The 139,277-nt window shown below is 42.0% G+C and overlaps 16 protein-coding genes across 19 annotated transcripts in view; 3 read left to right on the forward strand and 13 right to left on the reverse strand.

Annotated features, from left to right (window-relative positions):
- Window positions 1-708: 708 nt before the first annotated feature.
- LOC138584585 (glucocorticoid modulatory element-binding protein 1-like) lies at window positions 709-8,711 on the reverse strand. 2 transcript variants are annotated; one of them, XM_069656856.1, is made up of 10 exons: window positions 8,670-8,711; window positions 7,315-7,456; window positions 6,944-7,002; window positions 6,513-6,634; window positions 6,300-6,403; window positions 5,574-5,758; window positions 5,140-5,289; window positions 3,082-3,219; window positions 2,274-2,390; window positions 709-2,188 (listed from the first exon to the last, which is right to left on the reverse strand). In XM_069656856.1, exons 2-10 carry the CDS (start codon window positions 7,437-7,439, stop codon window positions 1,674-1,676), a joined length of 1,515 nt encoding a protein of 504 aa, XP_069512957.1. In that variant the 5' UTR covers window positions 7,440-7,456; window positions 8,670-8,711; the 3' UTR covers window positions 709-1,673. The 2 variants fall into 2 exon arrangements, with proteins under 2 accessions (XP_069512957.1, XP_069512958.1); XM_069656857.1 differs by lacking the exon at window positions 3,082-3,219.
- An 854-nt stretch (window positions 8,712-9,565) lies between these two features.
- LOC138584765 (discoidin, CUB and LCCL domain-containing protein 1) lies at window positions 9,566-20,483 on the forward strand. 2 transcript variants are annotated; one of them, XM_069657074.1, is made up of 15 exons: window positions 9,566-9,672; window positions 12,253-12,474; window positions 13,112-13,249; window positions 14,210-14,261; window positions 14,350-14,422; window positions 14,504-14,637; window positions 14,711-14,748; window positions 14,952-15,143; window positions 16,146-16,258; window positions 16,389-16,563; window positions 16,663-16,755; window positions 16,880-16,973; window positions 17,114-17,151; window positions 17,231-17,341; window positions 18,669-20,483. In XM_069657074.1, exons 1-15 carry the CDS (start codon window positions 9,570-9,572, stop codon window positions 19,061-19,063), a joined length of 1,971 nt encoding a protein of 656 aa, XP_069513175.1. In that variant the 5' UTR covers window positions 9,566-9,569; the 3' UTR covers window positions 19,064-20,483. The 2 variants fall into 2 exon arrangements, with proteins under 2 accessions (XP_069513175.1, XP_069513176.1); XM_069657075.1 differs by having other exon boundaries at window positions 17,234-17,341.
- On the reverse strand, window positions 19,342-22,669 carry LOC138584766 (zinc finger protein 79). Its single transcript, XM_069657077.1, has 3 exons — window positions 22,523-22,669; window positions 22,126-22,402; window positions 19,342-22,041 (listed from the first exon to the last, which is right to left on the reverse strand). Exons 1-3 carry the CDS (start codon window positions 22,547-22,549, stop codon window positions 20,600-20,602), a joined length of 1,746 nt encoding a protein of 581 aa, XP_069513178.1. The 5' UTR covers window positions 22,550-22,669; the 3' UTR covers window positions 19,342-20,599.
- Window positions 22,670-23,583: 914 nt separating this feature from the next.
- Window positions 23,584-27,403, reverse strand: LOC138584300 (zinc finger protein 878). Its single transcript, XM_069656496.1, has 2 exons — window positions 26,518-27,403; window positions 23,584-26,004 (listed from the first exon to the last, which is right to left on the reverse strand). Exons 1-2 carry the CDS (start codon window positions 27,400-27,402, stop codon window positions 25,201-25,203), a joined length of 1,689 nt encoding a protein of 562 aa, XP_069512597.1. The 5' UTR covers window position 27,403; the 3' UTR covers window positions 23,584-25,200.
- A 1,972-nt stretch (window positions 27,404-29,375) lies between these two features.
- On the reverse strand, window positions 29,376-32,869 carry znf576.2 (zinc finger protein 576, tandem duplicate 2). The gene is made up of 5 exons (XM_069656463.1): window positions 32,828-32,869; window positions 31,906-32,104; window positions 31,688-31,803; window positions 31,307-31,450; window positions 29,376-31,177 (listed from the first exon to the last, which is right to left on the reverse strand). Exons 2-5 carry the CDS (start codon window positions 32,048-32,050, stop codon window positions 30,335-30,337), a joined length of 1,248 nt encoding a protein of 415 aa, XP_069512564.1. The 5' UTR covers window positions 32,051-32,104; window positions 32,828-32,869; the 3' UTR covers window positions 29,376-30,334.
- A 1,549-nt stretch (window positions 32,870-34,418) lies between these two features.
- znf576.1 (zinc finger protein 576, tandem duplicate 1) lies at window positions 34,419-45,150 on the reverse strand. Its single transcript, XM_069655694.1, has 10 exons — window positions 45,111-45,150; window positions 44,065-44,601; window positions 43,096-43,608; window positions 38,792-42,417; window positions 38,443-38,704; window positions 36,775-36,969; window positions 36,599-36,691; window positions 36,301-36,481; window positions 35,844-36,051; window positions 34,419-35,749 (listed from the first exon to the last, which is right to left on the reverse strand). Exons 2-10 carry the CDS (start codon window positions 44,555-44,557, stop codon window positions 34,481-34,483), a joined length of 6,840 nt encoding a protein of 2,279 aa, XP_069511795.1. The 5' UTR covers window positions 44,558-44,601; window positions 45,111-45,150; the 3' UTR covers window positions 34,419-34,480.
- A 1,153-nt stretch (window positions 45,151-46,303) lies between these two features.
- Window positions 46,304-55,684, reverse strand: LOC138584796 (zinc finger protein 709). Of its 2 annotated transcripts, none has more exons than XM_069657110.1 (2): window positions 52,454-53,870; window positions 46,304-47,840 (listed from the first exon to the last, which is right to left on the reverse strand). In XM_069657110.1, the coding sequence occupies exons 1-2, from the start codon at window positions 53,805-53,807 to the stop codon at window positions 46,606-46,608; spliced, it is 2,589 nt and encodes an 862-aa protein (XP_069513211.1). In that variant the 5' UTR covers window positions 53,808-53,870; the 3' UTR covers window positions 46,304-46,605. The 2 variants fall into 2 exon arrangements, with proteins under 2 accessions (XP_069513211.1, XP_069513210.1); XM_069657109.1 differs by lacking the exon at window positions 46,304-47,840 and adding an exon at window positions 55,394-55,684 and having other exon boundaries at window positions 48,740-54,016.
- A 783-nt stretch (window positions 55,685-56,467) lies between these two features.
- Window positions 56,468-62,190, reverse strand: LOC138583732 (uncharacterized). The gene is made up of 2 exons (XM_069655695.1): window positions 61,789-62,190; window positions 56,468-61,509 (listed from the first exon to the last, which is right to left on the reverse strand). Exons 1-2 carry the CDS (start codon window positions 62,177-62,179, stop codon window positions 57,917-57,919), a joined length of 3,984 nt encoding a protein of 1,327 aa, XP_069511796.1. The 5' UTR covers window positions 62,180-62,190; the 3' UTR covers window positions 56,468-57,916.
- A 316-nt stretch (window positions 62,191-62,506) lies between these two features.
- LOC138584483 (uncharacterized) lies at window positions 62,507-66,225 on the reverse strand. Its single transcript, XM_069656732.1, has 4 exons — window positions 66,152-66,225; window positions 65,121-65,860; window positions 64,371-64,796; window positions 62,507-64,276 (listed from the first exon to the last, which is right to left on the reverse strand). The coding sequence occupies exons 2-4, from the start codon at window positions 65,374-65,376 to the stop codon at window positions 63,429-63,431; spliced, it is 1,530 nt and encodes a 509-aa protein (XP_069512833.1). The 5' UTR covers window positions 65,377-65,860; window positions 66,152-66,225; the 3' UTR covers window positions 62,507-63,428.
- A 1,726-nt stretch (window positions 66,226-67,951) lies between these two features.
- Window positions 67,952-69,135, forward strand: prss1 (serine protease 1). The gene is made up of 5 exons (XM_069656735.1): window positions 67,952-67,991; window positions 68,099-68,255; window positions 68,407-68,660; window positions 68,750-68,886; window positions 68,986-69,135. Exons 1-5 carry the CDS (start codon window positions 67,952-67,954, stop codon window positions 69,133-69,135), a joined length of 738 nt encoding a protein of 245 aa, XP_069512836.1.
- A 1,892-nt stretch (window positions 69,136-71,027) lies between these two features.
- On the forward strand, window positions 71,028-72,211 carry LOC138584488 (trypsin-3). Its single transcript, XM_069656736.1, has 5 exons — window positions 71,028-71,067; window positions 71,175-71,331; window positions 71,482-71,735; window positions 71,825-71,961; window positions 72,062-72,211. The coding sequence occupies exons 1-5, from the start codon at window positions 71,028-71,030 to the stop codon at window positions 72,209-72,211; spliced, it is 738 nt and encodes a 245-aa protein (XP_069512837.1).
- A 355-nt stretch (window positions 72,212-72,566) lies between these two features.
- Window positions 72,567-76,032, reverse strand: LOC138584482 (zinc finger protein 345-like). Its single transcript, XM_069656731.1, has one exon. It carries the CDS (start codon window positions 75,960-75,962, stop codon window positions 73,461-73,463), a length of 2,502 nt encoding a protein of 833 aa, XP_069512832.1. The 5' UTR covers window positions 75,963-76,032; the 3' UTR covers window positions 72,567-73,460.
- Window positions 76,033-76,264: 232 nt separating this feature from the next.
- Window positions 76,265-77,712, reverse strand: LOC138583733 (uncharacterized). Its single transcript, XM_069655697.1, has 3 exons — window positions 77,596-77,712; window positions 76,466-76,922; window positions 76,265-76,380 (listed from the first exon to the last, which is right to left on the reverse strand). Exons 1-3 carry the CDS (start codon window positions 77,710-77,712, stop codon window positions 76,265-76,267), a joined length of 690 nt encoding a protein of 229 aa, XP_069511798.1.
- Window positions 77,713-84,797: 7,085 nt separating this feature from the next.
- On the reverse strand, window positions 84,798-91,952 carry LOC138584307 (zinc finger protein 585B). The gene is made up of 2 exons (XM_069656503.1): window positions 91,884-91,952; window positions 84,798-88,346 (listed from the first exon to the last, which is right to left on the reverse strand). Exon 2 carries the CDS (start codon window positions 88,292-88,294, stop codon window positions 85,349-85,351), a length of 2,946 nt encoding a protein of 981 aa, XP_069512604.1. The 5' UTR covers window positions 88,295-88,346; window positions 91,884-91,952; the 3' UTR covers window positions 84,798-85,348.
- Window positions 91,953-96,414: 4,462 nt separating this feature from the next.
- Window positions 96,415-105,425, reverse strand: znf1035 (zinc finger protein 1035). Its single transcript, XM_069656659.1, has one exon. It carries the CDS (start codon window positions 105,040-105,042, stop codon window positions 97,102-97,104), a length of 7,941 nt encoding a protein of 2,646 aa, XP_069512760.1. The 5' UTR covers window positions 105,043-105,425; the 3' UTR covers window positions 96,415-97,101.
- Window positions 105,426-135,283: 29,858 nt separating this feature from the next.
- The window catches only part of LOC138584094 (zinc finger protein 83), a 10,134-nt gene continuing 6,140 nt past the window's right edge, over window positions 135,284-139,277 (reverse strand). The window contains exon 2 of the mRNA XM_069656238.1: window positions 135,284-137,857. Coding sequence (XP_069512339.1) covers window positions 135,764-137,689 — 1,926 coding nt within the window. The 5' untranslated portion in view covers window positions 137,690-137,857 and the 3' untranslated portion in view covers window positions 135,284-135,763. The remainder of the gene's footprint in view (window positions 137,858-139,277) is intronic.

Below are 139,277 nucleotides of genomic sequence, written 5' to 3' on the forward strand. Positions count from 1 at the left end.
ATGCAGCCTGGTGCTTCTAAAGTAAAAGGAACTGAAAATCGCAGGATGGAAAAGTGCTGCTACATCTGTGAGGGGAAATTTTGAAACATGGTGCACTGCTGGCCAAACACCAAACACTGATATCTGTCCAATAAAAAAATATTGGATGTCATCAGGCTGTGGCTCAGTGGTAAAGACTGTCATCTTTCAATCCGAAGGTCAGAGGTTCGATCCCCAGCTCCCTCAGGCTACCTTGGGCTAGACACTGAACCCCAAATTGCTCCCGGTGGCATAGCCAACGAATGGGTGAACATGTAGTGTAAAGCAGCTTTGAGTGGTCGCAAAGACTAGAAAAGCGCTATATAAGTACAGTCCATTTACCGTGTGTGATCACAAGTATGGAACGCTTGTGAAGCGAGCTAGAAGAGCAGCATGTGTGTTTGATTATCTGCTAACTTCTGTTTTTATGTGTGAACCAAAGCAACAGGTTTTCACATTAGGAGTTAACCTGTAATCAAGATAGATTAACATGAATAAGTTAAATTTATGTCTGATATATTGACTCCATTCAGCAAGCAACCTTCAATCTGTACCAATTTGTACTGTCACAAACTTATTTAACTACTTGAATTTTACAGACCTAATCATCATTGAAATATCTCTAAAGCTAAAACACTTCTTTTGTTTGAATATTAAACTTCATGTTTATTATTTCAAATGTGTCCATTATGTTACAAGGTCATCTTGTGTGCTTTTCATCATACCCTCATGTGCATACCTTTAATTCCACTTTCTATTTTCTCCATAATAAAGAGAAGAGTAAAAGGAAATGAACAAGATTATGTATTTGCAGCACATTAGTAAACAGCACCCTGTTTAAAGTAACAGCACATCAACAGTCACAGTACTTACTATTGTTTTCAATAAAGAATAGTCTACTCTTCAGACCGTGATAGTCTCGTGCATAGATCTTAGGCAGGTGTTAGGCATTATAACACAAGCCTAAATACAAGCCTGAGTGAGATATCTTCCACAAAATCTAAATAATGTATAATTCACCCCACAAGTGTATTTCGCTTAATGTGTGTTTTCAGTTACAAATAGTATTGGAAATTAATTATAAAAGATTGAGGAAAGATTTGTCACAAATTCTGAAAAAGTTGCCAACCACCTTAAACAAGGGAAAATACTATCACAAAAGGTCATAAATAGAACCATGTATGATATTTACACTCTTCTGAAGGCGTGCGAAAAATGAAATTTAGAAAGACTTACACAGAGTAAAGTCACATATACCTGGTTTGTAATAGTGTTTTAGGGCTACCATACAATTATTTTCAATTTAACTGCCTTATCACTTCAGGTCTATAAAATATTAGAAAATAGTAACAATAAAAAAAATGCCCATTATATTTTCCCGGAGTCTTTCTACTGCAAAACATGCTAAATTTGTAACTTTGTTAACTTAGCTAACAGACAACAGATAAATGTTCACATTGAAAAGCTGGAGCCAGTTATTTTTTTTAGCTTAAAAAAATGACTGAAACAATTAATCCATTATAAAATTTGCTGAATATACAACAGAGTACAACAATGTAATGTTGTTTTTTTAATCTCTTCCCCTTTTAGTCTCCAGGTCTCAGGCACATTCCCTCCCTTTGTCAGCATCCCTCTGAGGTCATGATCTCTCATCCTTACTTACTTTTATGTTTCTTTGATACTTTTCCTCCGATAACCACCTTTTCAATGTCATGCAACTCCTCTGCCTCCTCTTTTTCCTCTCTATTAAGGTGAGGACCTTTTTGAAACTTAATAGTCCTCTGTCCCGGCTCTTTATGGATCCCTGAGGACTCCTCTTGTCCCTGTCTGTGACACTTCTGCTGGTTTTCCATGTCACTGATCTCCTGTTCCCGCTTCATCCCGGCACTTTGGCCGTCCCTGTCCGTCCTGCCAGCTCCGGCACGGTATCCCCGGCCGGTAGAGGCAAATGAATGGGTGAAGACCTGAGGGTTGATGGCGAGCTGAGCGTAAGATCCAGCAGATAAACCAGTAACAGATAGAGGCTGGATCCCCGGGCTTGTTTTGACGGGAGACAGCAAGTTTAACTGGTTGTGACGTTGCTGTCGAAGGTGTTTCAAGGAGTGGATTTTGTAGGAGGGGCATTTATCGTAACCCTGCTTCCTCTGGTCCTCCAAAATATCATCCAACACTAAGACAAAAAAGAATACAAATGAATACAATTCTTTATGCTATGACTTTATGTATGTGTATGTCGCTTTCATCAAACTTCTCACCATATACATTGTGATGTATTTTATTCTCCTCATCCTTGCTGCGCTTCAGGTTCAGAGCTTGCTTCACTGAGTCTAAAAGTCCAAACATCTTACACAGGGAATTTAGCATAGCGGCATCTGATAAAACAAAAATCTTAAGTCAGCCAAATCACTTATAAAAACAATATGATTTCCTTCTCACACCACACTTTCATTTCTTAAAATAATTTAATGGCAGTGGTAACCAAATATTTGATAACTTAGTAGCTACCGATAGACAATAGCTAATGTTAGCTTTCAACAACTTCTTAGCTAGCACTACTTTTGAACAGTGAAATGAGTCAATTCTGCTCTATGATAGCTAGCTAAGGTTAAAGTTAGCTAAGAATTGGTTGAATGCTAATGTTAGATGAGTTTACAAGCACGGTTTTTGATGACTCATTGGCTACCGACAGATCTTAAGTCACAACACCTAATGCTAGCATTCAACAAATTCCTAGCTAACATTACTGTTAGCTGGGAAGTTTGATAGTGAATTGTTTCACACTATCAAACGTTAATGTTAGCCAGGAAGTTGTTAAATGTTTGATGCAGTAAATGGGATAAATTTGTTGTTTTAACTTGATGATGATGATTTTCACAATCTATTGTCTTTTCAGTTTCTGATTAATGTGAACAATTCTGTGATTCCCCGAACACAGCAGTACAACATTAAGCATTTTAGCTTTGTTACTCCAATAATAAGGTCAAAGGAAAATGGCCGCCATGTAAATATGGTGAATTCTTTTCACAGTACGTTGAGTAGCATAGTCCCACTGTGGAAGCTCACCTGTCTCCTGCAGGTTGGCCTTCTCACTGCGAGCCTCCACTCCTTTAAGAGTGGCTAATAATTCAGTCTGGAGGCTGGACAGGACCTCCCCCATCAGTCCAGAGTCTGCCACACCCTGCCACAAGCTCAGTACTCCATCTAGACAAGGTCAATAAGGTTGGGACATTATTATGATATGTGGGGAACTTTGTGTATGAGTGTGTGTTTGTTTGTCTTTTCATTTAAAAATGATAAAGTGCCACAGATAAATAAGAGATTATAGAGGCGACAGTATGTGCTGCTGTGGATGCCAATGTGAGCTGTTGAGGGAGAGATTGGACTGAATGGGAAAGAAAGGCAGAGAAAAATAAATAAGAAATGTTGGATAAATGAGATGGAGTATGGGTGCAGGGAAATGTCTGGAAGTGAGGTTGGAGGAGAGTTAAAGGCTTGAAAGAGAGTAATAAATCGTGGAGGGAAACGGAAAGAAGCGGCAGGGGTTAGAGAAACAATGAAAAAGATATAACAAGATAGAGGAAATGGTAGAGAAGGAGCACTGGGACAGAGGATGTTAAATGGGTGATAGAGGTAGAGAGGAACGAGCAGTAAGTTGGGTAAGAAAAGAGGACGGGGAAGATTGAAGCGAGGCTGAAAAATGACTGAGCAACACTGAGCAAAATAGAGGGTATTTTAGAGTGATGAAATGTCAGAGGTGCTTGATATCTTATCTTGCAAGAAATGCGTCCACTTTTGCGTTTGCTTAAATGTCTGTCAAGATAAAAGCAATACGTCCTTGGAAAATATTCTAAATCACATTTAAAGCTATCTGAAGCTTAATTCATCGATTTCGCAATGTCAGGTATGCACGCTAATGGAACGAAGTACATTTCCTGAAATAGAGGAGCATGGTTATAGGCGAGAGTACTTTTACTGAGATTTGTCAATTTGTTTTAAGCCCTGTGACAAGCAATACCGCTTGTGCAGTCAGGCACCGCGATTTGCCATTCACACAAAAGAGCACCTGAGGCTATGTTGCCGACTCCAGCTGGAACAATTCCTAATCAGGTCACCTTTACAAGCCCTTAAATCAAAGCTTAGGTTTCTGCAAGATAAAGCCACACTTAGAAATGTCAGATGCAGTCGATGGTAATATAAAGGGAAGTGACTCTCTGCCTCTCTGTGGTCAGCAACTTTTTAAGGCCAGTCTGTAAGAATGGCAGAAAATCCCGGAACTGCAGATTTAAAGGTTTATTGGCTCAATGTATCAGGTGTCAGGGCAGCAGTGGCTGATGACCTGGAGGTACACTCATGTTCATTTTCAGTTTTATTGTTTTTTTCCCCCCATCTATTATTCATGCAATGTTAAAGTTTAGGCCTAAATGTTACATGTCGTGTCCTCATCAGTTAACAGGGCCGCCTCCCTCTAAAGGACATGACTTGTGTCCTTGTGTGACACCTGCAGGACTGGAGGTCAGAGGGATAAACCTGTGCCTTTTTTCATAATAGCAAGATACCTCGTAAACTTTTACAATTTACCTCCGGGACATTGCCCTTTATCAGCTGACTAAGTGGGTCATACTAGAAGTAAATGCTACTTCGGGGCTAATCTCTTCATCTCTCCAATTTGCAGAAATCTTTGCTGTCATACTTCTTCTTCAACCTTGCATGATCCTGTATGTGTCGCTCTTCCGGTTCACACCAGTTGCATGATATAGATCTCACCACCCCGCCCACTAGATTGCGGTTAGTGTTCCTGTGTAATACCTTCTGCGTATATCCCAACTTCTTGCGGACACATTACTATAAGGCTGGCAGTAAAAGGCTGCTTAAAGTCAGGGTGAAAAATTCAGCCGTTTGCGTTGAAACATGCAGCCCACCCGGACAATGTCGGGAATTTTTCAGGAGTGCAGTGCATGTGCTACTCATGTAGCGTCTCCTATAAAAGAAGCCTTTCTTAGGCCTTTATAGTCGATATATTTTCCCTGCTGCCACCCATTTCTGAACCTGTTTGCTTCACCATCTTCTACTGTGCAGTCTATTTAACAAGCAGCCATATATCCTTTCCTACTGTACATTTACCAGGTGTGTCAGCCCTCTTTCTCTTTGCGGCATGCCCATTGGCTGTTGTGGGATTTACAGGCCGGGCTCCACTGGGACTCCACTCTGCTGTTGCGCTGAACTTCTCCTCCAAAGGATCGTCTATCTCTGCTGCATCATGAACAACCTCACCTGAAATGACAACAGAGTGCATAAAGATCTCACATTACTCCTGAATGTGAGTAGCCAGAGGAAAGAGACTTCACAAAACCCATTATAAAATTATCTGCTATCAATTGTTATAATAAGTTATTTCGTAATGAATTGTCTTCAGAAATAAATGTTCTTGTTTTCTTGTTGCAGATAAATTTCACCCAGGTGGCGTCTAAAGTTTTTGCCTGCGTCATGCAAAACAGCAGCCCGAGCATATGCAGGAAGTAAAAAAAACTAAACTGTGAATGCCAGCTGCAATCTACCTGTCAGGGGAGGCACCTGTCCTCCAAGAGGGTTGAGAGGCAGACACGACGGGCTCGGCTGCACCGAGGTCCCAGGAGGAAGCCGCGTACTGTTGATCAGCACATCGAATTTCGTGCTGCGGCAGGTGTTGCTGCATACGGTGTCGTGCTGGTAGAAATCTATCTGGCCGGAGTCCATCATTTTCCTGCGAGGGAAGAAGCAGGTCAAAAGAACACTACAAGAAAATATTTTGTTTCACAGCTGCTGAGAGGTGTTAAAGTGTGAATTGATTAAGTTGAACATTCCCAAAAGCTTTCCAGAGGTTTGTTTAACAGCGAGCCCATTGAGGTGAACCCTAGAGAAATAAAGATATCATTGACTTGGTACAGTATATTGACTCACAGTAACACCATGAACAAGTGCAAACACGATAAATCCAGTGAGAAGTTTCACTCAGCAGCGTGCTTGCGTGTTATTTGATCCTGCTATCATGATATTGCCGCTTACCCACTGACTCTGGAATGTACTGGCAAAGCCCGGCGCAGGCAGACGCGACGCAAGTGCAAATTATAGGAATGATCGTTGACTGAGGTGTTTAAAGTCAGACATTTTAACATGAGTAATGTGAGTAACTCCCTTAAAGGTCACTCAAATTAACAGTTAGAATGCAAGTGTCTCCCAAGCAGCTATGACAAAAAGTCCAGACAGACAAATAGTGTATTTTTATTTAAATGTCATAAGTCTACCTGAGCATTACTCCTCCCAGTCTGATGGCCCTTTTCCAGTCCTTCAGAGTGGCTTTCCCCGCCAGGTGTACAAACTGCTTTGGACTGATGAGCTGGTCATTGAACTGTCAGATAAGAAGAAAACAACGTATGCTTAAATATGAAAGCAACAATAAAAGGTGGATAGATGAACGACACAGCGACAAAATGTGTTCAACCAAATCATCCTCTTACTTTGACACATCTCACGTTGATTCCTGGGCACACAAACTTCTTAAACAGTAGGACGGCTCTGCTGTCTCCACAGGTGATGGGGTATCCATACTCAATCTCCTCTCCTTCTGCTTTACTGTCTTCTACAGATTAGAAACCCAAACAGCAACATGTGTCATAAGTGCATAAATCAAAGTACAATTAAGTGTAATGTATTCACACAAGAACTCCTTCCTGGGTGCTAAAGAATGTAGGAATCATGTAACAACAAAGTCCCCCATCGTACCTCAGCAGGTTTATCAATATTCTTCAATAATTCATATTTGTTAAACAGTGCGGCTCTTAGTACACTGTGAGAGAGTGCCCATAATACATTCACTGTACTAAATAAGCTATTGATTTTATATGCCTTTGTTAGTGACTAGTTTAATGGCAGCAGTGTGTCAACATACCGTGATGTGTCTCTATGGCCAAGACTGTAGTGCCTGTGTCAGCAATGTCATCGTTTACCCTGCAGAGGGCGACAGAGGGTCACATATAACACAACAGTCATTTCATGCCAGCTGAGAGTTGACAAGCTCTGAATTAAACAGCCAAATATGTAAATAACTACAGAATGTTGGAAATGTTACTATCTTACATATCATACTGTTGTATTCTTTGTCTTGAAACTGCATTAAAAAGCATTAATGTAGAACTATGTCATAAGATGTTCTTAATATGAGCTATAAGCATGGAAAAAACAGATTATCTGACTACATTGTTGTGTCAGACAGCCTATGCATGGCATCTGCTGGGCCTATAATGATATCAAAAATGTTACCCATGCAGGATGGGCTGCAGGTGCAGGATGACTTGAGTCTTATGGTTGCTGCCACTGGCCTCCCCTTCCTCTTCCTTCAGCATCATGAGATCCCCTGAAGACACAGTGACCTCAGCACCCGCCATCACCCCTCCCCACCGAGCTGCACGCACAGAGAGCCGGGCACGCATGTTAACATCCAGATCACACACACGCATGCAGGGATGCAATTTAATGCATACACAAGTCCATGAAAGCCTCCCCCAACAGTGTTTTCTGCCATGCTGTCATAGAAATGAATCCATACAGAGCTTAAAATGACATAATCCTCATATGGGTTTACTTCCTATATTGCTATTAAGAATGTGCATGAATATCCTGCAGGAGATAATTAGGCGAAGGTAACAGTTATAACTAAATGCCTGTGTAATAAAGCCTGCAAGGTAGAAATACTGGAGAAATATAATAGCAACTGTGGATTTAACCAGAGAAATGTTATGCCTATTCATAAAGAAACTCTCAAATCAAATCATATCAGTACTTTGTTGTGCAACCTTTTTGCATTTAGGCCTTTTTTTGTGAAAACAATAAAAAAGCCTACCTGATGAATAAATATAACTAGCAGAGGTGTTGTTACCAAGTCGTTAAGCAAAACATTAAACTCCAATTGATAACACTGTCTATAGACTGTTTGTGTCTGATGTCATTTCATGTCTATCCCATACAGTTTTTGAAAAGGTTACAGTTAAATTATGAGTTAAAAGGTTGTTACATGTCCTTAATACACACGATGTATACATACAGGCCTACAGCATATAAATACATTTAAGATGGGTCAAATGTGAACAGACTATTATCTTGGGTCACGTGGAAATTGGACAAATAATAATGGAAATTCCCTGCTCGGTTAACAGGCACTGAGAAATTATTCAAAACTAAAACTACATTATTTCAAGTATGATTCTGTCAATATTGTTCTGTCGCATTTGACACACAAGGCGAGAATATCAACAGAACACGTAGAAATGGAGGACAAATGATTAAGAAACTGTGTGACTATTATTCCACGGAAGAGAAACAAAACAGGCAACATTGTCATGCGATAAGGCGAAGGATACAATTAACTGTTCGTTATATTCTACACTATATCAAGTAGCCCTTGTTGGATCAACAACTCCTACACGGACAGTTGCGTGCCTTCCTCACCCTCCTTCACCCACTCAAACTGACGTCTGTTGGTGCGGCGGCACGCACACCCCAGCCAACAACGGTGCGACGGCGCGCGCTCCTGTTCAACAGACGGTGCACTAAAAATACCGGGTTGACACTAAAACTACAAAACACACTTTAAAGAGTATTGTCGCAGTTTTACCTACCGTTTTAGAGCAGGGGATAATTCATCCTCCTCTTGTCGGAGAGGCTGAAGAGCATGCGCTGTGCTGCTTCGTTACACTTCCTGCAGTGAAGGCAGCATTTGCCTGAGAAGCATCTGTCTCGCTGTCACGAGAAGCGGTTAGTTCGCACGCGATGTGTAAATCGGTCAAACTGCTCTTATGTGCGAGCGCACGGCTTGGTTTGAGCACCTCTGAGCCATAGCACTGCATAGACTGAAAGATTTCAAGCTTTAGAAACCTATTTCCTTCTCAAAAGAAGTCGGCAAATGTGTGTTTTTTTTAATCAAATGTCCCTTCGTGCCGGATTAAAGACTCTGCAACACTGCATTGTGTAAGTTGGCACTTGTGTGGGCTAATGTTGGTTTGTCATGAAATAAAGTGTGCTGAGCAGTCGTGTGCAGTGTTTTTGTTGTTGCCTGCATTTGTCCAGAAGGTGGCAGGGTTTGCACTTAATTTGAGTAAAGGTAGGTCGATGATTCTTGCATACTAAATATTGTAAAATCTGTGGTCTTAACCATATTTACTTTTTAATCCTTACTTTCATTTGAACTATTAGGATAGTCTCTTTAGAACAACATACACTGTATGAACCAGGTTCAGTGTTGGCTTGTCAGAGAACATGAGTAAATCATTAGTACAACCGCCAACGGCTGGTCTCAGATCAGGACACACCTACAATTCAGCCCACCCCTATTTGGGAATGGAATGTCTGGGATTCTTTGATTGACAAAAACGGGGAGCCAATGAGAGGTCGCGTTTACATCCCATAGCCAATAGTGAATGGTCAGAACTTTGTACTACAACTTTTCACTGAAGCCAGTCCAGAACCTCGAGCCGTCGGGACTGGCACCTGACTTTTTTCCCCACCGAGCTCTGGAAATCATGCTGGCAAAGTGGGAAAACATCCGGGATGCTGTGAAGTCTCTTATAGCTGGTTTCTGGATAACTTTTAGCGTCTGTTCTTTTGGTGTTCACGGCCAGGAGGGTAAGAAAAAGCGAATTTTACTGACTCTGTAAGATAAAGAATGTGGCACGAGAGTTTATTTCATGTTGTTAGCTTTCTGCTACAACTACTAGCCTCCTGGTTTCCAGACGATAGGAACAAATGAATAAAGTCAGTTAATTTTATCCGAATGGTATACGTAATATGTAGTGAAACGGTTATAACGCTCTGGCACTGTCCGACAAACACTCATGTCTGGTAGCCTTTAAAACATCCTTTGCATCCTACCTAAGCTAGTCATTATCATACAAATGTCATACTATCATTTACTCATTTTTACATCAGCATGTTTGTAGCTGGTTACACCTTTACCTAGGTCTGTATTCTATAATGTACACGTCCTGACAGTTTTGACATGTTCTCCTGTCAGTTCTGCTTTGATAGCATAAAACACAAGAAACGTACACTAGTTTGAGTTTAACGTATGTTGTTAAGTTGGTGGTAAAATACTGTGTTTCCATTTGAGGTAGATGTAAAGTCGACTTTGTGATGTCACGGTTGCATTCTTTACATACTCTTCCCATGTGCATGTTTACCTACTGATCCCATCTATCAGCCTACCTTTCCCACAGTGTTTTTTTTCCGCAAACAGCAGTGAACTCCATGTGCAGTATGAATCACATATCCCATACATATACACAGACAAATAGAGAAACAATTAACTGCCCAGCAGACTGTGACTGTAACACCACAAATCTCTTTTGTTGTTTTTGTCTGTCTCTGAGGGGAAGATGATTAAGTCCAGGGTCAATTACTTTTTCTGAATCACGTCGGGCTTGCTGGAAAGTATGCAAAGAGCTTTGGTGGGGCTGGGTTAGGGGGGGAAACATTGCAGCTTTGGTGTTGAAACATTGTGATTGACACACAAGACAGGATAAGGCAATGTAGTGACAGGTAGCACAGGTGAGCATCCTGTCTGCTAGTGTGGACCTGTAAGGACCTGCCGGCATGTGGAAAACAATGTCGCTAGGCTGCTTTGGATTGCTCTCCTGCCACCCAGCTAGCTCCCATTTTTCTGTTATTCACCTTCTACATTCTACAGGCTGATCACATACCCAACCTATCTGTACGAAACTAGAACCAGACGAGCCGGGAGAAAAGGTTCAGTGAGCAGGGAAAGATTACCGGCCACCCAGAACTTCCATGGCATTGCAGCCTTTGAGGCCTCCCACCGGAAGGTGACAGATCCCCGCTCTGTTGCCCACGGTTACAGTGTGTCGCTGTGGCATTTCCAGGGAATCCTTTGGGGGTTTGAGGAGGGGCAATAACATCTGAAGGTTTATGGTATTGTGAGGAGCTGTCGGGAAGCAGGGGAACGGCTGGTGTGATGCAGGATGTGTGTGACACAGGGTTAGAGGAAGGTTATCCTCCTGTTTCCCCTCAGCAGATCTCCAGGAGCCTTATATGGAAGACAAGGACGGGGATGATGTGTTGGCTTAGATTGACCCTTGTGCCTTTTTCAAGTTTTGACCATTCTTGGAGCACGTCACACATTTCGGGAGGGGGGGGGTCAGCCTGCCGCCCCCACACCACTTATCTCTGTGTGACCCCTCTGGGAATTGACTCATTTATTTTGTGCGCCCGACCGGGATGTTAGAGGATCTAAATATTTGTGATTTCCGTTCCAGTCAAAAGTATTAGTCACAGCAACGCAAGGTCAGAGGATGTGGTGAATCAACATTCAGAAAACAATGTTTATAAGGAAAGTAATCCATAACTTAAAATATAACAACATCTTAATCTTACAACAAGGGTATCTTCTGCACTACATCCAGTGTACAGGTCGTAGTCTTAACAGCTGAGTACTGTCTTCTCCGGCAGTTGTGTGATCTCACAGTTATGATCAGAAGAGTATAAACATGCCCGTGTCTGCTGGAAAAGACTGGTTACTCATCACTCCTGAAATAGTGCAATAACATAGCCTTTAATATTCTGTGTGTTGAATTAAGAGAATTAATGACGAGATGTCTGCGGTGATCGGATCCTGGCTTTGTTTAATCTGTAGGTGCTCAGCTGATTACTCCTCACCCGGCACAGATGTTTAAGAAGTGAAACGATGGTTTAAGTAGTTTTTAAATACTTAAAAATCCACGGTTATGTGAGAAATATTTCTTGTTGGTGCGTCCCTATTAAACAGCACAACTGAAACAATTTGGCAATAAATAATTCAGTTATTTTGAATAATAAATAAGAGAAAAAAAGCCAATAAGTCACTCCTTCCAGGGCGTCAAATGTGAGTACTTTATGGTTTCTTTAATCTCCTCAAATATGTCAACTATGATGCTATTTTTGCCCTTTATTTTAAATAACCAATTGATTAATTAAGAAAATAATCTGCAAGCTATATCTGTAATTAAAAATAACCTCTTGTGCTAGCCCTAGCCCTAGTAGTTTTATCCAGAGCAAAAAAAACTCTCGCTTAAAAAATTTTTTTTTAAGTGACTCAAAACATGACGTTTCACCTCCTGTAGCCATTTTTGTTCATTTGCAAGTTGTTTGCATCTAACTTTGTAAAGAAACTGTCCCTCAACCAGCCTCCCTGTTGTCCTTGAACTGTTTCAGGTAATGGCTGTGGACATACGGTGCTGGGCACAGAGTCTGGCACGCTGGCCTCTCAGAACTACCCGGGCACCTACCCCAGCAACACCTGGTGTAAGTGGCGGCTCCGTGTGCCCGAGGGGCGAATGCTGCGACTGCTGTTTGGGGACTTTGACATTGAGAGCAGCCCCGGGTGCAGTAACGGCTCTCTCGTGATCTCAGACAAGAATGGAGAACAGAGTCTGGGTAAGCTGCTGTTATACACTGTGTGTCTGTCTCCTCGTGCCTCTACTCTCATCTGAAACACACGCCGATATAACATTCATGCTCTGTGTCATTAGCGTTGTTCTCCCAGCCGTGATTGTGGAATACACACACCGCATGCCTTTCTATTGACACATTGAATGAAGAGGCAAACCCAATTATGCAACAGACGTGTGCATCGCTTCCAACCAGGTGTACCAAGTGGTGCCTTGAGGGCGTAAAAAAATAAACGTTGAAAAGAATGGAGGTTGCGAGATTCCGGAGGTTCTGTTTGTCTGCCTTTTGTGTCCATAATCAGATTCCACAGAGCCTGGCTCATTATTTTCATCTGGTTTTCTCTGATGGGGAGGTGTTCTAACATGCAGGTTTTCCATATGACAGTCTATATTGCTTTCCTCTTTGCTATAAAGTTGTTGTTATGGGAAACAAACATAACAGTAAGGTCGAGTGTTGTTGCTTTGTCTTAAATCCTCTACATTTGTTGATATTTGCTCACAAAAGAAATATTTAACAATTGTAACTTTCTGTTTCTGCCGTTGTCTGTATTCATTATGTTTCAGAAAACAAAGTGTGTTCATGTGTTTTTACAGATGTAGTTTGTGGGTCTGCGTGTTTACAGGTCCAGTGTGCGGGAGGCTCGATGCATCACAGAAGAATGTGACACTTAGAAGCAATGAAGTGACGTTAACCTTCAAGTCAGGCCCGCACCGCTCCGGGCGAGGGTTTCTGCTGTCCTACGCCACAGACAAGTATCCAGGTATGATGTTTGGAGCTGGTTGATTAGCTTAGCTTTACAAATGTGTAGTTTTAATTGAGTTTTTAGACATTTCTCAAGTTTACACCTATTTTTCCATGTGTGTGTTGACGTGTGTGTGAGTCACTTCTTATTGGCATTCATCCTCCATCGCTATCTTCTTCTCTCTGGCGTGTTTGCTCAGAAAGCCGGGGGCAGACTCCTTCTCTCAAGCTGAATGGAGTGAGGCCTCAGGTTTTCTGTCTGTCGCTTGGAGTGGCTGGATTTCTTTTTCCCCCTCCTCCTCCTCCTCCTCTTCTTCATCCCATTAACCACTGCAAGCCCACGACTATCCCACGTTCAGTGCATCCCAGAGGCTGTTGATTTAGCGTTTGTTTCTGCATATTTCTAACTCTCTCCACCAGTGAAACAACAGATTGAAACACATACATGTTTCCAGAGACTAAATGTTTCTGGACAGTATAGATTACATAACAAAATGAGCTAAAGGTTCTGCCTGTGTCTCATTTTAATAACCATGTGGGCTTGTTTTGTCTCGGTGCTGTCTATATTTAGAGTAGCTTCCTTTTCTCTGGATGAAGTAAGCCGTACTGTACAGTATGTATCATAGCTTCCTGTTTTTGAGTTGTTTATGAAATCGGGCTGTGTCTGGGCGTCTGGAGCTAAGCCCATGTCCAGACATACAAACCTCTGTCTGTTAACTGCGATCACACGAGGACCATTCACTGTACTCGTGAACTGTGACAAAGTCACAGAAACAAAGGGCTTAGTCACATCAACAGTGACGACCGCTCGTCCCCTAATATAGCACACGTAGAACATGCTGGACTGTCTCACACAGAGTCCGATTGTGTGTGGTTTGATGAATGCGGGGGGATTATGTAATCGCATTTTATCTCTGTTTAAGAAAGTTTGAATTAATTCTCTGCCGTGTTAATTTTAGTGTCTGTTTTTCTGTCACAGATTTAATTTCATGTTTAAAACGAGGGTCGCATTTTAGCTGGCAGCGTGTGAGGTAAGTTGGGTACCTCTATATTTGTTATGATGATACAGTTTCAGCAGAGCAGTGAGTGTTTCTCACACGTTACTGTGCTGTTTCTCAGTGCGTACTGCCCTGCTGGATGTAAGAATGTCACCGGGGACATTTGGGGAAACTCTGAACAAGGTTACAGAGATGTAAGTGAACCATGTTTCTGACATTTGAGCTTTTCATTGTATTCATGTCTAAAAGTGCTCCTTATGTCCTCTCTGCTGCAGACCTCTGTCCTGTGCAAGGCTGCAGTCCATGCTGGAGCTGCGTCCGATAGTCTGGGAGGTCATGTCTCTGTGAATCGGGAGAGAAGTATCACGCGCTACGAATCCGCCTTTGCCAATGGAGTCCTTTCAAAAATGTGCGTTTCAAACATTTAAAATGTGAGATCAGGTTAATCGTCGGTGTACTGACCTTCTCTTCTCTGTTGACAGGGGATCATTATCTGAGAAGATGCTGCTTTTCAGTCAAGGTACGAGCACGACATGACATTCATTACTACATGTTAGAATTTTTGAAAGGCATACCCCGTGTTTTTGCAGGTTTTAACCCTCTTACTACGAGTTGCCCATTATAAACATTCTTTCTGTCCTTCTAACGCTAACAAAAGTTTTCCCACTAAAATATGGATTTTAATGCTTCTTTTGTCCATCTTTTCCTCTGGTCCACAAACAGAATGCAACAACATCCTGAGTGTTTCCGGTTTAAACGCCTCATCTTTCCGTGATAAGACGAGTCAAGAGCACACGACGTTCTGGTCGTCCAGAAACATGGGCTCAAGCCACGAGTTCCTGCCCTGGGCAGCAGACAGTAATGATGCCGACCCGTGGGTGGAGCTGGAGCTGAGTGAAAGAAGCACAATCACAGGTAAAACATGCTTCTATTAATAAATGTAAAATGTTATTCTGTGAATGCCTATATGTCAACAAATCCCATGAACAGACCAAAACCTACAATGGATTAAATCTGCTAACAAGCTTTGTATGTGTTTGCACCAATGACTCTATATATGGATGGACAACGCGTCTCCATCTGCTCTTATTGTACAAAATGAAAGCCAAAATAGCCCCGTGACGAGAGCTGCCATCTCACGCTGGTGACGTCATTTGGAGCCCGAGCTGCGCAGAAGCCCGTTCCACTAACCAAAACACACACTTAACTTACCGGGGGGAAAAACAGCGAGGATCCCGCACGATGGCGTATTTTACATCAGTTCAGCTCCTTGTGTTGGTCTGAAGCAGACATTCACAGATATGGAAACTTCAATGACTGTAGTGATTCAGTTTCAGTTACATTTCTACTCTGCTAATCCAGAACAGATCGGCTGCAGGAGCCGTATTTGCCAACACAGCTGTCAATCATCCTTTTTACCGCATCAAATAACTAATTAAAAATAAACTTTTAAGAAAAATGAACACTTGGATGTAAATCAGCATGATAATAACAAACTATAATGACAGAAAGCATGTTTGAGAAAAATGGATTTGTCATGTATTTTGATTTTATAGTTTGACCCATCTGTTAACATGGAGGAGGCGGGCTTTATGACCTATACTGCAGCCAGTCAGCAGGGGGCGCTCCAAATGTTTTGGCTTAACTTTTGGGGAGCTGTCATGTCGTCCATCTTTTTATACAGTCTATGGACCCAACGCATCATAGTTTTGGTCTTTTGATGAGATTTGTTGACAATGAGAAAAAATATGGAATAGATTTACTTGCTTCAAATAAAATGTAAATAGCACATTGTGTATAATAAGTATAAGTTAATCAGTTTAATTCCCACCTTTCCTCTGTATTATACAAGTGTATCCAACCACTTTCATCACAACTCACATGCTGAACTACAAACAACACCCTCTTTTGTTTCAGGAGTAATAACAACAGGATCAAACAAGTACTACATAGAAGCCTTCATTCTCCTCTTCAGCAAGGACAGAAAAAATTGGAAGCTTTACAAAGGTGCTCTCAGCAAAGAGAAAAAGGTGTGCTTTGTGCTGCATTCACTGATGTTAGCTTGATGGTTGTCATTGAGTCCAACTGAGCTGATGTGCAAACTGAGTTAAACTGCCTGCTTCCTGGTGTTCTAAGTAACCCGGTTGTTGTGCTCCTCAGGTGTTTCAGGCCTACACTGATGGCCACCTCAGGGTTCTCAACAGCCTTTTCCCTCCTGTGGTGGCTCGGTTTGTCCGTTTACAGCCACTGCGCTGGCATGGCCGAGCCTCGTCTCAGGTCCAAGTCCTGGGCTGTCCCGTCGCCAAGGTCACGCCAAGGTCTCGCTCTGCCGCAGGTGTGTCTTCTCGCCTCTTTTCCAAAATAATCTGTTGACCGTTTCAGTCCGGCCGTGCGACTTCAAGTCCGTGCTCATGATGTTGTGATGTTCAAACAGATTCTCCATCCATCAAAGTGAGCGTGGGAACATCTCGCCCCAGCCCCGCGCCGACCCCCACCGAGGGCCCTGTGTTAGTGGAGACGAGACTGAGTGTGTACTTCTACACCTTCTAAAATCACAAGTGTAGAATATGTTTTAAGTCATATCTCTGTGTGTTTGATGCAATAAGCTGCGTTCCTTCCACACACTCACTCAGACACTTTCTGTCCTGCAGGCTCCAGTCAGCCGGTCATAGTGGCAGTGGGAGTGGTGCTGGCGCTGATAATGTGCGGCAGTTGTTTGTTGGCTGGAGTCTGGTGGAAGAGAAGGTACAATTTTTTTAAGTATTTCTCCAGAATAAAATAACTGAATCAATTAATACTGATTATTACAATTATTGAACTAGACACATATTCTTTTATCTGCTTTATCCAACCCTTTAATTCTTTGTTTGTTTCCTTCTCTGCAGGAAAAAAGAATCACAAATGAAGTACTCTTTACCCACAAGTAAGTCAAGTGCTCTTTAACCATTTTCCACTATTATTAAATCATCAAATCCTCTAAATGTTTGTTCTTCTGTGTCAAGTAGGCTGTCAGAGTTTCCAGGCAAAGAGTCTCCCCTGCTCACAGTCCGAGCTTATCTCCTACCCTCTGGAAAGAAACGTCCATGATGCTCTCCCCAGCCCTCCTCTAAACGGTGAGCATTCACACTCAGCTGTTTGCTTACTTTACATCACTCATTCAGAGTTTACTGGTGATCAGTAGTTGTGAGCTCGGCCTTCCCTCCTCCATGTTTCCTGCTCTAACTGTCTCTGGCTTCAGTGGTCAGTTTGAGGAGCTCCTGCCAGGCCTGACAGGCAAACAGCTCTCTCCGCGGGCGCTCCATTCTTTCCCCTCCGGCTCAGCCCATCACCCAGCCGCAGTATAAACATTCCTTTCTTTGGTCCACGGAGCCTCTCTGAAAGAGACCCTTTAATTGGAGCTCGATAAAGGGCGCTCAGCCTTCTCCCTCCCCACCACCAGCAGTCCCCCCTCTGCCTCCCCCATCCCCTCCCCCAGCGAGGGGGCCTTTCACTGAGAGGTCCAGTGATAAACAGGACAGAGGGTCAAAGCTAAGACAATCAAAGCCCTCACTAAAGCCTGTCTAATTAAAATAGCTCGGGCTCTGAGGCTCCCTGTGGGCGCTTGGCTAAGGTCTAGGCCTCCCACACCACAGCCTCTTCTGAGGGGTGAAGAGGAGGGTCGGCAAGGATCCGATTGCTGCACTATCAGACCCCTGTCTCTGTGATTAGAGGAGATTATGTTGGTATCCAAGCAGCTCATGCAAAGACTCGACATTGGCCTGGAATGAGTCTGCTCCTGAAAAGAACAAAAGAGATTTTTCCAAGAAATCGCAGTTGGGAAAATTGAAAGTAAAAGAGTTTTTACTGATCGTTAAAAGATCCTGCTCACTGTGGTTTGGTTAGAATATAAGTGGGGATACATCAATGCGTTTAAAGCTGATATGATGCCTGATATTTCCTTCCAATATGTGTTTCTTTCTGATGATAATGATTTGTAAGAGTGTTGAAAACATGGCTTTGTCTTTGAAAAAGTTCTACTTTCACAGCTCATTAAGATCATCAAATTGAAAAACATGATTTAATCCTGGTTAATCTGACGGTTACACACGGTGACAGTGATGGAAGAAACTAAGTTTAACAAGTTAGTGATATTCTTGCAGCCGGTAGCTTTGTTTTGCACAAAAATGTTTCAAAACGTTTATTTGCTGCCTTATGAGGGCTCATTTGCTGGACTTTAATTTTTATTTTGCTGGGACCAGTAGCTTCTTGGAGATTCAACTTGTTGGCAGCTGCTCAGAGCTGGCAGTGCCCACAGAATTTACAGTGTTACAAATTGGGGAAAAATGTAAGATTCATGTTGGAAACTATTGTGGCTTTTGATGGTGATTTTGGAAGATACCCTCGCGAATAAAATGAAAAACGTCAATGTAAAATAATTTCTTTACAAACTCATATTTCCAGACTATGCCGAGCCTGCTGTTGGACAGAAGGTCGGGTCAACATTCAGACCGTCCTCAGATGAGGGCTACACCACCCCCTTCACCTTCACCCATTATGACACTCCTGGAAACCTGCCAGAGTACGCCGAGCCTCTTCCCCCGGAGCCCGAGTACGCCACCCCGTTCAGCGAGCTGCCCTCTGAGTCACATGGACCTCCTGTACCAGCACCCAGCGCTGGCACCAGGACAACATCCAGCCGCTCTCAGTACGACTGCCCCTCGCATAGGATGCTCTCCAACGGCTACTGCACTCCCGCTCTTCATGCTAATGGCCCACGTCCAGTCAGTGTGGTCTACGCTGAGCCCAAGTCATGTGACTCGTTACTACAGAAGCACACGTATGAGGAGCCTTTGTGAGCAGCACGAGCTCAGACACGGAGAAAAAGACTTTTCTGAGGTAGTATGTGTCGGGACCAGAGGGTGACCTCAACGGGACACTGAGCCGGACAGTGTTGTCCAGAGTGAGCTAATGTTGACAGAGATGAACCTCCAGTGATGAGACAAAAGTTGAGAAGTCACTGTGGACCACTATACGTATACAGAACAATGATGTGAGAGCCATATGGATGCAAATTCTTGTACTTGCAGAGTGGAAATATCCTGTGATGCACAAAGAAAATGCAGGTTCGGCCGTTGTCACAGAGAAACTGTTTATGAATTAAATATTTTATCACAAGCTGCACTTTCAGAAAACATACAGTAATGTATGACTCAGACTTTTTAACAAGTTAATGCAAAAAAGGTGAATTGAATATGTTACTTGTCCTCACAAAACACATATGTGTTCATAATGTATAATTTTAACATGTTTTTTTTAAAGAAAAACGTTATAAAGCACTATACAGTAACTGGTACACTGTAACAAAGTGGTGGAAATTGTTGCTGTGATCGTGTATAACCACTAGGTGGCTCCCTTGAGCTTAAAACAGCTAACAACAATGTAAGTATTTGTCTGCTGGTTCTTATTCTTCAGATAATCTTACATTTCTAACAAACACAGTTGAATTACAAACATAGGTTTGAAATACATGGAAAGGCACAACAGGTAAGGTGGAGCTGTCGAGTACTTTTCTTCACATGGAAGAAAGCTCTTGTTATTGAACATACTGCAGGGTCCTTGAGCAAGACGGAGATACCTCAACCAAACTCTTGAGCTGTTGTCATGTTTATGCCCAGCAGTGCGGAAAAGAGTTCTTTTGAAGGGGTTAAGAGTCTCACCTAACCTTAACATTAAAAAACAATTTCAGTAGGTGGCCTTGTTTTATTTGTTGGAGTTTTGCAGCTGTACTTTTTCTCACTCCTTTGGATGTTCAGTGATGTTTGTACGGGAAATATAGTCCTTAAACACATAAAAATTACATACCTTAATTTTTACGATCGATGAGACATTTCTGCTGCTTTCTTAGAGAAAAAGGACAAAAGAAGAGGAATACATGACATGACAAAGATTGTTATTTTTCTTATTATAAGGCCTCTGTTACGAGAGCCTCACAAATGTGTATTTTCTAAAAGTCCTTTATGATGTCACGTTGGTTCGCCAACGTCTTCCACCGCTGAGTAAGGCACAATAAACGAGTTTGTTACGGAAAGTAATTTCAGGGTTGGACTGGTGTGAGACTGCAGCTGTAAGATGTTTAAGGTTATTCTGAGATGGACCTAAAGACTGCGGCAGTGATCATTTTTAATGAAAACATTTCTGAAGCAGCTTTTAAAGAAGTACTGCATAACATGTTCAAATTAAAAGGAGGATTTAACCACAGAATTTATTTGACATGAATAATTTCAAACACTTGAAATGTTTTAAAACAATAATAATTCTGGTTTACTCTTATCTTCAGCATGTTGTAATGTACCAAAAACATGATCTCACTCTCTGGCCATCTCATTTGTGCTTTACTCCTTTCTCTGGCCCTCCTCCTCCTCCTCTCTCCCCTCAGAGGAGTAGTGCATCAGTGTCTGGTGTCTGTTCCTGGACGGAGCATCCTTAAAACGCAGGCCACAGTCTTCACATGCGTACAGAAGCGCCTCTCTGTTACTGCCTGGGTGTGATCCCTCTGACTGAGATTTGCTCTCATTACCAACAAGAGGAGCCAAGCCAGGACGAGCCGGAGAATCTGTGGAACTTGGAGCTGCATGTGAGGTGCTCCCTGGGCTGTTCGGGGTATTCTTGGGACGCCCTGGTGGAAAACCACGGCCTGCTGGTCCCTCATACCCACCCACAGCTCCAGCTTCTCCAGCCTGTTCGGGGGCCAGGCCGTGGACTGTGCGGTAGTGGAAGCGGATCCCAGAGCGGTTGGAGAAGCCTTTCCCACAGAGGCTGCAGATAAAGGGTCTCTCTCCTGTGTGGATGCGGGTGTGGATCTTAAGAGCTCCAGACTGGGTGAAGCATTTCCCACACTGGCTGCAGCGGTAGGGTTTCTCTCCTGTGTGGGTCCTCTGATGGGCACGGACCCCTGCCAGATGGGGAAACCCCCGGCCACAAAATCCACAAGAATACGGCCTTTCACCGGTGTGAATCCGCCTGTGGATCTTCAGAGCCCCTGACTGGCTGAAACTCTTCCCGCAGTCAGAGCAGGAGTACGGCCGGGCACCTGTGTGCACGTTTAGGTGGATGCGGAGGTTGCTGTGCGAGTTGAAGGCCCTGCCGCACTCTGTGCAGAGGAAGCCGGACGGTTTGTGAGCATGCTCAGAGCGCTGGTGCTGCAGCAGCTGTGACGGTCTGGAAAAAGAGGCAGAGCAGTGCATACAGGGATGTAGAGACAACATGGTTGAACCTGCCCGGCCTCTTTCCTCTAGTTGCTGAGTGGGCGTTTGTCTGTGCTGGTGGTGGCACACCTGAGCACAGGTAGGAAAGGAGTGCTGGCAAGACAGGCAGGGAAAGGGGCTAGAGAGCTGAGGGCAGGGTAAACAAGAGGTTAACGGACAGTGGTGGTAGTGAAAATGATGATGGGCATGGGTGTGAGAAAATGGGGAATCTGGACCTTCATGGTGGCTCATGATCTGTGTGCAGGTTTGGAGGCTACGATGGCAACACAAGCAGGGAAACATGGAGAGGTGGGATAAGGAGCCGGGGTCAGCTCTGGAAGGAGGAATGTCTGAGTTCAGGTCCGGGCTCCGAGTCCCTCTGTCTGCCTCGTCCCTCTGCGGGCGGCAGGACGGTCTGGTTTCTAGCTCTGATGAGGTGGTGCTGCTTGGTTCAGTGTCTGGTAAGCAAACGCTGAGGCTCATGGGAGCAGTGCTGCTGGAGGACAAAGATGGTCTGGGTTTCAAAGTGTCAAAGGAATGTGGAGAAGTGGAGTAAGGGCAGCCAGGGCAGGTGCAGGCAAAATGCACATCTAGGCGTAAAAGAAACATGAAAAATATTAACCAGTTAGTAGAAACTTACAAAAACACGATTAAAACATATTTCAGGCTCTAACCTTTTCTAATGGGTCTGGTCTCTCCTTTCCTCTGCGATGCCCCAGGCTGGATCTGTCTCCCAGGCTCCATCTCTGGCTTGTCCTGGGCGGATTGAGGTAGTTGTAGAGGTCCAAGTGAAGCACCTCTGAATACTACACCCTCACCACTGCCATCGGCACCGTCACCGACCACGCCCCATGCTGGATTTAGCACATCTGGCTGATTCTTCGTGCCGTTTCCAGATGTGACAAGGTCACCAATGAACTGACTCATCTCTATCCAGGAGCACTGCCCATGCTGCAAAAAGTAACAAGGCATTTGTCCAGAGTTAGTTTGGTGTAAAAATTAACAAAAGTCAGAACGCGTCTGTCTTTAGCTGAAAATGTGTTCTCTTAAATAATGAGGTCGCCTACTCACAATGTCGCTACTCTTGTCTTTGTCCATGAATGTAAACAAACGCTCGTGTTGTCGGCTGCTCGGTTTTATATAAAACGATTTTAATAAAATAGATTGTTGTGTTCAGAACTATAAAAGCGACAGACAATAAGCATGTTCATTATTAAGTGATTGCATCTGTACTGTAGCACACTCCCGTTAAACATCTCGTTACCTAGCAGACATTCTGTTTCCGGGTTCTTTAATCACGTGACATGAGTTGAAGTCTCCCTTTCCCTCTTTTTTTCCCATTATATATATTTACTTGAAAAATCTAAAAATTGATTGATAAAGTGAATTATACGTAAAATCAAAAGTAAAAGAATAACGAAAAACAGTCGTTTTAATGAAAATAAAGAAAAAAATAATTCAAAAAATATTACTGAAATCATCAACAAAATGTGCCCGACAATTTATTTTTACAAATAACATTTAGGCTACTAGAAACTTTTGTTTTTTTAAATTAAGGAATACGAAGAGGATAATATGGTAGCATAGACAGAAAAAGCTAAGATTATTATCAATAATATACCTAGCAACATCTTGCCAAATGTTTTACAGTTTGTTTATATTTTAGAACAATTTGTTGTTATATTGTCAGGTCAAACTATCTCTAAATGTGTAATGAACAGTGAACCGTCTACCTCAATATTTTGATCATATTTTTAGTAAAATACTTACCTGAATCTGTGATGCGCATCTGTTTCTGATTTTCTTCAGCAATATCTATGCATATTTGGGAACTGAAGACCTTTTTAATGGTATTTTACACTGTTATTCTGTACATATGGGGACCGAACAAGGCTGTTTGCCTTATTCAGTGAAGAAAGTCTTCCTCACACACAGACACAATCAAAGCAATCTGTAGAATAACAAACTGATAACATTATATTATCACCATCAGTTGTATATACCTCTTATTTAATTTAATTTTTATCTATTCCTATTTCTATTTGTACTTGCCTTCTTGCTTGTCTTTGTGTTACAACAACCGAAGTTCCCCTCTGGAGATCAATAAAGTACTATCTTATCTTGCATCAAGTACCAATGTTTATTCACCTTTAGAAAAATGTAAATACACCCACGGACAGTAAAGACTCACAAAATCACAAGGTGACAGAAAGTCATATTATTGATCACCATCATTATTTGCATGAACACACAAATCACCATTTCAAGTTTACAGCTGAACACCTAGAAATCCAGTGTTTCTTCCAACTTAACACATATAAATAAACCAAGAATAACCTTAATGCTGAGAGAAATCCTGCACAATATTGCATAGGCATTCTGACTATAATCAGTTACATTTTGCTCCAGTGAGAAAGCGCCAAGCTTCACCCAAAACAAAACAAATGCCATGATAAGCAGGAGCTTGGAATGTTTCATTAAATTACTTAAAAACCAAAAATCTTTCAATTCTAAACCAAACTCACACAGCTAGAAATTCTATTTATAATAGAAAAAGTAGAAAAATCCGCTAAATCGTAAAGGGGTATGACGTTGGTAAGCTGATTAGACAGACATAGATACAATAGTAAATAGTTTTTCAGGCTGTAGAACAAAAGCTCCATGTTTGGTAAACATGGTTACAGGTACAGCTAAACAGTAGGTGTGTCCTTTGGAGGATTTAGACACATCCTCCAGAAGGGAATGTGACAAAAAACAGAATTTGGATCCCTTTTCATTTTGCCTGAAACATCAACTTCTATCTTAATTTCTTGTGACAGCTGATGAGATCTGAATGATCACGATTCAGAAATCAGTACGCGACCGGTGTGCTATAAAGAGAGATTAATGTGTTAGCAAGGCATAGTGAGCCTAAAGCCACAGTTGTACTGTACTGTCGTGCTGTACACCCAACTGACACAAAGAAAGGTTAGGGTCATGGTTTCTGACTTAACTGGGCTGTAAAAAGTGGAGCCATCTTACTAATTATTATCCTTATCATACTCTGTATGAGCAACATAAATTCTCAGCTGACAGAATATGTTGTACAGGAAAACATTTGAACCGTATGTCAGTAATGTCTCGGAGCTAATCCGTGCAGTAACATAAGCACAGATTGGAAGCATCCTGTCGCTTGTTTGTCACAGGGACCTACATAAATGCAGTTTCTGATGTATAAATCTGGGTCCCCCTTTACTCTTCCTCCTCTAAGTTTACCCTGTCTGCTTCAGATAATATCAACATCTAGCACAGCAGATCATCCATAAGCTGAATGAATGACAGTGCTTGGTCCTAAATAACCTTTGACACTGCTAGTATAGCAGCTAATAGAATATGATTAGGACACTCAGTCTATTTTAGACTGAAGTCTTTCATAATTGGACATTGTCAGAGCCATAGGTAATTCTTAACTACACTATGGAAATAATTAAGTTTTTCTTGCCTTATATGACGCAACAGATCTGCTCGCCATATATTCTTCATAATCTCCTTTGCTTTTAATCAGAAGTACCTGAGTAGAGTAGGCGGCACAAAATCATCAAATTATTTTGTGTGGAAGACGAGTCACATAATGTGTCTAACGCCCCCTTTTATGGGCACACACACACATACACAAACAGAGCCTACTGAAGAAAACCTGGGTAAAAAAAGAATGTTGATAACCCTGTTGTGTTATCTCTGACTGAGGTTTCAGGGTTCTTCAACCCTGGCTACTTCCAACGTGCTTCACTATAAAGTCCTTGCTGGGCCTCCTCCTTCTTTATGTGCATTAATAGACCAGAGGATGTTGACAGATCCATAGCATCCGTTTTAAACTGCTTCACTTCAGTGTACGTATCAGAAATGCTGTTTTTCAATGCCTCTACTGAGACGTCAAATTCTTGTGGCTCACTTTTAACAGGAAGAAGACGAGCGTCACTCAGAGCAGACTTAGATGGCGTACACTTTTTAGACAAATCAAGAGGAGCTTCACATTCTGGATCCACTTTAATCCTAGTGACCATATTCAGGGGGGCATCCAGGGGAGCTCCAAGGGCAGCACTTACTCCGAGGTGTTCATGTAAAACAGGTGGGAAAGCTACATGAGGCTGGATCTGCATATTTAAAGCTGGGGGTGTCTGAGCGACCGCAGATGGGAGTGCCGGGTCGTTGCTTTGCGTTGCGCAGACGGGAAGAAACAACATTAGCTTAGCACCTGGAGGAGGCTGTTTGTCAAGAGTGAGCTTCCACAATCCATCTGTTGGATTAGAGCCAGCAGACACACCCTCTGGCACAAGTCCTGGACTATGAGACACCCGCTCTGGTGCAGCAAGGTTTTCGGAAACAACGGCAGGTGTAGCGGCGGTTTCTGTGCATGTTTGATTTGATGGGTCTGGTTTTGTTTGGATCCCACTTTGACTTGATGATTCTGGTTTTGCGTTACTCCTTTTTGGAGTTGAGGGGTCTGAATTTGAATCCAGAGTTATTGTCTTGGATGAAGTGCTCTTTAAGACCTTGCGTTTCTTTGAAGAACTCTAAAATGGGAAAGACGACAGAAACATAGTAGTCACTTCATGAATTATACAAAACCCCAAAAAGTATAATCAAGATGGAGATACATAATTAAACAGTTCAACTAAAGATGGTCAGCTGCAGATATTTTAGCCTGATTGAGATAAATCTATTCGCTTATCACACAGCGGAAAAAGCCAGTCAGTCTGGAGTTTTCTGCTTGCACGTGAAGTACACGCCCACTTCTGAATGACCACTTGAAAGAATCCTACCCTAAAAACAAGCCGAGGCCTACCTCCAACATCACTACACAGTGCATTTGCTGCCATGTCGGAACTGTTTTGAAATCTCTTTATTAAATCAGAAATTTAAACCACACCCTTCAGGATGCAGGGTGAGGTCGGAGGTTAAATACTGCCCTTCAGCCTGGTATTAAGCTACTCTTTAAGAAAAATTGCTGCTTTTACTCTTTAGTTTATTGGAAGACAAAAATATTGCTACTTATGCTGCACATCCCCGTGATGCCACACACTCACCTTTGGCTGGGGTGTCTGTCCACAGGTCTTAAGGTGGCTGTCGTAGTTCTGCTGGTGGGGAAAGCCCAGTCCACAGCTTTGACAAAGGCACGGTGACTTTCCAGCATGACCGCCCATGTGGGACATTAAGAGCAAAGCCGACCGGAATCCCTTTCCGCATTCTGCACATTTCAGCACCCTCTGGTGAGCCCCGGCATGTTTCTTCAGCTCCTCCGAAGTGTCAAATCTCTGTCCGCACTGCAAGCATCTGATCTCATCCCCTTTAGGCTCCTGATTGCCCCAGCAGCCTGTGTCCTTTTTGTGCTGCTGGAAGTCCTCCTGATTGAGAAACTCTCTCAGACACGCCATGCAGTGAATGTGTTCAGGCTTACACTTGTGTTCGAGGTACAGCTTTGCCAGACGGAAGTGGCAGGAGCATTGGACGCAGGTGTACGGCAACAAACCAAGGTGGGAGAAGCTGTGCTTCAGGAGAGCATTCTTCTTGGAAAATGTCTTTTTGCAGTCCGTGCATCTAAGATTGCGATAACATTTCTTTTTCTTGTGGCGCGCAAGGAATTTTGGAGAGGAGAAATTACGCCCACATGTTTCACATTTAATCTTCTGCATACATTTAAATTCCTTCACGTGATCTTTACACGCCGGCAGGGAGGTGAACACACGTTTGCACAGGTCACACTCGTAAAACTTATCTTCCCAGTGAGAAATGGACAAGTGGTGTTTCAAGTCCTCCTGGTATGCGAAGCTCTTGCGACAAATACGGCACTGAAGACGTTCCACTTCGGATTTGGAGTGTGTGCGCAGATGGACCCGGTAGCTGCTTATCTGGCAGAAGCGTTTTCCGCATTCAGCACAGCAGTACGGGCGAGCTCCAGTGTGCAGATTCATGTGGTCCTGGAGCTTGAATTTTGAGGGCAGCGTGAGGCTACAAACACTACAGCTGTAGTCGCCTGATTGACTCAAGTCTGTAAAAGAAGAAGAAAATTTAAAATGTGCCCACTGAAAGAAGAACACTCAGCAGGCAGGGGAAAAACAGAAAGAGATAATTATTCAGTTATATTTGGTACCACCTATATCAGTCTTAAAGTATAAGATACTAATTACATACATTTCAATGATCTCATCCAAATAGCGAAACAAATAATGGGGTCTTTTTCCTACCTTCTCTGTAGCACATTTGATGCCCTAGTAATAATTTACAGCAAAGGGAAAAAGGCTATACAAACACTTTCATGAAACTTGTTGATAAAGAAAAAATATTGGATATTAAATTACACCAACTAGAATAAAAACTTAGTGTTTAACAGAACATTAACAATACTATACTGTATACTTATAAGAAAGCAAGTGAAATTGTCATACCACTGTCTAGTCCTTCCTCTTCCTCCTCCTCATCATCCTCATACACTCCTGAAACCTCACTGTCATCAGAGTCCCCCTCCTCATCCTGCTGCTCCTCTGCTGAACCCTCTTGTGGAGCGTCTCCGTGTACAACAAGTTGTTCTGTACTCTGATCCTGATCAGGTACGAGCGTGTTCACAGGTACGGTAGTCGGATGATCAACAGTGGGCACAGGCAGTGCAAAAAGTGCTTCGTCTTGTTGGGCTTGTACCGGAGTTACGGTTTTACATGGGATGGTCATTAACGCTGCCCTTTGTTCAATTTCTGAAGTCTGCTTTGTTTCACCTGCTTCGTTTGCAGCAGTAGACACGTCATCTCTGACCAGTAGCCTTTGTTTGCGTTTGGCTGAACGTGTTATGGGAGGCTGACAGTGTGAGTCATCAGATGATGTGGGTGCTTCTCTATCCGAGGTGTCGGGCGGATGTAGGGTGTCCGTCGGAAATCCCAACTCAGTTAGCTGGATATCAATGGTGTATTCAATTGACATGACTGCTGGCTGAGGAGGCATGATACAGAGAGTCGTTTAAATATGAGTTTAAATTGGACATAATAGTCTTACACAAATATCGATTTTGCCTTACCTTGAGCGACTACATCTGTGATTATGCTTCTGTGCCAGTGTTTCTTTCTTTCTTCGATTTGTTATAAAGTGTGGCACAAAGCCTTCTCATGTAAATCCATTTACTTAACACCTCAATATACTCATTGTCACCTTGCTCACCTGGAAGGAGAAGATGATGATAATAGCATCGGTGCTTCGGAACAATTAGACAACTAGCTTTCAACCGCGGTGTTATCCTTTTCTCCCAAAGTAAATTTAGACGCGTTATTTATCAGAAATGAAAGAAAAGATTCGCTAACTCGACGTAGAAATGTGGTGACAACTACTAGCCGATTAGCAAGCTACAAACAAACACAACACGACGGTAAAGGGGAGTGGAAAACAGTGAAACAAATGAGCGCCACAGGGACAGGAAGTTGCTGTGGGCGCTATAGCACACCTAGTGTCTCGGAGCGGTATTACACCAGAGTTTACCAGTTATTTAGTAGTATTTACACAATTACTGTTTGAAAGAGCATTTTGACGTACGTATACATTGCTCTGGTATTTCAATTGTATACTTCATTATACTCATTCTTCACTACAATTCAATTATATTGTGCAGTTGTAGTAGTATATATATATATATATATATATATATATAAAATACACCAAATTCATACTAACTATACAGACTTCTTACTAAGCAAACATCTAAATTAAGTCCCAACTACAATAGCACTGCTAGTCCTACAAAAAACACCCTGTACAGTACTCATCCAGCCCGTAAATATTAAAGTCCTGCGATATCCAGTGTACGTGGCATGTTATGAATACAATTAATGGATCCGTCACAGAATACACATCCACATTTCAGGTTGCATTCCCACTAAGTGATAACAAAGACAAAAACGGCAAGTTGTTTCTTCAGCAGCCTCCCTTGGGATAGCATGTTTTATTACATTTTTGCAGTGTCCAGACACATTGCAGTGGGGAGAGAGACAATCCGATCAGTGAATAACACATGATATACACAGTTCCCTATGGGACTTTTAGGCATCAAAGAGCCATGAGTTCCATTTAAGAAATGTCTAAGACATGAAATATTATTTTAATAAGTGAAAAAATAAAGGAGGATATTTTACTGTAAGACAAATCAGGATTGTACTGGATCATGTCTGCCCATGGGCCAAACACTTCACATAAAATATGAAGAAATTGGCTGAAATAAATTTATGCAGAACTTATTCATGTCATTTAAAAATTGTTCCTCAATCTGACTTATTTTAGAAAGAAACATAATCAAAATATTAAGTGTAAAAAATGCAAAAATATGAACCAGAAGCTGTACATTACACTGTTCTTTTGACAAACTGTCTAAACATTCAAACATAGTATCTCTACAAGGTATCTAATTAGCTTCAAAATATGAACTTACCCAATCTGTTTTGAGAAAAAAACAAAACATAAAAACATTTTCTTTTACCACAAATTGAGTTGTATAACTCATAACACCAAGTAATAAATTCACACCACACGCATTTCGCACTTTAAAAAAAATGAAACAAATTATTTAAAAAAAGTTAATCAAAAATGTTTTTTTGTTTTTACAAATAAACTAAGCCTTGTGATGAAGGGAGTAAAAGATTCAACATTTGGTTAGTCAATTAGGAGATGTGTCTGTCCGTCCATAATTTTAACAGCTCATGATCAAAACTCAACTTAAAATCCAAAACTTGCTAAAATGTCAAAACCATCACAAACTCATCTGAAACCCTCATCTGGAGCACCAGATCTCCAATGTTAAAAGAAAAAAGGACAATTCATGACTAAAATCTTCAAAGACCATACACTTTCTGCAAGGTCCCCAAGTCTCAATTATCTTTTGGCACTTGGGTTTTCAGGCTTTTCCTCCGGGTGGCTTTTCTCATGAGCTTTTAAGGTGCGCTCACGGCCAAAGCTCTTCCCACAGGTTGCACAGGCAAAGCGACCCACAACATGAGCCCGTGACATGTGGGCGTCCAGCTGCTCAGGACGGGCAAAGCTCTCCTCACATTCTTCGCAGGGATGGGCTTTCCGCGGGGTGTGTTTCTCCTTCTTGTGAGCTCGGAGCTGGATCAAGCTGGGGAAGGTGAGGTCACACTCAGGACAGGGGTGCTGACGGGGAGGAGCAGGATCCACTTTGGGTTTCTTCTCCTTTGCGGAAGCTTGACTGTCATCCTCAGGACTCTTCTTGTCTTCCGTTTCTGGTTTTGCTGCGGCTTTAGAAGGACGGCCACGCTTTGCTGCACCTGCTTTTGCCTTTTCCTCTGCTGGAGGTGCTGCCGACTCTGATGTGCTGCTGGTCTTCACTTCCTCCTCAGGCGATTCTGCTTCATCCTTCTTTTTCCGCTTTCCCTTTTTCTCAGCGCCTGCGGGGTCTTCAGTTTTGAAAGGCCGCCCACGTTTCTTGACGGATGGCGCACTGCCGTTACATTGCTGACCTTCAGGGTACTTTTCCTGGTGTGCTACCAGCTCTGACTCTGTTTCAAAGCCCTGGCCACACTTCTTACACTGGTGGGTTTTGGTGGGGTCCTCCGGCTGTTCTGTGGTTTCTACGTCTGGGCGGGGATGCTGGGTCAGGCGATGATTACGCAGCAGTCCAGCACTCCGAAAGATTTCATTGCAATCTTTACATACAGACTGTTTCTCTGGACACACCTGTCTTCTGTGGGCTGTGAGCTGTAATGGTGAGGTGACAATGTGTAACAGAAAGATTTAGTATAGGCTAACACTTGCTCATACTCTTGTGTACTGTGGTGTCATCTAGTGACAATAATTTTCATACTAAAAACAAAACATCATACTCACTTCAGAGAATGTTTTAAAACTCTCCTTGCAGTGAACGCATTTGAAAGGCTTGTCGTCCTTGCTGTGTGTTGGCTGGTGCTGTGTCAGCTCCTCAGATGACAGAAATGTGCGGTCACACACATAGCAGGTGAACAGCGTGTTTCCCTTAAATAAAGGAAAAGGGGGAAAGTTAAAACTTTTTACTGCATATTTTCTTTCTCTGTTTCTCGCTATCTTTCTGACACAGAAGAGTAGTAAGGATAAAAAGATAGAAGCATTGCACTGTAAAAATCTTACAAGTCAGTCTAAGTAGGGATGAAAACATATTGTTCGTAATATTTGATACTACACACACACAAAAAATGTCTAGGTAACTGAATAAACTGCTATTGTGAAGCTTACCTGCTGAAGCTGTTGCTTGTACTCTTCCCTGTGGCTTTTCTTCATATGCCTTTCCTTGGCTTTGGCACTGCAGAACGTGATGAAGCACTGAAAACACTGCAGATTCTCATGCTGGTCTGGATGGACAGGAGATTAGAGAGACAGTGCAAAGAAAGATTTAATTTTTCATCTGCTTTCAGTACACCTGATTAAGAAGTTATCACGGCAGTCCCACTTACAGGGCTGAACAGATGGCGCAGGGGGTCCATTCAGAGTGATGGGTTTGTATGGTTCAGCTGGCTTTTCAGGTGGGGCTTCTGGAGGTGGATCTGGCAGCCCCCGCCCCATCACTATCTCCTCTATGTTCAAAATCTCCGAGTCCATCCTGGTAAATTGGGAGGTCTCAACAAGCACTCAAAATAACTTCCCTGGCTGTAACTAAAGCACAAGACAGAAACAAAACGAAATGATTACTTACATTAACAGGAAATAACAGTTGTTTAACTAACGGCGGTAAAATAACAATGATAAAATCCGCTAGATGAGATTATTTACGTTTATGTTCAACAGATGACAACATGAGAATAATTTCCCCCGCTAACCAGTGAGTATGAGGTAGCTGTAAAACGAATTCGTTTTCAGTGAAACATAAAGCATACAGCCTCCGGGCTGTTGAACTGTTACTCCAGCTTCCCCACATGAATCACTCAAGTTTCAGCTAAATTTGGCTGACGCTACGTTACTGTCTGCAAGGCCGCTAGCTAGTGTCAGGCTAACTAGCTCCATGCTAGCTTACGAGCATCCGGCCTTCCGTTATCTGGTTAAAATGTCTAAACTGCTCTCGCTGGTGAAACGGAGACGTTTACAGAAGCTTAAACTGCTTACGTTTAATGACCGTGCACGTAGCTAACATAAATAATAAAGTACCAAGGTTCCGAGTAAGCTAACGCTAGCTAGCTTGCTACTGGTTAGCGCTAACAACACTGGCTGCCATTCAAAGAGGACCGAATACTTTTCGTGCCTTTTCAAAACACCAAGTTTTAAGTCTTTGTTTGGTGCTTATGTGCATCTGCTATGATTAAATATGATGCACGGTATTTCCTATACATATAGCAAACGATGTAAATAACAAATATAAAATTGAGTAGACGTTTACGTTACCTCTACCCGCTCTTTGAAGGTAGTTTGACTGAAAGAGTTGACCCCAAAGAAGCACAACGGATAGATCGGACACTTCCTGGTGTATGGTTCTGATAGCCGTTGTTACAACTAAGATGGCTGCCGGGGGGACTCGTTGGTACTGTGTTGTTAGCGATAATGTTTAGTAAAACCATTCAGTAATCAAAAACTGTTAAGCCAAGTTGCTCTATTGATGATACAGAGCCGCACATGGCATTCGTGGCGAATGTAGGGTAAAGCATATCTATTGGAAACGATAAAGTGCATGCCTTCAACAGTTTTACAGTGTTGTACTGTAATGAATAATAAATATCACAAAGTTAATGTCGCAAAATATCCGCCTATCTGTTAATATAATGTTTAATACACAATTTACAATATAAAATTAGCTAAACACACAAAAGGACAGCTATTTCTTTATGAACATGGATTTGAACTAGCTTCCTTTTCTATTCATTCCAAATCTATGGCCGATCTCTGTCACGTGACCCAAAACAACTTGGTTTAAAGTACTTATTGTAATTTTCGTTCACTGTACTCTAATTGTTATGTTTACCTGCCTCTCCTTTATTGTTCCTTATACCCCTTTGTATTTAAATCTTCAAATGCATGTTGACCTACACACAAACAGGCTAACACACATTTATAAGCAAGAACAATCAACCAGATAGTCAATTTCTAACTTACATGCATTCTTTACACCCATCTTTTTGCACAATGTTTTCTAATATCTCTAATAATTTATGCTCCTATATCTATATTGTATCTCTGTTTATGAGTGTGTATACAGTTAATATTTTCATTTTTTTCTATTCAAACTTTATCTTAGGGGATTTTTATCAATGCAAATTAGGGCAGGGTCCTGACCCTGCATCTTCCTTATTTTAAAAAGAAGACATTTTGACTTGTCATTGCAGGAAAAGCACAGGTGTAAATAATCTAATTTAAAGATGGCTCCCATTTTGCTTACTAGCATGTCATGAGGCTGCTACTGTGCATGCTGGTATAGCTTACTGTCTGAATATATTGTTTGAATATAACAGAGCCATTGTTAATTCTACATGTATCACCTGGGGTATTTCTACTGCAGTCAAAATGTCTGCTTCAAAACAGTGTATTGTACAAACATCTGTAAGCAAGCTTCATAAAAGAAAAATCAACAAAGCTTTTTTTTATGTCTTTTATTGTATACATTTTAAAATCCAATAAATTACTATTAAATTCATAGAGCCAAATAAAAAGCTCATCATGAAATGTAAATGAGGTCAGGTTAAAAACATAGTAAAAAATGGTTCCTCATCGTGGTAATTGCGATGTCAAATTCATAAATGTACAATTGTTCTGCAGCACAAAGTTTATGGCTATGAGCATATTTTTTTTACATTTCCTTTTAAAGGCAAATTCATTTTTTTCATTTGCTCAATGACACAATAAGCCACGTCACAAAGCATTTGTCTTTTAAACTGCAGCACAATAACCCCTCAAAATATGACAGCCAGTGAAAGGCATCAAGGAAAAGTTGTAAAGACATAAGAGATAGTTTTTGATAAGCCGGATTAACACTTAAAGCACAGTTTCATTCTAAACCAGAGAGCAAAATGTTGAACAACAAAAGGGCAATGCCTGTGTTTGACACTACTCTTTCCCCAAACTTCCTTGGTTATGGAAATTCAAAAAGCAGTTGTGGTTGCGTGAGATACAAAGAAAGACACAGCACTTAAGGCAGAGCACTCGAGATGTTCTTTGACAGTCCCCAAAGCGACATTTCCCCCCTTCTCCCTCTGCAAGTTGCTCTGGCCAGTGGCCTGAACCATCGTACCGTGTAGCTGCATCAGGAAGAGGACTTTCCTCCACCAGGCTGGGATTTGGGGTTTCATGTGATGTATTGACCTTCTCTACATGGGGTTGAGGCAGAACTGAGTCTTGGGTACCAGAGCTTTTTGAAAGAATGAAAGACTTGGACACCTCCAGCCTGAAGGCCATGAGAGAGAAAGGTGCGGACGCTGTCCCGTGATCCTGTCTGTAGAGGAGCCAAGAGTTGACCAAAGCCAGATCTGACAGGTACCAGAGCACCGCCTGAGGCCAGCAGGTCGGGGCCGTGCTAGTGAGAGGGATAGAGTAAAGATTTAGCAGGTCTCTGTTGAGATTAGCCGACATCTGGGCCTTCTCAAAGTTGTCAATGAGTGAAGCCATGTTCCTCTGGCCATTTCCCGCAGTAGAAAGTATAAAGCCGCAGTGTGATCTACGTAACATCAGCTTCCCATCTGAGCTTACAAACTCATCTCCGATCTGTCCGCGGGCTCCTCCCACCCTGCCTGCACCATGAACCCCAGCAACTAACAGACGCTCCAGCATTGCAGGGGTGGAGAGTTCCTGTTTGCAAAGAAACACCATACTACCTTTAGGCACCATTTTTTCTACAGCGTCTTCTTTACCGGAAATACCCAATTTAAGATCCACATGTAAGAGCAAACCGCCAAATCCAATTAATGTAGTGCAGTGGAGAGACAGTTTCCTACTGTGCATCTTCCCAGTCAAAGGAAGTGGATATTGGTCGACGGCGTAATCCCCGTCTCGTCTCAGTGACTGGCACCCTGCTTCAAAACGGCACAATATTGGTTGAGCCTTCCACAGGGGATCAGTTTGTGATTTTGAATTGTCATTTGGCATGTGCCTTTGCTCATCACTTGGCGGAGAAATTTCTCTTTGCCTGCTTGAGAGTTTTTTACTTTGCTCTGGATCACTGTCATGTCCTCTTTCTTGAACGCAACTGTCGACTGGATCCTTCGCAGGAGAAGCAAGCTTCAGCATCCGAGACAGCTCGAGGAAACGTGAAAGTGGCATTGCTTCAGCAATCAGGGGCACCTTAGTCAAGTCCTCCCAGTAGAGCCTCGGACTGGGAAACTAAAATTTGCAAGAGACAAAATCAACTTTTAGTGGTCTTACATTTGACTTAACAGAAAAGCACTCAAGAGAAAGGTCACAAGTCAGCACAAACCTTTAAAGTTCCCATGGCAATGTGGATCCCGACAAACTGTGCAACCTCTCTGGCTGTGACAGGATTAGACATGTTGGACAGTTTATTTGTGCAATTTGCAATTTCTACCCAGGTGTCCCAACCAAAATACTCTGTGAAGTAATCAATTGGCTCTCTGGTCCTCTGTCCCTCTCTTGGTGCTTGAGAATGGTTGTTTGAAGTTCGCGAACTAAGGGAGACGAAGACAAAATCAATCATGAGCAAACAAGTAAGCACCACAAACAACAGCAAAACAATTATCACAAATTGTTAAATGAGTGTTTTATATATATATTAATATCCAAAATCCTAAGTTCTCCCTTATTATTTATCTACATTATTTTTTTTACAATATATTAAATGTTAATGGCATAGAAGTATATTTTTCATCAGTGTTCCATGAAAGTCCTTCAATTAAAAAAAGTCTGGTGTACTGTACTTTTGTGACGTTTCATCTGATGCGCTGTTTGCGAGGTTCTTGTAGAAATAGGCCATTACTTCTGCTTCTGAGTCAAGCTGAGGATCAGGCAACGCAAAACTACCCACATCCTCTTCATCAGAACTCTGGAGGAGGAAGTCCCGGACGTCTGGAGAATGCTGCCATTCAGCATCAGCCTCGGCTGAAAGTTGATGGAAGACAGATGAGTCGTCCAAAGTATGATAAAAAAAAAATGTATTGCTTAAGGACGTTGATAAAGTACCTACAAGTACTGGCCATTGTAAGATAGTAAACAAACCTTGTCTACCATCAAAGTCACTGTCTCCTGGTTCTGACAATCGACTTCTTACGCTCATGTCCTGGTAGTCTGCTGGTGAATGGCGCCCTCCACCTGTTGTTAATATATTCAACACTTGAGCTCTTACTATAATATTTGGTAAAAGGAGAACATCACTGGAAAACGCAATGACTCACTTAAATTACTATCTGTTGCTTGATGTTCAGTCTGCTGGGCATCACTGGATGACCCTGTGGATAAAGTCCCAATGTTGGTCTGAGCAGCACCCACAAGAACCTCCCTCTCCTCCTCCTTCACTGGGTAGAAGATACACTGGTTGGTGTTGAACTCAGGAGTGATGCGACAGTCTCTTGTCTCCCCACTCTCCATTACTAAAAGCAAAAAGCAAAATATACATCTTTGAAAAGGCCCGCAAAGGCTAACATACTTTAAATACAGTGCAAAAAAAATGGTATACCAACACTAATGCCATTTTAATCAATACCTTTTCAAGCTAGACCAAGAGGGTGATTAGCTTAGCTTAGCATACAGGCGAAGCAGCAAACTAAAATTCTTATCACTACTAGCACTAACTACCATTTTACAATACACAATTTTGTAAAAATATTTAATCTGTGGGGAGTTTTATTGTGTGAGAAAATTAATCCATCAGTACTTGTACCAACATTTTGGTTGTTTGTTTGGCAAATTATCTAAAGCCCTTTTTACATTGCGATTCTGCCTCTGCCATTTTACATTGAACCAACCGGTGTTGGGGAAGCAAAAGACAAGTGACGTATAAACAAACAACACGAACTTCACATACAAACACACACACACTGCGCTGTTCCGCCCTGCCGGCTCCACCATTTACACTGACCCCATTTTGCCTTTGTTACCCCTCTTTACTATCTGATGAAACGACTTTGACCAGGCGTAATAGTCCCCCCTTGAAATGGCAATGTAAAAGCGGCTTGAGACAACATGTTGCACAGAATGCGCCCTCCCCGGTTAAAAAATGAAATTGCTCTTTTTAATTTACTCTTCATTACAAATTAAACATATGAGATACAGAGAGTTGATCAATAAGCTTTATCCCTGGATCCCACAGGATCTGCGGCCGGCGCGTTCTATCTGAGCCGCAGTTCTGGTCCATCAGCAGCACGAGCCCTTGCCCACAAGAAGCGTGTCTGATCCGCAGCGGAGCGGAGCGCTGGCCCAAGCAGCTGGATTTGCAAGATCACAACATTGCGCGTGTATTGCGAAATCATGCGATAACATCAACGTTAAACACACAAACAACAGTTCATTTTGCACCTCTGTGGTTGATTATCTGCTCATTTGGATATCATTCCGTGATTTTTGTGCTTCTACCATGGCTGAGTACACTACTTAAATAAAAGTGTTCTTTTTCAAGATTTCAGAGTAAAACGGGAGTCTGTAACGGTCTGTACATTGTGTTTATGAAAATCTTTAGCAGAGCAGAGCGGAGAGACGCTTCTGGGACGCGCCAGAGTCGGGCCGCGGCACGTGCTGTGGAATCACGATCATTGACTTGAATGGGCGCAATCGACTCCGGAGGTCGCGGCGCACATGGAACGCGCCGGAGACAGATCCTGTGGAATTTGAGGGTTAGAGGTTTGGGTCCATATAATTAAAGTCTGGGAGGAGCCAAAACTAGCCATATATACCCCTGCTTCACCTTTGTGTTTGTGTCTGAGCTAAGCTGATTACCTTCTGGCAAAAGCTCTCCTCATAATGCACAGAAATGTTTGTGGTATAGACTTTGTTATCTAACTCTTAAGAAAAAGAACAATTAATCGTATTTCCCAAAATACTGAACTACAGTGTGGTCTTATACTTACATGGACTGGAGGTGTTTACAATACTGACTGGCTCCACATTCCAGCGGATACTGCTGCCCTGGGTGGCTTGAGCCTCACCCAGCACAAGGCTGCACTCCTCCTTCACCAGGACAGTCCTAATATCCCGATGGTGCTGTGGTTGCATACTTTGTCTGTTTTGACAGTTGGATCCAGCCAGTGATGGATCTAAAATCATCTCTTCAACCTTAATCTCTGGACTCCCGAGGACCTGTACATCATTCTCAGCAACACTGTCCTCACCCTGAAAGGAAAACAAATTATTGTTTGCAATGTTGTGTCATCAATCTTTGCTAATGTATCACATTTGTTAGTACAATTAGCATCTCACCTGTCTTTGATTGTTCCTTGTCATCAGGCAGAGCTCCTTGTCAGCAGTCGCTTTGGGTGTAGATGTGAGGACCCTCTCAAGTATGATGCCTGGAGACTGGTCCCTATTGTATTCCTCTCCTACTTGCATTTCCTTTTCATTTGTAACCTCCTCTACACTTGTGGTAACTGACTCTGGCTCAAACATGACTTGCTTTTCAGGAGATTTCTCTGATGTGCAGAGCATGGAAGAAGATGTGGCGGAAGCAGTAGCATTGTCTGCCTCAAAATCAGGATTGATCCCACCTTCATCAATCATTTCTGAATCAGAGGCGATGGGTTGTTTTTCATACACTACCTGACATTCATCTTGTTCCTTCTCTGACTCTGATCCTCTGACAGTATCTCCATCTGCAACTCTCTTTGATACCATGTCCCTTTTTAGACGTCCTGTTACCTTTCTCTTACTTTTTGTAGCATTCCTTATAACAGTCCCTTTCCCCCCTTTTTTCTTCTGGACTAACACTTCTTCCTCTTCTTCTTTGATCTCCACTTGATGAGTGGAGCATGACACGGTCTGTGAAGTTAGAGCTTTAACAGTTGTTTCATTAGTAGCTTGCCTAGGAAGTTTATCAGTGCTTTCAACCTCTGAATTGTTGGATCCCACTGATGTATTTTGGGAAACTGTGTCTTCAATAGAAGCTGGATCGTCTCTTTCACTCTGCTCCCCAACGGTGACTAGATCTACCTCAAAAAGTAAATCCTCCTTAATGTCTTCATCCACGGTACCCTGGACTTCAGACTCTAAGCTGGGATTCTTTGGGGTACCTTCTTCTTGCTTGTCCTCATCTGATGCCAAAGGCTCTCCTGTCTCTGAACTCTTTGTCTGAGTAGAGGCACTTAAAGATGATTCAGATGGGATATTCAGATGGGTTTCACTGTTTTTCATTTGATCAGCTGGCAACTGATTGTCTATTTCTGTTGTATTTCCTATATTATCTTCATAAGCCCTTATTTCAACATCTGAGGAAGGAACAGGTAAAGATGGCGATGGAATCAAAGATGGAAAAGAGACGCTTCGCTCTCTGTCTTCTAAAGTGATCTCTCCCATTTCAGGCTCAGTGTCCCAGTCTGTGGCAGCAGCATGCATCAACCCGACAGTCTTTTCGTGCCGTTTTGGGAGCTGGTAAAGATCCAACCTGGAGACACCTTCAAAGATGTTCCCATTGGTGTAAGTCAGACCCGGACTTTCCACGACATGCACCGTTGTCTTGTGCTTCTGAAGGGAAGAGACTTCACTAAATCTTTCCCCACAGTCCTTGCACTCTAAGGCACGCTTGGAATGAGCAGAAGTTATTACTCCTTCAGTCTCCACTTTTGAAGAGGCTTTACGTTTCCTGGTGGTCTTTGGCTTGGTAGGCAGTGTCTCTGGGGGTTCACGGGAAACTTTTAGTGAGGACAACAATGAAAGCGCTTTCTGGTTCTTTTTGGGTCTTCCTCCCTTTTTCTTACCTTCTGATATGGAATTATTTTTAGACTCACTTGCTGGATGTTTGAGCTTGTTGTCTTTACTCTGTCGGGACGATTTTGGGGATTCATGAGGTGTATCCTCCTGTGTGTTGCTGGATGCTTTTGAAGGATCTAACTTGTATACTTTCAATTGGGGCTGTTTATGACCTTTCAGTAGAAGTAGAGAGTCTCCCATAATGTGTGGGCCTGTTATGTCATCCAAAGCTGCACTTGATTTTGTCTTGTCTTTTTCCTTCCTTGCCAAATTTTTCCTTCGCTTCCCATCCTTTGCATTCTTGGGCTGATCTCTTTGCATCATTTTTACTTGTTTTTTCTTAGAAACTGGTGAGGTTACAGTTTTTTGCTCAATAATGTCATGCTCATCCTCCCTTGCTACTTCTTTTTGCTTTTTCACTCTATTTTTTCTTGGATATTCTTTGTTTTCTTGCAACTGTGGTTCCTGGATTGAGGATGATGACTTTAATTTAGCTGTAGATAAGTGTCCCACTATCTTGTCTATCTTTTTTCCCTTTCTTCCCTTCTTCTGTGATGATACTTTTTTCTTTGAGTGATTCATTGTTGATGTTTTGCCTCTTAACACTTCTTCCTTAGTTGACCTATGCTGCTGTGCTGGTTTTTTCTGTTTCTTGTTCTTTTTGTCTTTGCTTTGTGGGCCAAATTTAACAACAAGATGAGATTTTTTTGTTCTTTGGCGTTTGGCAGGGGTGGTATCAATTTGGAAATCATCTTTCTCTATGGATCCAGACAGTTCTTGCATGTATCCTTGAAAGAAAAACGCTCTCGCTGATTTCCTTTTCCGCACTTTCACCAGTTCTTGAGCTGACATTACATTTATGGGTAACTCTGTAATCTGTGATATCTGCTTGGCCTCTGATGATGGTGATACTTGAGCAGATGGATCCACTATTTCAGACAGGTTCTCCACCATCTCCTGATCCTCCGTCCCTTCTAACGGCAATTTCTCAGATCGTTCTTGTTCAGACGGTTCTTGTTCATTTGGCTCTTGTACATCCTGGCGCATACATGTCTTTTTGGTGACAGCGTTATCAATGACTTGGTGGGCCTGATCTAGACTTACGGTTTGCATCTGTGTATCAACCTCTTCCTTGGGATTTGTTTCAGATTCCCTTGGAGTTTGTGTAAGTGGGTCTAGTGGAACGACAGGGCAAGAGGGAATGTCCTGTTGTCCAGTCAGCTCCAACTCAACAGTAAAAGGTTGGAATGACAGGCTGGTTTCCGGTTCATCTATTACCATCTGTTCTGCAGCCCGATCCGGAGTCTTCTCCAGTTCAGTGGTTGTTACCAAAGTGGAGGAAGAGATTTCATTTTGCGACACAGTTTGGGATTGTTCAAGCTCCACAGTTGGTATCAAAGCGGGGGTAAGTTCTAATATCACGGTTTGCTCCAAGTTTTGTTCATTCTGACAAAGAATTTGATCCATATTATCACAATGAACTGCACTAATATCTGGCTGTTGAAGAATGTTATGCATCACCTCTCCCTCAGGTATCTCTGTTTGTTCAGTCTGAACCAGTGTAAGCTCTATATTTTCAACCGCTGCTATGTGGGAACCTAGCTCTGAGAACGAGGGGTTTTCCAACTGTCCATCTGGCGTAATAGGTTCCAGTATAATCGTTTGTTCCATCGGGTCACATTTGTTATTTAAAGGGTCCAATTCAATTGTCTTACATTCAGGCTGTTTCAAACCCATAAAATCTATTTGTGGTGGATTGAGATTGAAATTCATAGTTTCTGTCAGTTGTGATATCTGCTGCACCTCCAGTGGTGGGGCATGAGGCGGCACCTGCCCCAATATTACAACTTGGTTCACTTTCTGCACATTTCCCAAAGATTCAATAAGCCTGCGAATTTGCTCCGTGTCAATATTGGCATCAACTTTTTGCAGAGGTCCATTGGCCTCCAACTGAAGTAGTGTTGGTTGGGAGATAGATATTGGAGTAATCATTGGTGTATTTTGTTTCACTTGGTGTCCAACAGGGAGAGACTTACTGGCCGCAGCAGGCGATAAAGTGTGCTTGGTTTTCATGTGATGTAGCCGTGTCTTGGTACTCTTAAAAGTGGCCTTGCATTCAGAACAAGGATACTTTGTGGAGACGCCTAAAGATAATAAAGGAAGAAAGTTAGAAGGCATTTTGACGTATTTTCTGGAATATGAAAGTAGAAATAGTTTGTTTTTAATAATTTTATATTTTTTTGGTTGCACAGATACATAATTTTATGGCTGATGATGACAGATAATTATTTGTTTGTTGTGGCCAATACAATACGAAAACTGATATTAATTTAACAAAAACAAAAATGAGAATTGGTCAATAAATATATATTTTTAAGATTGTTTTTGTAATAAAACACCAATTTTTAGAGAGTCTTCGTGATGCCTTTTTTCCATTTCCCTACTTTGAACTCCCTATATAGTGAGTAAGGATAGTGAATGATTTTGGACACAACCTGTATCGCTCTGCTTCAGGTGTTCTTAATATTGTTGATTTATGTTACAGCAGACAGTCTTACATTACATTACAGTTGTGTTGGCCGAGCCCAATAGACGCTGGAATAAACAAAAAATAATACTCTTGTTGTCATGTATTACTGATTTCAACTGTTTGTAGTTTTAGAACTGTTGTATATAACCAATATCACACTCAAAGTCATGCTGTTGCACTGAATATCAGCACGGCTGTGACCATCTTCACCAATCGGCCTGCAGCCTCATGCCTATGATCAAGTAACAACAGTGCTGATATTCAGTTCGACATAACTCCCTCTTTTTCTTACCTTCATCTTTCTCCAGTTGTGCTTTATCTGAGATGTCTCCCCCTTCTCCCTCAGCTCCCTCTTGCAAGTGTGACAGTGCATGTTTCTGCAGAACTTTGGACATGGTGAACCTTCGTCCACACTCCTTGCAAATATACGGCCTCTCTCCAGTGTGTGTGCGGCGGTGATACTTCAGCAATGTCATTGTTTTGCAAGCTTTGCCACAGTCGGTGCAGGCATAACCATCCTGGCCAAAATGAATTTTCTTGTGAAGGGTGAGCTCTGAGGATTTGTTGAAGGCCTGGCCACAGATCGGACACTTGAAGGGTTTCCTCTCTATGTGGGCCTTCTGGTGGGCCATGAGCTCTATGGAGTTTGTGAAGTGGCGGTCACAAACGTAACAAGCGAAAAGGGCGTTCCTCAGGATGCATTGTTCATATTCTGCAGGGTGGTTCAGCTTCAGATGACGCTCTTTACTCTTGTGATCACTGAAGATGATGTGGCACTCGAGGCACTGCAGGGAGAGCTGAGATGCTAGAGGGAGGAGGATGAGAAGTTTACAGGTAACAAACATCTCTATTCTCAGAATAACCACATTTCCTTTTACAATAGCTTTATTCGTGGTCTTTATTTTTTCTTATTTAACTTTCTACTGATTGTTGAACCAAAGCAGTAGTCTAGCTGTGACCTGCAGTGTTTTGTTTGGCTGCTACTGAACACGAGAAACTATTGACTGTATAGGATCTTGATACTCTACCTGCATGGTTAAACAAAACTTAGACATGATCTGCTAAAGAATACTATTGTTTAGAAGTACACTGGAAAATTATTATTAATGACACAATTTTCATAATAATTCATTACAAATAAACTGGTAAAAATATGTTAACATAAGTTAGGTAAAAAGCTAGTAAGTTAAACCAAACTGATATTTAAAGCCAAGAGATCAGTATGAAACAACAACGACACATACAAAATAAAATTACTCACATGTAAGAGGCATATCCAGCGGCTTGGACATGTCCATTTTCAGTGGATCAATCATCGCCTTCTTTGAAGGAACATATTTTCTACCATCACGTACACCTTGGTCCTTTTTCTTTGACTTCTGCCCATCACACTCAGGATTTGTATTTCTCTCAGGTACTGGTTCAGTGGGGGCACTTGGCTTTGAAGCAGAGTCCATCTCCATCCCTCTACTGTTAACTGAGAGCTCAGTGAGAGGCTGAACAGCAGCTTCATTCTGCTCTGCTTGTGTGTCTGCCACACCTGCAGGTCTTTCTGCAGTTTGCACCTCTGTCCCATTTTCCTGTGGCATGATTGGTGTTTCAGTCTCTGCTGTAGCAGCGGATTTGTTCTCCTCCTCATGTGCATCTGGTGGACTTTGCGCTGGCAGAGCTTCAGGATGGGTGTCCAGTTGTGCCTCTGCGGTTGCTGTGGTCACTGGGTTTGGCTTACTGTTTGACTGGGTCGGACTCTGCATGGCTCCTTGCCTCTTGGCTTCTCAAATGGACTGCTTATATGCGTCTATAAAACATCCAGGAAACATGCAAGAACATGTGTAATACAAACTTATTAAACTATTTTATAAAAGAAGGATGCTTTGCCTTTTCGAGTGTTTAAACAGCAGTGATCAGCATCTTTTCTCATCTACATGGCGACAGCTGGGAGGCAGAGAATGAATGGATTAAAACATTTGTATTACAAAAGAGGACCTGGAGGGACACGGAGGGTAGCCTAACCTATATATTATAACCTAAATTATAAACTTTCATTAGCATGAACAGAGAGCTGTCCCAAAACAGGCTTATGATTTCCATGAACAATTCCTCCGTAATATCCACAGATACATAGATAATGGTAGCCCGGTGAGCTAGCCTAAATCCACTTATTTGAGGTAAAACGGGCTAAATGTTAGCATTTCCGGTTTGTTACTGCCCCAAAGATGCTAGATATTAACTCGCTCTCTACAGCTCCCTGTTTAACAGACTACCGTATAGCTGTATGAATGCAGGAGGATGTACATTTTACGTTACCTATGGTGAATCGTCGTCCAAAGCATCTTCGCGTCGCTTCGCACAAAGCCAACACAGAGGAGCTGCAGAACAATGACGTCACGACTGACAAGGCCGCAGAGGGGTCATGGGAGTTGTGGTTTGTCACTCTACTCTCTATTTTGAAAAATATGTCATTAAATATATTCTTCTTTGTTTCAGTCAGATTTTACGTTCATGAAACAAGTTCTTATTAGGATATCATTACCGTCATATATTACCTTTAAACAAAGAGATCAAAACTTTATATTTTTAAAACTTTTAATCCATGTAAACGTTTCAGTAATATGCCTGATTAAACACACCTCTTGAGTGGTTCATATTTATGTTGTTTTTCTTTTGGGCATTACTTTGACATGTATCTAATTACTTTTTAAATTTTACTTTTGCAGATCAGAGAATGTGCAAAAAAGTTTTACATTGCATGAAAGTATTTGAGCTCCATCAGCTCCTACTGTATAAATAATTTGGCCAATTCAAATTTACAACTTCTAATCGTGCAGACTAATCAACCGTATTATAAGCATATAGTAATGGATTCTTTATAAGATAGAAAATGCATGCATATCCTGCACTCTTGATGTTTCTAGTTTCTATATGATCACTTTCAAATTCAAATAGCCATTATCATATTTAAAATTTGCTTTAACTCCTAAAATACTAATACTAAAATTTTCAGCCATAATAACTTACTGATATATCAGCTACAGGTTTTTCATTAGGTGATTTCAGCTGTTAATGTAATTTTCACTTCAATTTAATGCAATTATAAACTTGGTATTATTTTTTGCATTATTTTATAATAAATTATGAGATTTTGTTTTTGTACTGGTTTATTTAAAAATGTTAAATAAAGTAAGTTGTATATTTATTTTAAAAAAATTAATAAAACATCAGGAACATTTACTCTTTGCATGAATATTTGAATAAGCCCTCAGTATAAGTTATATGACTGAAAAGAAAAGGCAATGCCAACGAGTAATGTAAACCACTGACTGACACTGTCAGTTGTTTAATCAATTACGTTGTTAGTGTCTGCACAGTACTGCCTTCTACATGTTTACACTGCATTGTGTTAAAAAATCTAAAATGCATTTTTTTACCCACACAGGAAGACAAACGTTAAAACAAGTTAATGCATTAAATTTTATTTGGTTTTACAAATAGAGGTAGAATATACGTTATGATTTTGCCCATATGGCTCTTGACTATTTAATCTCAGTTAAAAATACAAAACAAAAACCTGTAGAAAAATCTCATTGCATCAGGCTGTTGAACTTTTGAGGCTTCCTCCTCTTCCTTTGTCCCATGGATTTTTGTCTGTAATGTGGGGTAACATGATATATATTCAAAATCCTAAGCACACTAGATACACATGATACATGGTTTAAAAATGAATCAAAGAAAATCTTTACATTGTGTTGCTTCGGCCTGGGCACCAGTATTGCTTCTGCCTTTACTTAGTAAGCCTTTGATTCTATAGATCCTGTGGAATCGGCAGCTCCCCAGTTGCATGTTTGATATAATGCAAATGCAGCTGTCCCACTTCATCAAAGCCCATATCACAAACGCAGCACTCCCACTCCCAATACTTCTGTTCACTGTACATCTCACTCTCCAGCTCCTGTCCTGTTTGTAGCTGCACACTTTCTGATTCGCTGTCTCCAGAGCGTACACCATCCCCAAACTCAGCATCGTCATACAAAGTTTTTGTTCTGCTCTCCTCCATTCCTGGCAGCTCATCCATGTTTGAATCCATTTCCCCATCGACAGTAGTCAGGGTACGTCTCTTCATTTTGATCAGTCGCTTCTTGGCAATAATTGCAGATTTCTTCATCCCAAGAGGCATCCCACTGGACCCAGCATAAACTTTAGGGTGTCTTTTTCTGTGTGAAATAAGATTTCCAGGATGGGCAAAGCCTTTCCCACAGACTGTGCACTGGAAAGGTTTTGCTCCAGTGTGGGTATTGTAGTGATTTATAAGTTGTGTATGCAAGCGGAAGCTCTTGTTGCAAATTTTGCATTTATGTTGCTTCAGATAGTGACCCTGCAGGTGTTTTTCTAGTGACACTTCATCGAAATATCCTTTGGAGCAACTTAAACACCAAAACGGTCTCAGTCTATGGAGCTCAGTGTGAGACATCCATGACTTCTCAGAGGTGAAGGTTTTGTTACACTGACTGCACCTGGGAGAATCTGACTTTAATGACGCACCTAACCTGTGAATTCTCTGGTGACTAAGTAGCCGTGCTTGCCTGATGAATGCCATCCCACAATCTGGGCACTCATATTTTCGCAAACTCTGGACACTTTTTCTTGCAGGAGCCTGTTTGTCATGCAGCCGTTGGTGTTTCGTGAATGAAACCAGGTATTTATAAACCTTCCCGCAGACCAAACAAGAATGAAACTTGGGTTTCTTTTTCTTTGAGACTCTGTCAGCTCCAGCATCTGGTATTAAGCCTGAGGGGTTTGTTTGCAACGATGTGCTCATGTTAGACCCATCTCCATCACTACCTCTGTCCTCGTCTGTGTTTTTACCATCATCTACTCTCCTGAAGTCCCGTTGCACCTCAGGGTTCCTGTTCTCTCCCTTGTCAGCTTCACCCTCCTCCTCCTCCTCCTCCAGGGCGTGCTGATGCAGGTGAGTGTTGAAGACCTCCCGGTCGGTAAACTTCAGGCCACAATCCGTACACGCAAGGCTGCACTGTTTAGCTACAAACAAAGAAAAAGACCAATTTAGATCATTAATTAGTAAAAACATTATCACTTCATGTGCTATATTGTCTCCATCATGATATTGTGAGTACATAAAATAAACTAGCAGACATCTGAATTCTTTAAGGAACTTATTTTCTAAGATGTTTAAGCGTTAACTTGGCAGTCTGGTTATTACTGGTTAAGTTGCCAATGTTTAACTGAGGCTTATGGCTCTCCTCTTCGTTCAACAATTGGTGAGAGGGAATAACAAGTCAAGTGCTGAGTCTTAACTCTTTTCATTGCACATTAGAACATTAATATTTTGGCCTTGTGTAATGTGAAATTAAGTTGAGCTGAAACATCTAAGGAGCCTTGAGCTCAAATATTTATGGCACTTCAGCTGTTCAGCGGGTTGGATTCATTTTTAGGTTGTTTTCATGTTTGTTAACTTAGAAAAAGCATCTTTCAATTAAAGAAATCACATTTCTACATTTTAAATATTAAATCAGGTACCAGACCAAATGTGAATGATTTCCTTTTATATTAATTTGCTAATTATACATTGAAATTAATTTATCATTTAAGGGCAGACTGAGAAATAGAATCAGTTTGCAGTTTTTAATTGCAAGGTTTGAAATGCACGGCATAACTTTAATTTCAATTATTCACCACAAGAAAAGTAACTATTCAGGTGGCACATACGTGATCCTCCGTGTATAGAGCAGCCATCTTTAGGTAATTCATGTATAAAAAAAGATTTTGAGAATAGTTGAATGTCAAACAGTTTTTAACTAATCAGAAGATGAGCGCCAATCAGTTAAATCTTTCACGAAACCAGATGGCGATTGTGTAAACATGCATGTCGACTTAAGTGAGACTGAATTAATCACGCAAACAAGAAACTTCAGGGAAAAATTAATCTATTTATTTTACTTTTAACAGAGCTTTTCTTCTTTTGTTTCAGAAACAGGAAGTTAAACAAGTAGTCCATGGGCGTATGTTGTGCATCTAGAGTAATTCATTATTAATAGAGCAAAGAAACATCTCTTCTACAATACAAATACTTTTTTTTAACTATACACTACAAGTAGTTAGCGAACAACCACCCCACATGAAAGTGTCATTTTAGTTTAAGTCATGAATAAATCTTCCCACTACACAGACATGTAACACTGAATAGGACATGGGAGCTAAAACATCAGTAAAACATATTGTACACAACCTCCGATTACTTGACTGTGAACTTTGTTTTCTGCTCTAACTAGCTGTAATGTTTTCTTCTTTTTACTAGTCGACATAAGCAGTGCATAATGTTGAATTTCATATGCCCCCTCTCTGAACCTGGCAAACCTCAGGCATTTAAAATGATACTGGCAAAATAAGAATACATGTCTTGTGCAGATTCCTCTCAATATCTCCATAAGTTTTGTAATAAAAGTGTCGCTTTTTATTTCTCTCGGAAATGGTTTAACCATTTTGACAAATGTATGAACTTTCATACTTCAGCCAGTGATCCTCAAAGAGATTACCAAGGTTCAACAGATCGAGTAAAACAGGGACAAACTATCCATTTGTGACATCTCATCTCACAAGTTTATAAAAGTTGTCTTCAACATATGTACATAAACTAATCCAGTGTAATGGAAACCATGGGTATAGGAATATAACATAATATTTTTCTAACATAAAGAATCATACATAATATACAAATGAATAGGGAAAGCATCTTTCTATCGATCAAAACAAAGTCCTCATAGGAATTTTTGTAGCTTAACACATTTAAGTAGTTCGGCAAAATCAACAATCTACAGTGTCTTTATCTCAGTCCTTTCCGTGTAGTTCAGTCTAAAACACCCTACGAGCATGTTCAGTATAGTGCTGGTGCAAATCAGCTTCTTGACAAAAAGTAGTTCCACATTGAAGGCAAGTAAGGCCATTGGTATCTCCTGATGAGACAGCAGCGGGGGCATCACTCTGCCTTCTGTAATCACCGATACATTCCTGGTGATGATCGATAAGGTCCTGTATTTCACTGAAGGTCCTGGGGCAAATAGAGCAGTGATACGAGTCATTGTTACAGTGCTGAGTTTCGTGTTTTTGTAACGCAGTTGGTGAAAGAAAGGCTTTGCCACAATGTTGGCACTTATGGCTGTTTTGTGACAGGCTGTCTGGTTTCATTGGAGAGGATGGACAGGACTTCACTTTGGTGTCAGCAGAGGGCATGTTAGGTTTTAGAGGCTTAGAGGTCATAGCAGCGCCGAGTCTATAGCGAACCTCATTCGGGAGGCGGAAGCGGACTTCATCGTGCCAGGCGAGATGTTGCTGCAGCTGATTCTCAGTCCAAAAGCCTTGGCAGCACAGGGCGCAACAATAAGGCCGGCTCCTTGCCTTGGTCTTATGGCTTCCTAGCTGTTCCTCTGTTTGGAAAGCTTTCCCACACTTGTCACACTTAAAGAGGAATTTGGCTGTATGCTCGGACAAGCGGCTAAGAAGTGGGGAAACCTCAGCCATGGTGACGGGTGCTTGGATCTCCTGTTTAGACTCAGGCTTTACATCCAGACACACCTTCTTATGGTCCAAGAGGGCACCTGCAGAGCTGCACTGCTTCCCACAGTCGAGGCATGAGACCAATTTCACAGGCGAGGGGTCTGATCTGATAGTCTTCTTTCCTGTACAGACAGGACTCTCTTTTACTACAGCTCTTTGTTTGGATGATGAATCTTCTGTCTTTTTGACTTCCCTACTTGAGGCCATGGACTTATTATTATTCAAAGGAACCTTATTTTTGCCTTTTATGCTCTTCGAGTGCACCTGCCATTTGTGGGCACGCAGACCTCTTGCTTTAGCAAATGTCATAGAGCAGAGGGGACATTGGTGAGCTTTCTGTTTCAGAGTTAAAGACATGGACTCACTCTTATTAAAGTTCACATCAACCTGTTCTGGAACTTGGTCAACCAAAGCGAGGCAGTCTCTTTTACCATGCTCATTTTCACAGTGAGCAGCTAGAAGTGAACGCTGCACAAATGTCTGTTTACATTCTGGACATGAAAACTCAGGATGTTTCGGTGTGCTGCTGCTCTCCGTACTCTTGTCTGAATCGAGCTCTGGTTTGGTTTGACACTGAGGATTAAACATCTGGTGGCGCTGAAGAACACGATGGTTAAAAAACTGTTTGCTGCATTTGTTGCAATGAAAGGGTCCGCCCTCTGTCTTGTGGCTTACAGCTTTCAAATCATCATCTTTTAGCACGGACCATGAAAGTTTCTTTTCTTTGTGCCATCTTTTGTGGGAGCCGAGCGCCGAGTTGGACATGAATCGCCTCCCACATTCAGAGCAGTGAAATAGTCCTTTACTTGAGTCTTCCGGTTTAGATTTCACAAGCATTACGGACATGGGCAATTTGGTTTTTACTACAGGTTTGTAACCCTCTGCATGAATCCTTTTGTGAAAATTCAAAGCTCCAATCACTGAAAAGCTTCTGTCACACTTTTTGCATTTGTATTTCAAATTGGGTGTATTTGGGTTTTCCATCTTTAGCTCCTCACTCTTCATTTCATGCTTAACTTCAGTCAGATATATTTGTTCAGAGCTTGTGCTAACATTCATACTATCCTTGTGCAATTTTAGATTGTCATTTTCAGAGGGCTCCGACTTATAATCAACAGCTTGCCTGTCTCTTTTAATGCAAAGTTTTTGATGGGCCCTTAAAGAAGCCTTGTTGTTGAAATACGCGAGACATGTTGCACACTGGAGATCCTCCACAGTGACAGTGGATCGGGGTGATGATGGAGAGTGGCCAGTCTCGTACCCGTGGCTTTTCATGTGAAACTGAAGTGCTTTGGCCCGTGAGAACAACTTCCCACAGTCGGGACAGCTGTACGTGTTCTTTTTCAACTGCTCAACCTGATGCTGGAAAGACTTAATGGGCGGTGGGAGTAACTGGTCATTATGCACTACCTGGTGTCTGAGGAGGCTGGAAAAAAGGCGAAACGACCTGCTGCAGAGCTCACATTTGTGATTTCCGTTTTCATGTTTTCGCATGTGTAATGCCATAATGCCCCTGTGACGAAACTTTCTACCGCACACCGGACAAGCAACCTTAACACCGGAGCGAGGGTGTCCATTAACTGAGTGCAAAGATCCTGCCTCACCTTTTCGTAGCCTCAAATCTACACACTGTGTCGGATTTTGCTTGTGGTGGGAGTAAGCTCCTAGAGACCAAAAACCCTTCCCGCATTGTTCACAATGATAAATCTTTGGGCCTAGAAGGGTTTTCTTTGGATTGTACTCTTTCTTAGTGACTGAAATGTTCTCTTTCTTCTGTGCAGAGCAGTTTTTCATATGGTTAAATAGGCTAGCAGCATAGGAATAAGACATCATGCAATCGGGGCATTGGAATTGTTTTCTTTTGGGATGATGCAACTGATGAGAGACTAAAGCAGACAAACGTGAGAAGCTTTTACCACACTCATTGCATTTAAAATTTTTCTTGTCTAATCCCTCTGTCTGGTACATTACATCATTGTTTGTGTTTTGATTCTTGTGTTGCTGTATGTGACTGCAGTGTGCTGCAAAGTTACTGGCCTCGTGGCCACATGTGTCGCATGTGTGAACTGCCTCTGACTGACCTTGAGTCTGTTGTCTTCTCTTACGAATGCCATGCCACATTCTGTGAACGCGCAGTGATGTAGCACTAGTAAACCAACGGTAACAATCTGGGCAATCAAATCTTTCGCCTGTCGTTGTACTCTCGGCCTCCCCCTCTGTCAGTGCACTCTGCATGTCATCTTGCTCAAAGTCAATTTGCACAATTTTCAAATCCATCTCTGGTTTTGAACAAACTCTGCTGTGGAAAACTCCAGTGTCACAGTCGTCTCTTTGTTCCTGATCCGATTCACACAGCAGCTCAAGATCAGGATTCAGGTCTTGGATGGGCTCGTCCTCAGATTCACTTGCACTTATCACCTGTACATTAAAGTCCCCAGGTTCATAACTCTCCATGTCGTCATCAGTCTCATTTACATGCAAGTCTTCCTCCGCCATACTGGTAGGAATTATATTCTCCGACTCCACTAGTTCCTGCTCAGTGTCCTGTCTTACACTTCCAAGTGTATGATGTTGAGGTGGCAGGGAGGTCTGGGCCCCCTTCTCTGTTTCTTTGAAATTATCCGTGTGATGAAGTTCATGGGAGTGAAGTGCTGAAGCCCTGGAAAACTTAAGCCCACAATCTTTACATTCAAATGCCTTCTTCTGTAGCTGACACACTTGATGAAGAAACGACTTTGCTGGGGTCTCATCGCTGTGGGCGGTGCGCTTATGCCTGTAGTAGAAAGTTAGAGTCATAAATACTTTTCCACATTCCTCACATGGGAACTTTTTCCCAGAATCTTTTGAGAAATTTGAATGCCATCGCTGATGGTTGAAGAGAGCGATATAGCTAGTAAAAGCCTTATCACACTCACTGCAGTGAAATTCACTGCAGTTTTTCTTTGGTTTTTCTCTCATTTCCTCTGGAGAGCATTGACTGTTGCGACTAAATCTTTGATGTGTTTTAAGGCGCATCGAAGCTGTAAAGGCTTTACCACATGAACACTTAAAAGGTTTTTCAGGAGTGTCTGTCTGGTTTTCACTGAGCTTGGCTTCAACTGTTGACTCCTCAGTGTGAAACTGATCTCCTGAACTCCTGTTCTTTGCCTTTATTAACTTTTCCTCATGACAACGACGGTGTGCATCAAGAGCTGAAGCTCGAGAATAACTCCGGCCACAAGACTCGCACTGAAATGACTTTTTTTTCAAATGTTCAAGGTCTTTAAAAACTGATTTGGAGGCCTGCGTGTGTGAGCGCTGATGGTTGAGAAAGTGTCCGAATACACCATAACATTTGCCACAGTCTTGACATTCATAGGTGTGTTGATTTGTTGTCCCAGAATTTTGTTGAGTACTAGACACTCTTTGTGAGGTTTCCCCATGTTGCGTCTCCATGTGCAAGTGGAAGTCACTTGGCTCAACAAATGAGAGTGGACATAAAGTGCAGGAATGGGCTGTTTCAATATCTTTTTCTGCATCATGAAAACCCTCAGATTGTTCATCTAAATTTGCGCTTTCTTGCAGGTGCTGATGGCGATGCTCCAAGCAGGCTGCCTCCTCTTTGAAGGCTTCTCCGCAATCCCGACAGCAGAAAACCCCAACCCCTAAAAATAGAAAGGGGAGAATAGGAGGTCAAAGCCACTGCTGATTCCAGTTAAAGAAAGACCAATAAAACAAAAAACAAAACACAGAGATCACAAAAAAACAGATGCAAATCATGTCTTTATTTTAAAATATTATTAATGGTTACAGTATTATAGGAAGCCTTTCAAATAAATTAGAAAGGGGGCATCACATACAGCACATAAGCCAAGAGACCAATTCGTAGTTCAATCATTTACTTATTTAAAGGATTACGGCAGAACGTGTTGCATTTCTAAATAAAGTAGAAGTTACAAAATCCCCAAATTGCAATAGTGCGATAGCACAACAGGGTTGTGAAAGAAAATAGTGTTTTTCTTTACCGATAGCTGATGCTACTTTCACAGTCACATCTAATGGTATAGTTTGGGTTTAGCTTAAAAGCTGAGTCACTTCAAAAATGAACAACCATGTTATGAAAACAAAAGGTTTCCATATTATATCCAAATTGACTGCAGTTTTACTGATGAATCAGAGAACTTTAACAGCACCTTACTGTGCGGTGCTTTTGATATGTGATACAATTCGTTTAAACAGCCATATACTTTAGGCCTATATGGCAATTTAAATAATAATAATTAATATTATTGGCAGGTTAATATTATTGGCAGAGCGTCACATCCAGAAAGGCTGAACCTTCAGTCTGGGATCACACCAGCAAGTAAAAGAGAAAGAGACAACAGACAGTACTGATGCTGCCTTCAAGTGGCATTCAGTGCATTCAGGTAAATTAAGTACACAATATTCTTGTGTACTTAGTGCCAGTGGTTAAAGCAATGACAACATTGCTTTAACAAAATAACTAAATAAATAGATACCAAAATCCCCCTTATTGTTGTCTTTAGAACAATACATGTTTTTTCTTTTATGCATTGCCATGCCAACAAAATACACAAGTAACTCCCACTCTCTTCATTATATTATTGTCAACAATGGACTTAAAAATAGTAACAATATTTCAATTTACAAAGACATCAGTGAGGTGTCGTTCTTGTTCATCCCTTGGCATTTAAACATCTCACCCCGGGTTGGAAGTGGCATTCTAATGTATGTGCATTGATTGTATGTTAATTTTGATTACAAAAAGAGATGCCGGGATACAGTATAAGCTAAGAAGAATGAACATCCATGAAAAAGACTTGGATAATAGACCCTGAGTTGATATGTAAAGGAACAAGTTAATGCAGCATTATGCTAATTGTAAGCATTAAACATTCGCCGCAAAATGACAAGAGGTTCATGTCCCTGCGCTGAAGTTGGTGTAGGAGGTAGCTAAGCCTGAGCACACTGTTCGTATCATAGTCAGGTTTACGCGTTACTGGCGGGTACCGAATACTTACTATCAGTTTCATCCTCTGGAGACGGACCAACGCTTTCTTCAGATGTTGGGTCTACACTGGCGGGTTTCTTTTCAGCCCCGTCCTCTCTGACCGCAGCAGCAGCTTCGTCCATCTTGGCGTGGCTCTGTTTGGTAGCACTAGCTTACTCGAGCTAGTGCTGGTTAGCTTAACAGCGTCACCGTTGTTGCAAAATGTTTTTCTCTTAACCGCAGTCACTCAACCCAGAACGAGGTAAAAAAGAATGAAAATATTTTTGCTAATCTAGTCCATTACAACATAGCATTTTGTAAAAATGTTAGCAATACTGGTGATGATGGACATCACAGTTAGCTGTCTCGTGCACAGACACCTGCGTTGTGTAGCAGGCAGCGCATCCGTCGGCGGAAGTGGTTTCTTCTTCGTCTGTTTTTTTTTCCCCTTCAAGAAACTACTCAGCTGACCTGCAGTGAGTCCACAGATCAAAATCTAACTCAAAACGTCATGATTCTAATTGGGGTTATCTCAAGGAGTTAAACAGGCTGAACAGCTTTTAAAGGATCCATGCAAAGTTAACATTTTCCACTTACTTTTAAATGAGCTACTTTGATTATAGGTCATTTATATGCAGATCCTGACCCCACCCACACTGTAAATACATAAATATTATTACCATAAACACTCAAACATTATTTCCTGAAACTATCATTATCAGTCGTGGTTCCTTCAGACCATACTTCTTGGCACATTAGGTTCTTCCTAGAATAAAAAAACAGCAAGGAAACTCACAGTGATTTTATTTGATTCTCACCCTGTTAGTGGACCAGTGATTGATTGTTTCAGGAACAATACAAACATTATAAATTAGCAGGAGTTTAAGAGGCCCAATTAGGTCCAAATTTACCAGATTACTGAATGACTCTTTGCATAGCATATGTGCTCTGCCTACAGGCAGGCTGATAAATTTTGTTTTATCACAATTGGCCTTCATGGCTCTTGATGCATTTTGCAACTCTACTACAACTAATTTTCTACAAACAAATTCAAAACTTAAAAAATTAAAAATGCTTAACCCAACAAGCACAGTGCAACACAACATTATAATCAAAGGCAAGTTTTATTGAATCCAATATGTAGACATCATGGGAAATTTCTATTTCTTTCCATGCTAAAACAGTGGATAGAGGTAGAAGGGCACATATTTTTTAACCTTAAGACGCTGAAGGTCAAGACACACAGGGACAGGCATTTTTATACAAATGAACCATGTGTTTATTTTACAGTAGTAATGAAGATTTTCAGTCAGTTTTTGGGCCACTAAAGCTACTCAAATGCCCATTATTGTAAGAGGAGACAGGATTGTGTACTCTGCTAAATCTACTGTTATGGAATGAAATTATTTAGTATTCACAAAAAAATACATTGAATTGTACTCAAAAGTGGACCTTATTTTATTAGCATGGAGACCTTCCAATCTGAAATACTCATTCTGTTAAAAGATCCACAGTGCGTGTCAGTAGGTGCTAAGTACTGGTGCCCAGAATCAGATTAAAATAGAATTATCAAGGACATAAATCATGACACATTGCCAGATAATGGACTGATTATAGCAAAACGTCCATTTTATATAATCAGTTTTGTTTGTCTTGCCATTGTAAATATACTAATGACAAAATATCACATACATTTTAGTTTTAATTTATTACAAAATTCACTATTTAATAACAGTGTCATAAATAAACGCGTTATGACGCTACTTTCTCCCTTTTCCACATAATCTCTTGAGTTACATTTGAAGAAACCCCTTACTGTGAAATGATGTAAACATCCCCTTTGTTTACAGATACTTTTGCAGTGACCAAATTGACTACAAACTAATGAGATATTTAGACATTGGCCCTGTGAATACTAGTGCTTCCTACTGTATGCAGTCAGCTTTTCATTGTATGTTCTGACACATGTAATCTGTGAACCCAACAACCCGCCCCTCCCCTCCTCAAAAGCAAAAACTAACTATTCTTTACAGGATGTTGGAAATAGTTTCTGTGTTTTGGGAGTGAGGTCACATTGTTGAGTCTACTTTTAGCACAAACTAGGCCTAGAATACCAAGACAGCAGACATGCAGACTGTACTCATAAAAGGCACACAGTATACTGTACATGAAGAAACACAGTTCAAATGGTTCGGGACATATGAACAGAGCTACAAAAGTACTAATATCATCTAAATCTAACAGCATTGGCAATAAATGAAATGAATACAGCAGAACCTCTTAATCTGCACCCCTCAGTGTTGTTAAAACCAGTAAAGTTTTTGGATAGAAATGTGTTTTAAAAGATGATGAGGAATTTAATGGCACATAAACAGTATACACCCTCTTTTACACAAGGGTATCAAGTGAGCAGAATAAATCAAGTTTCACTTTAATCTTTTAGTTTCTAATGCCCATCCACTTAGCTGGCCAAACTAAGGGTCAAATAAATGAGGTTCTACTGGGATAAAATATATAAAAAACATAACTAAGTCTTGTTGCTAGTGTAGAAAGGTCAAATCTCTCCTTGTGCATGTTGCAAGTAATGCATTTGTAAATCCAGCTCCCGTGGAAGAGAGCACCCACATATCATGCACTGGAGAAGCCGTTCTGGAGCAAAAGGCAAACGGGGTCCAAGTTTGTGAGGTTCTGTCCGAGGGGTAAGCTGAGGTAGGGGTAGGGTCTGTGCCATGTGTGGCCTCTCGCTCATGACTGCCTGTGGCGTAAAAAAAATATTTGGGTGTGGAGGCCTTGCAAGTGCACCGACTGCGACAGAGTGAAGGGGGTGAGTGCCAGGCAAAGCAAGAGGAGGGGGAAGCGGAGCGAGTGGAGGTGAGAAAAAGGGAGAAGGCTGATTTATGATTATTTGAGTTCCTGTTACCATGGGTTGTTGCTGCAGCTCCTGTCCATTCCCTGGTTTGAGCTGCCCAGTGAGCAGCGCTTGAGGACCCACGGGATTACTTTGGAAGCCCCATACTGGTGTTCCAATCCCCTGACCAAAACGATGAGGCTCGTATTGAATGGAGATAGGAACCTTCTGTGACGTCTGGCTCTGTACATTGGCCCAGCCAGAAGACACCTGCTTTTGCTGCAGCTGAAAATCTTGATTATTTACTAATTTCTCAGAGTTTATAGTCTTTGGAATACCTGGTGGTGTTTGTATGTCCCACAAGGTGCTACCTACCCCATGAGAAACAGGAGTGGAAATTGGCATAGCACTGCTTTGGTCTATTTGAGCTGATGTGGATGCACCTACTAAGCCTGAAGCCCACTGGCTTTGCAGCTCACAGCCGTTCCACGGCTTCTCTGTGTGGCTAACAGTCGACGGTATAACTTGAGGATTACTCAGGTCCCACACTCTACTGTCCTCTTTTTTAGAAGGTGTGGAAGGCTCCTTATGTGTTGACACTGAGGCACCTGGCCATCTTGGCAGCTGGAGCTCTTGACCGAGCTTATTTGGAGAGCTCTGTGAATTAGCCAGCAGTGCAGGTCTGACACTCCACAGAGCTGCCCCGTCTATGTAGGACGGAATAGAAAAATCATGTTGCATTGAGCTTGTGGAAGCTAGCACTGTGGATGTGGGTGGGCTACTCCAAATAAGAGGCATGGGCTGCCGGTGCTGCTCCATCTCACTCACTGATGACGGACTGGATTTTTGTGGCACAGCTGCCAGGAAGGAGCCGACAATAGAAGCTGGACTCTCCTTCAAGTGTGCCGACTCTGAGCTCTGAGCAGATGTGGAGCCTGACTGAGTTATCGAAGAGCTATCTGCCCAGCCTGGACTCCTCTGATGGTGCTGCTGTAAGCCTGAATGTGGCAGGCTGTCAAACTGTGTCTGTTGTGGCGCTGTGTGTTGCTGCTGAGATGTTGGGACAGGCATTACCTCTCCACCATCTACCTTCCACTGCACCGGTTGAGGGTGAAGGTCAGGCAGCCACGGTTCCTTCTGCTGCCTGGTTTGTAAATCCATGCGAGATGAGAGCATGGAAGACTGTGTCTGAACTGCCCTTCTGTGCAACTCAGCATCTCGCAGTGCAGAAACTTGATAAGGAGACGGCTGAGAACTAACCATCCCTGAGCCTCCTAATTGCCTGGACCAGCCCCACATGGGTCTCCCCCCTCTCCTCCCCCTGCTCCCCCTTCCTCTCATCCTAGCAACCATGGGGAAAGAATTAAACTGGCTGAAACCTTGGCGCTTGCGAGCATGGATCTTCTGGTGTACTAGCAGGCTGCTAAACCAGGAAAAGCTTTTGTTACACTCGCTGCAGTGATGAGGTCTCTCCCCTGTGTGCGTGTTCATGTGATCACGGAGCAGATAGGCTAATCCAAAGCTCTTGTCACACTGGTCACACTTATGAGGTTTGTCACCATTGTGTGATAACATATGGTGCTGCAGTTGGGTCTCGTCGCTGTAGCCTTTGCGGCAGCTGGTGCAGCGAAACGGTTTTTCCTGATGCAGCTTCTGATGTGTTTTCATATTCTGCATAAAGGCAAAGTCTTTCCCGCAGTCGGGACATTTGTATGGCTTCTTGCCTGTGTGGATGATGAGATGTTGCTGTAAGTAGCTACTGAATCTAAAGCCCTTGCCACACACTTTGCACTGGTAAGGCTTGTCCTTGGAATGTATGCGCATGTGCAGCTCTAACACCGAGCGGTGGCGGAAGGTTTTTCCACACTCAGAACATTTGTAAGACTTAAGACCGTCACCTCTCCACTTGCCCTGCACACTACCACTGCTTAAAGGAACAAACTGTTTTTTAGGTGGGGCTGCCACCTCTTCTACGAATTGTGCTACAGACTTGTGGATACTTAACATATGTACATTTAAACTGGCTTCATCACAAAAAATACCTGGGCAGTGGGGACAGGTGAGTCCTTTTTCCCAGACCTTGTTAATCTCAGTCGGGGGTCTAGGTGTTCTCTCAAGCTTCTCATACTCGGCCTCGTGAATAAGCATGTGGGCTCTCAGATTGGCTGGTGCCAAGTAGGTCTGTGGACAAAGGGGGCAGTTAAATGTGCGTTTGGGTTCCTCAATATGGTGCGTGTTCTCTTTTCCTGGTCCTCTGACTGCCTCTTGTGTGGACACAGGGACCGGCTTGCTTGCCTGCTCAGTGGAGGAGTTTGTTTCCTGCCGTCTATGCTGGCGGCAGTGCGCCTTCATGTTCTGGGCAAAGGCAAATTTTTTACCACATTCAGGGCAGCGGAAGGGTTTCTGTCCTGTGTGCAGATACTGATGCTGATGGAGGAGGCTGCTGTATTTGAAGGTCTTACCGCAAATGTTGCACAGGTGAGAGCGTGTGTTGTCTGTGTGCTTGCGACGGTGGTCTTCCATGACAGAGTAGTGCTTGAACACCATGCCACACTCTGGGCATTCATAGGGTTTCAGGGCGGTGTGACACCGCTGATGGAAGCGCAGGGCCATAGTGTTTGGGAAGGTTTGGCTGCACTCTTGGCATGTAAAGTTGCTCTCCTGGGAATGAGTCATCATGTGCTTAGTGACAGACACCTTAAACTGGAACTCTTGGCGGCACAGGGGGCAGTGGTAAGGCTTTTCCACAGTACTGCTGCAGTTGTGGTCTCTCAGCTTAGTCACTGTAGAGAAGACCCTCTGACATTCTGCACATTCAAAATTACCCTCCTCCTGTGTCAGCATCTCCTTCTTTGGAATAAGAAGTTGCTCCTCCTTTTCTTTGTGTTCATTTCTGTGTTTGATGAGGCTGCTGCGGTGCTGAAAGGTAAGGCCGCATTCTTTACAGGTGAGGGGCGTGAGCTCATCCGCGTGTGCGTGAAAGTGGCGGTGAAGGTTGAACGTCTCGCGCCGTGTGAACCTCTTTCCACACTCCTTACACACCAAACGGCACTTTTTTGGCTTAGCTGTTGGATCAGCTCCCTCCCCTCTGTCTGCCTCCTCGTCATCTTCAACCACCTCCTCGATCCCGCCAACTTCTCCCACCAGCTTCTCAGTCGACAGTTGCTTATCTGCGCTCCTCACATCAGGATGTGAGTTCTCCTTCACATCATGTATCTCATCTGCATCATCTGTAGATTCATCATCAACATGTGTATCCTGCTGCACCTCTTCAGCACTCTGTGTTACATTTCTGAGGTCTGGAAGAGAAAAGCACATCATTCTAATAACTATGAAAACATAAATAAACAGTAAACGACCTATCCTGTTGGTATTCTCTTAAACTGCATGCAACAACCACAGCTATCAATATAACATATAGATCACAATCAATAGAAAAAGCTGCTAGCTTTATTTGTTATGGTAATTAGCATTAGCAGAGTTGACACTGTATTGAACCAGTTGTGAGAGCTAGCTGCAGCCCAGGTTAGCCTTGGGGCTAAAGCTAACTGTAAAATACATTAACAACGTTAGCTTACCAGACTTATCATTTTCCTGCTTTTGTTTTTTCGCCCCTTCATCGTCGTCTTCGGTTTCCGACCAGTCGAAATCCCGGTGGTCGCTGCCAGGAGCCTCGGTGATTTTTTCGGCCGTTGGTGGGTTCTCCGGTGAAGTGCATGTCTTTTTTTCGGCTCCAGTACCGGACTCGACACTAACCTCGGAATGGCTGGCAATACAACCGCCGTCGTTGCCAGCACAGGCTCTCTGCTCCTCGTCGGGGCTCTCTGTGGTTTTATTAACTGTTGTTTCATCTTTCTGATTTGAGCTGCATCCCGACTCCGCCGGCTCGGTCTTCTCCCCACATGTTTCCACATCCTCCGCAGGGGATTTCTGTCGTTTTGGAGACTCCGACGGGTCTACGGCAGCCATGTTTCCCCCATGCACCCCCTTGTCCAGAAGAACACACAAGGATCATGCTACCCAGCCTGAACAAGGAATGTGATTTCCGGCCGAGGCTTTCAAAATAAAACTTTTGTTACTGACAGTCAGCTGTAGTACATCATTTCAGTACATGTAATTGAAAATGTCCCGTTCTACTTCCGCTGTGATATTGTTGTTCTACACGCCAAACACGCTCTTCACAACTTCATTAATTCAAGATAAACTTTACAGCATAACAATTAATAATAAAACTTTTTATATGCTACGTGAAAAATCCACAATGATCAGCTGGATTTATTTACAGTCCATGTCTGACTTTTATTAAGGTTTAGTTACATTTCACTGGAACAGTAGTTATCTACAAAATATAGCTTGTGCAAAACTACTTAGATGATGGCCATATGCTGTTTCTTTGCATCTATCTACAAACACATCCATCATACTGCATGCAAGATATAATAAATAGCCCCTACATACTCATGTATGCTGGTATCCCACCAGAAACATACGAATCAAAGTCTGAAGACTGCTGTGATGTTTATGCCTGAAGGTTGTTTGCTTGGTAGACCACCAAAACTGGCTATTCTTAAAATGTTTAAGACATGATTGTCTCAAAACACACGTGAACAGAACACAGTCTAACTTTATTGTCCAACCAAAGCTGGAAACGTACCAGGAAATAGTTTAAAAACAAAACAAAAGCACAAGCGTTCATTAGTAGGTAATTACAATAGCTGTATAACTACAATATATGGTAACAACTGCAGATTACAGGTACTTTAGGATGATGTAGTTAGTGTGTCAGGAGAGTTGAGACAGTACTGAACTAGAGAGAGCGTCATGAGCTTTACAGCTCTTCTGCAAAGCTTGTACAGTGACATGCATATTAAACATCAGCACCTAGTTTGGTGTTGTCCGGGCAATTAAAATCTCATGAGTGCAGTCCACCGAGCAACTGTTTTTCAGCATGTTTCTTAGCACAATTATATATATATGTCTACGAATAAAGCTTATGTTAAGGCCACCCTATTATGTCATGTGTTTAATTATTTTATCCACTTCAGTCCTCTCTGAAGACATACTTAAGTGCGAGATGAATTTCTGATTTGGAGTGGGAGTAACACTCCTAATAACTCACTTTATTTTTCACAGAAATATTGTCGATAGAAAAAAAGCATAATTTCTTGTCACATGTCAAACACAAAATATGCATGATGTTTACGTAAGTACTTCTACTTTAGCGCCGTCTTCTTCGCCTGTGATCAACAGCTCTTCCTCGCCGTGGCCTCTGCACACTTCCATTAGTGTCTGTGGGTGGATCAGAGGGAAAAGTGCCATGTACATCAGGGGACGATGGTGCAGGTACCACTGCTACCGCTGACTGATTATTTGAATGCTGGGTGACCACTGGCTGCTGCTGAGGATGTTGTAGTTGTGTTTGCAGTGGTGCTTCAATCTGCTGTAGTTGTTGCTGTTGCTGTGGTTCTATGTGTTGTAGCTGCTGCTGCTGCTGAGCTGGCTGTGGCTGTAAGTGCTGTTGAGATGTTTGTGTTTGGTGTGCTTGTTGTACACGATGTTGCTGTGGCTGTGGTTGTTGCTGGGCCTCAAGCACTCCTAACAGCCTTTGCAAGAGGACATTGTTTTGTTGTAGGCTGACTGCTAATGCCTCTTGCGAAGCAACAAGTGTTCTCATGTCCTGTCTGAAACCGTCCCCAAACTCCCGCAAACTCTTTTCTACCCGATTTCCCAGTTGGATTGCTGCTTCTCCTAATCCTCGTAGCTCATCTTCAAGCCAGGAGCTGCGAGGAGGGGCTTCAAGTGGACCCTGCTGTGCTCCAAGTGATGGCTGAGGACTGCTGGGTTGAGGACTGCCATTGAGGAAAGGAGCACTGTAAAGGGGGGAAGGAGGCAGCCATCGTTCTGACGAAGGGGGTGGTCCTATGCCCAGACCCAGGCCTAATCCCAGTTTGTCCTCCATGCTGTTCTCTACTGGTTCACACTCAGGTTCTCCAATGTCTCTTTCCCGCTCAGGATTGTCCTCATCTTTCTCCAAACCATCTCTCTCTGATCCTTCCATTCCTACAACTGCAAAACATGTATTGTAAGTAATGATGAGTTACATCTGTAGAATTGATAAAGAAAACAGCTGCATAATCAGATCAGACAACTTATTTTTTACCTGTATCAGTGTCCTGGAAGCATGGGAAACTGGGCTTTGGTCTGGTGCTTTGTTTTTGCCTGGCATGTTGAAGCCTGGGGCTTGTCTGGGAAGGACGGCCAAGCATTGAGGCCCCTCTGCTGGATGGCAGGTAACAGCTGCGGTGGCGAGCATCCGCTAGCCTTCCTCCGTTACGTCTCTTCAAGTCGTCCCAGCGCTTCTTCACTTCTCGAAGGGTACGTGGGACTCTGGAAACAGCATTGACTCTCTCTAGGATTCCTGCCCAGATGCGCTCTCTCTCCCGCCGCCTGAGCCTCCCGGCAGGACCGAAGAGCTCTCCTTCACAACGAGTGACTTCTGATACCAACACCTCAAGCTCTGCTCCACTGAAACGACTCTTTCTTTTTCCTGCACCACCAGCAGCCAAAGCCGCTGACATAGCTCTGTCTGTAGAGAAAAAAGTAGAAGGACAGCCCAAAAGAGTAAGGAAAAATATCAAATGAAGCAGGAAGATAAATGTGCTCCAACAGTGTCCAAATGTTCCAAGCCAACACATATTTGACTGTTACTGTTTTTTGTATGGATAAAATGTATAAATGCATATCAAGATTGTACTTTTGTACACTGATGATTAAAGCATTTTTTAAATTAATACTTAATGTACATCATTTATTGTGTTACCATTAGGAGCCGCATACTGTGGGATTTAACAAATAAACAAGGAAATGCCCCACCTTGTAACATCATATTATCAATGTCTTTAAGGCTTACTTTGTTCGATTGACAACAGGTCGTCTGAGGACATGCCAGGTGCCATGATGTTTGGATGCACCACTACCACGTTGAAGGGGAGCCCCCCAGGTAATCCACTGTTTTGATCACAGCTGCCCTCCGAGTCCTCATCCTCCCGGGGGAAGCCGTTTTCTGAGGCTCCCCCTCCAAAGGGTCCCTCCGGAGACTCCACTTTGATGTGCATGGGAGGTGATTGCTCGTACAGCAGCCCCCCCTCCTCGTAGTACTCAGTCATGGGTCAGACCTGATTCACAGCAGAACTGACTGGCGGGCCAATTCTGATACTGGCAACTGCTGCCCCATTAACACAAGTTCATGGTATAACTGGTGATAAAGACATTACTCCCAGTATGCTGTTTAAAATCATGAACCTGCTTTGAGTACGGCTGCCACACATAGTAAGGGATGATTTCATAGGAAATATAAAGTAAAATTATCTTCAAATACTGTTTTTAACACGATTTTACCAATAAAACAAGCCATCCCCGTATCTTAATAAGGGAGACAATATTATTGTAAAATTAGGGAATAAAGTCCACAGACTTTTATGGCTAGCTGCAGCCACTTAGATCCCTCTCTGTCAGTTTCATTTATACTTATAGGTTCCTGAAATATCCATAACTACACTTTGTAAAGGCAGGCTGTAGCTAAGAGCTACATCTACACGTCTGCTGTCAAACAGTGAGATGCTTCATCCAGGCAGAGAATCGCCTCCAGAGCTGAAATACAATAACAAAACATAACACTGTTTACAACGGTGTAGCATTTTTAAATAGCTTTGTCCGTTTTTCTCTAAGATGTTGACTTCAGTATTCTGTCGCATCGATGCGCAATTTTGTCTGCACCACATCCGCAATGGTTGCGCATTCCGCATACATTAGGTGCTGATCTTGCAATGGAGCTAGCTATAAGCTAACGGGCTAATACAGATTCAGGTGAAGCAGCAGCCTGAACGGCCAGCGACAACTGAACAGAAATGATGAAAAGGCTGAGGCTGGTGTGTGTCTTACCTCATTATAACTGCACATGGAAGGCTAAACAAAATCAAAACACAATTGGTGCAGCTGTTAGCTCAGCAGCCGACACAAACCGAGGACAGTCGCTTACTATTGACGTCACAGAGGAGGTGTGTTCAGGAGCGATCAAAGTTTGGAAATGTTAAACTCGTTTAACGAGATAATAACCGACGTGCAGTGAGCACATTAGATGGATGTTTTAATATAAATGACAACTTGAAATATAAGATTGTGTAATTTTTTGTCTGTTTGACCCCAAACTCCCTTTCATGTTACTTAGTATCCTTCAAAAAACTTATGAGGAAATAATGTGGAATGAACCCAAGTTTAAGATAGTAAACATTTTCAGTTTGTGACTGTGATAATTACTAAAAAGCAATAGGTAGAAGACTTGCATTACGATACTGTCCCCTATAATCTGTCACATGTTTATGTCTAATGTGCTGCAATTATTTAAATAGTATGCTTACATATTTTGAAGATAACCTAACTGCAAACCTTTTATTAAGTAGGCCCTACGTACAATATAGGTAGAAATCTAATGTCACGTTAGTTACATGCAATCCTGCTGTCTGTCTCTGCAGCCGCATCCAGGTGCGTCTTGGTGAGCACAACATTGCTGTCAACGAGGGCACAGAGCAGTTCATCAACTTTGCCAAGGTCACCCGTCATCCCAAATACAGCGGCCGCAACCTGGACAGTGACAAGGTGCTGATCAAGCTGAGCAAGCTCACCTCTGAGAAACATTTCTGGTTCATGATAGGGTATGATTAATTACCTGTATTGTCTATCTTCCTCTCCAGGCAACTAACCTGACCGTCTGAGGTGCCTGGATGCCTCCATCCTGAGCCAATCCCAGCTGTCATTGGGTGAGAGGCGAGGTACATTCTGGACTGATCGCCAGTCAATTACAGGGCTGACACATAGAGACCGACAACCTTTCACATTCACACCTACGGGCAATTTTCAAGTCACCAATGAACCTAACCAGCACGTCTTTGGACTGTGCGAGAAAGCCGGAGTACACAGAGGGAACCCACGGATGCACGGGGAGAACACACAGAAACTGCACACAGAGAGGCCCACTACGTCTCAATCAGGGTTCGAACTAGGAACCCTCTAGCTATGAGGAGACAGCGCTAACCACTGAACCACTGTGCTGCTTCTGAAGAAATCTATTGTAGATTTACAATTAGACTTCATGACAATATTTATTTTGACAATTAAACACTTGTTTCTATCTCATTTTATTCATGTAATGTTTCATGAATCAAGGTTTGAATCAGGAGAACAAGCAGGAAAAACTGGGATCTAAACATATTTAACTGGAAGTGTAGGAGAAAGTATGAAATCACAAATCAAAAAACAGACAACTTACATAAAGTGCTGATCTTTAACATTATTGTGTTTTCCTCCAGACGAGAATATCTTTTAAAAAGACAAAAACTATGTGTAGTAGTCATGCAGGGAATTTTGGTGAAACATTAACAGGTATTTTAGGGATACTATGAAAGTCAACACGGTTTCCTTGAAATCCTCCAATAATCTCAAACAAATCAATAAGTGCCGAGCTGTCATAAACTCAAGTGTACAGTAGGTAGGACCTGAGCTCACCTTATCAATGAGCTCTCTTGCCCTCGTCCTCCAGATGTGTTTTCACACGTTACTCAACAAGAAAAAAGTGAAAAAATGGAAAAACGTGTCCTTGACCAATCAGATAACAGAGGGGCAGAGTGGGTTTAAAAGGGGCTGCAGGGGAGCTGAGCTGACACCGAGGCTCAGACAGGAACCATCATGAAGGCTTTCATTCTTTTGGCACTGTTCGCAGTGGCATGTGAGTATCAGTCTTACTTATTAAAGTCATGTTCACATTCTTGGTTAAGATTGAAAGATTGCTGTTCTGCAAAACATAAACTGTGGTAAATACTCTTCTCCTATCAGACGCCGCTCCCATTGAGGATGACAAGATTGTTGGAGGCTACGAGTGCAGAAAGAACTCTGTGCCCTACCAGGTCTCTCTGAGCTCTGGCTACCACTTCTGTGGAGGCTCCCTGATCTCCAGCACCTGGGTGGTGTCTGCTGCTCACTGCTACAAGTCGTACGTGCGCACATGATTTGTTAAATTTAACTAAATGTACTGTTACAACACAAGACTGCTGCTTCTCTAATTGTTACACTCTCTAAAAAAAATGATTCCCTCTGTGCAATGTCACATTACTGACATGCAATCCTCCTGCTTCTCTCGGCAGCCGCATCCAGGTGCGTCTTGGTGAGCACAACATTGCTGTCAACGAGGGCACAGAGCAGTTCATCAACTCTGCCAAAGTCATCCGTCATCCCAGATACAGCAGCCGCAACCTGGACAATGACATCATGCTGATCAAGCTGAGCAAGCCCGCCTCCCTGAACAGCTACGTCCGCACCGTGTCCCTGCCCTCCAGCTGCGCCAGCTCTGGCACCAGCTGTCTGATCTCTGGATGGGGCAACATGAGCGGCTCCGGAAGTCAGTAAAAGACTACAAATCAGTGGTAAATATTTCTGGTTCATGATAGGGTATGATTAATTACCTGTATTGTCTATCTTCCTCTCTAGGCAACTACCCTGACCGTCTGAGGTGCCTGGATGCCCCCATCCTGAGCGACAGCAGCTGCAAGTCCTCCTACCCTGGACAGATCACCTCCAACATGTTCTGTGCTGGATTCCTGGAGGGAGGCAAGGACTCCTGCCAGGTACCAGCTCAAATCTTCATCACTGTTTCCTCAAGTTGTCACTTCAAACTTCAGAAAGAATTTGCTCATGTGTTCACCTCTCTGTTTGTGTCCTATCAGGGAGACTCTGGTGGCCCTGTGGTGTGCAACGGTCAGCTGCAGGGTGTGGTGTCCTGGGGTTACGGCTGCGCCCAGAGGAACAAGCCTGGAGTCTACGCCAAGGTCTGCAACTACAACTCCTGGATTCGCAACACCATGTCCTCCAACTAAGTGGATGAATCTCCAAATGGGCAGCGTGTCCCATTTGTAACATGGCTGTAAAAATGGGCTTTGAAATGCCAACAATAAAGCCCAAAGTGACTGCGTACACTCTGTGAAGTTGAGTTGTGTTCAATAAAATATATTTTCCATTATATGTGTTTTATGTTTGTTTTCACATGATAACCTGGTGTTCAGACCTATAGCATGTTTCTACACACTGTAATGCAGGTTTAAGGCATACACTGAGTGTAGGAGGTGGGTTGTGGAGTTACATGAAGTATTTGAACAACAGTTTTTGGAGGATGTGGTGAAGCAAAGATTGTCTTCTGAATGATTTCATCTCACAATGAGACAAGGTTTCCTAACAGGTGCTCAGTATAAATACCACAAGATATATTTGCAACACAGTCTGTGCACAGGTTAATTGTGTTTAATATAATCATGTTGCATTCGCTTCTGTACTCAGGTCCAGATTAAGATGTTCAACACAATAATCCTTTAAGGTCAATATTGAACCTGTGTGAGGGAATCCACATTAGTGTCTCAATCAAAGCCAAACAAACATTTACAATAATACTGGAACACTAATGTATTTACACATTGCCATTTTGTTTGCAGAAATAACAACACTGAATTCGATTTCAATGATTGGTTTTAAAAATGTGTTCATTGCAAATGTTTATATAAACCATGTACATGACAAAAACATGAAAGGTTTTTTCTACGTTTATATTTAACACAGCTATAAGACAAACCTGGTGTCCTATGTTGAATTATTCCCCAACTCTCATCTACTTTTTAAAATATAATTGATTAAATATTTTCGTCAAATTATATGGTTGTTCAGTAAATCTGTAAATACAAAACAAAGTGTATCAATATAATTAATTTAGTGAAGATAAACTTTATAAATATTTTTAAGATAAACATTTAAATACTGTTTCCAGATTAGATGGACATTTAATGTTTTCCTGTCTTGCAAAGTGTGACACACACACTAAGTCTCAGGGCAAAAGCAGAATAAAATTTGATCTGAATTTCGATCACAGATTTTGTTTTATGTCAAAAAAACTTTTAAATAAAAAAAACTGACCAAAATCAAAAAATATGTTTTAAAATGTACAAATGGGTGCTTGAGGTCAACTACGGTATTTTACCATTCTATTTATACGACAAACTGATGAAAGCACTGAGCATGTTTCTCTTAGATGAACATAAACATGACTTTTTTTATGCATGGCACACGTGCCACTCCAAGTGGCCATCTTGGTTTTAGTGAAATGAACAGTTGATCAAACATTGAACTTGTAAAATCAGCCTTCAGCTTTTTCCTCTAAATGTATCTTCCACTGTAAAACCGCCTTAATGATATTTCTGATTGGCATTTTGAAGTGATCTGTTGGACAATATCTGAGGTTCTTGTGGATTCTCATGGATGTTAATTCAAGTAAAGACATGACTTCTTATTAAAGGTGCTTATGTCAACTTAATTATATCATACAGGATTCTATTTGGCCTGTTTTTTTTCAAAATTCAACTGAGAATGACAAATGTCAATGTCAGATATTTGGCTTGAACAATCATGACATACAATCAAACAATCAGGACTTGATCGTTTTGGTGAGATGTATTTTTTGTACTTTTTACATTAAACTATAAATAGAGACGTGTGTTTAAGGAGTAATGCAACAACACGGGTGAAGTTTTGCTGGCACCAAAGGACACATTATCAATAAGTTGGCCCTCGTCCTCCAGATGTGTTTTCACACGTTACTCAACAAGAAAAAAGTGAAAAAATGGAAAAACGTGTCCTTGACCAATCAGATAACAGAGGGGCAGAGTGGGTTTAAAAGAGGCTGCAGGGGAGCTGAGCTGACACCGAGGCTCTGACAGGAACCATCATGAAGGCTTTCATTCTTTTGGCACTGTTCGCAGTGGCATGTGAGTATCAGTCTTACTTATTAAAGTCATTTTCACATTCTTGCTTAAGATTGAAAGATTGCTGTTCTGCAAAACATAAACTGTGGTAAATACTCTTCTCCTATCAGATGCCGCTCCCATTGAGGATGACAAGATTGTTGGAGGCTACGAGTGCAGAAAGAACTCTGTGCCCTACCAGGTCTCTCTGAGCTCTGGCTACCACTTCTGTGGAGGCTCCCTGATCTCCAGCACCTGGGTGGTGTCTGCTGCTCACTGCTACAAGTCGTACGTGCGCACATTATTTGTTCAATTTAACTAAATGTACTGTTACAACACAAGACTGCTGCTTCTCTAATTGTTACACTCTCTAAAAAAATGATTCCCTCTGTGCAATGTCACATTACTGACATGCAATCCTCCTGCTTCTCTCGGCAGCCGCATCCAGGTGCGTCTTGGTGAGCACAACATTGCCGTCAACGAGGGCACAGAGCAGTTCATCAACTCTGCCAAAGTCATCCGTCATCCCAGATACAGCAGCCGCAACCTGGACAATGACATCATGCTGATCAAGCTGAGCAAGCCCGCCTCCCTGAACAGCTACGTCCGCACCGTGTCCCTGCCCTCCAGCTGCGCCAGCTCTGGCACCAGCTGTCTGATCTCTGGATGGGGCAACATGAGCGGCTCTGGAAGTCAGTAAAAGACTACAAATCAGTCAGAAATATTTCTGGTTCATGATAGGGTATGATTAATTACCTGTATTGTCTATCTTCCTCTCTAGGCAACTACCCTGACCGTCTGAGGTGCCTGGATGCCCCCATCCTGAGCGACAGCAGCTGCAAGTCCTCCTACCCTGGACAGATCACCTCCAACATGTTCTGTGCTGGATTCCTGGAGGGAGGCAAGGACTCCTGCCAGGTACCAGCTCAAATCTTCATCACTGTTTCCTCAAGTTGTCTCTTCAAACATTCAGAAAGAATTTGCTCATGTGTTCACCTCTCTGTCTGTGTCCTATCAGGGAGACTCTGGTGGCCCTGTGGTGTGCAACGGTCAGCTGCAGGGTGTGGTGTCCTGGGGTTACGGCTGCGCCCAGAGGAACAAGCCTGGAGTCTACGCCAAGGTCTGCAACTACAACTCCTGGATTCGCAACACCATGTCCTCCAACTAAGACACTTCACAGTCATTTGTTGCAAGACAGAAAACTGAGTATGCCTTAATAAATGGACAAATCAAAGATACTTTTTGACTTCAGTTTTGTTCTCAAACACTTTGGACTATTAGAAATGCAGCAGCAGCTCTGTAGTAGATCAGACCTCATACCTTAGTGTTTGCCAGCGTTCGATGCCTTTATTCACGTTATTTCTAATGTTACGTGACAAGCAGGCTTCGGCATCATATCTTCACTAGAAATATTTCTGACTTAAAGGTTCTTGTGGTTCTTAAATCCCAAATGTAGACTAAGTGTGTTTATCTAGTCTACTCACATCAAGGCAGACATTTTGACCTAAAAATGACAGGTACAATCACATTTTAATACAAAAGTGACCTTTATTGGCTGAAGACAACTTATACTGACACAGAGGCATGAAAATGTAGTGTTTCAAAAAGCAGTAAACAATAATGGATGTTCAGCAATACGTCTTTTGCACTTGGTATTTCAGGGTGTGTTAATCAGTGTATCACTTGAGTTCAGCCATCACATCACATGTGCACAAAAGAGCAAAACCCTCAACAAACATGTGCAAAAGAAAAGATGATAAAAGTCCTTGCTGGCGACCATTAGAAGCCTCCTTTTAATACATTTTGAGTCACAGTTTTGTTTAAGTCTTCATGATTTTTCATATTAATTTAACTGTTGAAATCTGTAAAATTATACATAACTGATTGGTCATACTGCCAGACTATATGTTCACAGCAGTGTGTAATTTAATTCACTCCATCTCTGACCTCCTCTTTGACCTTTGTATTTTCCAACTTATAAAACAAAAATGCCAGGATGTTGCAGGGAAGCAAGGATGAATGAGGGATCAATATGTTATCAATGTTTATTTTAGTTTATTTTAAAGTTTTTGCTGCATCATTGTCGCACAGAGTTGTAGGACAGGTTTGGCATTATTCACTTGTATCAAATGTAAAATGTTCAATCTCTTCATTCTTTTTTAATGGAATAAAATGTGGTCATAGAAAATAAGGACATAATAGGGGCTCCTTGCTGACGTTGCCTAATGAACTTGATGAAAAGATAGAGTGTCCCTTTGACTTTGTACATTCAACAAGGCATGAGGCATTTCCATTTTCCAAAACTTTTCCAGGTGTGGAACAGATCCTGTTTCTACATTGTCTAATCTAGGACTACTGGACCCTTCTGTTAACACTGATGTACATATAGACTGGGAACAGAACCTCAATTTCAGTAGTTACACCTGGCATCGTGCATGCTGCAAATAATGTTGATAGAGGTCTGAAATGGCAGGATATGCTTTAGCACAAACGGCACACTTAAAGCCATCTGACGACCCTTCATGTGGCATGCTGGCATTCTGGCTCTTGTACCTTTTCACAGTTCTCAGAGGTGTAATGGGTTTTCCAAGTGCACTCTCATTTAATCTGTCCCGAGTGGTTTCTCTTGATTGGAAAGTTTTACCTGAATCAACACTCTGATGGTGGACAAAGGAAACCATGTTTGCTCCAGGTGACTCTGGAATAACTGGGTCTGGATATTTGGATGAGGTGGTCAGAGGAGAGTGGTTGTGCTCAGGTTCTGTACATAATGCAGCCGTATGGTTATTTAAGGGAGTGCTAAACATGCTCTTGTTAGACTGTGTGGAATGATCATCCATGGATAAATCAAAATCAGAGACCTTGTGCATGTCTTGCATTGAGGAATGGCAAAGCTGGTGATTAAAGAGCAAATCTAGGGACCTAAAGCTGCATCTGCACTGCTCACACTGATAAGGCAGAGACACTTTCTTGGGCCTGACCTGAACCCACTGGAACTCCGGGTGCTCGCTCATGTGTTGCTTGTACGGCTCCACAAACCGAAAACCTTTCCCACACTGGGGACAAGTGAAGCGTCCGCGCTTCTGTCGATGGATTCTCTGATGTTGCCACAGTTTCTTCCAGTTTTCTAGAGTCTTACCACAGCAGGCACATGTGTAACTCTGTTCAGGAGCGTGAGTGAGCATGTGGGCTCTGAGCCTGCCCATGTGTCTAAAGAGTCTCCCACAGCTTGGACATAAATACTTCCTGGGGTCTGAGCGGTTATCTAGTTTGTTTAACTTTGACACGAGGTGTGAGAGATGATGAGCTGGTATGACAGTAGACTGGAACGGTTTCTTTAAGTTAGTGGAGCGTTTCTTGTGACCGGTCTGTGATGTTGTTTTCTGTGTTTCACTATTTGCAGATGTGAGAGGAGAAGCTGAATTCTGTCCCGATGAACACCTAACTGCAGGCACTGCGTATTGTATCAAAGTCATTGTCTCTTCCTCTTTTATGGCAGAGCTGGAGGCGTTTCTCTCGCCTCTGCACCGACTGCGATGGGCGTTATATTCGGACTGCACACCAAACAGCTTATCACAATACAGGCAGCGAAACAGCTTTGCACCAGTGTGTGCTTTCATGTGGCTGTTGAACTCCTGCAGATGGTTAAAAATGTTCTTGCAGATATGGCACGTGTATGTTAGTGAAGGCTTTACACGTTGGTTTGGCTGCAAAGCTTCACTTCTTTCCTCTATACAAGTGTGATTTTTTGCATTGCTGTAATGAGTGAAGGATTTCTTACAACGTGTGCAGTTGTAACGCTTCACAGACCAGTGTGTGAGCTCGTGAACACGCAGGAAATAGGCCTGACCGAAAGCTTTTCCACATATATCACATTTATAAGGCTTCTCTCCGGTGTGGACACGCACGTGTCTTATGAGGGCGGACTGAAACGGGAATGTTTTGCCACAGTACTGGCAAATCTTTTTTGCCCTCTTTTCTGTAGAAACTGGATCCTGAAGTTCAGGGATGTCTTCATGGTCAGTCTCTCTGCTGTGTTTTTCAGATTTGATGTTCTCAGGGTCCTCTTCCAGCAAATGTGCATGAACCCTCATGTGATCGTCATACTCAGAGACTGAGAATTTGATCTTGCAAAATGGACACTTTCGATATAAGTTGCTCTTCCTGTGCACCTTAAGGTGAAGATTTAAGTTTGAATTTTTGCTGAAACCTTTGCCACATTCTGGGCATTTGAAGGGTCTTTCTCCCGTATGAATGCGTTGATGGATGATGAACTGAGAGAGAAATTTACAAGTTTGACCACAGTAGCCACATTTCAAAAGAGTTTTCCCCCCTCTTCTAGTATAGGTGACCTTTGAGTTGTAACTTGATTCGTCCTGCTCGTCAGCGGTACCTGAGTCTGTTTTTTGTGGAGTGTCACTGCTGCCTTCACGGGGCTCTACAAGATTCGGTCTCTGTAACAAAACATTATTTATTCTCCTCCTTCTCTTGGCACCTTTCTTGCGTCTAAAAAAGTTTCCATGACTGTTTGGACCCTCAGATTTAACTTCAGAGTTGGCATTGAGCTGTAAAGATTTAGTGGCTTTTAAATCTGACACAGGATTTAATGTATCCAGCACTGTTTCTATGGTTTCAGCTTTAACTTCAGGGAGGTCCCCAACAGGTTTAGGTAATTGTTCCGAGGACGTTACGACATCTGCGCTGGAGGGCTCTACGTCCTGCAAGCTTTTGTTCTCTGTAGATTCAAGCATGCTGTTTGATTGTGACACCTGGCTGACATTCATGTCTGCAGACTGTGTCTTTTGAAGGTCGTCACTCTGCGAGGGACTGACCAAGTTTCTACTGTTCAGACTCTCTAAGGGAATAACTTCAGGCTCAGCTGATGGCTTGGAGGATGGCTGCAGGTTTTTATGTGGCATTGCATCTTCCTTTAGTTTTGTCTGCTGCTCTTGTTTTTCGCCACACTTCGGGGAGACTTGGCTGCCCTTTCCATTTGTATCAGTCTCATGATTTCCATGTCCTGCCTTTTGGGAAACATCCAGCCTGGAGACTTTAGCTGGAACTTGCTGATCGGCCAGTTCAGCCCCTCTTCTTTTAATATCTTGAAAGTTAAATGTATCACTGCTTTCTATGAGAGCCTCTTCAGTTTGCTTGGGTTCCACCTTAATGTCGGAATCAGTCTTTCCACCCTGGGTCAAAGATTGTTGTTCTCCTCTACTTCTCAGTATCCGTGCAGGACCATTACTAGCATTAGCAGGAACCCTTGCAGGAGCAGCCTTGACAACCGTGGTTTGATCACCTGCAACTTCAGTTTTTCTTGGCCTTCCTCTTCCTCTTCTTTTTGGCAGCACAAGGACACCGTCTTCTACTTTACATTCAGAGACAGTTTGAAGTCCAGCCATCTCATTATGAGATGAATTACTGATTAAGGGACCCTCTGCGAGGTTAGGCACATCATCACTGTTGTGGTTCATTAAGAATGTTGGCAAAGGTAATGTTGTGCTGATCTCCTTGTGTTGAACTGCATCAAAAACAGCAGAATCTGGACCTTTTTGGTGTTTAGTCAACATGTTTTTTTTTTTACGGGGTCGCCCACGTTTTCTGCGAGCATCCACAGGCTGTCCGTGGCTGTCTGTTGTAGAGCTACACACACTTGCAGGTGTCATTTGAGTCTTTGATTCAATCCCTACCTGTGGCGACATGTGCTCATTGTGTTGACAATTGGTTCTGCCGACTGTTTCAGAGTTTACCAGGCCATCAGACTCTGAGAGCCCGGATGAGAGGGCTTCAGGTGCAGGTTCAGTCAGTATTGTTGCGTTCATTTCCTCTTTCCCCTTGGAGTTCAGGTCTTCTTCATTGCATCTCTTGTCTTCAGGTATCTTCGGAGAGAAACATATGCATCAGTCACAAACAAAGTAATTGTATTGCTGCACAAATATCCAAAAATAGTCAACAAAAAGGTTAACGCCTTTATAATTTCATTATGCATATCCTGCTGCATTGCTCTGACCGGACCTGATCTTATATCTTAATATATTTTGTATTTTAATGGGGTAATTACACCTAATGTCATAATTGTAATGCTCTTAATGTTCTTAATGTTATTAACTTTGTAAAGCACTCTGAATTGCTCTATGTCTGAATGCTGCTCTATAAATAAACTTGCCTTGCCTTATGGTACAAACATCAGTATCTCGACTGTATTTATTTAAATCCATATACAAACATAAAATTTAAACATGGAGTAAAAATTGGAAAATTACATCAAAAAAGTCCCTCAAAACAGAATCATACATTACTGTTAAATAGGAATACCATTGCCAGCCTTAAGAGACCGCACTCCCTACATTTAGATGCCATAACCAACAAAAACATTACCTAATGTTTCAACACACACTAAAATATATTCAAGATGTTTTATACAGTACACTACATATTCAAAAACATTAGGATAAAGGTTATACAGAAAACACACAACTCTACAAATTCAGCAGAATATTATAGTAGAAATCATTTTTTCAGTTATACATGTTTGTCTTTCTCACAAACTACCTGCTTGCAGTCCGACGGGACATGAATGGAGTTGTGAGGCTGTGAGGTCACAGAAGGTATCTCCGAGACTGGATTTTGGTCACTGCTCCCTCTGCCGAAGGACATTTTACTCCCCATGTCAAGATCTGTGGATCAACAAATGACAACAAGGCTGTAACTAAAAAAAAACAAACAAAAAAAAAAAAAACATGAATTTGCACAATGAAATGTTATGCCATCACAACAGCTAAAACAGGCTGGCCTGCCTTTAGTTATTGTTGGCCTGAAATCATATAAATGTGCAAAGGAGAGACTTCTCTTACAGTTGTGAGCACAATTAATTTGTATGACCTTCTGTCATCATAACGGAGAAGTGGCTGGCCTCATTATGATTGTTTAAAGGAATGAAGACCACCAAATATTTAGGAAACTTTAAAGTTGGGGGCCCTTAATATCTTTTATTTCCTGTGATGGAAATTAATGGAGAGCAAGTATTCAAGTAGTTTACGTAAAAACAAATCTGAGGTACTTGATGTGAGCAATTCCACCACAGATTACCCAAATCATTAACTACATTTAAATTCTTATTTTATTACTTTTACAAGAGCAGTTTGTAGATACTTGACAGAGCAACACTTCACTCATGAGCACCTATAAATCAAGATGCCCCATTACATAACAATCTGCCAACAAAAGAGATTCATCACTACCAGCTGTAGCCTTAACATGCTGTTTTCATATAGAGTAGTCATCGCTCAGAATGAATAATCAGATAACATATTGTTTAAAAAGCAATTAAAATGATTTAACGTGAAATAGCAAAACTCATAGAAGGGGCTAATCTGCATGATGAATACTTAAAAAAAAAAATTCTAATAATACTTAGCCTATGTACTTTTATTTTAAAGAAAAAAATTATTTTAGGGATGCACGATATTGTTTTTTTTTGCCGATATCGGATATTTTCCAATCCATTTAGCCGATTTGATACCAATATATTAGGCACTTGTTTTTTTCCACCTAATTGCAGAGAACATCGAGTCTCCCCTGTAGTGGAATTAATATTCCGGAATTGCACGCAGACGGCACACACACTCGCGCTGAGTTAATGTCGTAGCATTACGTCAAGCTTTTTTGGGTAATCATCAAGCATTAAGGCACAATTAAAGAATCGTTCTATCGGCGGAAAATATCGACAGGAAAATGACATAGCTGCTGATGCCGATATGTCATTTTCCTGTCGATATTTTCCGCCGATAAAACAATGACATAGCTGCTGATGCCGATATGTCATTTTCAAGCCATAATCTGCAGATTACCGATAACATGCCGATAATATCGTGCATCCCTAAATCCTTTAGTAAGTAAATTAGAAATCGAATCAATCTCAGTCCATGACAAATTGCATGACTTACTAGCGACTGTAAAACTTCTGAGCCTGCAAAGCATACTCAACAACAACACTCAAAGTCTGGTGTAGCAGTTTGTTAAGCACTTAATGTTCGTAGTTTACTAATGTAACAGGCAATGCAAAATAAAAATCTACACTTGTTTGTCAAAATAGACAGTTGTTCTGAATGTTAGCTCATCTCTCTAATAAGTCTTTCTAATGTACAAAGCAGCAAATTGATTTTAATTGTGATCAAAGTTGCTCATCCGTAAACACACTGAGACAAAAACATGCCTCTTAAGGGTCACTTAACATACATGCAAACACCAAGGAAGGACCCGGCAGCCTCAGCATCCAGCTATCAGTTATCATCAAAAGGTACCAACAGCATGACTAACAATGTAGGCGTTATCTTTTGGTAGGCCAGATTGCTAGCTCTAGTTATTTAACGTTACAGGCCACACGAACCTAACCGTTGACTACAATGTCAGTTATTAAGACTTGCATTGTTTCTACTAACGCTTTTGTAGGCACCTTCTCTTCAACTGTTACCAAATGTGAGGGTTGGTAGTGAACAAAAACTGCTTGCCTGCGTGGGAGAGAGTCAAGACTGGTCTCTGCGTAGCCATGCACTGACCGCTGCTCAAATAGCTAGCTAGCACTGGCTAGCTCAAAGCTAACATCTGCTCTGTCGTTTCGTGGTTGCTTGGCACTTTTTAGAAGAGTGCATTGTTTGGGAGTTGGGTTATCAATATGAAACTGGTTTTCTCTTCTTTTCAGAGCAGTTTGCCGCAACGAGCCACTCGATATCCAAGCACAAAGCCAACCGTAAAAAGTGTCAATCACGCCGAGCGAGCGCACACATCGAGTGGATACTTTGTGTGCTGTAGGATACTCGGGAATCATTAAATGAAACTTTAATAGTCGAACTCCTCTTCGTTTTGCCGATTAAGGTTTTAGTGAGAGTCAGTGCCAAATTTGTACAAATCAACCACCAAACTGTAGCTTTGTCCTGGTGTCTCCTTTCTTCTACTTCAAAGTGGTATCCGATGCTCATAAGATTACACGCACACATACAGCACATGAACGCCGCATCCATCCCTTTGGGTGAATATTTACCTCATCACAAATGGACGCACAACAGCGTCCTTTTTTCTATGGGCCCCTCTGCTGGAGAAAGGGGGCGCAAAATAGACAATGGACCTTGATACATCACTGAGGAAACGAATTTTATTATCAAAAACTGAGACCAAATTTTCAACAAAAAAAATAAGAAATGAATCGCCAGTCATCAATACACAATGGTGCAAAATTTTCTCTGTCAGGAGTGTTGCAAATGTTACCTCTATTAAGGATATGCATTGCGGAGTAAAGTCTGTATTAATAATAGTTTGATGTATTCATAATTGTTCATTCATATTTTGATACCACCTCAGCAAAGCAGTATATAAGTTTTAAAAGATGATATCTAAACGTATATTTTATTCTATTTAATTAACCAGACTTTTGAATTATATTATTACTTAACTCTTTTTTTATATTTGTATATAAGTAATTGCCAAAACAAGGTGCTGCATTATCAACACAGAACAAACAGTGATTTTAGAAAATATAGTTTAATACAACATATACTGTATTCTGTTATTCTGACAAAGCTGGTAAAAACACAAGGTATTGTGGTAAATTCCAACAGCCTCACAACACACTGATCTGATCATACTAAAACATATTTAAAAAGACAAAACAACTATGATGCAGTACCTGGTTATCCCAGCAGACATTGTGTAAACCATAATCATACTATTTGATCATAAAATAAAGTGATACATCTTCTAAGATCATTGCAGAACAACCAACATAGGACTCTTGGAAAGGTAATATTTGAATGTTTACGGAAGAAATCCAGCTCAATAAAGATGCATGTTCGATTTCACTATAGATCCTACGTCTTTATCTTTGAACATGGTTCGGAGAAAGTCAAGAAGCATTGTGTTCCAGTACAATAAACCTTAACAGTTAGATGGTGTTCAACCAGGAGACTGCCATCTTTATGCACTTGGTCCAAGTCAAGTCATGTTCGTCAAGTCTTAATAGGGACAGATGAGGTTACTTGGTAAATCATCTCAGCCGGTTTGTCTGGTCCGTTTTCAACAATGTAACAATCATCGTCCATATCCACTCCTGTTTCCCCGTTCACAGGAGCCACCCCCTGCCCCTTTTCCAGATTGACAGCAATAATTTGGTTTATCTTTATGTTGCCAGAAGCTGGAACCCCCAGTTGTCCCTCACCATTCATCTGAGCAGGATTTGGGCTTGCCACTGGTGTCACACTCATTAGTTTGTAATGCTTTCTGGGACCTCTCTGTGCCATAAACTCCTGTGCTTTGATACACTTGTGCCTCTGAAGAAGCTGAGCAGTTTCGAAAGGAATAAGACAGACTCGACATGTGAACCGATTTGGTGCAGAAGATTTCTGTGTTGGTTTGTTTAAACCAATAAATGCAGAGTTTGTGGGCCTCTTCAACTGCACAGAGGGGGTCACTGGGCGCCCTCGACCACTTTCATTTGCTGCACTGGGGTTTGGACTGTAGCTCTGCGATGGAAGAGAGACAAAAGGCTTGGGTGCAATAGGATTCTGGCTGTTCAATTGCAGGGATGGAGGGACATGGAGCCCCAGATTGCTTTGATTATAAGTTCTGATATTCAGATTTATCATCTGCAGGGTGGAAGCGCCATGGGGCGCCTGACCATTCTTATTGGCTGCACTGGGATTCTGGCTTTTCAGCTGTAAAAAGGAGGGGACATGAGGCCCTTGAGCACTCAGATTCGGACTCCTTTTTGTTCTTGGTTCTAGCATGTTGATACCTAGCGGTCTTGCAGTGACAAGTTTGTATTTGGGAGCATTGTTGGGGGAGTTACAAACATGGAAGCGAGGCACTACTTTCTTGCTGGAGAGCAGCAGCCCACATCCTATACAACCAGAAACTTTATCTGTGACATGAGAGCTGTGGTGGGATATAAGTGAGGTCTTCGTCATAAAACACTGACCACATTTACTGCAAGAGTATGGCTTTTTCTTGCTAAATTTGCGCACAGTTTTTAACAACACCACTGGCTGGTAAAGTGTCCAAAGATCCACTGTCGGTGAACCTACACCTGCAAAAATATCCTTCATGTCTGTCACGGAGGAGATAGGATTTTGGAGCAAAGATGCTTGTGACACAGAAGGGTGTAACTCAGGCACTTGTGAAAACTGCGCAGACTGCATGGAAACTTGTGGCAGAAGAACTGATGTGATGGGTACCTGCAGCATTGGCTTTCCTTGCAAAGAAATTGATGACACATTGCCCAATTTAGGTGCCTTCCAGACTACCTCACCCGTCTCTAATCTTTTCAGCTGTGCTTCCTCTGCCATGCGCTTCTCAATTCGCCGCTTCCTTATGGTTTCATGATCAAGCACTTGGTGTCCTGGTTCATGTGTAGTGCTGTGTTCCAGCATGTCTCTGTATTCAGCAAACTCAGTTCCACAGGAGCAGATGTGACTTGCAGCAGAACACATATGTTCCTCCAAGCATCTCCGATTTGCAAATATCTGCTCACAGCTGAAGCAAAACCGGCCGGCATTCATCAAGTCTTTGCCTAAACCATCCTCCAGGATGTTTTGCAGTTTTTGCCTCCCTGCCTCCATGATGACGTTAGGCAGGGATGTGTTCACTGTTGATGTGGCGCACTCTGGAGCACCTTTCCTGGTGAATACAGGTTTTAGAATTAATTACATTCAAACAGAATGTCACTGCAATGGCAACATCTATAATTCAGTTATACCTAATCATGCAATGGTAAGTGGTTTAATCTGACTCAGAGGAGCTAGTCATGCTAAAGGCTACATACAAAAAACAAACTAAATGATACGCTTAATAAAGATGAATATTTTGTTATGGCTAAAACAGCATCCTTTCAACCCTTATCTTTATTTGCTTTCAAATCCAAACTTCTAAGATAAGGTAATAATATAATCTTTTTCAAATCATTTCTTACACTACACCCCAACGGTTTTGATATACTTGCTTACAATAGATTCACCTATCAATAGTATACGATGGTATATTCGTATTAATTTTGATACAAATAAATAATTGTAGAAATGTGCTAGCGACTCGTTTTATAATTTCAATGTTATTTTGTTGAACGCGCGCGTGCATTGCTACCAGCCTACAATGCTAACGTTAGCTTCAACTAGCTCACGGGAAATAACGTTGGCTTACCTTCACATTCAAATGTTTAAAGTCCGACTGTGTCTTTATTCTGATAAATGTTTGCGACAATTCGCAAACAGCTTGTCGGTTGTCGTTTTTCAGACATTCATAAGCGAGATAACTTGCCGGCGTTTTGAAAGAGCAGCTTGCAGTTAGCCTATTAGCCTATCCAGAAAATAAGAAGAGGAAGGACCCGCCCTCTTCTTCGGTGGATGGCGCGCTTCGACAGGCAGAAGTCCGGGTTTTACTGCCGTATACTGACACCTATCGACAGGAGTAACTGTTTCACCTAAAATCTTTATCTTTCTGAGGTTTTTACAGTTGGTAAGTTTTAGTGTTCTCGTCATGAATAAATCTATCATGAGGTTGACAGATCAGTCATGACATTAAACACAGGAGTTTATAGATGTTTTAACTTTACATGATTCTGAGCATCTTGAAGACTCTTCCATACTGAATTTATGCTTAAAGGACCCCCGGGTGTAGCAAGACGTGTTGTGGACGAGTGTGCGCCTTTGCCTAGGAGAGTAAACAAGATTTTTAGTGTTCAATCTACCAGACTCAATGATGGTTCATCCTCATGTCCTCCATCACCATCTGGTACGCTGCTGACACTGCCAAGGATGAGAGCAATCCACTGAGGGGCCCCACCAGGACCCTGAGGCAAGCATGGAAGTTTACGGACAGCCGCAGCTGGCCTAATCAAAAACTCCTAGTATCTCCACTGACATCCTACATACCTCTTGGACACAATGTGTTACCCAAGTCTCAACATCTGACTCAATGCATGACATTTTAGGACATTGCAGATATTCTGTGGACAACACCCCTCAGTCCATGCTAAGCACGTTCCAGTATGTTATGTTTGGAATAAAAAAAAATACTTGTATGTGAAAACCTACTTGGCAATAAAGCAAATTTATTTTTCTAAATGTCAGGAAATAATATAATAAATATAAATGGGAGTGTCACTGAATTTAATTCAAAAATAAAACTGAAGTGTTGTACCAGTAATTGTACTACAATACAATACATTTGTACCTGTGGGTTGTGTATGTGTCCTCAACACAGGGACTTAATATTAGTTAATAAAAAGAGCCACCATAGGCCCTTACCATGTCTGTTAATGCAATGGTTCATTGTATATATATTTACTATCTATTGTACCTGCCCAGAAATTCACAGACAAGCACAAACCCCTTGACCCACAGTAAAACCTCAATGCTTTGGCTCAGCTATTAGTTTTCACACTCTCATACATAACCTGAAGGCAAATTAACCCAGTTAACACAAGAATGCACACCATGAAGGAAGAAGAACTATATTAAATCAACCCGGAAGTAACTATACACTTAAATCTTGTGAACCAAGAAAAAACTGTCAACTCTTTGTATCTGGTCTCCCCAATGGTTCATCTAATTGGTATTTAAGTATTTTAACAAAGGCCGAATGATGACATCAATGAAGATATCTATTTTTCAGATTACACTACGTGTGTACATTACATTTAGCAAAAATTTTGCTTTTACCGGCTTTAATTTCAGTTAACCAGTCACGTTTGACAGACATAACTGGATTTTTATTCCACAATTTATGACAGTCATTTTAAAACATTCACTAAACATGTTTAAAGTAACATCTCATTGTACCAATGCTGCATTTTTTTTGGCCACAACACATTTAAGATGTTTGATCCCATTTCACAAAACAGAATGCAACGTGTTTTACATACTAGTGTGTTTATTGACACCACAAACTACAAGCTACATCACAATCTTTGTGATAAAAGTTTGATTATCAAATTTACAGGCTAATGAAGCTATGGTAATAAAGGGATTAAGTTGATTTAACTAAAATGAACAGTTTAGCAAAGCTTTTGTTTGTTTTTTTACATTGGCAAGCTACTATAACACTCTCAGAGTTGCTTTAAAAATAACGAGGCTGTAAAATGTCATAACTCCTGGACACTAAAAATCCACAATCATAAAACAAAAAAAAAACTACATTTCAAATGGCAATTATGGGAAGAACAAACCATATTGCCTAAATTTCCCTCGGGATCAATAAAGTATCTATGCACAATTATCAGTTTTAGACATTTTTTACGAAAAATGTAGTAATAAGTCAGTTATTCTTGTGTTTTTGGCTTAGTGTCTCCGGCCATGATGCGATGGATCCTCCTGCGGTGGTTTTTGAGTGATTTAAGGCTGGGATAAGTACCCTGACAAACATCACAGCGATATGTTTCAGACTGTTTGTGGGTAAGCAAGTGTTTCTGCAAAGTGTCCACAGTGCCAAACCAGCGAAGACAAACAGGGCAACGCACAGGCTTTATAACGGGTTTGCAAGCCCCACTCCTCTGGTGAAATAAAAGACTGATTGTGTTTGGGAAGTCAGAGTTGCAATGGGAGCAGTGATAAGTTTTAGGTGGGTTTGAGGGTGGGTTTGTGGCCCGTGCACCTTTGCATCGATTCCAGGATAAGTGCCTTCGAAGGGAACAACGAGTGGCGAAAGTGTTGCCACATCGTGTGCATACAATCCGCTGCTTTTTTGTAGGATTTGGAGTCGGCGCTGCTTTGACAGTTTGCTTATGTGCAGGCTGATGCACTGACTGAGGTGGCTGCTGCTGAGGCTGCTGTTGCTGCTGAAATCGTAGTAGAAGAGGTTGCGATCGCTGTGGTTGTATTCCCTTCAGCAGTTGGTGATGAGGATGCATATGGATCTGCAGATGAACTTCATAGTCTGCCCAGGAACTAACGGTCTCTCCACAAGTCGGACATGTGTATGATTCCTGTGCATGCTTCTGCAGATGCTCCAGGAGAAGCCGTGGAGATGTAAATCCAACACCACACTCACATGTCACCCTCCTTGGAAGTACAGAGGGTAATGACATGATGCCCCAGTTGCCTCCATCATCTTCCTGGGTTTGACAGTCTGTTGCGTTGCCTGACATACTCTGCTGCACAGTCCCTCCCGCAGCATCAGTCATTGCTCGTCGCAACTGACACTTCTTCCTGTGAGTCATCATGTTATCTTTGCGGTTAAAGGCCCTCCCACAGACAAAACAAGGAAACATTGGTTTATTGTTGTTGGCATTTACTGGTGTGGCACCCTGAGTACCACTATGTGCTACAGTTGCAAGACCCCGTAGCCTAAACCCACACAGCCTTAGATGGCGCCTTAAAGTTGAAGGCCGACTGTAGGTTTTCTGGCACCTGGTACAAGGGTAACGTTTTACACCATCTCTGACAAAATAGCGCAGGCTAGTGGGTGCCGCCTCTGCTTGTTCGACTGACTGAGATTTCTTCCCCTCTGCACCATTTTCAGCTTTCTCAGTAGAGCTAAGCACCTCCATTTCATCATCCAAGGGCATTGTCCACTGCCCTTCATTACTGTCTTCTTTATCACCTGCTGCTGCATCCCAGCAACTGTTTTTTTCTCCTTGCTGGAGCGAAATCCCACACAAAGCAGCATCATTGGGCTGCTCCTTAACAGAAGATTTGGGGTAAAATGGGGAGAAGCTTTTGGCTGGACTTGTCCAGGCTAACTGCTCAGAGTCTGGAGAGGTCACCTCTACCTTGATACGACCAGTAACAGTGCCCACAGCAATGCTCTTGGAAATTTGAGCTCCATCTTTAATCTCTGCATCAGTTTTGGCTTTACTGTTCGATCTCAATACTATCATCTTCTGAATGGGTGGAGTGGCCAGCCTAGATGGGGCTGACCCCGGGCCCTGGCACTTGTGCATTTTGAGGTTCCATCTCCGGGCGTAGCTGTGCTTGCACAATGGACAGAAGAAAACTTTTCTTGCATTGTTTTGACTATGGAATGGCACTATTTTAGGGGCAAACGGAAACTTGTTTTTTAAGCTTGACAGCTGTGTGGTCTTGTTTCCCAATTGAGGGCATATGTGATTGTCAGGTAAAGGCAGACGCCCAATAATCAGCTGTTTGCAGCGCCGACAACATTTAATCCTCTCTTTTTTGTGCAAGAAATGATGCTCTGTCAGTCGGTCCAAGTTTTGAAAGACCCTACGACATCGGCCACATTGATATCTCCCATATATGTCATTACTGCCAGGATCCTTAAGCTTTTGACGAGTTTCGAGAACTACAACAGGTGAGAAAGTCTTAGTCAGAGAGACAACCCTCTTTTTACTGGACTCAAGAACTTTGCTTATGGATGGAGCTTTTGTTTGAATACCAGGTGTTGCAAGCAGACGCCTCAACTGTGCAATAGAGAGATCGTTGATCGGGGGCACCTCCGTTTTTGCTCCTGATGTTATGTCAACAGGGACGACTTCTTGTTTTGGGGTTACTGTGTTATCGTTTTGGTTCTGGGACTGAGAATCCGGAGAGCACTTCATGTAAGCTGATGCAAGCAGCTTCATTAGGGCATTACTTCTGGGTAAACTCTCACTATTTTCACTGTGGAGGAGAGAATTTGTTTTGTCTTGGAAATGCATGTCCTCTACAGTGTCTTGTATTAGCTCGGATTTGGCTGACATGTTTTCAAGCCGTTTCTCACTGTCATCTTGAGGAGGTGTGCTCTGGCCTTGAGGAGGGGTTACTATGGCAATGCCATCTTCCAAGCTTACATCCGCTTTACCGGCTGTTAATGGGGGTGGTTCGACAGCTGAAGACCTTGAGGTAGAGGGACAACTGAGACCCAAACCATGTTGGGTGGGAATCGATTTATCAAACCCTGTTCCAGAGTGAGTACTATTAATAACCAGAGGTTGTTGTAGCTGTAGTTGAGAGACATGCGACTGCTTATGCTCGAGCATAAGACTGAAGTCTTGAAATTCCTCTCCACAATCACAAATATAAAAAGAAGGTAAGGAGCTCTCAGGCAATAGTGTGGATGGACTTGGATGCTCACTGGAGTCCATACTTAAGAAAAGTGTTTCACGTGGGCTGCTGCTAGGCTGTGGAGTGGCAGACCCCTTGGAGAGTGCACTCGCATGGGTTGCCTGATGTACAAGCAAGGAGGCCAATCCAGTGAAGGTGGCTGAACAGGCCACACAACGAAACACTTTTGAGGAGGAAGTACTTCCCTGTAACCCGAGCATCATGGCAGCGACGCACAAGGCAATCACGGAGTTGAAGTCATGCAAGGGGCGTTGCCTGCAAATCACACAGAACAGATACAAAACAACGTCATCCAGTGAAACGGAAAATCACAATTTGAACATTAGCAAAATCATTTTTCAACAATAAATCTTATTCTGTACACACCAAAATACTTTTCTCATTCATGCGAGTCTTATGGGGGTAAAATGTTCCTCGAAAATGGCTTCGAAAGTAATGCAAGCGTGAGGAAACGATTGTGTTAAAGATTGTGTTTATACATCCTATATTTCTGTCTACCTTTGCACCTGGAGCATACTTCCATGTGAAATTATTGCACATTAGCATAGTATTCAACAAGCTAAATCTATGCATGTTAGTTCACAACAATGGCATAGAAAGGTAGTTTGATATGGTGTGCACTGCGCTCATCTCCCCAATACTCTCTGCACCATAAGTACGGCAGAGCATGTTTATGTGTTTTGGGCCAGGGGCTAAGACCAGCTATGCTTAGGCACTGCAGCCTTGGCCTGCTCGACCTTCCAGCATCGAATTGCACAGAGCACCTGAGGGATGACCTTGATTGCAACACAAAGAGACACAGATCTGCCTGCAAATCCATCAGGTCTTCTTCTGCAGGAACACAACCAATAGCTGCAGATTCACGCCCATTAAAATGGCTTTGTGCAGTATGTTTGAGCCTCACCACTTCATTATTTTTTGTAGGAAAGAAAACTATGCAGAAACAGCCATCTTGCATCTGAGCAGGGCCAGACCATGACAGTTTTACTGAGCTACACCTGATTTTGAAGATACGTTTAGTCCCTCATAAAGGAAGCTAGCTGTCCTATGTCCACATAACAGCACATCATAGTTAATGTAACAGGATTACATTCAAATATGAACCTGTAATAGTAATATAAACCTGTTGTAGTTTTGCAGAATGAGTTACACCTGACTTACTTTTTATTTTGTGTACATTCATTTGTAATATTAATATCTTATTAATTTAGACAGATTTCTTACCATTAGGTGGTTGTTTCATTGTTAACAGTCAGTGCACTGTCTATATACAGGTGTATTTAAGGTGTTTTTTAAAACTTATTATTATAACTGTTATGACTCACTAAAGATTTCTCCTTTCCTCTGTGGATTGCCTGAAGGGCAATCTTCAAACAGTGATTCTTACATTAGTAACTCACCCAGCTCTGAGCACACATTTGCTTGCAGTTGATAAAATGTATAAATCCACACTGACCCAGATTCTGTTGCATTTGACACACTTCCCAACAGAACCAGAATGATTTGAAAAGCGACCTCACAAGGCCCACAGTGTCACAATAAACTTTTTGTTTTCACTGTAATAATGCTTTTACTCCCTGCGCCAACTGTTACAGGTATGGGTAATAACAACAATTGATCAATACACCGATCAGCCATAACATTATGACCACTGTCAGGTGAAATGAATAACATTGATTATCTTGTCACAATGGCACCTGTCAGTTGGTGGGATATGTTAGGTATACATTTTGTCCTTGAAGATGATGCGTTGGAAGTAGGGCTGGGCAATATGACAACATACAGTATTTCGTTAAAACAATATGAAAATGTCTATCATTTGCGTTTTGTCTATAGAAAACATGATATATCGTGATATATATCGTTATCGAGATATACAAAATCGTATATCGTGATATAGGAGTTTGGCCATATCGCCCAGCCCTAGTTGGAAGCAGGAAAAATGGGTGAGCGTAAGGATGTGAGCGACTCTGACAAGGGCCAAATTGTGATGGCTAGACAACTTGGTCAGAACATCTCCAAAACTGCAGTTCCTGTGGGATGTTCCTGCTCTATCAGTATCTACCTCTATCAGCAGTGTAATGCTTAGGGCAATGTTCTGCTGGGAAACCTTGGGTCCTGCCATTCATGTGGATGTTACTTTGACACGTACCACCAACCTAAACATTGTTGCAGACCAAGTACACCCTTTTGTGGAAACAGTATTCCCTAATAGCAGTGGCCTCTTTCAGCAGGATAATGCACCCTGCCACTCTGCAAACATGGTTCAGGAATGGTTTGAGGAACACGACAACGAGTTCAAGGTGTTGACTTGGCCTCCAATTTCCCCAGATCTCGATCCAATAGAGCATCTGTGGTATGTGCTGGACAAACAAGTCAGATCCATGGAGGCCCCACCTTGCAACTTACAGGACTTAAAGGATCTGCTGCTAACGTCTTGGTGCCAGATACCACAGCACACCTTCAGAGGTCTAGTGGAGTCCCTGCCTCGATGGGTCAGGGCTGTTTTGGCAGCAAATGTGGACCTACACAATATTAGGCAGGTGGACATAATGTTATGGCTGATTGGTGTAAATTTCCGATATGTGTCAGCTTAATGTATACAGTTTGGCCTCTCTAAGTAAGCTTCTGAGGCGCCCCTGTTTGTCACAAATTGCGCTACCAGAAGACATTATTTTCTGCACTGTTATGATTGCTTATCAATTCTTAATACCTAAAGGGTGAATTGTGGAAATTTACATCTACAAGTAAATAGAGAGCTGGGGTGAGACATGCTTTTTGCAATTTGGGCAACCTTTGACCTTAGCATCATATAAAGAGACAACCTTGACCAAAATACTGACTGTATTTTTTTTTTAATCTCAAATGACAAGAATTAAAGCGTCACTGCAGGATGATCCATTATAACTACTGATTTATCATGTACCAAAGCAGCAAAATTCAGAATGTTTCCAGGGTATTATTTTCACCTGCCAATTAAATTCTGACAGGTTAATGATAATGTACTTCTAATACATTATACTTAAAACATTAACAAGCAGATATTAACCACTTTGTTTTTGGACACATACACATTACAAAATAAATTGTGATAATTATATGGCTAGACTCCCAGATTAACATGTTTACCTTCTTAAAGATGGACACCTTCATCTACTATTCAGTCCTTTGACTACAAATTCTGAACTGTTTTGATTAGTTCAGAAAAATACCCCAGCATAAATTCATATGATTATATCAGATGAAGTTCACGGGGCAGGAAGCCCTATTTGCAACTTTCATTGTCCGATTGAGTAAACGACAGCGATCTTAAAAAGCAACTAATCCTGCAAACATTTTGTAAACATAAACAAAACGACAACACTGACAGGACCGCTGCTGTCACCACAGCATATTGGGGGTCTAACGCTAACGCATTGTTAGCTTGCTAATGCTGGCAACATTGCTAACGAACATACTGATGTTCTACCAAAAAAAACACGTTAATGCAACACGAACATACAGTGTTGTTTTAACGAGCAACCACCCTTTGCTACCGCGCTTTTCACAAGAGCACCATAATCGATAGCGTTTGTGAGGTTAGCAGTTGACCCCAACATACATAATGCCTAGGATACTAGCTTGGTCAAACATCTCAGAAGGGCTGCTAGAGAAAGCTAACCAGGGGGAGGTGGTCGGCCACGTTCCTAAGGAAGGCCGAAAAATGAATAACTAACGTTAGGAAGCTACCTACCACGACCTGTGGACCAGCTCCTGCACAATAACCAACCGTTTCTATCTTCACGTACTCACCAGCCATAGGAGCGAAGACGTTATCCGTCACAGCGAAGCCACAATGGCTGGGCAGGAGGAGAAGAAATGGCTCAGCAGACATCTGGCCATGCAGAGACCATGAACTCTCAGGGGAAACTCGGTTCTGCGCAGCTCTGTGGTGAAAAAAACGTGATACTCAGCCAAGAGGAAGAGCTCTGATCTCAGATGGTTGAGAGCTGCAGCTGCGACAGGCGCGGAACGGAAAGACACAAGAGGATTTTACCGCGCATGCGCAGTTATCCCAAGTCTGCTGGAGAAAGTGCTTGGTTATGCGCCATGGGTGCACCGCGATTTGTCGTTGTGGCCACAGTTGATATTGCAGGTCACGTGGTGCACTCATGGTGGCTAACACAGAAGGTTCTCTTATTGAACTGTCCATTAGGCTGACTTAAACTGCATTTACACCTCCAATGCAAGGTTATGGACTTCATTAAACAACAAGGGGTCCCCAGGCCACAAATGAGCTGTAGACTCCCTTTGGTTCTCGTGTCTCCTCGTGCATTGGGTTTTTGTAAGTTAGTACTGCACCTTTAGGCTTGACTAGAATTTAAATCAAGATCTCACCTCAAGGTCTGAGGAGCACAGAGTAGACCCTTTCACACCGTTATTCAGCTTTTCTGTCTTTGTAAAAGGTACAGAGGTGGAAAGATGGGGCCAACCTCCACCCGAGCTGGCAGCAGAGGAAGTAAATGAGGGAACCAGCAGGACGGAACGGTGCCGTTTGATAGGTGAAGCTGGCCCTGTGTCACGCCTCTTTTCCTCCCTCCAATGACAGAATCCTGTGTAAAATCACACACTGGGACAGCAATAGGATGATGATGTGTGTTTGATAATAAGAGGACAAAGGCAGCGTAATGGTGGAGCTTCCTTACTGTGCTGTTTTGGAATCTCTGTATAAAATATATTTAATAAATGAGCAAAAACCGCCACATAGTGAACCTTGGAGCTCAGAGACCCTTGCTGGTCTGGGGCCTAAAAAAAAGTCTTGTTGGTGACCCACCCCTGGTGACTGTGGACAATCTGAAGAAATGGTTCTTAAGGTCAAACAGTTGGTGGTTGACTTAAGGTATCTTAAGGTCTTATTCATGACTGATGGCAAGTTAAAAATGTGATAGTCATTAGCACCATTTCTTGTGGGTGTGGGGAGAAACAGTACCAAAGGCGCCAAGCTCCTGATTTACTGGCTGGTTGTACCAATCTACATGTGTGCAGAGGATTTTTATTAGCCGTTAGAAACACACTGCAAATAGCTGATACAAGATTACTTTGGCTGGCTGTTAGTGTACATATGATGAGAAGCTGCATTTATGGAAGACCAGAGTGCTGTTGCTGTAGCACAAAGTGCAAGGACAAGCTCTCCTTGTTCTTGAGGAAAATCCCTGGAATTGCAAAAAAAAAACCCAAAACACAGTTATGTGCACTTTTATAATACTCTTTAACTGTACTGTACACATTACTTTGAACCATATAGTTTTTTCAAATTGGCTTTGCCCGTCTTTGTTGTCTTGCAGATCTGCAAAGTTGCAAAGGACAAGAGTATGCATCCATTTCACACAAACATATAAAGTTTCAATCTTAATGTCAGAATGGGAAAAACCCATGGTGGTAGTAGTAGTTTAAGTTATCTCATTGCCCTGTCAACCAGTTGCTTAATCTCTGTAAAACAGTAACATTTATACTTTATTTCAATGACTTATACATAACAATCAAGCAGCAATGGGTAGTGGATGCCCATCTTCTCCCTCCAGGCCCTGAAAGGAGATGTGACCACATGACCTACATCTTGCCCCTGAGCTGCACAACTTAAAGCCCATCTCTGGCTGATAAGAGAGCTATTGAGTCACTGGGATAGGCGCTGAAGTCCATGATTGCCAGGAGCTTGACCTGCAGATGACATCTTAAGAGATGTGCAGGCAAACACAGACAGGTAGACCGTATACAGAGAGGTTGTGCGGTCTTGGGTCTTTACTGTGGCGCAGCTCGCCAACCATGGATCTAAGATTTTTGCATGTCAACTGTAAGATCCACCAAGAAGTAAAGGGACAACTTCAGTTGCTATATACAACTGAACCTTGCCTCCTTTGAGTGGAATTTAAACTTAGATGTATGACTTAGCTTTGAGTCGATGGATTCATTGGTAACAAAAAAGTAAGTCAATCCATTCCCTGTCAGAAATAACGCAGCTTGGCCGGCAGAACTGAATATTGGTAAGGCTGTTTCCAGGCAAGTCCTAACATATTCTGATGGTACTATACCTCATTTGTACCTCTTCAACATGGGGAACAGTTGATGTTAACAGTAAAAATGCGCTGCAAGTCAGCTTCCTATTCTTCAGACAATGCCTCATTTTCTTTCACAGCCTTGTAAGAACACAGTTCTGATGTTTGCAAAACACTTCCTCAAGCTGTTGAGCTGGGCAGGAGTGGCCAACATCTTGTGTGTACAAAAGCCAGTGGATAAATCGTAAACTATTTGCGTTTAATAAACCATATATCTGTAAAACACTTACACACCCTTGATTGTGTGAGCTACATGAAGGGAGACTCCTGGTCTCTAGGTGCCTTCCTAATAATCTGAAGATTAATGAAAAAATAGGGCAGTATCTGAAGCGAATCTTGGCTGGGACCTTTGTCAAAGTGAAAAAAATTGTATACCTTATGCATGAACTAGTTTTTTATCTGGCTTAGCTCCCTGCAGGACGGACTGTATCAATTCCAGTGTACTCAAAGAAGCACTAATGATAGGTAGTGGCACTTGAGCTACAATGGCGTGTCCTCACATCCCCAATCGATGGAACTTTGCAAAGTTGAATGGAGTGACAGCTTCTCAATTTCCCAACAAGAAAGGAATTGGTGGACAAAGGGCTGCTCTCAGGTCCACGTTTCCTGGGTCCTGGGTTAACATACGAAGGATATCTGTTGGTTATCTGGCTTCACTAACCCTAAGAAATGCAATCGCACTAAACACACAATGCTGGTTATCAACCCGCTAAGTCAACCCAGGGATTCCATGGTTGGTAACTGCTCCGTCATCAGCGCACAAGATCAAATGTTAGCTTTGCGTATTTTGTTAAGTTGATGCGTTGGTCAGACTCATCCTTATGGCATGTATAACAGTTTGATTGTTATTCTTTCAGCTCCAGCCTGGTACTTAGGCACAAAAGAAAAAATATACATATAAACATAATTACTACAGTAAGTATTCTTACTTAAGTATAAGGTACAAGGCTTCGGTGCTTTAATCAGTTTCTGTTGCAGGATGATGTCCATGAGAAGCACATTGAAAAACTCTCATTTGAATAATAATTAAGTATTTTTCTGGTCTCTGAACAGTCTTACCCTCTTCCCCTCTCACAATCTTCTCATGGAGCTTCAGGATCAAGAGTTTGATTAGTCAGTAGCCAGTGGTTTCAAGGGGTTGTTCCCTCATCTCGAACATAACCTGCTCCGGAGCATGTTTGATGTGCAGCATAATTTATCATTGCGATGTACAGCAAACAGAAGTGAACAGTCTTCCTAGTACTGAAATCCCAGAGTCAACCCTTAAGTTACCTTTTTAACCATTTCCTTTATAGTCCAGAGCATCAGGATTTTGCTTGTTGGTGACTGGCAGTAATGGATTGGTTGAGTCATTCACTGGTTCTGAACATAATTCACTAGGCTTTTAATCTTGTAATCCTCAAAAGTATCTTCAGTGCTTCAGTCTAGATCATCCACTCAGAAGTGAGTTGTGTTTTCTGCACCTGCAGTCTCAGTCATGAGGTTGTGGCTGTAACTCAGACTATAAGAGTAATATCTATTCTTAATTTATTGGTTTTATATTATGAGATCAAATTGTTACCTTCTTAAATGAAGTGCAGGGTTTTTACATTGTTCACACTTGCAAATCACTTCAAATGTTTTTTTAAATGTTAAAAATGTATAAAATTGTTTTATTGACTATTTTACTATAATTCTGTTTGCAATGAAAAGCCCAAATATCAATAATCACAGACTATGGCTTTGGAAATTTCCACCATTACATCTGCTTTCAAATGGAAAACTATTAGAACTAAGAAATTATAAGCAAAGCATCAAATAGAAATAGTATTTTGGAGAGAATGAAGGCAGGAACCCAATCTGGAGGATTTACCTGTTTGCTGTCCCTGCGTATTCTCGGGTCTTTAGGTGAGATGCAGGGTGCACTCTGGACATGTTGCAATTCTCTCACAAGGCTATCACTTGCAGAAAACCACCAAGTCAAGCTATATGTTTGCCTAATGTACATTTTCTTAGTCCTTAGACTTGTGCGGGAGGAAACTGACAGAGGCACTGGCAGAACATTAACAACCCACACAAGAAGACCAGAGGTCAGTGATGTGCCTTTAGTTATCTCGACTCCAACAGCCAGCTTTGAATCTTGTTTTGGTCGGGTATAACTCTGTATACTTTCTACTTTGGTAAAATAAAGACAAGCAAATGTTACCTTATCTTACCCTGAAGCGCCAAAAAAGAATCAACCCACAAATAGATTTTATAGTAGACTTTACTTCAGATTTGAATGCATCAACTCAAAGTTCTCAAAAGTAACATCCTCAAGTTGTGAACATAACATTTAGTAAGAACATGTTTCAAATGTCTGTACAAGATGCTTATCTATATCAAATATGCAACCTATGATAAACACAAGGGAATGAAAAATACAAAAGTATCTTCAGTACATAAACAGTCATAGAAAAGATTAAAATAAACAGTTTGAAATCTAATGTAGTCAAAAAAAAAAAATGTAAATAAATGTCGAACTTAAAAATTCAACATGTTTGATCAAATACAATTGAGCCTTTATCAAAGACATTTAATAAACATACCGCATCATTCATTCTGTAACGCACAGAATATTAATCAACTTTACACAATTGTCAGTTTACAAACACTGTGAAGAAACTATGAAGCTAATTTACTGTATATGAATTCCAATATTACAACTTAAAATTATACACAATGGAAATAAGAACTGAGGAGAAGATGCCTTGTCATAGTGACATTGAGCAAGAGCTCTACAAGTACGCAACAAGGGCCAAAAACACTAACTGGATTTAAGGAGTGATTACGCATCGAGGTGCAGAGTCAGATATAAGGCATGAAAGGGATTTCAAGTAACTTCAGTTCAGTTACAGTCAAAATGAAAATAAGCTAGACGGTATTTTACAACCATCTTTCTACTGAGAGGACCCTGCATGAGTCTGTTGATGTTCCTCCAGTAAGTGAGGAAAAGCAAAGGCTTTGTCACATTCTGTGCATTCATACACGACTTGCCCAACATGACTTTCCTGGTGCTGCTTAAGTAAAGACCACCGGCTGAAAGACTTATAGCACATATCACAGCGGTACTCTCCGCTGACTTTTTCAGCATGCAATCTCATATGCAAAGACAGCTCCTCCGCTGTGTTGAATTCAATCTGGCACTGGGTACATTTGAGTTCATTTTCTGCCCACTGATCGTTTTTTTGAGTACTGAATTTTTTACGGTGCCTTCGCTCGTGCTCTTTCAGGTACCGCCTCACAGCAAACGTTTTTCCACAAAGCTCACATTTGAATGGCCCCTTAATTGTGTGCTGTTTATTTTGATGCTCCAAAAGACTACTTTTCGAGTAGAACTGCATTGAGCAGACAAGGCAATCATGTAAATCCTCTCCGGTAACATCAACCTCCTCCTCCTCCTCTCCTGCTGCTTGATGATGAGTCGGAGGGGATGTCTTAGCTGATGGATTTGATTCTTCACTCTGCTTCACTTTGTGTTGCTGATGGGAACATTGGTGCTGGAGGAAAGCATTGCCTCCAAAAAAGCTCTGGCCACACTCTATGCATTCAAATTCAGTAGCTGATGTCAGATGACTGCGCTCATGCTCTTTAAGCTTACTTTCAGAGGGAAGTGATGTTTTACAAATTTTGCATTCAAATGTACTATCAGGATGCACGGGAAAATGCTGAATCATTTCCATGGCACTGGCAAAACACTGGTGGCAAACTGGACATATGAAACCATGTGAAGGACCTCCACCGTTCCCTTCAGTGTTGTCACCACTTTCTGCTGAAATATCAACATGGCTCTTAGCGTGGTTGAGGAATTCCTGGGATGAAGAAAAACTACTGTTGCACTGATTACATGGATATTCACTGCTGGACCAAGATATTTTATGGGTGGCCCTGTGTTTTTTCAGGTGTGATGCATGCAGAAAATGTTTATCACAGTCTGAGCACGAGTACAGTCGCTCTTTGGCTGCAATGCAACCATGCTCCGATAGCTCCTCTGGGTCTCTGAAACGATCACCACAAACACCACAGCGATATTTCAGTTCAGCAGATGACACAGACTTTTCATTTTCTTCTCCTGAAACTGCAGGTGGTTGAAGCTCATCTGACTTAGAGTGGCTTTTTCGATGCTCAACTCTACTACTTTTTGAGGGAAACACACGGTTGCATATATCACACGGGAAACTTTCTTCACGATGGATGGACATGTGCTCTGCTAACTGTGAGGGTCCTGTGAAACTGAAGTCACACTTGGAACAGCGGTATGGACGGCTCTTTCCATGGGTATGCTTGTGTTTACGCAGTGCAAACAGAGAGACAAAACCCCTGCCGCATAACTGACACTGAAATTCAGACTTGTGCATTCGTTGATGCTGCTGCAACTGGGATGCCTGAAAAAAACATTTTCCACATTCTGCACATTCATGTGGTTTTTCACCCAGGTGACAGCGCTGGTGATCCTCAAGACTTTCTGATGTTGGGAAAGTCTTGCCACACACATGGCATGGGAAGTATGGTGCAGAGTCTGAGTCACTGTCCCCACTGCTGTGATTTTCATCTCCATCACTTTCAGCAGTTGAGCTGAGTTGACTGCTGGATTGTTTTTCATTGCAGCTCTTTTCCTGTACATTACTCTTATGATCCTTTAGCTCTTTTTGATGCCATGTTCTGTAGTGTCTTGCCAGTGATTTTTTGACTGAATAGGCCTTGTTACAGAAACGACAAGTATATACGTCACTTGGATGGGCCTCTCTGTAATGATTACATAAAGATGGTCTTGACCAAAATCTTTGATTGCACATTTTGCAAGAATAGGGCCTATTTGGGTCATGACATGTTCTGTGGATTTCAAGATCAGATAAGGAGCTAAGGGTCATGGAGCAGTCGGGGCAAGAGTGCGTCTTATCAACTTTAGGATGGATCCTCATGTGTTTTTCCAGATTTGCTTGACGACTGAAGGACTTCCCACACTTTGGACATATATTGCGCTTTTTCGCTTGCTCCTGTCTTCCATGGTCTTCGAGGTGACTAATGAGCATTAAGCCATCTGTAAAGCTCTTATCACATTCTGAACATTGGTACTGCACAATTTTCTTCTCTTTACTTGAGCTGCTTTGCACCTGGTTTCCTTCTTCATTTTGCTTGGATTTGTCAATAAAGTCCTCTTGGCAGGAGAAGTTTGTCTGTAAAACCCCAGTGCCAGTTGATTTGGAGCCATCTTCAAACTTTAGAACAGAGTCATTTAGCGCAAAATCAATCTTTGCTTTCAAAGGAACTTCCAATTGTAGAGTTGTATCGCTTTCTGAAACATGTACCAATCTACATTTCCTGTAGTGACTGTGATGAAGGTTTTTATTCCAGAAGCCTCTTTTGCATTTCTTACATTTATAAGGATGTTTCGTTTTGTGTACACGCTGATGAGCAGATAGTCCAGCTTTACATGTAAATGACAAGTCACACTCTGGACAGGAATATTGGTTGGGCACCTCAATATCAAGAGCTGGATCTAGTTTACAGATTAAATTAGCACCATCACTTATCCCTCTGTCACAACTCTCATCCAAAGGCTCTTCTTTGATGTGTGGAATATTTGACAGATGGTGTTGTAGGGGAGCAGTAGACACTGGGGGTGCCATTGTTTCCATCTTGTGCGCATTTAAAAAATGCTCTTGAAGCTGTGAAAAAAGCAAAAAACGGGAAGAACAGTATGCACAGGAAAAGCCTTTTGGTGGGCTTCGAGAGGTTGACTGTTGGCTTTTGCAAACTGTTGGATCTGATGAACTTGATCTTAAAATGCACCCTTTTTTGTGAATTTCCAGCTTGACTTGAGAAAAAAATCCTCCACATCTTTCGCAAAGCACTTTATTTAGCGCTTTTTTCTTGCTGCACTTTGGGTAATGACGCTTCACATAATCTTTCCTTATAAATCTCTCACCACAATAATCACAGGCATATGGTTTCTCTCCTGTGTGCAGCCGAGTGTGCAAGACTAAATGGCCAATGGTGGCAAAAGCCCGAGGACAATAGCTACATACATGTCTGCACTTTTTGTTAAAATAAGGCTGGGTCCTCTGTAGAACTCGATTCCGCACCTCATATCGGGGGTTTGCCAAAGTTTCTCTGGATGAATTAGTGCCAAGTAATAGAGTAGCTTTTTTTGCTTTGGAGGCTTTTCTGCACTTGACCACTTTCCTATGCCTTTTGAGAGTTTTTTCATGAGCAAATGACGTGCAACAGTGTGGGCACTTGAACAATTTGGTAACATGGTACATAGTGTTATGCCGGGAAAGTTTAGACTGAGTTAGGAAGCACCTTGAACAGACCGTGCAGTCAAATGTTGCCGGTTTTTCAGCCGAGTCAATGCCAAACTTATTTTGCCAACCCTTCCCAACATCGTTTAAGCTGATTTTGGGAATACAGACTTCCAATCGCTGCTTTTTCCCTCTACAACGAGTCTGATGTACTTTCAAATGATCATACCTTGAATAGCAACTGTCGCAGGCTTTACATCGATATGGCTTCACTTCATTATGTGTCAAAATGTGACGTCTCAGGTTTCGTGGTTTCATGAAGGTCTTTGTGCAGAATTTGCACTTGAATTCAGATTCGCCTTCTGCTTGGTGCTTCCGTGTTGACTCTCTGAGAGTAGGCATGTTTGACGATTGTTTTGGAGTGTCACTCTTGTCGTCGGACTGCAACTTTTTGTGAGTGCCATCACAGACAGCTTCATGCTGTGAACACATTGTACGACTTCGATATCTATTGCCACAATGTAAACATGCATAGGGTTGCACTCCAGTATGTGAAACAAGGTGTCTCAGGAGTAATGATTTGAATCTGTACTTCTGTGTACAGTGGGGGCATTTAAATTGTAGCATCTTGGTTGCATTGGACTGTAAGCACATTCTCTGGACATTCTGGCTTGTCTGTGAGGTGCTTTCACCTAAACTGGCATTAGGAGATGATGAGCCAGTGTTGAGCTCCTTAGTATCCTCACAGTTCTTCTGATGTTGATTGAGTTTTCTGAATCCAAAGTACTGCCCACATCTTGAGCAAAGAAGCAGAGAGTTTGTCACATGGCCATTGTGATGACTTATCAGGCGGATTTTTTTGGTAAATGTCCGTGGACAATAGGAACACTTAAGTGACCCCTTTGTCTTCATGTCAGGATCCTTTGTGACGATGTTTGATGTCTGGTCATCTCTGATTTGAGCAGTCAAACACTTCTTACTGTGAAGTTTCAGGAAAAAATCACGGTAAAACTGCTTTCCACAGTTAGTGCAGGAAAAGGATTTGTCACCAGTATGAATGATCATGTGGCGCAGCAAATAGCGGCGAGTATTGAAATTATGCTTGCAAAATGGACACTGGTTTGACAAGGTTCCAGATATATGTGTAAGACAATGTTTTCTTAGCACATGGGCATCATCAAATACCTCTTTGCATAAAGAACACTGCAGCTGTTTTGGTCCAATCTGCTCTTTCACGGATTGCAAGGACTGCTGTGGTTTTAATGATCTCTCTTCAAGCGGAGGTGCCTTTCCTTCTCTTTTTTTGTGGGTGCGTAGATGCCTCAGGAGATGTGCAGGAAACTGGAACTCCAGATGGCAGTCTGGGCATTTAAGCTTTCCTCTTTTAATATGCGAGTTTCTGTGCTTGATCAGTTCTCCAATACTTGGAAGAATCTTTCTGCATACAGTGCACTGTATCCTTCTCTGGTGAACAATTTTATGACCCATCAGATAGGAGCGTCTCTTGAATGTTTTTCCACATTCCAGACAGCGGTATGGTCTTTCACCTCGGTGATTGCGCTTGTGTTTCTCCAGTGACTTTACTGTGCTGAAAGATTTTCCGCAAAAATGACAGCTCAGAGGAAGACTACTATTGGTTCCAGTTGATTTTAAGTTATTCTTACTCTCTTTAGTCTTTGGACTACTTAAATTTTCTGGTTTGGGTATTGTAGAGAAAATTGAATTTCTGTACCTGATAATTTTGCCAGTGAGTTTGAACAACTCATGTTTCTTCATATGTCTGTACTTTCCAGAAGCATGAGAAAAAACGGCTGGACAAATGTTGCATTTGTAACGTGGAACAATGTTGGCAGTAAAAGCTGGGGCTGCATGTTTCTTCTGCTCATTTTCCTTTGACAGTGTTTTCTGCTCATTTTCCTTTGGCTGCATCTTCTTCTCTTTTTCTTTTGACTGTGTCATCTGCTCAATCTCCTTTGTTTTTTTCTGTTCAACTTTTTGCCTTGATATTGCACTCTCTTTTGCAAGCTGATTAAGATATTCTCTGAGGCAAAATGAATTAATATGTCTCCATCGGTTTGATGGTAAAGTGAAGTTAGCATAGCACAAGGGACAGCGATATTTCCCGCCAATTTTCTCCTTGCCACCATATACTGAATCTTTGACACAGTCCCGTAAATGTCGATTCCTGTTGTATGAGTACTTGAATAGCCGTGGGCAAAGAGGACATTTGAATTTTACGCTGGTATCCTTCTCTTCGATTTGGCTTTTCACACCACTGAGTGTTGTAGTACACTGACTTGACAAAATTGCAACATTCCTTCGCTTGTGTTTGTTGTCGAAGTGCTTTTTGGCCTTCTGTGCAGTTGAGAAGCCTTTACCACATAAACTACACAGATGACTTTTGGAGATGTCAACAAGCTTTACATAACATGAGGGCAGGTTTGCAGATGGCTTATTCTGTTCCAAGGTTTTTTGCAGTGGCGTTTGAGTTTCGCTGATAACAGAATCAGAATTTGTAACTGATAGTTTCGGCATCTTGCATCTACCATCGATACGCTTGTGTCTTCTTAGGCTACAAGACTGTGAAAAATATGATCCACAGCCATTACACTTAAAGGGTGTTTTGCCAGTGTGAGACCGCATATGTGTGATGTACCGATATAGTTTTGAAAACGTGAGTTTGCACTTAATGCACTTATGCCTGCCTTGTTTTTTTCTTTTCTTCTCTAAACACAAATCAGAAGCGAGACCAGGGCTTTTTGCAGCAATTGTCCTTTTGGTTTCACAACACAAATGTTTTTCTGCTTGTTCATTTCTCATCAGGTAGAGGTCGCAAGTCTCGCAAAACTTGAAATCATATCCTGAATGGTAACAATGGTGGTGATCAATTAGATGATCTACATTGTTGGTAGTGTGTTTGCAATTTGCACAATGAAAGGAGTTGCTCATTTCATTTACTGACTCTGAGGTTTTTAATATTACAACAGGCTGCAGAAGTTTTCTCATTTCTATAGAGGATTTTAATTGAGGAGCTTGTTCTTCTGAATGATTCATGCTGTTACTGTCAAGTCTGGGCACAGATGGGTCCTTATATTGACTGATGTCAAGTTTTTTTTCATCAGTGTCACATGAAGAGTCCTCTCTTGACAGAGGTTCACCATACACCATGCCAAGCACTGATGGTTCCTCAGTAGAAGTATCTAACCCTTGAAATGATTCTCTTGAACTTTCCCCTACTTGTCCACTACGACTTTCTTCTTCAAGGGCCACTGGAATTTGATCTAGTGACTGAAGCTGATCAGGAGAAGAAATTGTATTTGTTTTCTCTGTTGCACTTGTCCTTTCTTTTTCGAAATTAATGTCTATGCTTGAGTTGTTCAACTGTACAATGGATTCTAAGCTAGTATCAATAGAAGGACTGTCACATGTGACAGCAGGACCGTTACAATCTGGGTCTAGAGAAGTGACAATACTCTCTGTCGAACTTGTTCTTTCTTTATCTTGACAGGGATTTTCCTCAGTGCTGTGACTTGCAACACTTTTCTCATCCTTGTTGTTAGCATGGCTTAGATCACCATCACTCAGTACAGGAGAGCTCCTACAGGTGTTGTCCTCTGCTATACTTTTGTAAGAATGACATTCAGATAACTGCAAACAGGATTCAGGATTGTTTTTCAGAGTGCATTCTCTCACTTCCTGAGGAGCATCTTTGGAATCGGACATATCCATGTCCAGGGGATCTGTAGATTGAGCGGTATCTGACTTAATTTCTCTCTCCTGACAGTTGGTTTCCATATTATCATCTTGACCATCCTTGCCGTTGGGATTTAAGGAAGTCTGCTCATCAAAAATCTCATTCTCCACTGAACCACGTTGTTTCCTTTCCCCTTTTAAGACTTCATGTCCATCTCTTGCTTGACCACCTGTGAAATTGGGATTATCAAATCCCACATTTTCTTGGTCGGGAGAGTGCTTTATTCCCTCTTTTAGGAATTGCTCATCAAAGTGATTTTGTTCATTCACAAAAGCAGTCATGCTACTTTGAGAAGTTGCTGTGATCTGCTCCTCATTATTGCCATCTGGGAACTCCTTTTTTCCATCAACAGTTACATTTTCAGGGGCACTTATCTGGATGTGTGATGATTTCTCTTGTTTTCTCTCAATATCATTAACTTGCTTCAGCATTTGACAACCATCATTATCATTTCCCTTCTGTGCAGTCTCACTCCCTGTAGTCGTCACCACGTTACAGAGAGTAAAGGACTGATCTTCTTCTGTATGTGTTGTTTTTTCTAAACTACCCATCTTGTCATGTGCACTCTGAACCATGATTTTTCCTGTCTTAATGTTTGAAGGGCTTTGCAAAATGATGTTAGCCTCTGACATATCAGAGCGCTGACTAGCTGTTGGGAAAGTCATATTTCCAGTATGAGGGAAAGGCCATTCTGATGAGGTGTGTTTAGCAGCCACACCAATTTTAGGTTTTGGAACTGAATTACTTCCCACATATGTACAAGAGGGCCTTGTTTCACTAACATCAGCATTCGAGCAGCTACTGACATCTGAGTAGTCTTCAAGAAACGATGTAGCTAGCATTCCACAGTCTTGTTTAAGTCCTTGTAAGTCTGTTGCAAAAGATGAAGGGAAAGATCCAGATTTTGGTAGTACTTCTGGGGCAAAATCTGAGATTTCACTATTTGGCAAGTAATCTTTTTCATTTTTTTGTCCATCAGCTTGCCAGGGTGTTTCTTCAAAGTATCTTTGATAAACGCAGTCTGAGCTAGAATTTCCAATACTGGGATTTGAGTAAAAGTTTGTGTTGAAGTTTGAGTTTGTTGCAGATGCTTCATGTGAAGCCACTGTGCCAGAGAAGTCATGGTGTCCAATGAAGTTCTCTATATGCTCGGTGAGACTACTTCCTGGCTCTGGTGTCCTTCTCAAAGTGCTTGGATCTGATGATAAAGGTGTAGGGTTATGGAAATATGAATCCCACCCATGAGCCATTCTCTGCAAAGACCAGAAGCTAGATCTTATTTTACCCAATCCTGAAAACAAAAATAAGCATAGAATTATAAAACACAAACTTTATCATATTAAAAAATATATACAATCATTGTAAAGAAAAATCCTACCTTTACAAGGACATACAAGTCCTGGAACTTTCCAGAATGATGAGAATTACATCTGAATGGAGACCTAGAAAAAATACACAAGGATTAATGTTATTATTGTTGACATTTACCAAGCTACTAAATAATCTCTTCTTAAATGCAATCAACATTCAATTATATACATTTACCCCAAGTAGATTTACAATTTGTTGTAGTGGAGTGGATAGCGTTTCCCCAAAAATCTCTCAGCTTAGGGGTCAGATTCACCAGGCTCCACAAAGCAAAAACTTATCCCAGCCAAAGGGTCTGACCAAGAAGAGCCATGGTTACTCCCTAAGCAAGGCCTTTCAAATGATCTGCAGGTGACCACTTGGGTTCCAGCTCCGCACCCATGGGGCCTTGTTGCGCAAGGCCTGAAAGAACTACATAGGGTTGTTTCCTAAAAAGAGGTGTGAAAGGAGTTGGTTCATTGCTAGATAGGTGGTGCTTAAGACAGGTGGCTTGATGCACTGACACCTAGCTGGAGCAAGGTGCAAAGGAATACCAGATAAACAGGTTTTCACGCCACAATGCACTAGGATGAAAAAAAGGCTGAAAGCTTGGCTGATCAAGTAATTTTTCATCGAATAAACCAATGATCCATCTGAAGTATCTCAAAAGTAGAGATTTGCAAAGTTGGAGATGGGTAGGTAGGTTTCAAAAGCTCTGGCTGAGAGACTTCTCCCGGGAGGATTATATGGTTTGAATTTTTGAGATTTGTTGTTGTGATGTCATTGGATGGCAGGTTTTAACCTGCTGGCCTTCCTTCAATCTCTAGGTGGGGACCTGGAGAAGGCACTGCTTATGAACTCCATGGCCACACAGCTGGAAGACTTAAACACCAATATGGGTAACAACAGAAAGAACAGAACAATACCACAGCCTGGGGACCACAACAAAGGGCCCTGGCAAAACACCCCAAAACACCCACTGTTAACTGAGAAACAAATTTGCACCTGTCTCAGGTTTTTCTCCAATGCAATAGCCATTATTAGGGAAAGTGCTGCCTTAGCCAATGTGACATATTCAAGGGAACATCCCAGATACTTTGCAAGCCTAGCGATGAAAGATAAAATAGCTGCCAGAAGCATAATTAGCTATAGTACTATAGTGTTTCAGAAGCCTTCACATTTATGGATCTGTTACACAAATTGATTGGACTGACTGGATAGTATTTCATGTTTCACCAGTATCTACAAACAATGCCCCCACCAATGCAACAACACAGTGTTCTTTTTAACATGGCTTATTTCAGCCTAAATTCCTGCTTATTTTTCTACCTTGCATAGACAGGTTGGACTCAGCCATGGCCATCCTATTCCAACTGGGAGGAGACACTAGATCAGACCCAGAGGATGCTGGAATGCTTATCCCCTTAGGCCTAAACATAGTAAGGAAATGCGTGCCTAGGTTACTCTGCTCAAGATGCCACCACCATGAGCCTAAGTTGAATAAGATTAAGCTATAGTTAGTTAGCTATAAGATGTGCCCACCCCACTTTTCCTAGTAATGATAGGTTAGACTCAAGTTCTGCTAATATGACACACTAGCATTGTGTCAAGTATAAATTTGTCAAAGTACAGCTATGTATGAGACACAGTTCAGGGAAACAGGAATAATGAATTCCATACTCCAAAATCTAACTCTTCAAGTTACACTCTTGATTAGGCTTTCTCTGGTTGATGTAGCTAGGTTCTGCTGAACTCCGTGCCAGCGGTAATGGTTACAACAAATAGAAAATCTAAATCATTAAGGTATTAAGGATACCTGCAATGGTTTTAGAGCTTTTGTATTAATGTATCCTTTCTTAATCTGGCTGGTTTCTCAGGCCATGTCCACACGTACACGGGTATTATTGAAAGCTTTTGCCTTCTTCGTTTCCAAAAAACCCTGTCCACACAAGCATGGTTATAAAAAAATTCTCGTCCAAACGAAAACACAAAAACACAACAGAAACGCTGTCATGAGAATGCTAGGGATGCACTGATCCGATACCGATATCGGATATCTGTCCGATATTGACTCACAAAACTAGATCGTGTATATGTGACATAGGCCGATCTATTAAATGCAATTCTATGTTTACAACAACCATGTGCGCATACTACCTCACGTGTCATCAGCGCGCCGGCATTTTGCTAGACGGAGAGCTCAGAGCTAACATGGAGGGAGCTATAAGAGCAGTTTGGAGGCATTCTCACTTGTTACGGCAACAACTTCTACGACTACTTGCAATATTTGCAAAAAAAAATTTCAAGGGGTGGTGGTAGCATTGCAAAATATAACACAACTAACCTAATCAAGCATCTCAACAAGCACCATGCCAAAGAATACGGTGAGTTCAACCAAACAAAAAAGGCAGACGAAACAAAGCAGCTAACTTTGTCGGCTGCACTGCAAAGACGTGAAAAACTTTGAAAGCGAGAAAAGAGACAGAGAAGGTTTTCGAATGTATTTTTTTAGACGAGCAACCACTGCAAGTAGTTGAAAACGAGGGATTCCGCCGCCTGCTTGAACACTTGGTACCTCGGTACAATTTGCCATCACGTAAATATTGTTCTGAGACTGCTCTGCCTGAACTCCTCAAGAAAGTGTGTCAACATTTATCGACAGAGTTAAAAGATGTAACCGCCATGAGCTTCACCACAGATATCTGGAGCTCTGACGTTTCCCTGTTTTCACTTTTTAAACTTAACAGTACACTGGCTGGACGCGAGTTTGCTGCCTCTGAGTTGTAATATATCAGCGCCCCCTGCACTAGCGTCGAGAGCGAGAGACTGTTATAGAAACAAACTAACTGCAGAGAGAGCAGAGATGCTTGTTTTTATGAGAAAAATTGCTGCTTAAGTGAACACTGAGCAATAGCAGGTCACCCTCTCATGCTGTTATGATCACACATAAGCAACAATTTTATTTTATAGTGTAATTCAAATTTGGCACAAAATGTTAAAGAGTTTTAATTCCTGTTTATATTGCAGGTTTTGTTTTCAGGAAGTTACAACTATTTGTGAATGTTGATTTAACTTTTATATTTGTTCAGCTGCTATTAGTGCTATATTATTTTATACTTGAACTTATATTTTTATTAGCAGTAAATGTTTACTAAGAATTTTGAGTACAAGGCTACTTGTTAATACTGCTGTTGAAGTAGAGAACTACATTTTTGGGGATTTAATGTTTACATTTTCTTCTCATTTGATGCAGTTGTTTTATACTTGAATTCCTGACCAATCCCTTGCTGCATTAAAAAGGTTTACAGTTAAATTGTAATTCCTGTTAGTTCCAAGAAAATTCACCAAACTGCTGGTCTGTATTTATAATTGTAAAAATAAATAACAATTGATATGTACAGTATATGTGTATTTATTTCATTTTGTTTTACAAAGTTGGGAAAGCCAGATGTTGCCTTACACATAAATTATTCCCGGTCTCACAGTGAGGAATAAAGGTTATTCATTTAACACTGGTATCGGATCGGTACGCAGATACCCAAAGCCCAGGTATCGTATCGGTAAAAGGACTTACTAATTTGGATTGGTGCATCCCTAGAGAATGCCACACCAACAGGCACCGGTATAACCAGGTCATGCAAAGAAGAAGAAGAAGAATCGCGGCCAATCAATTGGATGAGTAACTGTATATATGTGTAAACATGTAAAAAGTCCTGTTAAAGCCCCTGTAAACCCAAATCCACAAAATCCTTCTCACTATGCAATTTAAAGTCTTATGTACATACTTGTAAGCATGTTAAAAGTTTTAGAAATGACTTTTAACCCCTAATTTTTGCATTGGCATTAGAACCTTTAGCAGCTGCCATCAGAAATAATACAAATATCAAGGGTATCCAAGCTGGAAAGATGGAACACAAATTACTTTTGTATGCGGATGATATTTTGTTGCTGACCTCAAATCCAGAAACAGCTGTCCCGCAAATTTTGTCTTTGATCAATACATTCTCCCATATCTCGGGTTACAAAATAAATTGGGGAAAATCAGAGGCAATGCCCCTGTCTAGTTTATGCCCACCTAGTATCAGACAGAACTGGCAGTTTAAATGGCTCCCTTCGGGCCTAGTGTATCTAGGGATAAAGCTTACACCAGGTTTAAAAGACATAATGACTGAGAACATCCTCCCCCTACTTCTGAAAATTGAGAGCACTCTAATAAACTGGGCTAAAATAGGGCTATCTCTGCTGGGAAAAATAAATATTCTTAAAATGATGGTTGTTCCACAACTTAACTATATCATATACTTATTACCCATGAGCTTCCCTCCCTCACTACTTAAAAGATTTAATGCAGCGGTAGCTGCCTTTTTGTGGGGAGGTAAAAGACCCCGTTTAAATAGAATTAAAATGTGTGCTGCAAAGGAGGACGGAGGCCTCAACCTACCAAGAGTGGATAGGTACCACTATGCATTTTCTCTTAATCAATTGGCCAAAATAAATATTACAGAGGACCAAACTCCGGGTTGGGTCTTGATTGAAAAAGAACTTACTGAACCAATCCCATTACTGGCTTTTATCTCACAAAATGGGGGAGAAATTCCAACTCGGAATCCATTATTGTTGTTTGCAAGAGAAACCTGGCAAGCATCACATCGTCTTATTGGTCTAAACCCTTCTTTTACTAGAAGGACATCTCTGTGGCACAACAAGCTACTGAAAGTGGGTAAAAAAAACTCTTTATTGGAAGTCGTGGGTGGAAGCAGGGATTATTTTTATTGGAGATGTTTTCGAGGGTGATAATTTTACGGGTTTTACACAAATGGTAACTAAATATGGAATCCCTAGACGAGACTTTTGGAAATATTTGCAATTAAGAAGCTGTATAATGTCTGCACAACGGAAACTCCCCCTGTTGCCTCAAACAGAACTACAAAAACTAGTACAGGGAGATCAGGGGGCTAGAGGTGGAGCATCTAGATATTATAGTCTTATGAGACAATCTCACCCACCAAAACTAGAGGGTCTCAAGAGAGCATGGGAAGCAGGTTTGCAGGGCGAGATAATAATGGAGAAGTGGAAGGAAATAATCGGATGCTGGTATAAGACATCTAGAGAGGTACAGACCCGCTTAATTACATATAAAATCATACATAGGATGTATTGGACTCCCTGTAAGATGGCAAGACTAAAGCTCTGTGAATCCGACATGTGCTGGAGATGTGGGAGGAGTAGAGGAACTCTTTTACACATGTTGTATGAGTGTGAAATAACACACAACCTATGGGAAAAAATAATATTACTCATCAACAAAGTATGCAGGACAGACTTATCCCAGAGCCCCGCTTTATGTATTTTGGGCATAATAACAGAGGGAGTAGAGTTATCATCCCAGCAAACTCAATGGTGTAGGTTGGCCCTTACTACGGGATGTAGGATTGTTCTCAGACACTGGAAGTCAAAAAGTATTATCCCATTTAATGAATGGATGGGAGAAATGACTAAAATAGCCAGCTATGAACAACTGATTTTTAGGCTGAACAATAGGGAGGAGATATTTATGAAAACATGGGGTCCATACATGACTTTCATACTAGATGGTTGATTGGGGAAGCTATATGGATGGATTTTCATGTAAACAATTAACAATAAACCATGTCTGGATTGTGACAAAAGCCTGAAAAGTGGTGGTGTGGAGAATGTGTATGTATGTACGTGACATATGTATTTATTTTGGTGTGCATATTAGTTTAATTTATGCAAGTGTCTCTGTAGGAGTAATATTTGTTCTTTTTTTTTTGTTGAATTGTGTTGGTCTGTTTTTGTCATTGTTCAGGTTCATGTATGTATGTTGTTCCTTTTGTTGCATTGTTGAAAAGCAATAAAAAGTGAGTTACAGAAATGACTTTTAATCCAAACTGGAGTAATTGCCATTCTTACTTTGTTAATTTCCCTGACGCTGGGGTTAAATTGGGCGTGGTCAGTGAAGATATTTATGTCGTCATAAATTTTCTCGAACCAATCGTGAAATAATCAACAGCAGTTGCCCAGCCCTCACAGGTGCAATAACACTTCTGCTCGCGATCAATCCCTCTCTCTGAGTCTGCGCTAACACGTGTCCACATACCTTGAACATGTTGCAGTTACCTACCTAACGATAGCCTTTTTTCCCCATCATGCCTGTGTGTGCTGTCCCCGGGTGCACATCCACCATCTGAGACGACAACGTGTCATTCTTTTATTTTCTTAATGCGGCGGACTTGGAGAAGCAGCAGTGTTTGCGCCACATACATTTAATTAATTGTTGCAGCCGCTGCTTCAGAAGTTGTAATTGAACGACTCTTTGGAGATTTCCGCTGCAAATCAGCGATCGTCCATCCTCTCCTCATTGAGGAAGACCACTAAAACAGTGAACTCGTGAAGTCTTGGCAACCACATAAACAACAGCGGAACCAGTTTACTTCTAACGGCAAAAGAGGGTCCGCTCCGCATCGCTGACATCGGCATACATACGCAGTTCTAACACGCAGTGTAAACAATCCATGTGCCCATATCAGCTGTGCGCTCAGTATCAAACTTTCAGCTCCCTGGCGATCTCCCTCCAGCGAGCTGCACAATATCATACTGAAATGAGGTGATGATGTCTATCTAACTCCGTACGTCCCTACTGTAAATACATTGATTGTCGCGCTTTATAAAGCTTATAAAAGGAGATATCATTTGGTAACGATCGATCGTTTAGATCGCTACGTCATTAATAACGTCCCTCGTGCACACGCGACTCATGTGAGGACTGAATTGCGAAAGAGAAAATATGTAACTTTTGTGACTTAATTAAACAGACTGCTGATGAAGACAGTCAACACAGCAGACAGAGAGACAGACAGAAGAGGGGGCGGGGCCAGCAGTGGTGCAGAGAGCACAGGTGCAGGTGTGTTGGGGGACTGAAGCAAAGTGATCAGATTAAAGTAGTTTGTGAATTAAAACTTAATGAGGTGAAGAAGAAAGTACAATTAAAGTGTGGAAGTAAGAAATAACCATCTAGAAAGAGGGTCAGTCTACATGTTATGTGCTTCTCACAGAAATCATTGATATATGAGATTAATTGAAATCAATTAATTACAAAGCCTGTAATTAATTAGATTCATTTTTTTAATCACCTGACAGCAATAGTTTGGATATGATGTACACATGCGCACATACCTGGTATGTAAAACAAACCCTCTACCCTGCTGCTGAAAAAAATCTTAGAGCAAACACTGCTTTCCCATGCGCCATTGTTGTGTTGACAGTTGCCATGAGAACTCGGACAGGCGGACCCCGGCAGGTGTCAATCAACACGGGAGCTGCCACGCCTACACAGTCCTGAGAAATTGTCTGCACAGCCAAACGAGCTGTTTTTCAAGAAGATTTTCTGGTGGTTCTGAACGTTTATTTTCCCTCAGATTTTTGTGGATGCTTTATGACACACTCACAACTGATATCATATATGCATTTTTGCTATTTCAAGCTGAGTTTCCAGGGGCTTTAAGCATCACTGTTTATGTCACGTCCGTCATTTTGCAAGAAATGTCGCCTCATTAGTGACGTGTCACCATGGAGACGGCGCACAGCCTGACGTCACGAGTTTATCCCGTCTACACGTCTCCGCGGAAATGGGGTTTCTAAAAGTCTTCACCCTGGTCTGAGTTTTACAAAAGATCCGTTTTCAGTGCCTTGAAACGGTGTTTGTGTGGACGAGAGGCCAATACGCAGAGAAAAGGCTAAATTAAAAAAAAAATACACGTGTACATCATGTGGACATGGCCTCAGATGCAAATGCTGCATTCATTGAACTTTAAAAAAAACAACAAAAAAAACATTTAATTTCATGATAGAATGTTTGTAGGAGTAGTTTAAGCAAGAGCAATAGCACAACATGCATTTCAGATCATAGTTTTACAGAAAGCAATCCTTCAGATATTCCCTATCAGTAATTTCCTTAAAAAAAACTGCATTTCTCACAGGTAAAAACAAATACAAGACACAACTATTAACCAATATTAGAAACCATCTGTACCTGGTGTTACAATGTCTGCTGGCATCTAAATCTTCAAAGACATCAATCCTGGCTTCCTGTAAAATGGAAAGAAATGTAAATCTCATTAGTACTAATAAAACCTGTTTTGCATTTTTTCTTTCAGCAAGAAAAAAAAAACACCAGTAGGTATTGCTTCAGCACCGCAAGTCCACTCGCACTACCTTGGTTTATTAATCTTGACAATCAACCCAGAACCTAAGAATGAACATGGATGTTCAGTAAAGATAGCCTAGGGGCGCTGGTATAGCTCTGTTGGAAGAGCAGGCGCCCCATGTATAGACGCTACAGTCCTTGATGCAGGGATCGCAGGTTTGACTCTCTGTCTGCCAACCATTTGGATCATGTCATCCTCCACTCTCCACTCCCCACATTTCTTGTCTATCTTCAGCTGTCCTAAAAATAAAGGCAAAAGCCAAAAAAAAGTCTTTAAAAAAAAGATGAATTAGAGTAATACAAAAACCCAACTCAATATAAGTGAAATATCGAATATAAAGTGTATGGGTTAATGCAAAAGAGGCCTTGCCTAATAGAATAACAATAGCTATTACAAAAGGTTATCTACAAAACTAAGCAGAAAGAAAGATTCCCTTTCTATTCTAACCATGGATTAACACAGTTAACTATTTATTTCCATCACATGCTACAAGTTGGTTGAAAATGACTCAATGTGCAGAACATTTTGGTATCTGATTTAGATAGCGCATGTATCACGGGTTCCATACAATTGCCCCTCATCCCCTTGTTACACTTTAGGAGTATTTTCTCTCTCCAGTTAGGATCTTTCCTCAATTTCAACTGTATGCAAAGTTTTCAATAGGATGGATTTATACTTGGATTCAGTAGGCCTGATGTGAAAAAGCACTATGGATTTTCAAATGATGGCGCAAGCTTCATGACTGGACAGTATTGAGAGCTCTTTGAGAATCATTTGTTTAAAGAGAACAAATACAAATTGGAACCATTGCTTTTTGTATATGGTCCGTAGCAGCCACGGATATGGTGCCAGTGCAATGTTAAATACAGCAGTATTAGCGCGCACAACTCCAAACTTTGTTTTAAAATAGCGTTTTGGGTGCACGGCAGAAAATCAAATCTAGAAAAACAGAGAAAAAGCTCCGGCACTCAGAATCGTGGATGACTCAGTTTAATGTGGGTAACGAGTGCGTTTCGGCTCTATGCTGTCATCAGCATGATGCTGATTAAATGCACATTAACTGTTTGCAATGTTAAACTCTTTTAGATGTTGTCAAAGTGGTGAGTTTTAAAATGAGCCCTTAGAATAACAAGTGTTTCCGGATGTTTTTTTATTACTATGACATTATTTGGCACTACTCGCTACAAGAGGCATTAGCAATCTCTTATCCTCTTTGGAGGATACCATCCAAACTTAGTCTTTTTTGTACAAAATTACGATGCCTTTTTACAGACACTGACAGAAAAACCTGCACATATTGTTTACTATTTGGGCAAACATACCTCTTTGTTTTGATATGTCATTATGAGGCAAAGTTTTCAGGACACATACTACCCTGCAAGGGTTTCCCCAAGAAAAGTTGTTGGCTCTGTGTGAAGTATCTTATGATAGGGCCAGCAGCCCGGCCATGTCGGCAGGCCCCTTATGTAGGGCCCATCATTAACTTAGAGTTGCTTCCTGGATATCTGAAAATATGACTAGCTATATAATGTTTTGTGATGAATGAGAAAAATGCAAAGTCTAACAATGAATCTGAGAATGTTAAGTCTTGGAATACTGTATTTTCAACTACAATCTAAGAAATCTAATTAAAATAGATAGTATCTAAGTTTCTTTGATTGGCTATTCATTCTTAAACCCTAACATGTCTGGCATGTTACATCAATAGCAGTTGATCAAAGTATATTTTTAAGTTTCTGTAAACTACAAAAAAAAACTTGGAATCAACTTGATTGGTTCCTGTGCTAGCTTCATCAACCAAAAGATCCAAACAGATCCCTTTAAAGCCAAGGGAAAAACAACTTGTAGCATTCCTCTTGATAATACTGTAATTGTGTCCTCCCTTTCATGAGTGATGGAATCAAAAAAGACTGGGTAGAAAAAGAAAACGGTTACCTTTCACGTCAGTGTTAACCCTTAATTGCAGTAATGTTTAGTTTGTCAATGAATGATCAACTGAGCTTGTTCTAAAGGCAATAGCACAGATGGGCTGCTCGGCTGCTCCAGCCGTGCTTCCATGAGTCAAGGCGGAGCCATGGTTGTTTATTTGGTTAAGCCATGGTTGTTAGCAGTCTCTTCCTCATAACCATTGCCTCCTGTATTTGGCTGTCTGACCAACTATCAAGGGGTTTTTAGCTTTTACTTGGCATAGCAACCATAGTCTGCTAGACTATTTGGCTGGCTAGCTAAGGTTGTTAGCATTCGCTTTTGAATGCTGTAGGCATCTAGGGCTGAATGTCAATCTAGACAAACAGAGGAAAAGAACCCTGATTTAGGACCTGCTGCTTTCCTAGGATGTCTTCCTGATAGACTAAAAGTTGTTGCTCTCTGAGCTTTCCATCCCTTACCTCTACACTTCCAAATGAGCCATGCTGCTGTTACAAAACAAATCCCAACAAATGTTAAGACTATAACTTATGTTCTATGAAGGAGAGGAACAAAACAGAATGGGATATCAGGACCCTGACTGAATACACCTCTATCAGACCAAGGTAGATGATTTATGATGATATTTTTGAATTCCTGCCTGCACATGTATACCTCTGTCTTCAAAGTCATCCTACAGTTCTGTAGCCTCTCTTCATCAAGCCCAGCTACATAGCAGGGCAACCAAGTGTGGTACCTTGGTCTTCTCCTTCAGGGAACAGAAGTTTAAAATAATGATGCCCTTTGGAGCAGCCACTAAACTCTAAAACAAACCACCATGCATCATAAACCAAGCAGAGAAAAACCACTAGAGCTACTGAAGGGGCTGCGGCATTGAAACGGGGAGACTGGACAAAAATGAGCAGTGATGACAGACTGGCTGTAGCACAGATATCACCCACACATACCATATTTAAATAAAGCCCATATTGTTGCTATGACGCTGGCTAAATGTGCACTCACACTGTGGGGCAACACAAGACCTCTGCTGTTGTAAGTCAGGGAAATGGCCTCAACAATCAAGTGAATAAGCCGCTCTTAAGACAGAGCTTTGCCCTTGTCTGGATATGCTAAACAGAAAAATAGGTGGTCACATAAACGCAAACTCCGAGTGCTATAGTAAGCGCCAACACACAAAGGACCACAGGGAATTCAACCTATGCTACTTAGATGCAAAAAGGAGGGTGACAAAAGCTCAAAGTTGTAATGCTACCTTGGAACCATCCAAAGCGAACTAGGTACAAGACATATGCACAGCATGAAGCAAGCGCAAATGTTGCCCATTCGCTTTGGGGACATTAAAGCAAGAAGGGCGCTCAAGTATGACCCAAATCTACTATCCTCAGACTCAAGCACATCAAAAGGGGGACCACAAAGAGCCTCAAGCACTAATGGCAAGCATGCAGGCACGCATGCAGCTGCCATAATTCTGAGAGGAAGCTGCCATGGTCCCCCTGCCAGTGGACTGTTTATCTCAACAAACAACCTTTTCACAAGTCACTGAGGGGCCATTGAGGGGATCAGAGAAATGTATAGCCTCTGCGGCACAGGCAGTACCATTTTCACTAGTAAAAAAGATGCAGGAGTGGTCCATGGTTGCACTACAGCATGTAGTCACAAATGTCTGTTAGGGAAAGAACAGGGGGCAGTGGCTATTTCCTCCGGAGGCAAATGGGTCCACATAAGCTCTGCCCCAAAACTTGCAAAACAGAGCCAACACCTCTGGGTACGGCTGGCCTAAACTATTAAAAAAAGACATGTTATTTAACCGTTTAACTAGTAGTATTAACTGGTTAAAATTCTTAACGGACAAGTAACGGTTAACTGGTTAAAGTGCACATCCCTAGATGCCGCTAATGTTACCTGCTTCATAGCAGGTGTTTCTGGGCTGCAGCTGTCTTGTGCAGCTCGCAGCGACACACAGTTCTCGTACTTGGCTGCGTGCCTCTGTTTGAGATGTTGGAATAAGTTAGTCGTGCTGCTGCCTTTAGTCGACAGGCTTTACAGCGGGGAATGGTTTGCTTGTTGTCGGAGGCTGCAAACCTGAACCACTTCCAGACCACTGTCCTTTTTATCAGTCCATGCCGCAATGTTGACATTTTGCCTCTGTGTTTGTAGTAAGCTCTTTGGGGGGATGGGCATTACTATAAACTACGGGAGCTCAGAGGCTCTGCGAAGCTCTGGTGGTTGCCTGCCATGTGCACCCAAGTTAAGTCGAAATCAATTTTCAATTATTAAAATCTTCTTAAACCCCAAAATCGAATTCATTGGTAAAATCGATTTATCGCCCAGCTCTACCTCGGGGTGGATGCAGGAAGAGAAGAAGTCCCTTCCTGCTTCTGTCCAAATCTGTCCAACCCACAAAACCCCAAACCCCCTTCAGGAGGCTGCCTTGGACACCACCTTGCGAAAAGACACCCTCCCTATAGGGGAGACCTGGCATAGTACTCTCAAGGTACTTTTCTCTCAAGGTGAGAAGAGCCAACTTGCAAATAGGGGTTATTGTCAGCTTCCTCTGGAGGTGACGTGGTACACACAGTTGGTCCGACTGAGTGGAGCATTGAAATCCTCACATTTGTGATAGCCCAAGAGGCATTCAAGTGATCACGAATACCATCATGTATTGTGGCTTTTAAATCATCCAGAAGTACAGTTAGTGTCTCACTCAGTGCTCCGACATCCGTGCTTGGCATGGGTAGGGATGGGTATCGTTAAGATTTTAACAGTATTACTCTTATTGATACTTCTTAACGATCCGGTACTTTACCAATCGGTTCTATTATTTTAAAGAGAAAAAACGAAAGAAATTGAGAACAGAATTAAGATTGCTTTATTTTCTGAAATGTAAAATAAACAATTATTCACAACAAAAGGAATTACAATGTTTAGAACAAATTGCTGTTATAGGCTCCAATGTTGTGTTGATGGAAACATAAAACAAATTTGGCTGGCTGGTAGTGGGCTGGGCTTATCAATTAATCCGATTTGTCACGTGTACAAAGTTTGTTGAGTAACAGTGTCCAGTGAGAAGTTTGGCGCATGTCTCTGCCTGTATATGAGGCACTTTAGACAGCTGTTTGGACAGATTGCTTGTGTTTCCGCCCTTGGCAAAAGTGTTGTTGCATTTGTGAAAAAGGCATTGTCGGCATCCACTCTGGTGAAGGGTAACCACACTTTGAATGTTTAGTTCTCTCTGCCATCCTAAGGAGCAGGATCTCTAGTGTGTGTGCGCATGTGTGTATGTGTGTGTGCGCGCGCGCTCGCTGTAGCGTGTGAGAGAGAGCTGCACCCGCCCCTCACATACAGGCTCCGCGAGAAAGATCTCTCTTTTGGAGTGGGAATATGCATCATAGATGAATGTCTTAATCTTATTGCAAATTAGAAAAGGTTACTGAGATTGAATGTGCAAGATAACATTTTTGTAGCAATAAGAAACAGGAAATTTAGGTTCTTAATTTTTCCAGAACCGAAAGCAGAACCGATAATGCCGGAATTTTATTAATAATGCGGTATTTCATAATTCAGCTCCGGGGCTTGTTTAGTACCGGGTTTCGGTACCCATCCCTACTGATAAGCCCAAAGCTTTAATGTGCAATAGAACCAGAAACAGCTGCCTGCTCTCTGGAGCTTGCCGTCACAGCCCTGTCAGAGTCCAAGTAGGCTAAAATGCGCACACCTCTCTCCCAGAGGGGAGCTAATGCCTTATCTACACATTTGTTGAAGGTGCAGCAGCAAGAGGTATTGGTAAGCTATGCCTTCATATGCAAAGCTTAGAAACTGCAGGAAGTCCGGATGAATCATTACTTGAAAGTTAGTGAATAACATCAAATATTGCAAACCAATCCTCTGGGTGGACTGAGTGAACATTTAATAGCTGCCTGAGTGTTTACCACTTAAAACTGTAAAATAGGGACTAGTCCCCCTCCTTTCTTCTGAACAATCAAATAATGCCCGCGCTATGTTCGGAAACCTGTATTCATGCTTTTTTCACACAGTAAAATAATGGCACTTTTATTTGGCCAGTTAAACCTTGACAAACACTAACTGAGGTCCTCTGCAAAAAATGTTAATTGTGTTAATCTGGGGGCTACAACCTGAGGCAACAAAAGTGCTTTTGTTGTGTAAAGGGGGTTGTGATGCAAAGACTGTGTTAGGGGAGTTCAATGTCTTTTGGACTGCATCCGTGATTAGAAATGGAGGATGCTTTTTTTGATGACAACAAAACAGGTGCAGCAGTGTCTCCCTGCTGCTGTATCCCCTCTCCACTCACTCCCAGAGCTAGGTGTGGTGTCCTAGGTGTTGAGCCACCCCTGAGGCCTGTGGAGTGTCCCGTGTAGTTGCAGCTTTACCTGCGGGCACCTGGAACTCACGGTCGGTACTTCCACAATGGGGAAACAATGTTACGCAGACCTTCTGTCTGTTTCTTTCTCAACTCAAACTTCGCCTGAGTGGCGTTGAGTGATTGTCCAAACAAACCCTCAGCAGAAGGTGCCGCAAGTGGCTGCCTCGGTGTGTTGGTGCACATTGTTTGGTTTGGTGTGGGTGTAAATACATTTTTTTGTCACGATATACTAAGCTCTTACACCAAAGAAGAGTTCATACAGAACATACAGACTACAACACTGTCGGGTTTATTCCCCACTTTTTAAATGGAATCTTTGGAATTGGACATTCTGGTCAAAGGTGCCTTCACTTTTGCCAACGCAGTGAAATGGAGGAGGAGAGGGAAACAGGCCAGCGCGATTGTGTGTCTCCGTCACTGCAGACTACGCACTGCTTTACCAGTTGTTTTTCTCTCCAACGTGCATTCTCTGTGCAACAAACTTGACAAACTCCAGCTACTGGTGGGAGAGACTTTTCTACATCTTCTGTTTTGTGCTTCAGAGATGTGGCTGTGCCGAATGATACTTAACGCTACGCTACAGCTGGCAGGATTCCAACTCTACAGAGCGGATCGTGACACACAAATTTCTAGCAAAACAAAAGGTGAAGGAACCTGTTTTTATATCAACAACGGCTGGTGTACAGATGTTACAGTAATACAACAGCATTGTCCCTGGACTGGAACCTTTTGTAATCAACTGTATACCCTTCTACTCCCCCCGTGAGTTCGCTTCATTCATTCTGGTTGGTGTTAACATCCCACCCCAGGCCAATGTGCAAGAGGCACAGTGCGCGTTTGCTCGGCGACCAGATACTGTGTGTGGAGCGGACAAACCCAGACTCCTTAGTTATAGTCCTCAGGGACTTTAACAAAGGTAACCTCAGTCATGATCTTCCAAAATACAGACAGTTTAATAAATGCCCGACCAAAGAGGAGAATGTTTTGGATCACTGTTACACCACAGTGAGCAGCGTTTATCACGGCGTTCCCCCTTGCTGCACTGGGACACTCTAACCACGTCTAGGTCCACCTGATTCCTGCGCACAGGCAGAAATTAAATCTCTGCAAACCTGCTTACAGTATAAAGTTAAAGTTAAAAATAGTGCAGTGTACAGACAATATAGGAGTCCAGTGTGTGTTAATGTAATGCATAGTCTGATTTAGAGTCTAAAACATTTGTGAAATGTTGAGTGACTGAGGGGCTGGATGACAGTCCATGTCAAGTGGGGGGATGGGGGGTGGTCAGGGCCTTGTTGATGAGGCTGGCAGCAGAGGGGAAGAAACTGTTCCTGTGGTGGGAGGTCTAAGTCCTGATGGAGCGCAGCCTCTTGCCAGCAGGAAGGGTCTCAAAGAGACTGTGTCCGGGGTGAGAGGGGTCGGCCACAATCCTGCACGCCTCAGGATCCTGGAGGTATACAGGTCCTCGAGAAATGACAGATTGCAGCCAATCACCCTCTCTGCAGAGCAGATAATATGCTGCAGCCTGTGCTTGTCATTGGCAGTGGCAGCAGCGTATCAGACGATCATGGAGCAGGTAAGGATGGACTCAGTGATGGCAGTGTAGTGCATCATCATTGTCTTTGGCAGGTTGAACTTCTTCAGCTGCCGCAGGAAGTACATCCTCTGCATCCTCTACTGTCATATCTGCTCCTCTCCCAACGTCTGTCTCCTCCTTGCGCGGCATGATAACTCTGATAAACTATACATGGATCACCTCCGGCTCAAGTCATTCACAGCATGTGGAGATGTAGTTTATGCTTATCAAAGGTTGTTCAATGAAATATGGGACAGATCGCGACCCTATTGAGTCAGGGGCAGAGCGTAAGAAACACATACTCCTTTCCCACCGAAATTAACGCGTTGACGCACCTGGCAAGACCCGCTAATAGATGCCCATTGTCTCTTTTCCCATTGCCAGTGGAGTATACTGCTTTCAGTCTCTTTTCTGCTGCATCACCATCTGACGTCATAAACACGCCGGAGATAGGGTGGTTAGGTCTTTATTGTATCTATTACTCATTCGGTCTGTTTATTAAACTCACTGCCGACAAATTTGGAATGATGTTTGAGCGCTGCTCAGACGGAGACGGGCGGAATTTGTAGCTGAGATGACAAGGAGTAACAGAAGTTACAGACGGAGCATAGGATTGCGCCAGAAAGGGGGCGGAGATTATGTCGACACAGGTTTTGTGTTCCCATCAATGCCGATCGGAGCCGAGGCAAGTGGTCTCTCCATATCCAGTGGTAGTGGAAGGTGCTTAATGTGGCCCAGGACACATGCGCGTACACACTGCCAGACGTATGTGAATAAATAAATGCATCCCAGGCCACCTCTGTATGTGGCCTGAGTGATCGGATCTGAATGCATCCTCAATCCATCCAGGGTGTGTTCACTCTTGTACTTAGGGCTGTCCACTTCTGATCCAATACCAGGTATGTTAAGGGCCTAAGTGACTCTACTGTTTCCAATGTGGAGTCTTTCGGCCAGGACCTCAAGTGGGAGCTGTACATCGGCTCCCTCATGAAAAAGGGACAGCAGAGGATGTACTCCTGAGGCAGCTGAAGACATTCAACCTGCCAAAGAAAATGATGGTGCACTTCTACATCGCCATCATTGAGTTCATCCTCACCTGCTCCATCACCGTCTGGTATGCTGCTGCCACTACCAAGGACAAGGGCAGGCTGCAGTGTATCATCTGCTCTGCAGAGAATGGGATTGGCTGCAATCTGCCTTCTCTCCACGACCTGTACACCTCCAGGACCCAGAGGCGCACAGGTAAGATTGTGGCCGACCACGATCACACCTTGGACACAGACTCGTTGAGACCCTCCCCTCTGGCAAGAGGCTGCGGTCCATCAGGACCAAAACCTCCTGACACAAGAACAGTTTCTTCCCCTCCGCCAGCCTCATCGACAGTGCCCCGGCCCACCCCACCCCCAACCCCACTTGATATGGACTCTCATCCAGCCCCACAGTCACCTAACATTTCATGAATGTTAAGACTCTAAATCAGACTCTATGCATTACATTAACGCACACTGGACATAATATTGTCTGTACACTGCTCTATTTTTAATTTTATACTGTAAGCTTTTTGCACTCACCAATTATTTTTTTATCTTGTTGTATTTAAGTCCTTTACCTGTTTTTAGTTCTGTGTCAATTGTTCTGCACCAAAACAAATTCCTTGTATGTGTGAACCTACTTGGCAATAAACCCGGACTCTTATTTTGATTCTCAGAAATAGGCTCATTCAAGTGAATGGCTCCGTCTCGGTCCAAAACCTCAGAGAATCAGCCAAAGGCCTGCATCACCACTGTAGATGCCCTCCCCCTTCCCATACAGAGCTCTGCACTGCGGGACAATCAAGGGATATAATCTGAGGCTCATTAAGAAGACACGCCAGTGGACAATCTGTGGGCACCAGTGACCCAAGCTGTGCCAGACAAGTGGATTGATATGTCTGAAGCATGGTGACAGAGCCCCTGTTAATCTTTATAGATGTCGGCTCAGGTGGAAGGAAAAAATACATAAATAAATCGAGCAAATTGGGATGGTTTCTAAGCTGGTGGAAGAGAAGGCCACTCCATGTGTATCCTCCAACAAGTATCTCAGCACACAGAGGCAAAGTGAGAAAAGAATGAGTAGTCCTGGCCTGCTGACGCAGCAGCAGTGGCATACAGGCCAGAAGATACAGTGGGGCAAAAAAGTATTTAGTCAGCCACCAATTGTGCAAGTTCTCCCACTTAAAAAGATGAGAGATGCCTGTAATTTTCATCATAGGTACACTTCAACTATGAGAGACAGAATGGGGGGAAATAATCCAGGAAATCACATTGTAGGATTTTTAATGAATTAATTGGTAAATTCCTCGGTAAAATAAGTATTTGGTCACCTACAAACAAGCAAGATTTCTGGCTCTCACAGACCTGTAACTTCTTCTTTAAGAGGCTCCTCTGTCCTCCACTCGTTACCTGTATTAATGGCACCTGTTTGAACTCGTTATCAGTATAAAACACACCTGCCCACAACCTCAGACAGCCACACTCCAAACTCCACTATGGCCAAGACCAAAGAGCTGTCAAAGACACCAGAAACAAAATTGTAGACCTGCACCAGGCTGGGAAGACTGAATCTGCAATAGGTAAGCAGCTTGGTGTGAAGAAATCAACTGTGGGAGCAATTATTAGAAAATGGAAGACATACAAGACCACTGATAATCTCCCTCAATCTGGGGCTCCACGCAAGATCTCACCCCGTGGGGTCAAAATGATCACAAGAACGGTGAACAAAAATCCCAGAACCACACGGGGGGACCTAGTGAATGGCCTGCAGAGAGCTGGGACCAAAGTAACAAAGGCTACCATCAGTAACACACTACGCCGCCAGGGACTCAAATCCTGCAGTGCCAGACGTGTCCCCCTGCTTAAGCCAGTACATGTCCAGGCCCGTCTGAAGTTTGCTAGAGAGCATTTGGATGATCCAGAAGAGGATTGGGAGAATGTCATGTGGTCAGATGAAAACCAAAATAGAACTTTTTGGTAAAAACTCAACTCGTCGTGTTTGGAGGAGAAAGAATGCCGAGTTGCATCCAAAGAACACCATACCTACTGTGAAGCATGGGGGTGGAAACATCATGCTTTGGGGCTGTTTTTCTGCAAGGGGACCAGGACGACTGATCCGTGTAAAGGAAAGAAAGAATGGGGCAATGTATCGTGAGATTTTGAGTGAAAACCTCCTTCCATCAGCAAGGGCATTGAAGATGAAACGTGGCTGGGTCTTTCAGCATGACAATGATCCCAAACACACCGCCCCGGCAACGAAGGAGTGGCTTCGTAAGAAGCATTTCAAGGTCTTGGAGTGGCCTAGCCAGTCTCCAGATCTCAACCCCATAGAAAATCTGTGGAGGGAGTTGAAAGTCTGTGTTGCCCAGCGACAGGCCCAAAACATCACTGCTCTAGAGGAGATCTGCATGGAGGAATGGGCCAAAATACCAGCAACAGTGTGTGAAAACCTTGTGAAGACTTACAGAAAACGTTTGACCTCTGTCATTGCCAACAAAGGGTATATAACAAAGTATTGAGATGAACTTTTGTTATTGACCAAATACTTATTTTCCACCATAATTTGCAAATAAATTCTTTAAAAATCAGACAATGTGATTTTCTAGATTTTTTTTTCTCATTTTGTCTCTCATAGTTGAGGTATACCTATGATGAAAATTACAGGCCTCTCTCATCTTTTTAAGTGGGAGAACTTGCACAATTGGTGGCTGACTAAATACTTTTTTGCCCCACTGTAAATCCCTTATTTCTTCTCTGAGAAACCGTGCATGTCCAAGCTGATGTCCAGCACATCATTGTCATGGGAGAGCAGCAGTACAAGCTGAAGCTGGCTGGCCTTCTCACAGTGCTCAGGTTAAAGCTCTGACAATCCATCAACATTCTTGATCTGAAAAGCCCAGTTGCCCGAGGGGACTATAACCAACAGCTCCACACCGTCAGACTAACACAAAGCTGTGTCCCTTGACTCTTAGACAAAGGTTTTTTCCCAGCACTTCTTTCACAAACATAACCAGGCTCTCTCGGGGGTATTGATGTTGCTGTCAAAATGCACATGACTCGGGCTCAGTGAACAATCTCCTAACGTCGACTATCCCCAGATAGACAGTACATGACTTGTGCTGGTACTTGTCATGAGAGGCCACACCCCTGAGGAACGCGGGGAAAAAAGACTTCCCTTTGAATGTTAAAACTTTGTGCTCATTCCATTGAGATATCAGTGCCGAAACTATATATCGTGCAGTCCTAAGAGCCACATTAACGGTAAACACAATGAACACTAAAGAGGAAATATTTTAACAGTTTGTCTGTTGATCTGTTGTTCTTTGCAATGAAATGTACGACTAAATATTGGAACAAGGAGAAACACAGGCAAACAGGACAAGCTAATCATTTTGCCATCCTACCGTTACAGTTGGTTTTTTTTCAGTGTCGTTTTGACGGAAACTTCTTCAGTCTACTATGTACCTATTGATGCCAGCTGTTCTGGACTGCTTTGGTTGGACAGGATAGGCACATGCGGTTAAAAGAGTGCCCTTGACACCCTGCAGTTGTGTAACATACCTAATAGCAAACAGAAAAATTGGAAATATCATAAGTTATAGCACAATGCTTCACTTTGATGACACCTCAGTTTTTTGTAAATTGTGTTGTTTACTGCACAACACATAGCAACAGGACAGAAAAGCATGAAAACCAATTACTGTACTGCAGAAAATATGATCCCCCACCAGGTCGACTTCCTGGGTAGACTATGAGTAGCACTGCGTCTTCCTCTATGCCTCCCTTGCTTGTTGCTGGTAAACTGTGGAATACATGTTTCCCTGAGTGTCAGTTCTGGTCTTAAATACTATAATTAAAGCAGATCCCCATGCCACAGCCTTTTTTTGTACCAATGTCTTGCAAACTCCACCTCCACTGCTAAATCTCAAAACTGATGCAAGGCCATTGCAGGTCCCTATACTAACTTTTTCCCCAAGGAGTACATGTGCTCCTAAATGAAACAAGACTAGGTCAAAACCTAGTATGTGGCTGACCGCATTAGGTCAGTGTGCGCTTTTGTGGGCAATGTGTTACAAGGACTGTCCAGTGTTGCCCACAGGATTTTGTGAGACTTTAGGGTGTGGATGGCGAACCCTCTAGGTGGGTCCGGGGTCATGATCCCAGAAGAAAATTTAGCAGATTTAAAAGCTAAATGGAACAATCTGGTGCACTTTAGACCAAAATTAAGAGGCTAGAAATGTGTGCTCTCGTCAACAAATTGGGTGTTGCCTACGATGACATAGCAAAGGACAGAGTTCACAAATGGCCAAAACACAAAATCAACTAATTATAATAATAATTATCGATAACTTCTGCAGTATTTACAAAAATCAGGAAATTATATCAGATAAATGCTGCGTTTTCATGTCCATGCAATTAAAAATCATACTTTTTCAATTTTTGGTACTTTAAGTCTATTTTCCTCTAACATACTTCAGATTAAAGAAACAAACAAAAAACTAACTAAACGAACAAAAAAACGACTATATCTTACACTTTAATCCTGTATTTTTAAGAAAAATAAACAGTGCCCTGCAGCATTCCCTCCCATTATCGTACCAATACTTTTTGCAGCGTTCACCTTTCTCTCACTTGACATGGCTGTGTCATCAAAGAAAACTCTACTGTGATTGGTGCATTGTGGCTTTTCGAATGTGGGACTTGTAGTTTTGGAACGATTAGCAGGAGGGAAAGATTACGGTAGGTGGTAATCTTTACACTGTACTCGTAAATTATTTTACCAGTTCGCACACACTCAGATGAAGGCAAACAGGCTAAAAAGGAAAGTGACTGTCAGCGAGGAAAATCAAGAGTTAGGCTACAAACATAACAAAGAGAGCCGACTGTAGACATTTGGTTAAATTGGAAAGTGCCATCCCGCAATTACCGTTCATCGCTAAAGGTACCGCCAAAGAGTTTGCAACTAAAATCTTCAAGATTAGACCTTTAAATGAAATAATAATACTGACAAGTAGGATTAAATAGTAGACGTGAAATTATGAATATCAGTAGGGTCAAGTTATCAAGCTGAGGGGAAGGTTACACAGTATCCTTTCTGTTGCCTTAAAAATGGTAGTAGACTGAAGTTATAGCTGCTGCTACAGCTGTCTTGTGCCTGCTATGAATGCAACTTCCTAACTAAATACATTAAAAAATAAACTAGCCAAACATGAACCAAATTCAGGAAAATAAGACCACTCTGAGAGTACATTATAGTGAATAAAAAATGGCCAGGTGCAAAATCTAGATATCACAACCCAGTGTACATCCTTTGAAATTACAAATTAGCCTGCTCTTTGATAGCGAAATATCGTTGGTATTTCTTTAACAAAGTAGGCCACAGTATCTGCTCTATTAAAGGTTAGCTTCTCTTAACTAGTTTTTACTAGGGTGAAGGGTCCTTCTTAAGATTCCTCTAATATCCTGGAAAGCTGACACATGATACTGATATTTAAAAATCAATTTCTGATTGTTACACAGGGTCCCGGTGTAACAGGTTCAAAAGAGGGGTGATTTGTTAACAAACAGCGACGGCACCACACATACACACAGTGCTGTCCCATCTTGCCGGCTCCCCCAAACACAGACAACAATTTCGATCCGTTACTTCCCTCATCTGCTGTTACCATTCAGCCTCCTTACTTTTTATACAAAACTGCAGAATAACAGCATTAAAAACTTTAAGAGGAGCCAATGTCAGCGAGGTAGTGATAAAAAAATGTTTATTATTGAAGTTGTATGTCGCCTTGGGGTTGAATTACACATATGCATCATCCAAAATAATGGTACTGTTGATGTAAAATTGATGTAAAAAAAAAAAAAAAAAAGGCATGATGGTAGCAAGGGTGTATACTTTTATAGAGTAAATATACACAATATACTTGGATATTGTGTACCCTTTGAAAAATTTAGGCTACTGATCAGTAGAGGTGCCACAAGCACCTATGAATATTATGAATATTACCATCAGGTGTATTACAACATCAGTAAGACTTTCTTCTAAACTTTTTTTTTGTTTTTGCACTTGTCTTAGTTTGGACGAGGAAGAGCACTATAATAATTCCATGTTGCCTTTCTTTTATGAAAAACAACGATGTATGACCAGCTGGAATCTGTGTTTCTCTTGTCTTGATTGTGTGTTTGAAAGATATTGTACCAGCCTGGACGGAGGAACGCAGAAAAAAAGGAAACAGTGGGATACAATAAGCTCAACAAAACACGTACATAATCCACAGCAGCGGTGTGGTTTGGGACTCTAGACACGTGTTAGATCATTTTGCACTGACGTTGGTCGTTGTTCATGGTGAAACTAGCTAGCTAGCTACCCAACTGTCTGACACAATGCTAGCTAGCACTGACAACCAACAGCTAATCTTTAGCAGGATCCCTTACCAGTGCAGCACTCCGTGTTACTCTTCCGTCCTTCACCGCCAGATTTCCTTGTCGGTTTATCGGCTACATGGTCTGTGTTTTGATAATCACTTAACAGACGTCATTGGAAGACAGCACACCTCGGAGTCCTCTGCAAAATATTCGGGAAGAAACACAGTCCTCCTTGACGATGGCTTCTTTCCCGGGAGACCTCCTTTCTTTCTGGACTGTGAGTCGATGTGGGTCCTTAAGTCTCAAAAACCTGTTTTTATCTCTCACGCCACAAGCTACACAGCCTGTTGTTGAGCTCCGGATACAGGAGCAAGATCCAGATCCGTCTCCATTCGGTTAATATTTCTTAGCGCATTTTCTGACAATGTGCCCGAAATTGTACATACGTTATACAACTGTGTAATTATTACAACCAATAACAAGGTGCAGGGAATCCAAGAGAGCCCGCCCCTTTATGTTCTATGGCTGTTACTGCGAGAGCCTGGCGGGGCGGTAGCACGACTCCTTCCGGCCGACTGCAGGGTGGTTTCCTCCTTACTGCTGCAGCTGCTCCTGCACTCCCTACGTGCTGTGGCAGACAGGCACCACTACTTGTGCCGACAGTAACTTGGCTGATCATTATAGTCCTCAGTGGGGCAGTGCTTCCATGTGCAGTTTCATTAACACGGTTGATTTTGTTCCATCAACATGACTGGAGAACTCACTTAGACCTGCAAGACTAGATGGACTAGATATGGTGGGTCCTTAAAGGGTTAATACGTTGCTCACAACCATTTTGTGGGCAAGACTTGCTACAAAATGGCGCCCTCTCTTTTTGTGCTGTTCTAATACAAGCCCCTCTGGCACAGAAGAATCAGTTCCCATGGAAAAAAACACATGGTTCTATTTGGAACAAAATATATGTTGACATCAGGGGTGAGCAGGACCTTAGGGCTTGAATGATATTCTGTGACCAGACAGTTTAACTTCTTCTAACTGGTACATCAATTGATTGTCCATCAGGTTTACTTTGCCTTTACTCATGAATGTGTTCAATGAGTAATTGATCCTAAAATATTCAAAGTATTAAATCCACCCCCCATCCCTATTTACAAGTGAATAACCACTAATGTTGGCTAGATTTGGCACTTCCCAGTTGGATGTCAACAGTACTTTAAACAAGTTTTCTCTGCAAGTTCTACTATTAGAGGATGGGTTATGGTTAAAATACTGTCATCAGACCATGTTCAAGGTCAAAAATGCTTACAGATGTTGTGACAGCCACACTTCTTGGCAAGACAAAAACCTTGAGGTGTGAGATGCTAAGAAGGATGCACTTCTGGAATCTTCAGAAAGACCTTCATAGCATTGCAATTGCATGGCAGACAAAAAGTCATGGATGTGGTTGTGTGAAAATAAAAAAAATAAAAAAGAGAGCTTACAAGGGAAACTCCAATCCTGTCCTTTTCCCCTCTCCATACCTGAAAAAAGCTGGGTTAATCTCACATGGCTTTCAGATTGTTGGGTATATGAAGATACAATAGTTGGAGGACCCATCCTCACAATTCAAACATTATAGAAATGTATGTAGGTGAGGGCGAACTGGGGCCGGGGTTGATGTATTCCTAAAAGATCAGACAACCACACTTTTAAGGTGCGATGAGCTATTCTGGAGGAAGTTTATTTATGTTCAAACTCAACCCCGTAACAAATACCCCCTCCCTTCAGTGCTCCTTCAGAAGCTCCGCCCCCCTCCCAAATTCCTGTGCATTGCTAGGGAAAACTATTCATATCAAATTTATAACTAGACATATGGCAATAACTGGAGTGTGCTGCCCAAGGGTAAGTCAGGCCCATAGGGGGAGTCATTTTGAATATAGTATTGATGACGCTAGGTTCTTTGTGAACGGGGAAGAGGGAGAGCAGCTAAAAATGGTAGAGCTTTGAGTTCATGAATCTAACCTGTTGCTAATTGGTTGGAATCGTGTTGTGTGGCTAGCTCTGAACCAGGGTGTGTACAATCACCAGACTTCTTTTCAGCACACACAGAGCAGACGGCCAGCGAACTGTGAGGAAATATTTGCTGAATTTGCTGAATTACAAAAAGTGTTTTGATTAGAATTGCAGATCCCACGTCTAAGCCCAAACTTCAAAAATAAGGTTTCCCATTATTATATCCTTCAAGGATACATGTGAGTTGGCCTGTAATGGACCAATTGTTGATAAGTGCTTTGTTGCCATAAGAATTTTATTATAATTTTGTTATGTGTTAAGAGCTAATCCCTGGGAACAGCACTTGCATGTGAGGTGATTTTGGATAAGTGGCGCTTCTTTGAAATGCAGCATCACGTGACACAACTTGCCCAAAAATACTTTTTTCCAGACAAAAGGAGTGTCACAAACAGCAAAATTACACAATCTTTATCCATTGCCTCCAATGAAATTTGAAAAAGACTCCACCTATCCATCCATCCATTGGATAGCCTACAGCTTGTCCAGTTCCTATTGCAGGGGTAATAGAGCCGATCCCAGCTGCCATTGGGCGGCAGGCAGGGTACACCTGGGACAGGTTGACAGTCAATCACAAGGCTGTCACATACGGACAGTGACATTTAACCTGGTATGTCTTTGGACTGTGGGAGGAAGCTGGGTAACCCATGCATGCACATGGCCCCTGTCGGCCAAACCAGGAACCTTCTAGTTGTGAAGTGATAGCACTCATTACTGCACTGCCATGTAGCCATTGAAAAGAGTCATATCATATAATATTTTTCACCTTTTGTATGTACTGGGACCCAATGGGAAGTTGGTTGTCTTCATAAATCCCACCAGCAGGAAAAGTACACTCCTGCACATGACCTAAGGCCATGGATATTTCGTCCAGTAGAGGGTTTTTGTAAGAATGAATGGGACACCATCTTGGAACAGGTTAACTGATTTTCATGATGTATCCATGGATAAGATTGGAGTATTAACCTGCCCTTGAATATTAATGTCACCTTTTAAAACTTTTAACAGTACTGTAAGTTGACCCAAACCAAGTGCTTCTTTCCAATTCCCCCTTGATTATTCCGCCAAGTACCTTGTTGACAGCAGATACGGATCCCAAGAGCTATCTGCCAATAGCAGGGCCAGGCACTGTACAAATTCAGATGTACGGTGACCAGCCTTTCTATGATCCATTAGTCACTCACATCAGTCACAGGTAAGGGGTAAATAAGGTGAGAACATTGTGTGGATAGAGTAAACTTGCAACAACTAGGGGTCCTCTGCTCTTTTGTAATTCCAGGAAGAGCTGATAAAATAACCTCATGAATTTATTACCTAAAGTTTTTTATGTGTTCCTGGATAACAATGAACATGTATGTCCACTTCTAGTTTGCCTGTCAAAGTAAACACTGAATGAATGGCCACAGGATAGACAGTCGTTACCAGTGTTGTGTATTTAGGTCTGTGGCCATAAAACATGTTTGTTTATCTATTTTATCCAGTTATCTGTGTGTTTTCTTGCCAGATTCACTTGCGCCGAGCAGGGAAAGTAGATCAGACGCCAAAACCATCACTGCAGAACACAAGCCAAGCATGGAGGTTCATGCCGCAGTGCACCCGGGCGCTCTCTCTGCGAACAGAGCACTTGGTTAACATGGGCACCAAAAGGGAGCCGGCAGCGCTTCAGGTCGCTCCTGTGTGCCCCTGGCGTCAGGCATGAGACGCTTTCAAGACGGTTCTCAGGGTTTAAAGTAGTAGAAGGCTCCAAACCACATTGTTGGAATTCTGTGGATCACCTCAAATGGTCCTGGCAATTCTGTGCTCCTAACCAATAATGCATCTTACCCGATCAACCTGGCCGGACCCCCCTTCTCAGATCTACACAAATCTTGTAGTTGACCTATTTTGATCTCAAAGTGGCGAATGTCCCCTGTTCATTTTCTTTTGTAGTGTTATTTCTCGTAATGCTCAGTTCTCGCGAGTGACTGATGCTCAGATATCTAATCTTTCAGGAACATGATTTGCAGGTTAATTCCTGTGTCTCACACACACAAAAACGAGAGCTCCCTGTGTTAGTGTGAACTTGGCAAACTCCCTTTGATAACAAGTTCCAAAATGTTAACCTTAGCACTTGAGGTCCTTTAAGGGAGTAATCTGAAATGTGCATTCTAAACAATGCTTACAGGGTCTTTTGACTATCACATCAATGACAATGAGATTGGCAAAGCACATTCAGGGGTGGGAAGCTGCTGATGGATCATCAGAGTGGGGTCTTGGAAAGTTTTAACCATCCAGTAGTTACAAGTACACCGAGGGAAGGCACATGGTTTTCTACACCTACTTGAGTTGGCAGTTAACCAGTGTTACTGATCTGGACCAGGACACTGGAATTTGTAGCAAACTGAAGTTAAATTATGTGCCATTGCTTGCCCGAGCAAAGTATCCAATTGTGGAACCTCTTGCTTTTGTTGTTTGCTTAGTTAGCAAGTAAGAGCAGCCACACAGCCTGATCTGAAGGTGCAGGATGCAAGGGCTTTGTTTTGCTTACACAACGGCGGAACGCTATTTAAAAACATGGGGCGGCTTTACGCCGGCATTGCGCGGTCCAGTGTAGAATGACAAAAGGTGGCATGAGGACGGAGCTTCGCTACGGCGCTGAAATGGAACCGCAGTGTAAAAAAGGCTTAAATAACATTTTGGAAATTGCTTGTTTTGCTTGTAAACCTACCAACTTATTCTTCAGAGCGAGATAATAAAACACACTGTGCCCTTATCTGCAACTCGTTGGTCATGTCTGTTTGGTTAGATATTAAAAGAAAGTAAATCAAGGATTGCAAACATATAAACATTTTTAATTGTGGACATGCATAGTCCCAGAGGAGGTACAATAACCAGTGCTTAGCGATTTTGGCTCTAATTGCCCAAATACTTTGCCGAACACATTGTCTCCTTGAACACATCTGATCCAAATGCTTCTACCACCTCCTTAGTACTACAAAGTCAAGTAAAAATGTTTGGGATAATAAATTGCAGTAAATGTGTGGATATCATTTCAATTGCACTGGCGTTATTTACAGATGACTCTTGAAACCACTTATCCTTATATCTGGTACCTCCTACCTGACAGGTCTAAATTTACCCATGTTGACAAATGTTTTTTTCTCCTTAGAGAGGATTATAAAACTAGCTGTAGTGGGTTAACTTTCCTAGGTACAAGCAATGTCCTAAGGCTCTCAAGTGCCCATATTTCCTGGATGGTCCCACAATGCACCACAAAAAGCTTCCTGACTTTAAGTGATACACATAAAGTTTTTCCTTATGTGCCATTTGAAATGTCTAGTCAACCATTGTTATAGTACTGTGGCTGGCCCCATGGCCTAACTTGCAGCAAGGCAAACTCAGTCATGCCTTAACCAGCTCCTTCACTACGTCCAACGTGGACAAAGTACCTAGCAAAAATTTAGCAGATAAACTGTAGTGTGTTGTAATCTCACCACCACTGATCACAGCTCTGATTCTGATGTGATAAGCTAAAATGCCATGGCTTTTACTGCATTAGTGAAGTGGAAAGTGCAGTTTTAGGGATGTCATTAAACTTGAAATTACTGCCCATGATTCCTGAATATTTTTTGTTTTGTTTTTAATCTAAAAGCCATCATCATCACTATTTTGAGGCATACAGGCACAAGAGAAAACTGCTCTCTAGTATTAACATATCACATATATCACATATTATTATTACAATCCATTTCATTATATACAATGGCAGTCCATTCATATAGGACACTGTTTTAATTAAACTGTATTATTTCTCATAGACCCAGCAAAGAAGTATGCATTATTGTCTTCACAGACATATTTTCAATAGGGACATCAAGAATCAATACTGAAATAACACAGATATGGTTTCCTACTTTGTGCACCCAAGTGTCAACAAATAAGAACCTTGTTAAGTGACCTTAAAATGAGTAGCTAAATACATTTACCTACATCCTGCATTAGTGTCCCCCAACTTAAACTCAACACAAGGATTGCTCTTTATGCGCTTATTTGCCATTAACCTGCTGTGCCACAATTTGACAAAAATGTCAAATTGGACATCTGATCTTCATTTAGAAGGAAAAAAAATGTATAATGGTATTCTTACTGCCAAATAACAGCAGACTGGAGGTCAAAGCAAAACTGATAGACAATGAAGAAAGTTCTAAATACAATTTTAATGGCACAATTTAAAAGCTTATCAGTTTCAATGCTATCTTTTCAAAAAGGAAGATAAACACATAGGCTACCACATATTGAAAAAATCTCAAAATCACATAATTGCAAGAAAAAAAAGTAGCAATAGGATACAAAATACAATGAAAGAAACATATTGAAGATCCAAACATAGCCTCTTGGAGAAGAATCAAGTTCCACGTCAATTTTTTGCAAGTTGTAGTTGTCCTTTTTTTTGTGCATTTTAAAATTAGATTGAAAGTAATATGGTATTCCCCGCACCAACTTTGGTTCCAATTGGAAGTTTTCCTCATGCCAAAAAATAAAAAAACAGGAGTAATGAGGCAACATAATCACACATTTTACATTCATAATCTACACAGTTCTACAAAAATATTTGCAATCGAAAACCCTCAAATCCTTAAAGCATGATTGTAGGCAAAATCAGCAACGGGTCTGACATGATAGTTACCCTTTGTTTTCTGAGCCATGAGAAGTCTGGTGCTGAAGAAATGTCTCCAAGCATGAGAATGTTTCAGTGCACTCAGTGCATTCGTAAAGAACATCAGAGGAATTTCCTTTATCATTTCGAGTATTGTCCATTTCATCATCCTCTATGTCCTCTTGATTACCCTTTTCCAGGGCAAGGTCCCCACTGGAACTAGTGCCATGACATGTTAGTCCAACATCATCTGGTTCTCCAGTACTCGGGTGGTTTTGAAGGTGAAGCTCAAGGGATGAAGAATTCCTGAATTGAGCTGGACACCTGGGGCACTTATTAGGTTCCTTTTTGTGGTAGCGCAAATGCCGTTGGTACACACATAGCAGCCCAAATCTCTTTCCACATTCCTGACACTTATAGTTAACACGGCCCGCTTTTCCAGATTGTTTACCGACTGGATGCTGCTCTTGTGATGCTGTTTGCTCATTGTCAGAGGAACTCTTGGTTTTCTCATCAGGGGAGCTTGAGATTTTCTCGCCATTAAGAGAATTGTGTTCAGGCCCATTTTGTGGATTTGTGTATAAGATTTTCAAACCAGGTTTCTTTTCCAATTCAGCTTTGTGGTACATGGCTATATGTCGTCTCAAATCACAGCGCTGTGGAAAATGTCTACCACAAAACACACATGTGTGCATTGTACCCTTATGGTATCTCATGTGCCGAGATAAACTACTAGAATGATTAAAGACACGATGACAGTGCTTGCAAGGATGCAGTTTGCCATTTGGATTACTGGTTCTTCTACGCCTGCCTTTAGGTGATATTCTTCGCTTAATAGGTCTTTGTGATTCTTGATTCAGCTGATCTATTTCCTCCTGAGTTTGATGTGTCAGATGATGCTCCTTCAGAGCTGTTAACTTTTGGAAACGATCCCCACATAAGCCACATCTGTATGGCGTGACACAGTGTGCAGTATCAATCTCAGCAGTAGTATCCCTAAATATTTTACTATCTCCATTCTTAATGGCGACAGATTTGCCATAGTAGCTGTTTTCAAATGAGTCTTCTCTGTTCTTAGAATTCACTTCAACTTCAATTTCAGATGCAAATGTAGCAGTTGGCTCTTTTCCTTTGCAATGGTACAGTGAGTGTGCCTGGAAATCTGACATCCAGAAAAAATTCAACTTACACTTCCTACAAGGATAAGCTTTCTCCAACTTTTTTCCTTGCTTATTCTCAGATTTACCTAATACTGTAGCCTTGGGTGAGGTGTGATTTTCTTTTTGATGAGCATTCAGTGCATCCACTTTAAGGAACCGCTTACCACAATGACCACAGCAGTGAAACCTTTCATTGGCATGGTCATGGAGGTGTTTCTTAAGGTCCTGTCTACCTTCAAAGATCTTACAGCACAGAGTACACTTGTAACCTCGCTCTGTATTTCTATACTGCTGGTGACGATGTAAACTTTGCAGGCTATTAAATGACCGACTACATATATCACAACGGTAATGGCCCTGACGAGGCTTGTCCATTTGCAAGTCTGATGACCTTGGCCTGAACACATCTCTAAAAGGGGTAGGTTGTGGCCTTTGAGTTGGAGACACTGGTTTGATAGGGGATGAGTAATGGGATGGTAAAACTCCAGGAGATAGAGGTTTAACAGGCAAATGTGACTGCGCCAAGCCATTCACAACTGTCAGTGTACCATTTTCTTGTAGCACATATTCTCGAGGGATTTCAAATCCATTGGATGAGCCATCAAAGGAAAATGACTCCAAAGGTCCATGAACGGCCATGTGGGCCAACAAATTTGGATACTGACTGAACCCATCACCACACTCAGTGCAGATAAAAGTACATGATTCTCCAACGAACTGTGCTGAAACAACAGTATTCACGGATTTCTGTTTTTCCATGATGAAATTCTTTTGTCCGTGTGCTGATGGCATCACTTGTCAATCTGCAAGGATGAGTACAACTCTCTCCAGATACCCCGTCAAATTGTTTCCATGTGGGAATAGTTAAGTCCACTCACTCAGCACACTGGTTCTAAAACAATGTCCTTACAAGATGAAGGTTCAACCATCTGCTGAGATTGTTCCATGTTGTTACAGCACCTGGGGGCATACAAAAAAAGAATTACCATCAATCACAATATATTCCAAGCCGGGTAGGATGACATTTGTTGACCACTTTACTGCCAATACAAGTCAAACAAGCACCACAGAGGTAGGAAAGGGATTGTAGTTCAACTGTCACCATGTGCCAGATGGGATTTGACCGAGACCTACTATAGGTGCTTTTCGACAGCAGGAACTTTCCCCAGGAACTAGGGACCTTTTGAGGAACTCTGTGCATTTTGACAGCAGGAACCAGGGTCTAAATTTAGTTCCAGGGTAACTGACTCCCCCCCCCCCCCCAAATTGTGTTATTTATACGGTATGTCATCAACCGTTTCTAATGGTGTTCAAATCAGCGTGATCTGCACCGTGACAGTAACTTTATGAAAAGAAAACTCATGTCTCCTACTTCTGTACTGTTGGCACACACAACCTCACGCCGTGTGTGTACTCCGTGAACCACCCGTTTATGTAGCCACAGCATTAACTAGCTGTTACAGGGAACATAAACAGACAGTTCGCGGAGCGGACGTGTCGCAGAGTGTTTACTCCCGCACACAGATGCCGTGAGGTTGTGTGTGCCAACAGGAAGTAGGAGACGCAAGCTTTTGTGCTCAATGAATCTATTTGCGGTGCAATAAAGCACGATCAAACACAGCACAAGCTGAATCTCCTCCATGCCAACAGGTTTACTGTAGTGTTGCACAAATGATGGTACCTTCTTCTTCTTTGAGTCTTAATCAATAGTATGTGTGGCGGTTGGCAAACCAGCTTAAAGGTGCATTACCGCCACCTACTGGACTGGCGGTGTAGTGCAGTTACTTTTACGGTTTCTTCATACGTCATTGGCCTGATTTGCATAATCTTCCAGGGACTTTAGGCCACTGTAGAAACGCAGACAACAATGGGCCACAGGAACCATTTAGTCCCTTAAAGAGAAGTTCCTGGAACTGGTGCTTTTGATCGAAAAATGGTGGCACATGATTATGTGCCACCATAACCAATTGGCCAAAGGAAGATCACTAAATAACGTAAGCATTATTTTCAAAAATGTTTTTCATTAAGAAACGCACATAAATTCGCTCATGAGTCTGTTGTCTTCTTTGGAAAAGAAAGAAAATGGAAAAATGTTTTGAAAGTTTGACTAGCTTGGGGTTGCTGTTTTTGTAGCACACAAATGTTGCATGCTTTAGCCTCCAATTTATAGGAGCCTATGCAAAATTCTTGCCTGGGTTGCTAACAAGCATTTTCCTTACATGTATTTTGTGGCAATATGCCTGTCCCTATCAACCAACAACAAAATTGATTAGGAACTTCCCACTGTAATATAAAATATTTTAGTAAACTCCCTTTTAAAGTCTTCGGACAAGCATTGCCTTCTTCTGTGACCATGCATGCATGTCTTTTTCCCCTTTTA

This window comes from Semicossyphus pulcher, unplaced genomic scaffold, assembly GCF_022749685.1.
Source record: "Semicossyphus pulcher isolate SPU_LCO1_2020_fin unplaced genomic scaffold, fSemPul1.0.p SCAF_9, whole genome shotgun sequence".
Lineage (NCBI taxonomy): Eukaryota > Metazoa > Chordata > Actinopteri > Labriformes > Labridae > Semicossyphus > Semicossyphus pulcher.

Excerpts from the sequence above, each read along its gene's own strand:
- LOC138584585 (XM_069656856.1), bottom strand. The coding sequence starts at position 7,439 with ATGGCGGGTGCTGAGGTCACTGTGTCTTCAGGGGATCTCATGATGCTG. Across the intron at positions 6,635-6,943 it reads GGCCATAGAGACACATCACG|AAGACAGTAAAGCAGAAGGA; the intron begins GTATGTTGACAC and ends TCTAATCTGTAG. Across the intron at positions 5,290-5,573 it reads ACAGGTGCCTCCCCTGACAG|GTGAGGTTGTTCATGATGCA; the intron begins GTAGATTGCAGC and ends TTGTCATTTCAG.
- LOC138584765 (XM_069657074.1), top strand. The coding sequence starts at position 9,570 with ATGCTGGCAAAGTGGGAAAACATCCGGGATGCTGTGAAGTCTCTTATA. Across the intron at positions 14,262-14,349 it reads TTTAGCTGGCAGCGTGTGAG|TGCGTACTGCCCTGCTGGAT; the intron begins GTAAGTTGGGTA and ends GCTGTTTCTCAG. Across the intron at positions 14,638-14,710 it reads AATGGAGTCCTTTCAAAAAT|GGGATCATTATCTGAGAAGA; the intron begins GTGCGTTTCAAA and ends CTCTGTTGACAG.
- LOC138584766 (XM_069657077.1), bottom strand. The coding sequence starts at position 22,549 with ATGGACAAAGACAAGAGTAGCGACATT. Across the intron at positions 22,403-22,522 it reads AAGACAAGAGTAGCGACATT|CATGGGCAGTGCTCCTGGAT; the intron begins GTGAGTAGGCGA and ends TACTTTTTGCAG. Across the intron at positions 22,042-22,125 it reads GACCAGACCCATTAGAAAAG|ATGTGCATTTTGCCTGCACC; the intron begins GTTAGAGCCTGA and ends TTTTACGCCTAG.
- LOC138584300 (XM_069656496.1), bottom strand. The coding sequence starts at position 27,402 with ATGAATCTGCACACTGGAGCTCGCCCGTACTGCTGTGCTGAATGCGGA. Across the intron at positions 26,005-26,517 it reads GACAGACACCCCAGCCAAAG|AGTTCTTCAAAGAAACGCAA; the intron begins GTGAGTGTGTGG and ends TTCCCATTTTAG.
- znf576.2 (XM_069656463.1), bottom strand. The coding sequence starts at position 32,050 with ATGGACTCGGAGATTTTGAACATAGAGGAGATAGTGATGGGGCGGGGG. Across the intron at positions 31,451-31,687 it reads ACAAGCAACAGCTTCAGCAG|GGAAACACGCTGTTCACCTG; the intron begins GTAAGCTTCACA and ends CCTTTATTTAAG. Across the intron at positions 31,178-31,306 it reads GTTTTAAAACATTCTCTGAA|CTCACAGCCCACAGAAGACA; the intron begins GTGAGTATGATG and ends TCACCATTACAG.
- znf576.1 (XM_069655694.1), bottom strand. The coding sequence starts at position 44,557 with ATGCAGAGTCCGACCCAGTCAAACAGTAAGCCAAACCCAGTGACCACA. Across the intron at positions 36,482-36,598 it reads TGACTTTGATGGTAGACAAG|CCGAGGCTGATGCTGAATGG; the intron begins GTTTGTTTACTA and ends ATCAACTTTCAG. Across the intron at positions 35,750-35,843 it reads TTGCCATGGGAACTTTAAAG|TTTCCCAGTCCGAGGCTCTA; the intron begins GTTTGTGCTGAC and ends TGCAAATTTTAG.
- LOC138584796 (XM_069657109.1), bottom strand. The coding sequence starts at position 55,505 with ATGGACGAAGCTGCTGCTGCGGTCAGAGAGGACGGGGCTGAAAAGAAA. Across the intron at positions 54,017-55,393 it reads TCCAGAGGATGAAACTGATA|GGGTTGGGGTTTTCTGCTGT; the intron begins GTAAGTATTCGG and ends TTCTATTTTTAG.
- LOC138583732 (XM_069655695.1), bottom strand. The coding sequence starts at position 62,179 with ATGGCTGCCGTAGACCCGTCGGAGTCTCCAAAACGACAGAAATCCCCT. Across the intron at positions 61,510-61,788 it reads GCAGGAAAATGATAAGTCTG|ACCTCAGAAATGTAACACAG; the intron begins GTAAGCTAACGT and ends TTTCTCTTCCAG.
- LOC138584483 (XM_069656732.1), bottom strand. The coding sequence starts at position 65,376 with ATGACTGAGTACTACGAGGAGGGGGGGCTGCTGTACGAGCAATCACCT. Across the intron at positions 64,797-65,120 it reads CCTGTTGTCAATCGAACAAA|ACAGAGCTATGTCAGCGGCT; the intron begins GTAAGCCTTAAA and ends TTTTCTCTACAG. Across the intron at positions 64,277-64,370 it reads CTTCCAGGACACTGATACAG|TTGTAGGAATGGAAGGATCA; the intron begins GTAAAAAATAAG and ends CATGTTTTGCAG.
- prss1 (XM_069656735.1), top strand. The coding sequence starts at position 67,952 with ATGAAGGCTTTCATTCTTTTGGCACTGTTCGCAGTGGCAT. Across the intron at positions 67,992-68,098 it reads GGCACTGTTCGCAGTGGCAT|ACGCCGCTCCCATTGAGGAT; the intron begins GTGAGTATCAGT and ends TTCTCCTATCAG. Across the intron at positions 68,887-68,985 it reads GAGGCAAGGACTCCTGCCAG|GGAGACTCTGGTGGCCCTGT; the intron begins GTACCAGCTCAA and ends GTGTCCTATCAG.
- LOC138584488 (XM_069656736.1), top strand. The coding sequence starts at position 71,028 with ATGAAGGCTTTCATTCTTTTGGCACTGTTCGCAGTGGCAT. Across the intron at positions 71,068-71,174 it reads GGCACTGTTCGCAGTGGCAT|ATGCCGCTCCCATTGAGGAT; the intron begins GTGAGTATCAGT and ends TTCTCCTATCAG. Across the intron at positions 71,962-72,061 it reads GAGGCAAGGACTCCTGCCAG|GGAGACTCTGGTGGCCCTGT; the intron begins GTACCAGCTCAA and ends GTGTCCTATCAG.
- LOC138584482 (XM_069656731.1), bottom strand. The coding sequence starts at position 75,962 with ATGCCACATAAAAACCTGCAGCCATCCTCCAAGCCATCAGCTGAGCCT.
- LOC138583733 (XM_069655697.1), bottom strand. The coding sequence starts at position 77,712 with ATGGGGAGTAAAATGTCCTTCGGCAGAGGGAGCAGTGACCAAAATCCA. Across the intron at positions 76,923-77,595 it reads TCCCGTCGGACTGCAAGCAG|ATACCTGAAGACAAGAGATG; the intron begins GTAGTTTGTGAG and ends TTCTCTCCGAAG. Across the intron at positions 76,381-76,465 it reads CGCAGAGGGTCCCTTAATCA|AAGAGGAAGAGGAAGGCCAA; the intron begins GTAATTCATCTC and ends GCTGCCAAAAAG.
- LOC138584307 (XM_069656503.1), bottom strand. The coding sequence starts at position 88,294 with ATGATGCTCGGGTTACAGGGAAGTACTTCCTCCTCAAAAGTGTTTCGT.
- znf1035 (XM_069656659.1), bottom strand. The coding sequence starts at position 105,042 with ATGCTAGCTACATCGTTTCTTGAAGACTACTCAGATGTCAGTAGCTGC.